This window comes from Scatophagus argus, chromosome 7, assembly GCF_020382885.2.
Source record: "Scatophagus argus isolate fScaArg1 chromosome 7, fScaArg1.pri, whole genome shotgun sequence".
In the NCBI taxonomy this organism is placed as follows: domain Eukaryota; kingdom Metazoa; phylum Chordata; class Actinopteri; family Scatophagidae; genus Scatophagus; species Scatophagus argus.
The window spans coordinates 3,575,825-3,697,720 of NC_058499.1; the positions used below are offsets into that span (position 1 = coordinate 3,575,825).

At 41.1% G+C, this 121,896-nt stretch overlaps 8 protein-coding genes and 1 long non-coding RNA gene across 16 annotated transcripts in view; 6 read left to right on the forward strand and 3 right to left on the reverse strand.

Moving 5' to 3' along the window:
• Positions 1-8,667, forward strand: part of LOC124062593 (copine-8-like) — a 57,746-nt gene extending 49,079 nt beyond the window's left edge. Inside the window, exons 19-22 of one of the 2 annotated variants that reach the window (XM_046395492.1) lie at positions 552-609; positions 1,307-1,380; positions 2,068-2,265; positions 7,490-8,667. In XM_046395492.1, the coding sequence (XP_046251448.1) occupies positions 552-609; positions 1,307-1,380; positions 2,068-2,265; positions 7,490-7,513 (354 nt within the window). In that variant the 3' untranslated portion in view covers positions 7,514-8,667. Of the gene's footprint in view, positions 1-551; positions 610-1,306; positions 1,381-2,067; positions 2,266-2,731; positions 3,409-7,489 lie in introns of those variants that run through there. The other variant, XM_046395491.1, reaches the window with a different exon arrangement.
• Positions 8,668-15,591: 6,924 nt separating this feature from the next.
• Positions 15,592-20,452, forward strand: cpa4 (carboxypeptidase A4). The gene is made up of 11 exons (XM_046395496.1): positions 15,592-15,996; positions 16,742-16,823; positions 16,928-17,062; positions 17,162-17,260; positions 17,458-17,559; positions 17,644-17,745; positions 18,037-18,147; positions 18,432-18,522; positions 18,663-18,862; positions 19,590-19,674; positions 20,174-20,452. The coding sequence occupies exons 1-11, from the start codon at positions 15,833-15,835 to the stop codon at positions 20,359-20,361; spliced, it is 1,359 nt and encodes a 452-aa protein (XP_046251452.1). The 5' UTR covers positions 15,592-15,832; the 3' UTR covers positions 20,362-20,452.
• LOC124062599 lies at positions 18,728-20,683 on the reverse strand. Its single transcript, XR_006843953.1, has 3 exons — positions 20,447-20,683; positions 20,095-20,319; positions 18,728-18,859 (listed from the first exon to the last, which is right to left on the reverse strand). It is a non-coding gene; the product is annotated as an uncharacterized LOC124062599 (long non-coding RNA).
• Positions 20,684-21,234: 551 nt separating this feature from the next.
• On the forward strand, positions 21,235-34,259 carry smc1b (structural maintenance of chromosomes 1B). The gene is made up of 25 exons (XM_046395498.1): positions 21,235-21,414; positions 21,829-22,017; positions 22,444-22,556; positions 22,835-23,038; positions 23,574-23,812; positions 24,102-24,360; positions 24,517-24,657; positions 24,903-24,985; positions 25,178-25,385; positions 26,020-26,205; positions 26,312-26,503; positions 27,240-27,416; positions 27,663-27,803; positions 27,959-28,075; positions 28,271-28,377; positions 28,952-29,093; positions 29,350-29,495; positions 29,943-30,096; positions 30,813-30,911; positions 30,998-31,154; positions 31,372-31,526; positions 31,692-31,843; positions 32,583-32,652; positions 33,363-33,473; positions 33,566-34,259. Exons 1-25 carry the CDS (start codon positions 21,306-21,308, stop codon positions 33,674-33,676), a joined length of 3,762 nt encoding a protein of 1,253 aa, XP_046251454.1. The 5' UTR covers positions 21,235-21,305; the 3' UTR covers positions 33,677-34,259.
• Positions 34,260-34,371: 112 nt separating this feature from the next.
• On the forward strand, positions 34,372-60,201 carry borcs5 (BLOC-1 related complex subunit 5). 2 transcript variants are annotated; one of them, XR_006843952.1, is made up of 5 exons: positions 34,372-34,989; positions 35,558-35,701; positions 36,425-36,582; positions 36,932-37,236; positions 60,115-60,201. XR_006843952.1 is itself a non-coding variant. In XM_046395497.1 (4 exons), the coding sequence occupies exons 1-4, from the start codon at positions 34,932-34,934 to the stop codon at positions 37,163-37,165; spliced, it is 594 nt and encodes a 197-aa protein (XP_046251453.1). In that variant the 5' UTR covers positions 34,372-34,931; the 3' UTR covers positions 37,166-38,319. The 2 variants fall into 2 exon arrangements, 1 of the variants encoding a protein (XP_046251453.1); XM_046395497.1 differs by lacking the exon at positions 60,115-60,201 and having other exon boundaries at positions 36,932-38,319.
• On the forward strand, positions 37,196-86,635 carry LOC124062595 (alpha-1,3-mannosyl-glycoprotein 4-beta-N-acetylglucosaminyltransferase C-like). 2 transcript variants are annotated; one of them, XM_046395494.1, is made up of 5 exons: positions 37,196-37,236; positions 60,115-60,200; positions 84,588-84,730; positions 84,830-84,977; positions 85,091-86,635. In XM_046395494.1, exons 3-5 carry the CDS (start codon positions 84,611-84,613, stop codon positions 86,257-86,259), a joined length of 1,437 nt encoding a protein of 478 aa, XP_046251450.1. In that variant the 5' UTR covers positions 37,196-37,236; positions 60,115-60,200; positions 84,588-84,610; the 3' UTR covers positions 86,260-86,635. The 2 variants fall into 2 exon arrangements, with proteins under 2 accessions (XP_046251450.1, XP_046251449.1); XM_046395493.1 differs by lacking the exon at positions 37,196-37,236 and adding an exon at positions 55,927-56,084.
• A 2,968-nt stretch (positions 86,636-89,603) lies between these two features.
• On the forward strand, positions 89,604-98,125 carry rnf141 (ring finger protein 141). Its single transcript, XM_046395212.1, has 6 exons — positions 89,604-89,701; positions 91,458-91,655; positions 92,434-92,542; positions 93,805-93,986; positions 94,820-94,927; positions 95,053-98,125. The coding sequence occupies exons 2-6, from the start codon at positions 91,519-91,521 to the stop codon at positions 95,201-95,203; spliced, it is 687 nt and encodes a 228-aa protein (XP_046251168.1). The 5' UTR covers positions 89,604-89,701; positions 91,458-91,518; the 3' UTR covers positions 95,204-98,125.
• A 1,246-nt stretch (positions 98,126-99,371) lies between these two features.
• ampd3b (adenosine monophosphate deaminase 3b) lies at positions 99,372-116,016 on the reverse strand. 5 transcript variants are annotated; one of them, XM_046395207.1, is made up of 17 exons: positions 115,861-116,016; positions 115,338-115,376; positions 112,331-112,394; positions 108,289-108,511; positions 107,955-108,132; positions 107,244-107,409; positions 106,139-106,358; positions 105,897-106,026; positions 105,160-105,354; positions 104,610-104,741; positions 103,645-103,808; positions 103,174-103,300; positions 102,838-103,001; positions 102,074-102,194; positions 101,655-101,828; positions 101,105-101,215; positions 99,372-100,423 (listed from the first exon to the last, which is right to left on the reverse strand). In XM_046395207.1, the coding sequence occupies exons 3-17, from the start codon at positions 112,386-112,388 to the stop codon at positions 100,247-100,249; spliced, it is 2,340 nt and encodes a 779-aa protein (XP_046251163.1). In that variant the 5' UTR covers positions 112,389-112,394; positions 115,338-115,376; positions 115,861-116,016; the 3' UTR covers positions 99,372-100,246. The 5 variants fall into 5 exon arrangements, with proteins under 5 accessions (XP_046251163.1, XP_046251161.1, XP_046251164.1 ...); XM_046395205.1 differs by having other exon boundaries at positions 115,338-115,401; XM_046395208.1 differs by lacking the exon at positions 115,338-115,376.
• A 1,564-nt stretch (positions 116,017-117,580) lies between these two features.
• Positions 117,581-121,545, reverse strand: admb (adrenomedullin b). The gene is made up of 5 exons (XM_046395213.1): positions 121,133-121,545; positions 120,641-120,756; positions 119,989-120,123; positions 119,341-119,582; positions 117,581-118,985 (listed from the first exon to the last, which is right to left on the reverse strand). The coding sequence occupies exons 2-5, from the start codon at positions 120,742-120,744 to the stop codon at positions 118,918-118,920; spliced, it is 549 nt and encodes a 182-aa protein (XP_046251169.1). The 5' UTR covers positions 120,745-120,756; positions 121,133-121,545; the 3' UTR covers positions 117,581-118,917.
• Positions 121,546-121,896: the final 351 nt, after the last annotated feature.

Here is a 121,896-nt window from a genome sequence, read left to right on the forward strand (position 1 = left end):
GAAGTTAGATTTGAGAGTAATTATTTACTAACCCGTGGAGGATCCATGCCCTCATATCGCAAGCAATTTGGTCGTCCCCCTAATAACCACAGGAAGTTATGAAACCCTGAAAAACCTTCATTCATCATTCATCACTCTAACTGTACTTCGCTGTCCCACTCGGGTAAGATTTAATAAACAATATTGCGATGCAGGGCAGCAGATCAGGGACATGTAAATGGACTCATTTTTAAGCTGTCAAGCTTTCGGAGATTTAGACAAAGTTGTAGATGCGTGAAATTAGAAAAACTCTGGAAGCGGCCAAAAGAGAGGCTTTATGAAACCGGCAGCAGAGGGCAGATGGGATTGGATGAAGCCCGTCTGTCTCAACAATGGCATTAAGATTTGCTATTGAGCTTCCATTCTATGGACTGTTAGCTTACAGTTAGTAATTCGCGGGGGTATTTCGGTGACAGCCTGTGGCGTTTAAGATAGCAAAATGGTGAATAGAACGAGCGTTGCTTCTTCCCCGCCTTTGATGTGTCTGTTTTGTCTCCCTCCACCCTTTACAGGCCGCCTCTCTGCCCATGTCAATTATAATAGTTGGGGTTGGACCAGCCGAGTTCGACGGTAAGCAGGGTGAAGACCACGTGTGTGCGTGTGTGTGTGTGTGTGCATCTTTTTATTTGCATGCAGTAATCCTTCGCCTTCATTCTTCTTCCTATCTCGCCTCCCGCATGGTTCAGCTCTTCCTCGTGCTTCGTCCCTCCCCCTCCTCCTTCGCTGAATCTGAGGTTAAGTGGATGTGAAAATTCTCAATTGTCAGACCAGAGGTGGTTCCTTTTTTTTTTTCAACGGACGACGGCCACAATCCTCACCTCTCGCCCGTGTTGTCATGTTTACAGTCGAGCAGAACAGTCCTCACTCACGATGAGCAATTAGCCCGCAAAGTCCACAGGGTTCAGCGGTTTTCACGCTTATGGAGTCGGTGTGCAGGGTTGCATGATGTCCCCGTGGTGCACATCGTTGGCTACGCTCACACATACTACAGCATGCCCCCCCACCACACACACACACACACACACACACACACGTGCGCAGTTGTGTGCAACTTCCAGGCTGATGGCTTCACGCTCAGTAACGCAAATTCTGTGTACTCATGCGGCGTTTGGCATTCCCAGCAATCCGAGGAAATGTAACCCATTGGCACGCTAATGGCTTCAGCAGATCAAAACACACAACCTGCGTGCCGTGTCTGCTCGGCGTAGCTTTGACATGCCGGCTGCAGCCTCCTGACGGGGCATGACTGATGTGTTCCCCTCCTCAGAAATGATCGAGTTGGACGGGGACGAGGAGAGGATCTCATCCCAAGGACGATACGCCGAGAGGGACATCGTTCAGGTACGGACATGGCTGACTGGCTGCCAGACTGTTCGCTCAGCAGAATGTCCAGAGAAATGTGGGATTTATGATTAATGGGAAAAGGTCACGGCGCTTGACCCTCTGCTGTGCTCTTGTTCTCAGTCTGCCATTTTTCTGTCTCACTCCTCTCAGCTGTGTTCACCTCCTCCTCTGTGTCCTTTTCATTGTCTGCTTCTCTTTCGCTTTCTCTTACCTGATATTTTAACAAACATCTCCTCTCACTTTCTTTCTCCTTCCCTCCTTGTTTTCTCTCATCTCATCTATTCTCCTTTCCTTACCTTATCCCTTGACTCCTTTCCACTCCACTCCTCTCTTTATTTCCTCCCCTCCTGTTTCCTTGTTTTCTCTCCTGTCCTTTTTTCTGCTTGCTTCATCTTCTTTCTTCTTTTTGTGTACTCTCCTATGTTATACTTTTATCCTTTCCTCTTTCATCCCTTGCTTCCTCTCCTTGTTTTACCCTCCTGTCCTCTTCCCATTTCCTCTCCTGTCCTTGTTTCTTTCCTTTCATCTCCATTTCCTCTCTTGTTTCCTATCTTGTCATTTCTTTTCTCTCCCATTTCCTCTGTTCTAATTGTTTTCTCTCTCTTTTTCTTCCATCTCCTTTCCTCTCCTTACTTCCTTTTCACTGGTTCTCTTGTTTCCTCTCCTCTCCTCTCTTCTCCACAGTTCGTTCCTTTCAGAGACTACATCGACCGGCGGGGAAACCACATCCTCAGCATGGCTCGCCTGGCCAAGGAGGTGCTCGCCGAAATCCCAGACCAGTTCCTGTCCTACATGAGGACCCGTGGCATCAAACCAGGCCCCTTGCCACCTCCTTACACCCCGTGTCCACCGCCAGCCATCCACCCCCTCCTCACCAGACGGGTAAGCCGAATCTAAAGGCCGAGGCCTGGCTCCGCCGCCGGCCAGCCGACTCTACTGGTCTCTGCTCTCCTCTCTCTGCTTCTTCTTCTTCCTACTCTCCACTGGAAGCTTCAGAGCAGTCGCGAAACTCGCCTGCTCTCTCATGTCGCACTTTCGAGAACGTTTGGCCGCGGGCGTGATGCAGGTAACCCCAGGTGGGATGCTTCCGCTTTTAAGAAGAAGGAACTTCTCCCTCGGGGGACTTTTGTTGTGGTGGGGGTCCGAGGTCGCCCACATGCACCGGCAAGAGCGCACAGGACAGAAACTGATCACTTGCAGCTCTCGGACTGAAAGGGTCCAAACTGGGGAGGCCCCTTTTTCAAAACACTGTTCATTTCCACTTCCTCTGTCTTTCACAAAATCATGTTTCTCAATATATCAGTGTTTACAAAATTGAGGACTACAGTGGAGTTTTCTGATTTTTCAGGAGGAAATTTATACCGATCAATGTGAAAACCTTTCAGATTTCCTATTTTTCGGCTGCACAAACTGGAGGTTGTGACTTTGTACAAAAACATTCAGGCCCTGGCGTCACATTCTTCATTATGGAGTGTGTTTTTGTTTTGGTTTTTAAAACATAAATAAATAAATAAATGGAGCATGTGCTAGTTTAAAAGAAGCATGCACTGTTGTCTTGCACTCAGGGCTTTGTCCCTCCCACACAAACCCCCCCACCACCGCCTCGCCGCCGCTACCACCACTGCCATGTTCCATTAAGAGCAAACCCATCACCTCCCTGAAACCTTCCCACGCTCCTCTACCTTCTGCTCCGTCCACCTGCCTTGACTCGAAAGGAAGCTGTGCTCCCTGCGAGTCTGGTCAAATGCAGCAGGGACTTGAACCAGCCTTACTCTTTTGTCAGAAAATGTTCACAGGCGCCGTGTCCACCGTGGCTTCTGGAAATGTGGATCTTCAAGCCCAGAAGTCAAAAACACACATCTCACTACCGAACCTGACTGTGTGTTACATTTCTTTATTTTCATGGAATAACATTCAGAAGCGTTGTTCTGTTTTGTCTCTCTACCTCTCACTTTGTTCAGTATTGCCAAAAAAAAAACAAAAAGTTGTTTAAAAAACAGCGTGTTGGCGTGTCAGTGAAGTCTGTAGAGTTCACAGTTTTACCTTTCTCAATAAGTATTCATCAAACCTTAGCCAAACTGTAGGTTGAGAATTATAGCACTCTGATAGCTATCAGATCAGGTGACTCACACCTTTGTGTTAGCAACACGCTATGAAAGCAGTTACCCAACAGACCAAAATGCAGCTGCCACGTATGGATCCATCAGTGATGATCAGTGAGGTTCATAAGCGTGTAGCTAATCATGAGGAATTAAAGGAACAGTCAGACAAAAAGATGTCTGTATCAAACACTCACTTCCTAAAGGCTTGAAAGGTGGCTCTGAGCGCTCTGTAGTGCTGCTCTCACCTGAGATTCACAACAGTCCGATTCCAGTTCTCCCTGTTTCCACATTGGATCGGCAGTTCAAACGGCAGCTTCAGAATGGAAGAACAACTGAGCCCGTCAGGCTAGAATTTAAAACGGGATGTAATTTTACTGTGGCAACACAAAGACAGAAAGACTGAAAAGTGATCTAATTTGCATCAAACACGCGTGAGACTGTTGTAAATCAACTTTCAGCAGATTCCTTTGATGAATGTTTGACAAAAGGCTCTGAAAACCTTTCCTCAGTCAGCCTGTGAGATCCCACGAGAAGTCACAAAATTAATTTTAAATTTGAATTGATTGGGTTCTTTCACCTGAGAGGTTTCTGTATTTTGCTTTGTTTTGTTTAGCAACATTTGAGTCAAATTGTGATGAGAGAAGTTTGATTTCGTTTGTTATCTTGCCAGCACTGTCAGTCAAATCTGATTTAACTGCAGTTTTTGAGTGTAAAATTGAATGATACAGTGAAAACAAAATGGAAATGCAGTCTGATTGTGGGGTTATAGCAACCCAGTTTCATGGCTTGGCCGATCCAAGCACTATTTCCACCAAAATATGGCTACATACAGCCTCTGTTTGTTGTTAGCGCGATTAGCTGCTAATCTGTAGTCCAAACATTTCAAATATCTGTTTTTTTCTTCTCTTGGAATACTATTGTAGCTGTTGTGAATCAAAAGGGAAAGCTACAGACGTGCCAGAGCCTCTAGGTGGTGAGTACTTTAATATTCGCTGCGTAGTTTTTTGAAGTTTATTCCTTTAAAAATGGGGAATTGCTCAAACCCTGAACAGGTGATTGCACTGTCACTTTTTCGGGGCCAAGTTTCGGGGTGAAACTCAAATGCAACCCTGCTGCTTTGCCCAGTAATGTGTAGAGGAAAACCTTACAGTGTGACTAAAGCACAAACTCAGAAAGGCCACAGCCACCGTATCCAGAGGCCCCTTTTAACTCATGTAAACGTGTGAAGAACTGCGTTTCTGCGTTTTACTTTCTGTCTGTGTAGAAGCTGTAGATCCTATCAGTACTTTTTAGGGCCCTATTCAGTCAAGGAATCCACACAAGAGAAGGTTTACAACATTTTTCTAAGCTTACTCATCAGAATCATCACATACTTCTTGGCTGATGAACGTCTACTTATAAACTGCTTGTAAAACATTTTCTTAGATATTTATACACTGTACAAAATTTTGCCTTTTTTGTGTATCAGTCAATTAACTGTATGTTTCATGCTGCTTCTTTACTGTTGATAAAAGTATTACATTTTATACCAAGGCCTGTAATCATATTTAAATCATGACTAACAGGCCTTATTCATGTTTATACATAAGTTATTCATATTTAAATCATGAACGACAGGCCTGTATTTTTTTATAAGCGAATGGTTACATAAAAATGTGTATTTCATGTGTGCAAGATGTTTAGAAGTAGACCTGCCGATCACATACTCTCCGTAGCAGTTTCCTGCCAAATTGGACACATTGTGAAGTGTAGCGTCTCATTGTTGGCTGAGACTCGTTCGAACAAAGCTGGTTATTCAGTTTGACTGAATAGGGTCCCTCGGCGTGGGGACAGGCGGTCTGGTTGATTTTGTACTCTTCTGTATCGTTGTTTCATCGCTGAGACCCCGTACGACGGCGGGGATGTCAAATTGCACAATGTAGCACTGGTCTCACGTCTGGCATTGCACTGGAACAGTACCGGGCTGGACCAGATCAGACCCGATCAGGCAGTAACCGTTTTTAATATGTATATGTATGTATATTGTGTATATACTGTATGTATGTTTTCTGGAGAGCTGACTTGCAGCGAACCGCCGGGACTGTGTGACACAAGGCAGGGCCTTTCATTTATTTATCACGACACGATGTCAACTTCATCTCACACCCACACTCTCATATAAACTGTATATCCAGTACATGTATTTGTATATGAAGCATGCATGACACTTACATAACAAGGCGTGAGTGAACGTGAAGGGTTTCTTGCTTGTTTTCTCAGAGAAAGAGTGGTTTCAGACTTGATATTTATCTGGTTTTCAGCGCCTTAAAAGCCGTTTTTCTGTCCACATATTTCAACGTTAGGCAGATTTTTTTGGCACCAAGTGCAGTGTTTCATGAGGAAGTAGTGGAAATACTCAAAAATTTCCATCTGAAAATGTTTAGAGATCATTTATAAATCTGACTCCCAGACGTTTGGAACAGTATCCACCAAAAACCTGGACATCTGGATCAGTATCCACCAAAAACACTCATAGGGCAGACGACCTGTGAGTCACCACTGAAACAGACTGGACCACTAAAAGCTAAACCTCGACCCTCTTAGTTGATGTTGGTACGACTGTCAAACGTGAGGTGCTGAGAGTGCGTTCACTGCTGCACCTGCATACTGCTAAGCTTTGCAGCTTGGTTAGGTTGAAGCACAAAAACCGCATTGTTAGCTTAGGGAAAACTCGATAAGCTGAATAAAAGTTCGTGTAAAGAGCAATTGTTGCAGGCACCGGAAACACGTGTGTAGAATCAATCACATCTCTTGCATGCTAATCTGTTAGGGTTAGCGTGTTTCTGGGCCTGGAGCGCGATAACAGCTCCAGCTGTCTATAGCAGATATCATTACATACAGTTAATTGATCACGCTAACGTTAGTTGTCTTAAGCTGCCTTAAAAAGACAGTTTCTGGCTCACCATTTAAAGTTTCCAGCTGGCTTCTTCTCAAACAGAAATCTTCTTGTGCCCAGATCTTAAAACAAAATTACTAATTGTATGGTTTTGCTCTCAGCCAGTAATCACAACCATTAACTTGAAGTGATGGTTGTGTGTCAAGTTGGCAGCTTGGGGTGCCAAGATATCAAATGAAGTACTCTATCAGTACCAGTATAGCTTTGAGGGTACCGTTACCAGTTCAGTTGTCACTTTTTTTTTTGCAAATATCATTCTTACTAGAGCCAGCAGCGCGTTGCTTCAACATGTGCAGAAATCCAAAGCGTGATGCCCCTCATTGCGACTGATAAGCGATGATTGGACAATCTGCTTGTTAGGGGGAGCAGTTTACCAAACGATACATCATAAAAGCTAATTCACACAACTGCATGGCCACAGTGTTGTTCTGTGACGCACAGTTTAGATGTGACAGCATGTAGTAGATCCCTTCTTTGGCATGCGTGGCTTTGCCCTCGGGAAGACGAAGCGAACGCGGTTTTGCATGGTTAACATACGGACGTGTTCGTCACGTGCGGCTGCAACGTGTGAAATCCCTGCTCCTCTGAGGCTGCGTCGGTGTAGGAGTGACAATCAAAAGCATTTATTGTGTAGGAGACTACAGACAAGCCTGCGCTGCTGGTGGACACACAAGCTTTAATGAAGTCGGCTTACACCTCTCTGCCTCCGCCGCTCATAGCTGCATCCATGTCACTTTGCCAAGGCGTTACCATGTCAGCATGCCAGGCCACATGAACGCCCACGTAATCTTCACACATACAACATGAGAGTTGTTTACTGTACCTTATGATATTAACAAAGTGGTTCAGTTGAATGCTCGTGATGAATATCCTGTTTTAGTTCGATGTTTTCTATAGCATGCATTAAGTTTGCATGTGTGATTTTTTTTTTTAAATAGTGTTTCAGACTACGTTTTTGCCTTAAAAATCTCACTGATCAATCTTGGAATTGTGCAATGCCTTCAGATGTTTCTTTCTGAAGACCGATTCTTGTTCTCGGGTTCGTTTTTTCTTCTCTTCTTTTCATCAGACTCACCTCAGCTTTGTTCTCTGAGAGGTTCAAGTGATGTGCACGAGAGGGAGAATGACCCGAATGGAGAATAACTGGGCCGTCTCGCCCTCTCCAAATGGAAAGGGTCATTCGGTTGTTCAGCCTCGAACAGCCATGTGTAAAGTTTCTACAGATCTGAATTTCATCATCAACTGAAACAAATTCATCTTCTCCGAAATGTTTTAATTTAACTATTATTTTTCATCAGCCCTCATTTTGGATCTCATAACAGTGACCCATGGCTTCTGCATGATGCTCGTGATTACACTATTAGACCAATGAAAAATGATTTGTCCATTAATACATGATATTTACCTAAAATCGGTTTGTATGATTAGTGATATTGTAAGATAGCACAGGTTTTACTGTTCTAATAGGAAACATGGAAGACACTAAAGGCTGATTTAAAATGACTATTTCTGTAAGAATTGAAGTCTTTAAATAAATATTCATGTCAAACGTTTTGTTGTTGTTGTTGTTGTTGTTGTCTGGCTGCTCAGGATGGCGCTGCACTATAAAAATAAATCTATTTTGGGCCCACACGACCAATAAGGACACGAGGCCTTCAACATGCTCATCTGTTGGGGAGCTATCGTAAAACACAAAGACGTTTTTCCTCGGTGCTGATGGGCACCCGTCCCGATCGATGATGCCAATGAGATCTGCTCAGACGGAGCCAGTGCGCTGGAATAGACGTACTTCACACCATTACACCTTTCAAGTGTGGATCTCAAGAACTAAAACGTTAAAGTGGGCTGACAGGCTGTTCTATCGCAAAGACTCCTTCAAATGTGGCTGATAAAAGCAGCTATTTGATGAGGAAGCGAGTGCGTCTTTTGCAGCCTCTGTATTTTAAAATCTGTAGCGCCAGTCAAAAAGGATGGAACTATTTGTTACTCACCATCAGTTAAAGCCACTGAAAGACCAAAATAGACAATGTGTTAATTTGTCTCTAAATACCTCCTTATTTCACTGTCTGTGGCACTCAGGTCCAAGCTGTAATATCGTCTGGTGGTGCGTTCAGGTGATCTTTGTCACCTTGTACAGTTGAGAAATGTCACCTGACCATCATCAGTCATTCATATTGAAAACGTAACGATTTGGACTGATGATAAAGCCACTCCAGGACTTGAATACCAGACGCCAGCTACAAACCGCTTGTTTGTCCATGTTAGCAGTCCGGATGTGATAGCCGACAAATCACGTGGCTTTTTGCTCCCAGCGGGGTTCTTACCTGGAGCCTGTGCGAGCCAACTTTATTGACAAAAGCTAAAGTCGAAGTCTTTCTCACTGAAATATGAACTTTTTAGGACAGGAACTAACACAGCTGAAGGCTGATATTCAGTCGAGCAAAAGTTTTCGGTTTGCTCTCAATGCGATGGTGATTTGTTTCGTGTGGTAAAGCCTGTTTACTGCAGTAACTCGCAGTAACTCGCAGTAACTCGCAGTAACTCGCAGTAACAGCTCTCAGGTCTGTTGATGAACACGTCTTCACAAACTGTGTGCTGAATTGCAGTTCTTTATATTTTCGTTCATCTCAGTCTCAGCTCAGTAGTGCGCTTCACTATCCTGTGCATTTAGGCTGCTTTAAAACATTCGGCCATGCAAATAACTCTGCTAGGTGAAACGTTATTTAATTATCTTAGTTAAACAGGCTTTGGTTTTAGTTGTTTCTTGACTCTTGGTGAAAAGTTGGTGAAAAGTGTTTCAGGAACTAATAAAAACGGGCCTATATTTAGACTCCCACAGATTGTGTGGTTTATCCATGGGGTTTTGAAGGGGGTTTGGATTTATGAAGTTTTCACCTGCAAACAGCACTCAGGTGCTGTTAGAAGTGCAGTCATGTGCTGCACTGAGACGTTTCCCACTCGCACTGAGCCATCGTGAGTTTACGGTCGAAGGATTCCTCAAAGCCCTTTTACTTTTTACATTATATGACACTGACATTCTCCCTAAGATCACATTTTATGGAAGCTCTTCTTCATTATTTAGCATCTTGTGGAGCTTCAAGGGAGTCAGAAAATAAGCAAGTACATGGCTTTTGTGGAACAGAAATAAAAGAACATCGTGGCGCCATCTGCTTCATGGTGAAGCGGATCAGACCTTCGAATTTATAATCAGTTTAAGTTAAGATTTTATTTATTTCTTGGTGCGCTTATCTGACCTCCCAATTAGAGCTGCGATAGAGGCGATGGTCAGTGTGTGTGTGTGTGTGTGAGTGTGTGTGAGTGTAGTAGCATCCTGTTTATAAATGCACAGTCCAGTGTTTCTGTACTGGATTTGAGGCATTTCTGCTTTATTATGTGGCACAGATGTTAATCGCTTTCAGAATAGCAACAAAACAATCGGCTGATGTTGCTGGGAAGTGATCTGACACGCTCACAACGTGGGCTGCTTTGTAGCGAGTGACAGTGTGCTAATTACAGCCAGACTTTTCTCTCTTCCTCGTTCCAGTCCTGTCCAAGATTTTAATGAGCACTCACTGCGATCTGCTCTGCATGTTTATATGCATATGACTTTTAACTTCGTCTTGTGTTATTATGTTATTATGCTCGCCTCCCACTTGAATCTATATTCAGAAACTTTAATTGGCACACACACACACACACACACACACACACACACACACACACACACACACGGGAGGTTAATGTTATATCACAAAATCAGTACCAGAGAAGACGCTGCAGACAGTGGACGTCTGCTCGTAGGGAGGCTGAAGTTTCGTGTGCTGTGACTTTGTCTGCAGAGCACCTTTCTTAAAAATGATTTTACATTAACGACATGAAAGGCCATCTCACCACAAATGAAGACAACCTGCCACATCGGGTCGAGCTAAACAAACTGATGATCCAGTCGGTACAAACTGGCACGTGTGAAGTCTTTGAAGGCTTGTAGGGACTCAGGAGTCGGACACTCAGGCATCAGGCCTTTTATGTGATTATGATTTCTAAAACATATTGGCAGCCAGTACAATGAAGCCAAAACTAGGTGATGTGTGAAAATTTTTTTTCCAACACTCTAATCTGGCTTCTGACTTTTGTACATCAGGTAACAAGGCAGCACAGTAATTGAAGCATGAGGGTGCAAAATCACATCATTCTCCCCCCCGTGGTGCCAGTTTTTTAAATTTTTGTTTGTTTGTTTGTTATAAAACACGTGGTAACATCTGCCAGAGTTAGCCACTTATTCTTTTTATTTTCATCTGTAGTCCCTGGCCAAGATGATAAAATGGCTTCCTAAAACACATGAAAGCAAGAAGACAACAAAACAGGACGTGCAGTTTGAAGACTGGACGGCCTGAAGCATTTCTTCACTCAGACATTTTGAACAAGGAAAGCAGGTGTGTCCCAGGTAGCTTAGGGCCAGAAAACTGAAGTTCAGCCATCGTTAATTGTCGTCTACACGTTTTGTTTTTCTTTGTCTGTTTTGAACTTTTCTGAGCTGATTTGACAGTTTTTAAAGTTTCCTGCGGAGCGAAATGTAAGTTTGAAAGCTCTTCCTAAAACAGATCGATTAATTCTTTCCACACAGCTTCATCAGACCCCTTCATCTCATCTGACACACAAAAAATTGTACTTTTCTTTAATACACACCTCTTAGGTGGAATCGTGTCGAGGCGTTTCTCACTACAGGGACCACCTGCATTGAGTACAGACATTGTAAAGCAATAAAGCGGACTTGAACGAGCTCAGCGTGAATCCGATATCACTTGAACCGAGCCGCCTGAGTCTCCGGTTTTATTTCCCTCGCTCCCCCTTTATAAGCTCATCAGCTACGAGATGCTGGAATTGGTGGTGATGAGCAATGGAATAAGGAACAGCGCGTAAAATTTTGATGACGTGTGCCTCGAAAAGCCCGCAGCCAGCGCACAAACATACAACCAACCCTGGAGAAGGCAGCATCTGTCCGTTCGACTCAGAAAGTACAGGGTCTGAAACATCCTGGCAAGTACGAGGCCCAGTCTTAGGCTGAATATGAAACATCTCTGCTGCTATTCTTAGACATGAACGGGGTGCTGCTGCTAAATATAACCAGATAGTTTTGTGCCTGGCTTTCTATTTTTACACGAGCTGAGGCCTTCCTGTGCTGCTGTGGTCTTTTCTTAGACTGTTATGTAATAAATAAATCTTAAGGCATGAAGCAGTAATGCAGTCAGACCCAGAATGAAGTCTCCTCCATCATCCAATCAAGGCTGAGAAATGTGCGCTCTGATGAAAAGAATGAGAGGCAGATTTAAGAGGTTTGGATGCAGGGTGTGTTGTAGGTTTTTCCGTGAAGCACCGTGCCGGTTTGTGCAAAAACAGGACTAATGTGTGCAGGAATCTAGACAGAGTTAAACAGCCCAAAGGACAGTTTGTCAGCTCGCTGTTAGCTCGGATGGTTGACGGGGAGGTGAAGGTAACGAGTCAGTCTTCGGGGAGATATGTCATCCTGAGTATGCAGAAGTAGCAACATTAAAGAGGAAAAAAAACCCAGCTTTTCAGCATTGAAATTGAAAGTGCCTTGGGACACTAAACGCTCACTGCTCGTTCTCGTATAGTGAGAAACAAGCCAGCAGAGCCTCTCTGCATCTGTGATGTCGCACAGATGTACGGCTCCATCAAGACTCAACCGGCAACAACGGAGAATGGAAATGTGACAGCACCACGGAGGATTTTCTAGAGACGTGGCTCCGTTTCAGAGCTTATATAATCTTTACACAGATCAGCGTAAACGCCTGGATGCACATTTTTAACAAAGTCAATGTGAATGGGAAATACTGTCAACAAAGCCGCATGAGCCACGGGATTTTTTATTTTTATCTGACACATTGGGCAGAGGTTTGTGAAACCTGAGCTGGCTTTTTAAGCACTTAAAATCACTAGTGGATTTCTGCATGGGCCTCAAGCTCCAGTTTAAAGTTTCTAAATTTCTTAGATATACTATGTAGACAAAAGTATGTGAATCATTATGCCAACACCTTAATGACGTCTCATTGTGAACACACACTGTGAAGGCTTTCCACAACATGTTGGAGTGTTTCTGTGGGAATTTGTGCCCATTCATGCAGTAGAGCATTTGTGAGGTCACACACTGATGTTGGACCAAAAGGCCTGGCTCACAGTCTCCATTCCAGTTCATCCCAAAGGTGTTGGATGGGGTTGAGGTCAGGACTCTGTGTGGGCCAGTCAAGTTCTTCTATCAAATGACTATTTGCAAAGTGAGAGGGACGTCAGTATTGCCAAATGAACTGAAAATCAAGATGTAAAGTTTCGCTTCCAAACTTCTTTTAGCATCTTTTAGGTTCTCTTAGGCCAAGATTTGAGTCTCCAGACTGCAGCAGACAAGCTCAGATGCTAATTCTACCTAATTGCCTGAAGTAGGAACTAAAGACACAGGTGTTTGTCTCAGGAGCTGGTGGACCAAAACAGAACTAAATCAAAAGTGAATGTTGGACAGTCCTTACACCACTGGGGTGCTCATGTTGCTCTGCCTCTGCTAGACAATTTGGTGAGCCAATGACATGTCCAACTAAATTATCTGTAGCTGTGCTGAGTGGGTGGGCTTAAATCGGACTAACTAGAAGTTACTAATTTAGGCCTTAAATGATTCAGGTTGATCAGAAGTTGCTATGCTTATCATTTATTGAAAACTATTTGTACAACAGGCTTGGATTGGATCTTCAGTTCTTGTTCTTGAACAACTTTTTACAGAATAAGTAAATAAATAAACTTCAGTCAGCTACAGAATGAGGATTTGCCTTCATCACTGATGTGCATACTGGCTTATTTCACATGCAAAAAGTATGTTATCTGTACCAGATGCAACCCTAATAGAAACTCTCACACTCTCGCGCTCTCGTGTGTCCTGAATATAATGTCGTTGGGTCAGCGTTGCTGTCTGTTGATAATTGTAAAAATATCCGGATACATTTGTAGCTTAGTGTGTCAACCCCACACAATCAAAGAGCTTCTTTCTGTCCTCAGCCAACATGCAGTCCTCACTAGGCACAGCATTTGTGGGATAAACAGACCAGAAAGTTCAGCCTGATGTCGCGACACATTTTAAATCAGCGCTCTGACTTTTTCACCAACAGAGAAGCTGTCATTTTCTTGCTCTCACCTTGCTCTCATTATGTCTTGTTCACACCTGCTGTTGAGAGTCTTTCTCTTGCAGACAAAGCAGGATGAGGGAAAAGCTCATACACCTTAAAGTACAGTCAGGTTGCAGCTCTGCTGACAGGCTCACATCCAACTGCATAACCAAATCGTAGGAAAGATTTTTCCACAGACGGCCGACTTTTCCAGGCCTCAGTCGTCTGACCTCCAGACTGGACAGAACGAGTGTGAGACGTCCTCAGGTGACCAACACAACCCACCACGCGCACCCGGACATAAAACATCAACGTCATCTTTACACTCTCGTCCTGATGGAAAATACAGACGGTACAGATCAAAAAGACTGATAGTGTTGTGGCAAATTCCACGTTATGCCTAAACATGTGTGGCATGTGCAGGATGAGACGAACAAGTCAGCAAATAAATGATTAATGGTCAATTTACTGGTGGGCCTCTGAAATATTGAGAGAGAGCTCAGCCATGAAATGCAATGTAAATGGATCTATTTATAGTGTAGCAGAGGAAGTCACGCGGAACAAGCTAGTCGGGGTGCCTTGTTCATATAGCTTTTAGAGGCAAATGACAGGGGAGAAGCACACGCACGCACACACATAATTGCATGTAAAGCCACTTTTCATTGACATTAAACTTTCAGACATACGCACAGCAAGAATAGCAATAAATAATTTCCACATTGAGAAATGATGGAAATCCCCAGCTCAAGTCCCTCGTCCTCTGTAGCCCCCCGTGCCCATTAACCACCACCACCACCACCACCACCACCCCATCCCTCCCACTGTGTCTCATGGGATTGTTTGGCAGGGTGTTTGGAAGGGAAGTGACACATTAAAACCCCCTTTTTATTAATTCTGAGAGGAGGGAGGGTCCGGCAGGGTGTCACAGCAGCTGGTGGGAGCAGTGAGGCTTTGTGATGTGCATTCTGATATCAAGCAGGACGAATAACTTCACATAAAACCCCAAATCCTCTGCCAACAGTAACCGGGGGAAGACCGAGCTGGTTGTCTGCAACCATTATTGCAAATGGTTAGTAAATACTGCAAATTGCTCTTTTTCTTTGTTTGATTAACAGTCAAAAACAGTCACATTTACGAGGCTGGTACCAACAAAATAGTTGTGGATCAATGTTATGGCGATCAACTAAGTGATTAACAGATCAGTTTTGTATGTCGCTCCGTCATTGGTTCCAGCGTTATAATCACACTGATTAAAAAACCTCACTGGCTGATCACTAATTAAATATTCAGGGTAATTCCAGCCTGCTTTATCGGATGTCACTCACTGTAGCCATAAAAACTGTTACTGTATGGCTCCCTGATGCAGAAGTGTTGGGCTCCACTGCCATCTAGTGCATACTGAGTTGAGGTGCATGAGTTTGTGCGTCTTTTAGGATGATTTACTGCATACACGTTTGTTTTTTGGGATATACACATACAATTTTTTTTTGTCTTTCTTTTCTTCATCTTCTTCTTCTTCATCTTCTACTTTAACTTTTACAAAAACCTCCTGAATCTCACTGGAAACACTAAGTCCAGCACATCTGGTGGGTGAGTGCGGTCGTGTCTTGTCCATATCCTCATCATGTCAAAACAGTAACACGGCCTTTCCTAAATTGTTGCCGCAGAGTTGAAGGAACACAATGGCTCATTAAGTATCATTACATGTTGTAATTAAGATTAATTAAACCACCCATTGAATCAGATTTGCACTTACAAATCTTGTTACATTCATTTATTCTTGTGTTGCTGTCTCGAATTGTCTGTCTGTGTTGGCTATTTATAAACATAAAAGTTATTAATTAGTTAACTACTGCACAGCCAGTTTTCTGCCAAAGTTCACACATAAGACAGACAGACTACACCAGTTTCATCCAGTTTGATGGTCCTTTGCACTCGTTTATTCTGTCTCTTTTTAAATCTGCTTTTTTTTGTTCTTTTAACAGATCCTAAATCCATCGGCTGCTCTGCAGAAATGAAGCCAAAACGCTTCTGTCACCTTCAGCAGCCCTGCCAAAAAATGTACCGATTGCATGAAAACAGGTTAGGGGTTCACTAAGGTTGCGGGGGAAATGAAACGGGGGAAAATACTGCAATCTGCACCTGCAGAGTTCTGAGCAGATAAAATAAATCCTAATCAGCATGTTCGTGACTCAAAATAACAGGACAGCAGCGTGGTAATCAGTCGAGTGAGATAAGCCTCCTGTATGGGAGCAGCCCACCTGGCCCCCGATGATAGTGCAGGACTACAAAAACTGATGCCAGACACACTTTTCGCACCCAAGTGGTCCAGACACACAGACGAGATGAGAGGCCTCTGGCTGCTGCTGGCGCTTGTGGCTGCGGCCAAAGCCGAGAAGGTTTTCACTGGGTGAGTTAACGTGTGCACGGGACAAAAAGACACGTTCACTGTGGCTTTATTCGTGTTGATATTCCTGGCGTAGCCTTCGGTGTGACTAATTCAGCACGGTGCTTTTACTGGTGTGACAAGCGACACCGCAAACAGCACTCCGCCAGTCCGAAAACAGAGAAATAAACCAAAACTTGTGCTGGTTGACTTTGGGTGTAAACTTTGCAGCTCTGTAGAAACTGAATGAGAAAGTGTGTGATGGTGTTAACGGTAAAACAGAAGTTTGTTGGTGGAATTATAAAGTTAATTCTCTCACCGAATAATCAGCTATTATACCAGGATACACAAAAAATTTAAAGCAAGCACTTTCAGAGTTCACTGACTCACTTCAGTCTCGTTGAGAAAAAGGATTTAAATGGACAAAAAAAGGACATAAATCAAAGGATTTAGAGACTAACATTACATCCCTCCTATTCCGCATGCTAAATAACAAGCTGAAGAAGTACATTGGTGTTCAATGAGCCGGACACAGCGAGGCCTCATCTTTAGAGAAAGATTAAATCATAATTCCACTCGTATTTCAGAGAGTGATGTGACCGTCACTGGTCTCCTCTGTACGATTTATTGTTTGTCATATTGGTAAGCAGCAAATTAAAATCTTCCTCTGCTGCTGCCGACCTCATTGTACTGCAGATTGTCATGACTAAAAGAGCAATTAAAAACATAAAATGTTAATAAAAATGTTCAAGAGATGAATTTCTTCCAGAGATCAGGTCATCAGGGTCAACGCACAGTCTGAGGAACAGATCCAACTCCTGCAGACTCTGGAGACTCAACAGGACTGGGAGGTGCACATGTGCACACACACACACACACACACACAATACAGCACCTTCAAGTGTTTGTGTTTTCCAGTCTAATCTGTGATTTCTCGCTGTCGACCTGATCCCAGCTCGACTTCTGGCTCCATCCGGTCTCCACTGAGCTCCCGGTCGACATCCGAGTTCCCCGCTTCAGTTTGGGCTTCATGACGGAGTTCCTCCGTGTCCACAGCATCCCCCACTCTGTCCTGATCAACAACCTGCAGGCATGTAATCCTCCAGTCCATGGTGGTCACACTGGGTTTTAATTAGATTTTGAAAATGAAACGATGGTGAATTTCAATTCTCTTGCATGTCACATTCAGGAGCTCCTCGATGAGGAGAAAGCCGAGATGGAGGTGAACCAGAGGAAGGAGCGCGGCACCAAGAGCTTCAACTTTGGAGCCTATCATCCACTGGAGTCTGTAGGCTAATAACAACAAACATATAAATAACTTGTGACCCCTTCTGCACTGCTGTTTTTCCTCCTGTGTTTTTTTATTGGTGGGATTGTTGTCAGATCATCTAATCTAATGTCAGTAAGGATCTTTCCACACCTGAAGTGTTTCTCTTTAGCCTCACACGTGTCTGAGTTGTAACACTTGGCTTGTCTCCCTTGCAGATCTACAGCTGGATGGACACTCTGGTGGCTGAGCACCCTAACCTGATCACCAAGCAGGAAATTGGGAAATCGTATGAGAACAGGCCCATGTATGTTCTTAAGGTAGGATAAAACCTTTTGTCTACAGTGTTATGTCATCACACTTATAACCTTTCCAGCTTCTCATTCCGTCGACTTTGTGTTCAGTTCAGCACAGGAGGATACAACCGCCCTGCGATCTGGATCGACACAGGTATCCACTCCAGAGAATGGGTGTCCCAGGCTACTGGAGTGTGGACAGCCAACAAGGTAATCTGACTGATTGAACTGAAGTGTGTTAGACCTCCACCTGATAACAGGATGCATATGAAAGTCTGAGTCTGATAAATATTGTCTGATGTGAGGATTTCCTGTTCTGCTTTGTGTCTTTTTTCTTTGTAAATGGAGTATCTAACCCTGCAGACATCACATATCTTGGGTTATATCTTGGGTCTGGGTTGAAAACTGAAACTGACACACGTAGTAAATGTGATAGATTGCTTCCTTTTTTTGAGGAGCCAAATAATTTCTACAGAACGACTGTCTTGTGTTCTTGCTCAGATTGCCACTGACTATGGTACCGATGCCTCCCTGACCTCCCTGCTGAACACCATGGACATTTACATGCTGATCCTGGCCAACCCTGACGGCTATGTCTACACCCACACCAATGTATGTCACTCTTCACTGGAAACCTTTGCTTTTAGTTCCTGTTTTACCTCGTCGATGTTGTTTCCATGTTGTAAGGTTGATATTTAAGAGGCAAAGAGGAGCCTTGGCAAATTGTTGCTGAAGACCAGACATCTGAACCATATTTTCTTTTGTCTCGAGGGACTGTCTGGAAGGTCTCCCTCTACACAACATCCACGTGCAGTGCATATCCCTAAAAACAAGTGAAAATGCCCACATTTGCAGTCATTTTACCGGGTTGACTGTGTTAACTGTGTCATGCACAGGACCGTATGTGGCGCAAGACTCGCTCCCATAACCCAGGATCTGCGTGCCGTGGAGTCGATCCCAACAGGAACTGGGACGCAGGCTTCGGTGGTCAGTACAGACAAAGACAGTAAACGCTTCCCATGAGCTCTGTTTTTGTTGTTTATTTAGCAGTTTTGTTTTGTTTTTTTTGGAGTGACGTGAAGGGTCAGTTTTACACAATCTGCTTTCATTTTCTTTTCTCCCTCCAGGCCCCGGGGCCAGTAAATACCCCTGCTCTGATGCCTTCCACGGCCCCTCGCCTCACTCTGAGATTGAGGTGAAGAACGTGGTGAATCTGATCAGGAGCCATGGCAATTTCAAGTCCTTCATCTCCGTCCACGCCTACTCCCAGCTGCTCATGTACCCTTATGGCTACTCCTGTGGCAAGGTGCCCGATCAGCCTGAACTGGTAAGAAAGAAGAGAAGAAGTGTGGAAGTTGTGAGAAGGCTCGTGGTAAATTAAATCTGACACCTTCTTCCACTATCTCATGAAACTGTGGCTGCAAAGTACGTCTCAGGCAGGCGAGTCAAATCGGAGAGGCAGATAAATTTTCTTTCTATATAGTGTGTCTGTATTTTCAGGGAGACGAGGGATTCGGCTGTTCTAACCTGATCTGAATTGCCTCCTTCAATAACTTTAATGACTAAAAGGAAAAAAAAAAAGAAGCAATACCCTGTCTTTGGACCGCAGACTACTTCACCAGCCTTAGCTGGGCAACACGGGAATATAGTTTCTTACCTAATTAAAGTTTTATAGTTTCAAATTGGAATAAGGAGGATTGACGAATCAATTAAAAACTCACTACTACATGTCACAAATGGACTCCTCAAACTCAGCCAGTGATCCTCTTTTTTTTCTTTTTTTGCAATAATGCTTTAAGTTTATGAACTGAAAAACTGGACCTTAGGTGCTCATATCTAACAAAGCACTCTGGGATGAATTTGTGGTTTTAGGCCATAGAAATGAACCTGGCTGATACGTAAACTCTGCTAGAAGACGTGTATAAAGTTGCTGTATTATTCACCACTCCCCTTCATATTTTTCCCCCTGTAGCCTTTTTGTTCTGCCCCATTGTTATCTGTTCACCATACCTAATGACAACTCTGTGTCCTGTTTTTGTTGTTGTTCCCTAAAGGACTCTGTTGGTAGAGCAGCAGTGCAGAAACTCACTTCCCTGTATGGTACCAGATACAAGGTTGGAAGCATCTGCAACATCATCTGTGAGTTTTCCCTTCCCACAAATTCAAATTCACCTCAAAGTTGCAAACATGACCAGCTGCTGAAATTTGTGTGTTGTGTGACATACAAAGACTCAGAAGGAAAGTTTGTAAATGTAGTAGGCACAGTATATGATTAAATTGCATTTCCCTTAAAATACAATTGAGGTTAGCACTACACTTATAGCTAAAATTACAGATAATAGCTACTAATATTGATACATCACACAATATTGGCTTATTATTGTTGACATATTGGTATCTGCATATACAGTGAAAAAAGATATTACATACAGTAGGATTCCAGTATATATCTTTGACAAATTTATAGAATTATTAGGGAAAATGTTTCTCTGTTTATTTAAAACATTGAATACCAGTTGATCTATTGTTATTGGATTTTTAAAACTCAGATTTTGTTACCAGCATCACTTAGTAGAGCTGCTGCTGACAATATTGGGGCTGTTGCTGTCACGTCCTCCCCACTTCCTCTTCCCCTCAGATCAAGCCAGTGGCGGCAGCATTGACTGGGCTTACGACCTGGGCATCAAATACTCCTACGCCTTCGAGCTGAGGGACACTGGTCGCTATGGTTTCATCCTGCCCTCCAATCAGATCATCCCCACCGCCTCCGAGACGTGGCTGGCTCTGAAACACATCATGGAATACGTCCGCGACCATCCTTATTGATGATGGTCAGCTCGCAGAATAACTTTTTCATGAGTGTATGCTGATGACACTTGACTTCTGTACTGATCAATAAAGTAAAGAATACCTTGTTTGTCTGTGTTTCAGCACTCATTTTTGTCTTTCTGTGTTTTACACATAAGGTTGACCTCTGGACTTAAGGGTTGGGCAGAGAAGTTGGGCGGTCATACATGACTTGTAGTTGTTTTTTTGTTTTGTTTTTTAATTTTTCATCTAAAAGGACAAAATTCTCTAGCCATTTAAATATTCCATGGAAAAATTCAATTCAATTCAGCTTTATTTACAAAGCACTTTAAAAACAACAGTGCTGTACACATGTTTAGAAATAAAAACAAATTAAAAGGCAATAAGGGATATAAGAAGATAAAATCAATAAAAACAATAAAACAATAAGAAACCATAGAAAACAAAAAAGCCAACATCTCACAGAGTTAAAAGCCAAAGAGAAGAAATGCGTTTTAAGAGAGGATTTAAAAACTGGAAGTGAGTCTGCCTGCCTAATCTTCAAAGGCAGCTCAAAAATTGAGAGACATTTAATTTCAGTTATTACATCAGTACTGTTACTTGCTCAGACTTTTGGTTCAAGAAAGTGCTAAACTCTTTTTTGACCTAATCTTAAAACAAACCTCGACCTGTACTTCATATTCTACATTTACATTAGGGAACTGACTTTATAGGCTTAGATATCAACATTTCTGTAGATTTATATTTAAAAATGTCTGCAATTAGTTACAGAAGTCCAAACCGCAGTTTGTTAAATATTCAGGAATATGATTTGAAGCTGCAATTAGGAATTACAATTATGTAGACAACATTTTAGACAAAAGCTGAAAAGGGTGTAAACCTCTGAACGCTTCCATTTTCCCGCCTCTCAATTTCCTGTCTTCTTTGGTCACGTAGCAACTTTAACCGCAAGTCAGATTAAAATGGGATATCTGAGACAAATTGACATTGAAAACTTCAAGTCCTGGAAAGGGAAACAAGTTATCGGTCCGTTCATGCGATTCAATTGTATAATTGGTACAAATGGCTCTGGTAAGTTAACTGAACTTTTACAGTCAACAGTTCAAGCTCTTAAGTTAACGGTACCTCTGGTTGTCAGTGCTACTAGCTTAACATCAACTACTTTAAGCTAGCTAGCTTTCTCTTTGCTAGCTAGCTTAGTATTCCTCTTTGCTATTTCGATACATTTTTCATCTTTCTTTATAAAAAGCTGAACTGTAGATCACAGAGTATAATGTTGGAATTAATTAAGACTATAAACCATCAATCATTCTTTCTTGTATATATATAATATCTCAGGTGACGGGTTAACACTTAATGTGACAATGCTAGCGGTTATATTTAGATTGGCTTAATGTTAGCTGACTCAAGGCAACGCCTAAAACCCATTAATTAATTAAGAGGTAATCAGAAATATGCTGAGGATGTTAAGTTTCATCACACCAGGCAAGTCCAATGTAATGGACGCCTTGAGTTTTGTCCTGGGGGAGCGGGCTGCCTCTCTACGGGTCAAGCACCTCAGGGACCTGATATATGGCGCCCACATCGGTCAGCCGGTGTCCGACACAGCCCGCGTCACCATGCGGTATTGCGACGACGAGGACCAAGAGACCGTCTTCTGCCGGAGCATCTTAGGTCAGTTTAATGAGATTCCGAGTCGGTATTAATTATAGCTTTACGTTCAAGCTTGTTTCAAATGAGGGTAGGCGAAAATAAATAAAGTTGTCGGAAAAACCCCCTGTGTACCCTGTTTCCAGTAGCGTTAGGCCATCCATGTGTTTGTTATGGCCCTGGCTGATTCCTAACCTCAATCATAGCAATACAGTCATAAGAATTAAATAACATCGCTGATGCTGGCTTGTAGTGTGTTTGTAATAGTCAATTTAAAAAAAAAATTAAAAAACGTGATGTTTTTGTGTTCATTAAGACTTTTGCCAGCCTTGGGACACCTTTTCCCAAGTGAAAACAAGGACAGGAATTTTATTCTTAAAATTTTGAGATATCAGCTGCTGTCATAACTACTACCATTCATTGTTTTTTTTTTGTTTTTGTTTTTTTTAGGTGACTCTTCTGATTATTGCATCAATGGTAGATGTGTCACTCAGGCGAAATACACAGAGGAGCTGCAGAAGATTGGCATTGTGACCAAAGCTCGAAACTGTCTGGTGTTCCAGGTAACACTCAAAACAGTCTGTCTATGCTGGACGTTGGAGATAGGTGTCTGATACTATGATCAGAGGTATATATACCCATGTTTTTATGCTGTGGAGAACGGAGGTCGACCAATAGCAGGAAAAAGCTGCACATTCTTTTAATAGTTTATCTGTAACAGGGATATGTAGGTAGTTACTATAAAATTGTCCTGCAGTGATGAGCACTGATGAGTTATTACAGTGGCTCAAAGTAATAATATCTTACAGACAAGTCTGTTACTCTTTGCGCTGCACACCAGGGGGCAGTGGAGTCCATAGCTTTGAAGGACCCAAAGGAGAGGACCAAGATGTTTGAGTTCATCAGTCAGTCCAGAGAGTATGCTGCAGACTATGACAGGAAGAAAGAGGCCCTGCTAAGGGCCAAAGAGGACACACAGTTTAACTTCAACAAGAAGAAATCTGCTATTGCTGAGAGGAAACAGATGTCCCAGGAAAAAATTGAGGTAATTTCACACAAAAATAGGAATGTTGTCCTTCTCTCTACCCACCTACAGTTCAGCCCAGTCCCCCAAGTCACAGCACAGTTCCTGTTACTCAACCTGCACCTACCTTCATAATATCCACAGACAAAGGAAGCATCTGGATGGGAATCGAAGTCTTTAACTTTCTTTTTGAAAACATAAAAATAACAACAACAAAAAAAAGTTAGCCACAAAAATCTAAACTTTTCATGGAATTACCTCTTTTCGCTTTTGATTTATGTTACATGCTGGCTGTCTGTTTTGTTACATTATGAGGAGTAAAAACCTGGCTGTCATAAACAGAGGTAAGAGCAGGTAACCTGTGGGGTTAACAGCACACTTTTGGACAACCGTTCTCATTCTCAAGTCATTGACAGTGTTGGATTTGCTTGCTTCATGTAGGTAGTGAGAGATCAGCACAATTAAGTTTTGTATCAACTGAACTGTAGTGGCCGTGATTTTTCTTAAATTTTCTTTTGCGTCGGATTACTGTTCCTCTCACCTTCCACTTTTCCAGGCCCAGAGGTACCAAGCACTGGTAGATGACCTTCACCAAAACACCCTGAAGCTGAGCCTGGCTGAGCTCTACCATAATGAGAGCAGCATCAGCGCCCTCAGCGACACACTGAGGGAGAAGCAGCAGACTGCAGCTGCTAAGAACGATCAACTGGTAAATGGAGAGCAGATGGTCAAAACTTGCAAGAAGGAACATGGACGCCTTAACAGAGAGCAGCTGCTTATAGAGAAGGAAATCCGGTGTGTGGATGTCTGTGTGTGTTTAGTTTCTAGGGGCAGTTTTAGTGCAATGTGGAACAGTAGATTTGCTTTACTTTGCTTTTCATCTTTGGGATTAAACATCATGATTTCAAAACTGTAAATATAAGAACGATCATACAAGTATGAACCAGTATATCAGAAAAATACAATAAATTATGGCTAATGGTGCAGGTCTCATGGAACTGACATATAATATAACTACATAGATTGTCTTGACCTGCAAGTTGGCCGTTAACTAGAATTAACCTCCTCTCACTCTTTCACTCAGTGCCCAGGAGCAGATCTACTCCCAGTGTCGATCTCAGTACATCAAAGGCAAGGTAAACACCTCCCATCACAAGAAGAAGGCTGAGGAGGTCCGTGATGCCCTGAGGAAAAGTCAGAAGTTGATGGCTATTAAAGAACAGGAGCTGGCAGAGGGACAGCAGGAGGTCACTGAGCTAAAGACAACCTGGAGTAACTATGAGAAACAGGCACAGGAAATGGGAGCCTCCCGGGGGAGAGACATCGAACTGGATGAGGATCAGGTGAGTGTATGTCAAACAATGCCACTTCCTTTTTCTGTCAAAGTCAGTGTTCATCCTAAATTTGGTTGCCTAACTGCTGATACGTATTAATCATGAGTGATAACAAAGAGAGATTATTGCAACCTCTATGTGTTTTTGCATGTTTTTTTGCTGCAGGTAGTGCGATACAAAGAGCTGAAGAAGCTGGCTCACAAGCAGGGGGCCATCCTCAGCCAGCAGGCAGAGAAAATGCACTGGGAGGTGAGAGCGGACTACGAGAAGATTGCTTTTGACCATCGCAGAAGAAAGGAAGTGGAGGTACTGTCAGCGACACATGACTGAATTTGTGATTGATGTGTCCTTAATCTTAACTCTAACCTGCCGTAAGTGATTTCTTGGTTGGCAGGAGAAATAAGTTGTGGACACAACACGGACATATCATCACCTTTTAACCCTCCTGTTATGTAATTGACCCGTAACATAACAGGAGGGTTAAGTTGATAATGCAAACCTGTTCCAGAGCAACATTAGCATTCAGTTGGAGTCAGGTATCTCTGTTGTAGGCCTCCATCAGGAACAACCAGACTCAGCTGGAGGATTTGACAAGCAGGGCAGAGAAGCTAGAGGAGTACACCAAGAACTGCAAGTATGTCATGTGCACATTGTATTCCACATGGCTGTACAATGTGATGCCAGCCAGAAGAAAACTTCTGTTCCTGAGTGTCAGGGAGGTGTTGAATGATCCATGGTTATTTAGTAGTGACAAATTATATACTTCAGAAATCGGATGTAAAATGACAGAAGAAAACTGAGCATATACTGTTACTGTATGTTTCAGCTCAGCCCTTGAAGAGTACCGTCAGCGGGAGGAGTGTCTCAGTGTGGAGCTGGAGCAGGGCCGTCAGCGCAGTGAAGAGGTGAACCGGGAGCTGGGCCAGGTGCTGGAGGAGCTGGGGAATGCCCGTCTGGACACCCAGGAGAGCAAACGGCAGCTGAAGCGCAAAGAACTGCTAGAGAAGCTCCACAGACTCTACCCTGAAACTGTGGTAAAGTGACAGACAGGCATAATGAGAAGAGATAACTGAAAGATGGCTGTAGGCATGAAACATCTAGCAGAGCTATGATAACTCTCTACTATAAGCACTTATGAAAGGTAAACTCGAGGCTCAGCAACCAGAAAACACTAACAATGTGTGTTTGTTTGTCTGTATATAAATGATTAGACATTGATTAGACGTTTAAGTTATTGGCTGGACGTTCCTGCTCCTAGCAGCAGGATCAGAACCCTGGAGAGCACCACTGTGTTCAGTCCTGAGAGTAACATCATTCTCATGCTAAATTTAGATTCCTGGAAGGTGATAATAAATCCCCTCATATAAGCCCTACAAATCAAAAGATATCTTTCTCCAGCATCAAGCATCAGTTAAATACATTGCAGCTATCAGCCATTTGACTGCATGGTCATTTCTAATTTACAAATCTATTACTTCTTAAACTTCCTTGTCTGTGTTAATATACATATTGAGACTTATTTCTTGTGCTGCTCATAATGTTTGGGTGTATAATATGTTAATTTAAGGTGAGAACATGTGAACCATATAAATGTCATTAATCCATCCACCAGCTTTTCACTTCTGCAAGAATTTTTCTTATTTTTTTTTCATTCATTTTCTTTCCCAGTATGGTCGTCTGTCTGACCTGTGCAGTCCCATCCATCAGAAGTACCAGCTGGCAGTCACCAAGGTGTTCGGCCGCTACATTAAAGCCATTGTGGTGGCCTCGGAGAAGGTGGCCCGTGACTGTATCCGTTTCATCAAGGAGGAGCGAGCTGAGCCTGAGACCTTTCTTCCCATTGACTACTTGGATGTGCGTTGTAACTAATGGAAGCCATGACTTTTTTTGATGTTAAAAATGCAAAATAGAAAAGAAGGTGGCATTGTTTCAATAATAAACATCACTGCTATGTGCCCAGGTGAGTCCTCTGAATGAGCGACTGAGGGAGGTGCCCGGTGCCAAGATGGTTGTCGATGTTGTTCAGGTTAACAGTGCCAAAGATGCCACCCACCTCAGGAAAGTGGTGCAGTTTGTCTGTGGCAATGCCTTAGTGTGTGAAACCATCAAAGAAGCAAGGAGTGTGGCCTTTGACCGGCAGGAACGTAATAAGGTAAACGTGGCCCTCGGCCCAGCTGCTGGAGTCTGGATCAACTAATTCTATCAAAGCACAAGACACTGCTTTGGTTCACTCACACCATGTTGCAGTTAAGTGTCATCTTACACGGCCTGTTCCATTTTTTTTACGTTGACAATAAGTTGAATTACAAATTGAAATATTAATATGACTCACTTAAAATTATTCCCACTTAAGGATCCAAGCATGAAGGTGACTTGTACATCAGTAATTTAAGATGCTCAAAGACCTGTATGCTCTCCAGGCTCCATAGCTCCAACCACATTATCTAACACAGTCAGCAGAGCTAACTGCAGTCATTACTGGTCCTAAGCATGCTACAATGAAGCTATGAAATGCTTATCCATAGTAAATTAAATGCAACAAAATAAAATATTATTTACTATTAACTATTTTTTATATATTAACTATTTTGCTGTCCCTATATCAACTACATTGTCAAATTACAAGGAGTAGGCTTTGTTGAGAGAGGTCACCTAGAGCTACCTGAAATGTTTTCTAATTTAAAGTAAAATTCTGTCCTTCACCGACTGAAATCAGTTTGCATTGTTTTGGGTAAATCCATAGTGTAAGTAACAATGTACAGTGTTACCTAAAAGAGGCCACACTAACAGTCTTGCTGGCCCATCTAATGCTACCAGACTCCTGAACTGGCTGGTTGACTGTCATCCTTCACTGTCAGCAGACATGTCATCAGATGTGTTTTCTGCAGACAGTATCTCTGGACGGGACGCTATTTGCAAAGTCCGGTGTAATCTCTGGAGGTTCCAGTGACCTGCGGACCAAAGCCCGTTGCTGGGACGAGAAGGCCATGATGCGACTGAAGGAACGCAAGGCCCATCTGACAGCAGAGCTGCGCGTGAGTCAACACACAAAATGTCAAATATGTTGGAAAACAATACAACATGAACATGAAGCCTTGACCAAAGGAAGGAATTTTAAGTCTTCATTTCTTTTGAGGAATTTCCTGCATTATATATGCTTTTACTTTTTACATCATGTCTTGTTATATACATACTGTATATTTATTCCTGAATAACTTTGTTAAGGGTCGCACAAATGGGATGAAATTACAATTGAAGACTGAAACGTTTATTTGTCATTTCACTTTGAACTCTCTGTTTTTGTCCTGTGACAGGACTTAATGAGGCTCAAACGGAAAGAGTCAGACCTGAAACAGATCGTTGCTCAGGCTGAGGGGGCAAGGATCCGCCTCAAGTACTCCAAAGCTGAGCTGGAAAACTTTCGGAAGAAAAGCATCCTTAAATGCCAAGCGGTAGGGCCACAGAACTTTGACTGTAATATGATAACTTTGTTCTGTGACGCTATTATTCGGATTCTAAAGCATATGGACTTACAGAGATATTTTGTGCCATGTCATAAATGAATTAACAGTTCACAGTCTCACGGTATTTAACTCTGTCTTGTCAGGATATTTCTCGTATGCAGAGTGAGTTGGCAAACCTGGACTCTGAGATCCAGATGCAACAGGTGAGTGTGGAGACAAAGGATGCAGAGATGAGGAACATCAGAGGACAGATTGACCAGGTACTGCCATGTCTGCACACTGGCTTATATATATTTTCACTTTTTATTTTCACTGTTTCAGTTATTTGACTGAGTTGAAGTAAATAAAATCTGACTCGTGAATCACTACATGTACATGGGTTTACAGTTACAGGGCCTGAGACCTTCGGTGGGTGGTTACATTATCTTAACAGTTTAAATGTGCTGTGTATTTAGATGGAGGACTTGGTGTTTTCTGACTTCTGTGCTGAAATCGGTGTGGACAGCATCAGGGAGTATGAGCAGGAGCATCTGAAGCAGCAGGCAGAGCTTGACAAGAAGCGGTAAGACAGTCACACCAGTTTCTTCTTGGCTGAGGATGAGTTATTTTGTGCGCTAAACTTAACCAGCCAAATCTGTGATGAAAACATTAAAAACTCAAACTTAAATGATTAGTCATCTTTGACAACCAAGAAAAACATGAGAAATTATTTTAAATGACACTGTTTTACAGTAAACAATGCAATCTCAGTATGCCTCTAATCACCAAATATTCCTAAAGTAAAAGGTTCACTATTTTTTTATTTGTCCATCTGAGAATTTCCAGTAAGGATGCCTAATGAGATCCTTTTTTCTTCTTTTATTTATCTTTTTAGTTATTCACTTTCTTTAAGAATCATTGTTGCTATAATCAGTGTCTTAGAATTCATTTATACTTTTGGCCATGATGTAATTGTTCCATTTTAACAAAGTTAAGCGAATACTTCTCCTGCTTATATTCACTTGTATCGTCCGTTTACATAACTTCAGGTTCGAAATTCTCGAGAGTCGTGTGTAATTGTACGATTTTTGTTTGCGCTACTATCACGGTTTGTTCACATGTTAACCTAAACGCCTTGATATGTCCGTTCCTTTCAGGCTGGAGTTTGAGAGTCACTGTGCTCAGTTGAATGCACGGCTGGAGTACGAACAAAACCAACTGGAGCAGCAGAAGAAGAAGCTCCACAAAATGGAGGAAACTATCGAGAAGGAAGAAAGAATCGTGGCTGAGAAGAGGAAGGTAATCAACTGAGGCATTTGTTCAGTGTCAACTTTGGTAATATAATGTGGGTATAACGTATCCAGAGTGACAGGTTTAGATGCTAACAAACACAGAAAATGTTTATTACTTGTTTAACCTCGGAGTATTGATTTCTTCCATATGAGATTAAAGAATAAGCTTACCTGGACACACTGTGGCTGATGCCAAATGAAACCTTTGAACTATCGTGGCTCTTTTTTTTCCTTTTTGGCCTGATGTTTCCACTTCCTGTCAGGATGAAGAGATGCTACTGGCGGCGGTGGAGGAGGGTCAGAACAAACTGCTGGAGCTGAAGAATCAACTGCTCTCTAAGAAGAGCCAGGTGGCCGCTGCCAAAGCTGAGATGGACCAGAAAACCAAGAGCGTCCAAGAGATCAACAGGTAACACCATCACTATGACTGTTACTGTGCTGTTTCGCTGTTACTGCCCGCACTGCTACTAGCTGGTGCTGCTGTTACAGAGGGCTTCGCCTGTACAAACTGCTAGGCAAAGTTGCCTCCAATAGCCTGTCATTTGTTGTCTGTGTTTTAAACATACACTCAGTGTCTAAATATGAATAAAAAGGTCACACCACACATATTATGACTGCTAACTTGATTGGCGGGCCTCTTAACACACTATATTAAAAAAAAACTAAGGTATTAATACTTTCTGATTCATGGTTGTTTTCATATGTAGTATTTGTGAGATAAGTTGTTAAACAGGACTGTTGTCAGTTGTGATCTGTTGTGACATTTTGAGGACCTTGAAGTCAGAATTAAAAACAGTATTTTTTTTTTAAGACTGTCTAACAATAAAATCCACTTTTTTCTCTCTTCTTCTCACAGAGAGTTGGTGAAGCTTCAGCGGGAGGTGATGAGTGCAGAGACGGCCTTGGAGCAAAAACGCTTGGCCAGACACAACTTGCTGCTGGCCTGCAAGATCCAGAGTCTGCCCATCACTCTGCTGTCAGGGAGCCTGAATGAAATCAGCGAAGTCCAGGTGGGGCATAAAGAAGTACAGATTTCTCTTTTGACAGTTGACTGTTCTTTGTCTCTTCTGAGTAACCATTTCAACATCATCCTTATATGAGCTCAGATGATCACATTTTAAAAGAATAAAGTAATAAAAGAAGTTCCTCATATTAGAACAGTGAAGACTGAGAGCCCCTGCTGAATTTTGAGAAACCAAAGAAATGAAATGACTTGAAGCACTTTTGATGATTGATTCTTCTGGTGTGTGCAGCTGGACACAGAAACTGACGCACTTCAGCCACCACAGACATGATGACGATGTGACACCAGACTCTGAACTATTTACTGTTATAAATAAAATCGTTGTAATGAAAGATTATTGATTTTGGTCAAAGGCAGTCTTGTATCATGATGTTGTTAGATTTAGTAAGATGTTCAAAAATCACGTTCAAAACTTAATATCAGCCAACAAATCTGTAAATGAATTTTTAAAGACACTTATGCTTTTCTACCTTATACTGTATAATTTTTTGAATATGTGGAATTTTTTTGGCAATTGAGTTGCCATTTCAGCACCAGCCTAATATGAGCTCAATTTATCACATTTTAAAAGAAGAAAGCAATAAAAGGAGCTGTAAAGCTTCACATTAGAGTAATGAAGACTGAGAACCCCTGCTGAATTACTAAAGTAGTGAAAATGACTTGAAGCACTTTTGATGACTGATTCTTCTTGTGTGTGTGCAGCTGGACACAGAATCTGAAAGTACTTATGCCACCATGGACATCTACGAGAGAGAGGCACAGTTCATCGTAGACTACTCTAGCCTGGAGGCAGAACTCGGGGTGAGAAACAAAGCCTCATTTTTGCCCTAATTTACTCTTAGGGTTGTTTATTATATTTATATTCATGTTCATTTGCATGACTACAGAGTCTGCAAGCAGAAGAGGAGGCAGTGGCCTACTTGGAAAGGCTGAAGGAGTCACTATCCTCCATAGAGGAGGTGCTGCATCGCACTGCAGCCCCCAACCTGAAAGCTCTGGAGAAGATGAGGGAAGTTAAGGACAAGTTACAGGGAGTGACAGAAGGTATTTTGTTGTTCAAATTTTCCATTTCAAACTGAAACTCTTGATGGATGGACTAGATCTGCTGTAATTTCTGCATAAATTTAAAATTACATTCATTCTCTGTCATTAATAAATGTTTAAGAGTCTTTGTTCTTCAGCTTTTTATTCCCACGTGGGATTTCTACATGCACTAACTAAAATATGTGAACTGCTGATTCAACTTTGTTTGCTTCGTTAGCATTTGATGTCAGCACCAGGGCAGCCAGGAAATGCAGTCAGGAGTTTGAACAAGTCAAGTCCCAGCGCTTCCATCTCTTCAGCCAGTGCTTTGAACATGTGTGTGTTGTAATCGATCAGATCTATAAAAGAATGTGCAGGAACAACAGCGCCCAGGTGAAGCTACAGAGCCTCGACCACAGAAACACACTCACATGATTTATTATTTTAATGTGTTTATCTGCACTGAGTTTTTCCTCCCTCATGGTTTTAAAAGACAAGATGTCTTAAATGACAAGAGCCAGTAAATGAAACTAAAATTGACTGCTGTATGTGCCTCAGGCCATCCTGAGTGCAGAGAATCCAGATGAGCCGTACCTCGGCGGCATCAACTACCACTGCGTGGCTCCGGGGAAACGTTTCATGTCCATGGACAATCTGTCAGGTGGAGAAAAGGCCATCGCTGCCCTGGCTCTGCTGTTTGCCATCCACAGGTAACACTGAGCTCGCTGTGAAACACTGAAACAGATGACATTACATCATTTTATAATAAGTTGGATTATAACAGTTGAGGTTACCAACATTAAGATCAATGAATCAGTCAGAGTAAGAAAAATAGCACGAAATGAATATCGCACCAGATAATGAGCAAAATAAATCTAATAATGTATCTTTGAGGACACATTTAATTGCTACCATCTTATTTCCCAAAATCATGTAATGAAATCAGTGCTTGTAAACATTAATATAGTGGGACAGATGGCTAATTACCCCCCACACACACACACGCACGCATGCACACACACAGCTATAAAATCAAAACTCAAAGTTAATAAAGAATCTGCAGTTAAACCATAGCTGTTGACACCACGAAGCTAGTTTTTTTTCTACAGAGGAACAACAGTTTAACTTGTAACAATCTTGAGTTTTTAAACTGATGAATGGACTGATAAACAGAGTCTTGGATCCACTTGTCTATAACATCATCAATTTTAAGATTAATCAGATTAAATACAAGGGATGAGCGGATGTCAATTTGTTGGCGGTCGATTGTAACGTCAACTGTACATTTTGCATTTTGTAAAAAGTGAGCTAAGGTTCCTTTACACAAACCTGACAGCAGGTCACACGTTGGCTTTAATGGCTGTGACAGCTGACCCTCACTCCTGTTGAATCCTGCTCACTGTGTCTGTGCTGTTTGACAAAGTTGTGTGTCTGGGTCATTTCTCTCAGCTTCTGCCCTGCTCCCTTCTTCATTTTGGACGAGGTGGACGCAGCTCTGGACAACTCTAACATTGGCAAGGCAAGACTTCAGCTGCATTAAGGGTTTAAAAGTTAGATCTACACAAGTACTGAATCAGTGAATTTTAATTTGTCAGTCAGATGCCTCTTTTGCTCGACTTGCTTGGGAATGTTCCTTTTTGGTTTTCTGTTCAGCCTTTCTTTGTCTCCTTGTGATAAACAGCATCTGTTTGATATCCTTCAGTGCTGCTGTGTTTGTGTCGTGCTGAAGATGATAACCGCAGTAGCTTCAGGCAATGTTGCCATGATGATCAGCTAATAATCCCACCTTTTTTGGGGTACTATGTACAGTGGAAAACAAAGGTAGCTGGTACCCAAATTTGGAAATGATTTGATTTCATGCACTCCAATATGAGGTTTTTCTGCTTTGTCTCTTTTATATCATTAGAAACTGAATAGGTTTGGGTTTTGGACTATTGGTTGTGTAAAATGGGACATTACCTGAAGCATCAGGGAAAGTGATGCTGTTTTAGACATTTTGTGGACATTTCATACCCTAAAATCAATTGTATTAACTGATTAATCAGTTAATACAAAAATGAACAGATAACAGATTGATGTATCCTAAGAATAACTGTTTTATTGCAGCCCTAATCTCTCATAATCAGTTCTTTTCAAAACAATTAGATTTACCTGTGCATTATTATCCGATTTAATTTTTATGGCTTGTATTCGTGCATACCTTTGTGTGGATGTTTTGTTTGTCTCCAGGTGACCAGTTACATCCGAGAAGAGTCCAGGGAAAACATACAGATCATCGTCATCTCACTGAAGGAGGAGTTTTTCTCAAAGTCTGACGCTTTGCTGGGAGTTTACTCAGATGTAATGAACTTTTATATCGTGTTGCAAGTCGTAGAAGACGTCTTTATTTCTGTCGTGACAAAGCAGTCACTATGGTGTTTTCCTCTTTACAGTTTGATGAAGGCATGTTCAGCCGCATTCTGACCCTGGACCTGCGACCGTACCCTCTGGTTGAAGAAAACAATGAGAAACAGGGGCACAAGGAGAAGATGGGACTTGTGTAGCCTGGACTCACCTGCAACATGCCTCTTCAGGTGTGACTGTAGGATTTTTGTTTGCGTGAGTGTTTCTCTCTGTTCTGATCTTTTGACCAGGTGTACATCCAAAGTACTTGCCTTAACGAAATTATGGTTTCTGTGTTCCATTTTAGGCTCCTTTACTGTTTTTTTTTTTATTACGAAAAAAGTGTGTGTTGGGGTGGCGGTTATTGGATGTGGTTTCTCGTCCTCAGGTATTTAGCATTTGACTGGATTAGTGAAGCAGTTCAGCGTTCTGTGTTCTGTGTTCATATCTACTTGTATGTAAAAATTCTTTCAAATTTGGTCAATAATAAGACCCACAAAGAAGTTCTGAAATAGAGCAGTGCTCCTCCTGACGTGGTTAGATCACAGTTACAGTCGTGTTAAAAAGAATACTGTTCAGGTGGTTCTTGTTAATTCTCTGGAAGCTTCCATATTATTCACAGGTGATGAATCTTTGTATGTTACTAACTTGTTTTTATTTGTTACTTTTCAGTGTGATTTGTGTTCTGCAATTCTGTACTGTTCTCTACTTGAATTCTTTCCATTAAATCTACAGATTTCTGGAGATCTGTTGGCTACACGGGCACAATTACACTAAAAATGTATCCCTTTGAGGCCACGTTTCCCACATCATTAATCCGTTTCATAGTTTGAGTGTCCTCATTTTTAGTGCAAGTACTGTTAATAACTAGTTTATTAAACTAATTTAGTTTTTACAACAGCAGGATAAACAGAAGTGGAGGTCTTCTGATCTCGCCTCTTGCTTATGTTAGACCGCACTATCAGTAGGGGGCGGTAACGAGCTGACGGAATACTGGTGGGAACAACCCCGTGATCAGTATTTACGGAAGTGTCGCGATGAGGTGTAGTGACAGTACTGAGTCATTTCTGTAGTATCTAATGTTGATATTAGAATAGACCAACTAACAAATTACGTGCGTTATCACGTTTCTGTCGAGATAGCAGTCGAGGCTTAGTTTGAAACGACCGTCTGGTAGCCTGTTAGCTCGTAAACAAACAGGAACGTCTGATACTTGGCTAATTCGGTTAGCTTTTACTCGGCTAAATTTGCAGAACTAACAAGGTCGGTGCTAATTTTTGTTTCCCTTCGCGTGGACATGCTTGTGTGGTTGTCAGTTTGGATGTCTGTGGACGGTTTACCCGTTAACGTTATATAAAGTCTTATGGGACCGTTGACAAAAGCTGAGTGCTAGCTAGCTAACGAAACGTTGGCACCATGGGAGCCGAGCAGAGCGGAGATGCGGAGCACAAACACTCCGACTACAGTTCATCGGGTGAGTGTTAGTGCCTGCTGTGGTGATTTTCTAATTTTGTTGTTTTGTATTTCTTCATAGTAGTAACCCAAAATAACGTTAGCATTTATGTTACAGCAGGTATCCTCTTCATAGGCGTCATTCACCTCAAGCAACTGTAGCAACACCTTAATGCAAAGCTACCATCCCGTTCATGTCCTGCACTTAAACACTACACCGTCTATCAGCAGCAACATTCAGTAAAATTCATAGAATACTGATAACCCATTTTGTTAGTTGAGCATGCTTTCATATGAAATATCTAATGTAGCTCTTGCATACATCCATCAAAAAAAGCATAGTCTATTAATGTGCAATGTTTCTCTCTGAGATGGAAGCGTTGAACCATACTTCCTAAAATAACCAATGAAAATTCTTAAGATTTTTACAGAAGTACAGTAGTTGTGTATTTAGAAGGCACAGATGGATTTAGTCTAAAATATTGGCTCAAAGCAATGTTTCAGATGTTTAGAAAAGTGTTTTAGCAGAGGTCTCCCATCACTTGATTCAAGCTCTTTATTGTTTTTGACTGAATTTTTGTCGTTGCCAGTGGTGCCGTCTCCAGCAAAGCAGAAGGCAAAGATGGATGATATTGTGGTCGTGGCCCAGGGGACTCAGTCAATGCGAAATATCCACAATGACCCGGATGTCATAAAACTGCAAGAAATACCCACATTTCAGCCACTGTTGAAAGGTAACTCTCAAGTCTCCCAGCTGCTGATATGGATCTTGATTGCATCTTTAAGAGATATTTCATAAAGACCAACAGTTGCACCTACATGAATGGGTAGGTGCAAGTATGTGTATTTGTAAGGAATAAGACCACAAATTTGGGGCACCATTTCAGTTGCACCTACATGAATGTGTATTTGTAAAGAATAAGACCACAAATTGGGGCACCATTTCAGTCTTATGCAGAGCATGCACATATCTAAGAATAACCTCTACTAGTGTTAGATTAAGATATGGAAAACTGGAAACAGAAGCCAGAGAAAATATATTCACACTGTACTGAATGATCTCTGTAGTGCTGACATCAGACAAAGATGTTTTTGAGGTTGACATGTTGCTTTGTTAAATGAGATTTATTAGGAGCAATCAGTAGAGTGAACAGATCTGACTTCTCTCAGTTTAGCTTAAAGGAAGATACTGTGTGTTTCACCTATTTACAGCCAATCCCCAGCAGTCTATTTTCAAGTTCTGTGCAATGAAGCTAATATTGCTGCAACCCATTAGCACTGTGTTAGAAAGTGGATAATGAGCCAAGTTCCTGTGTAGGCACACTCCTGAAATAGCAGAAGCGGTAGATCTGTCAGGTCCCGTACAAAGCTAATTACAATAATTACCAAGTTCTGCACTGTTGTCAAGTGTTACTCTGTTCCGACATGTCCATGGAAGTCATTTGTGCTCTCCACAGGAGTGCTGAGTGGTCAGACATCACCCAGCAGTGTGTGTCTGGAAAGGCTGGATGCTGCCCAGGTTCTGCAGCTCTGCATCCGATACCAGGACCACCTACACCAGTGTGCTGAGGCTGTGGCCTTCGACCAGAACGCCCTCGTCAAGAGGATCAAAGAGGTAAGAATTAACTACTAGTAATGATTCGTATATCGACAGAGAATCAGTTTACGTGGCAATTTGCCAAACTGACAAATGTGCAAGACTTCAGACTCTTAAGTTATGACGACCTCATTTTTATTACATAAAAATCTTTTTAATGTTTTTGCTTATTTCATAAAGCCCTTGAAAAATGCCCAAACTATTGTGTGTACTGTACATTTTGTATTTTTTCCCCAGTTTATAATGATATTCATTTTTAGTGTTGAAGCAGAATTTTATAAGTCTTCTAAGCTATTTTCCTCTAGTTTACTTCGAGATGATTGAAAGTGTCATCAAAACTCTCTCTAACTCGCCTGTTTCCTTCTAGATGGACTTGTCAGTGGAAACCTTGTTCAGCATAATGCAGGAGCGCCAGAAGCGCTATGCCAAGTATGCTGAGCAGATCCAGAAAGTCAACGAGATGTCCATGATCCTGAGACGCATCCAGATGGGCATCGACCAGACGGTGCCGCTGATGGAGCGTCTCAACAACATGCTGCCCGAGAGCGAGCGCCTGGAGCCCTTCAGTATGAGGCCTGATGGGGATTCTGCCACCAAGTAGCCTCCTTAAAGCCCACACAGCTGCTTCTTACCCAAGTGTCCATCCAGTCCTCTGTCCACGAGGAAGTGCAGGTCTGTCCAGCTGTAGGGATATCAAGTCTTTACATGGGTCTTAATCCGGTTAAGTTTTTGTTTTCATAGCAGAAGTAGAACTGAGGTATAAACGTATGAGACTGCTCTGGTCAGGTCTTCAGGTCACAATCAGTTCTTGTTATTATTTTTACTAAATGCAGCAAGTTTCATGCAGCGTTGTTCTTACTTATCTCATCTACTGAGCACACACACACTCATACCTGAGTTTAATCACAACTTTGTGTCTCTGCCCACTGAGCAGCTCTACATGAGCAATCACCAGCTTAATAAGTGCTGTGATCAAATGCACCCCAGCTGCAGAGAGCCTAGGGGTTATTACTTCTACCCTCTCTGCAGGGAGACTCAAATGACTGTGAGCGACACAAAAGTATCTCAATATTCTGCAGCCCTGAAGGTTTGCGCATGCTTCCTGAAATATCAGAGCTCATCAAGAACTGGCAGTGGATTGATTTTGGATCTTGCACTCAATATTGCAAATATTTGTTGCCTGTGATTATGATATTCATCTCGCTCCCGCGCCATATGCCTCGCTCACTGTTTGGAGCTTCCTTCCACGAACTGTCTGTATGCAGATCGACAGATTTTAATTCTCTGAACAGTGTCGTCGTCCCATTTTGGGATATTATGATGAAGAGATTCGTGGAGAGGACCAAGATGGATATTTGACTTTGGATTACACAAGCCACGTGCAAGTACTGTACGTTGAAATTAAATGAAATTTGTCTTCGTGGACAGAAGATGATTTCAATACTCTCAGAAACTTGCGGACTTCAGTTTTGTGATGATAGAACTTTAATTTATTTTGATATATTTGCTGTAGCAGTTCTGTCAAGCCTGTTTGCATGCAAATGAGCGAAGAAAGCGAAACAGAGGACTGAGCCGAGACCCCGGTGCTCATTGGCTCAGAAGATGGTTGCAGAGGTGGACAGGAAACATTCTAACAAGTTGTCCTTTTTCAGATCACTGAGCTGCAGCTTTATGTTGTCTGATATCCGATTGTCACGTGAACCAAAGACTCGCAAGTCCTCAGAGCTGTTGAATAAAAGAGTGTCACCTCTGAAAGACTTGATCTTATCTTGTTTCTCTTTAAGAAAACTGATCAATTTAGCTTCACTTTTAACGTGTGTTTTCCGCTTTAAGTTTAAAGGACCAGTTCACCTAAATAAGAAAGGAACCTCTCTGCTCTGGAAGTATCTATCTGTGCAGATAGTTTTTGTTTTGCCTGTCCAGGTCTCAACAAACTTGAATTTTCTGATCCACAAAACACCATGTTAGCAATTTTAATGTAAACTATTCATAATAGAAAAGTAACCAGGACATACTTTAGTTTTTTAATTTGGGCCAACACAAACATCTTTACTACCTAATCATTGGTCAGTTGTGGCATTAAACAAAATAATATTAACTTTTAAAGAGAGTAAAATGGTTATCATTCCACAGCATTTCTCAATGGCCTTGTATAATTTCTCTAGGTGGCGCCAGAGTTAACACAGTCTGAGGCTTCTTGACACACACATTTTAAGGTTAAAAATAGTGCTGTTTCGGAGGGTATGTGAGAACTGCTGTCCTGAAGGGCCCTTGGGCAGCATTGCTGTCAAGAATTGAACCTTAAAATACAATATAAAACAGTCTTCAGTCGCCTAACAGGCCAATCTGTTTTAATTTCTGTTACTTCAACTAGAGCTTCAGGAAGCCTCGTCTCAATCTGAGAATGTGATTTTATTTACGCTGGCCATAAAGAGCAACTGACAGCTGTTTTAATAGTTGATTAGTTGTTTCAGCTGCTTTAATGCAAAATTGCCAAGTATTTGTTGCTTCCACCTTCTTCTTAAATTATGAGAATTTGCTGCTTGTCTTTGTTATATATGATTATAACTGAAATGTGTTTCAATTTTGGACCGTTGGCCTGACAAACCAACATCTTGGTGTTCAGCACTTTTCTATTTTGTTAGGCCAGTACTCCAACATCCTCAGGCTAAATGGTTTGTTAATGCTTTTACAGACTGAGTTTTACTGAGAATTCCCTCCTCCTGCTTCTGTTAATTATGATGCCACAACAGCCTGGAGGCTCGGTGTATCGCCTGAACAAAACATGTACCAAACTCGGAGACCAAATCAGAATTAGGCATTAAAGTGTTTTGCCTTGCTAATATAGAGTGGCTCCTCTCTGGGCTGAGTGCTGTTTTTTCCCCATGAGTCTGTGCAGTCTGATTAGAATGGTGTACTTTGTTGAATTTTTCATTGGTTCTATCTATCTATCTATCTATCTGTCTGTCTGTCTATCTGTCTATTCATAAACACACCAAACTCAGTTACACCTACAAAAGGACTGTCCTCCTGCTGGCTTGCTTTGAGGCACATAATTAGCAGGGTTTGTTGACATAAGGGACACAAGGCAGAGACAAGTTTACTCTTGAATTTAAAGCAGAAGTGCTTTGATATATTATGGCCTTTCATGTGTAAATTAAAATGGGTGAAAAATGTCTTAAATGGCCTTGGGGCTGTTGTTTGAACATTGGAAGAGAAATGGAAATTGTCATTGCATTCTGTGGCGAGCAGGTGTAAAAGTTCCTGTGAGTCTTTGTAATGAAGAATAGCTCAGAAACGCTTAGAGCGGGATATCAATGCTGTGAGATGGTACAATACGATCTGCCACCAGGAAATTCATTCTCTGAAATGAAAGAGAAATCCAATTTCCCATGTATACTTCTCATTTGAATATAAATCAAAAGCTGGTTTGCTCCCTTTTTCCTTCTTGTTTTGCCCACTCAGTATTGGAAACATGAAAGTGCGTCCTGGCTTCCTTATCCCTGTCATCTTTAGAGTGAAACTCAAACCAGCACTGGTTGTTTTGGCCGTGATAAGAGTGGAATTTAGAGTTTCCAGACAACACGTCACTGAAATGTGAAAAACATTTTGTATAGTTATGTTTCACTTTTATAATTCAGATGATAAATATTACTTTTCAGTCTGTCTGTGTGAAAAGAAAATATCACTCATAGTGTGAATTTCAAGTCGCTTGGATTTGTGACAGAAAATCAGCAGTTATTTTTATAATCAATGAATCATTAGTTATTCTTTGGGCAAAATGCCAGATATTCTCCATTTCCAGTTGCTCATTTGTTAATTTTAAATATTTTATTGGCATCACATCTCTGACTTGAAAACAAAGCAAACAAGCAATCAATTGAAACGCATGGTTTCCCTGAATAAAATCATGTGTTTCACAGGGTTTCAGGATTGTTGGAAGCGTTTGGGATAATGCAAGTACACAACAAAATAGACAGCAAAGCTATAGACACATCACAAAAGCAGAAAGCAGCAAACTCAGATGTCAATGTCGTATACCTTAAGCCTAATTTTTCCCAAATCTTTCTCACCATTGCTGTACATCCACATCCCTTTCTCCTCTGAGCTTGTTAAAACCATTTGGCCCAGGACTGTTGCACCAATGAGAAGCTTGAGGAAAGGCGAGAGGCGTCCCTTAGATGATTGCCTGTATCGACTGTATTGACTTTCATCCTGTAAAATTACCCAGCACTGCTTTTTTATTTGACACTCAGTCACCCTCAGTGATAGATGCCCGGTGGAGCCTCCCTCTTGAGCCCCGGCCAAACATTATCCCTCTCACTGAGGGCATGAATTCTACCTCACACCAGATCTATCAGGGGATGTCTAATAAAGCACTTTGTTGCTTCATTGCACAGTGGTGGTCTCAAGGACACGGAGCGGCTACAGCGGACCAGGAGTGACGTGTCCTTCCAAAGAAATGTCACAGCTGTAGACTTCAGGAGGGCAACAGTCTATCAACTGTCTGCCCGTTAGAACATCTGAAATGAATAAATTCAGTCAGATGCTCTTTGGCCTCTTCATCCCATGTATAGTTTAAAGAGAAATATTCAGTCCAGTTCTTGCTTCAGTTCTTCACTTCAACACCTTGGCTGCTGGGTGATGAAAATGTCCCTTATTATTTAGTTTGGTTTTTTAAATTTACACTTGTGCAAAGAAATAGTATGTTCTTTATAATCTCTTACAGGGCCATTTGAAGAGTGAACAATTTTTAAAGCAAACCTTTAAACCTCTGCTTATCAGACAGAATAGCTTTAGAACCTCTCTCTCTCACACACACACCTTTCTGACAACAGATTCGGGGAGTTGTGTCTGACCATTTCTGTAACTTTCAGAAAGCAGCAATCCGACATTTCCACCCACGTCTCGCCTTGATTTGTCAACTGTGTGGAGGTGAGAGAGGAGCAAAGACTTGAATTTCTGTCTAGCCATCTTTATTGACTCTTGACGCAAGGATTTCTTCCATTAACAATGTGAACAACAGAGTTCAATGTCATGAATACCTGCAGGGAAATATGTGCCATTATCCCCATTTTTAAACAGTGTCTTGTTCCCAGCTGTCGATACCATCTTTTCTCTCCACCTTTGAGTGTGACTGTTCAATCAGGCATGAACACTTTTGATTGCTTGGATAGCACATCATATGAACCACTTCGTTTCTAGTCAGTGACCAGCTATCAAATGCTCCAAACACTTTTCTTCTTTTTGAAAAGAAGTATGCACTTTGATACCTAATAGACATGACCATAGATACATGACACAACTTATAATTGCTTATGAGTCACTGAGCCTTTCAAGGATGCCCCTTTCATATCCAGTCGTGATACTGTCACCTGTCAGCAGTCAATCTGTTTACCTGTGGAATGTCCCACACAGGTGTTTTCCTTCTGCTGCTTCCTCAATCTTTTGTTGCCCCTGTCCCAATCTTTTTGAAACATGTTAATGACGTCTGTGTCAGACATTTGTTGTTCCAAGTTGATATTTTCACCTTTGACTTCTGCTCCGGTGTTCCCACTCAGAAGATTATTTGATCATTTGTCAAATGAAGACTGTGAGATGGTGTTGAAAGCTTAGAAAACTTGTCAGGGGACCTTTGAACTAAAATTCTTTGTACTCTAAGAACTGCAAAACACCAAGTTACACTTAAGGTATACAGTACACGGATATAAATACTGGTACATCTAATCTTTGAGTAAACTTTTCAGCATTTGCGTGTCACCTTTCAGAGTGACATATTTAGCTACCAGTCAGGTGTCCAGGTAACAACAGGCATGATTAAGTCGCTTTGCCATCGTGGATTTGGGCAGAAACTGTGGGCAGCAGAAAACATTTAAAGCAATAGATGTCATTACAATGAAACTTTTTGTCCAGAATATTTTTGTAGAAATGTTGAAATAATGACATCAACACTTAAATTAAACAGAAACTACAAAAGCATGTTTACACCTGAAACAAAAGTAAGTTGGGTTCACATACTTTCAAAAGTATTGAATTTTGTGCTTTACATACTAGCATTTTTCCTAGTTAGAAGCCTAAATGTTCAGCTTTTAATTAAAGACATTAAATCTCCCTGTACCACTGCAGTATGTCTGGTTGAGTTTTAGAAACTATGATTTATGTGCCCTTGAGTATGGCACTTAGCCCCCAACTGCTGCAGCAAAGCGGCCAGCAGCACGTAATGATTGTCAGTGTGGGTATTGGCAAATGAATAATGTGTAGCACATCCTCCCCCACAGTTAACTTCCCAGTCAGTGGTGTAAATAAGAACATGTTCTGGATCAATAAAGGTTTAACAACAGTAATAAAAAGAAGAAATAAACAGGATAAGGGAATTTTACACCGGAGGTAACACTGAAATTGTTGTAGGACTCGGTTTTGATTAAACATGCTGAGAGACTCAGATGGTGATTCGCTGCCAACGGGGCTGTTGCCATGAAGTCTGAGTGACAGCATCATGTCTCATATGAAACAGCCTGTAGCCAAACAAACAGCAGCTCGTTATGGCATCGGTGTGGATGGCCTACCCTGAACGGAAGAGGGGTGACATTGGCTCATAATGTGGGTGGAGGGGAGGGGGCAGCGTGGTGCCATAAATTGCTTAATGTTTCTTCACGTCTCAGCAGCCACAATGTCAACTCAAAGGTGTGTGAACTCTGGATGCAATGGCTTTTGAGTGTATGAGCTACGCTGGGTCAGGCACCGTCCACTTTTAAACTAATGAGCATACTAGTTTAAGGAATTCGGTACCCAACGGTACCTTTTTCAGTATCTTCTGTGTAATAACAACATCAAGAATCACCACCATTGATGAAAACCATCAGAGCAGCTGGAGAAACTGTTTTTGTTCTGCCCCGTCTGGATAATTGGACAGAAAAGAAGAAGCTGATCTATTATCAGTAAATTATTGGACTAAATAAGAAAATATTAATAACAAACAGTAGAGGGCAACACTATGCCACAACAGCATGTAGACTTATCCAAAGAAGAAGAAACAACGGCGGTGAATTTTAGAGGCAGCATGTTTGCATGCAGATGCAAGTGCAGGAGCTGATGTGTAGACGTCCACGGATTGGGCAAAACTTTTGTGCCTGTCTCAGGGAATTATGAATTTATTTCATGAAAGTACAGAAAGGAGGAGAGACTGGAGGGAAATGGCAGAACTGGAGTTCCTTGTGAGTTCGAGACCAGTTAGCAGTTGAGCCGAACACAAACACACAAAGTCAGAACATAAGTTTCCAGCTTGTCTCTGTAATCCTACACTGACTGTTTGCACTGAATAAACTCCAGGTGGTGCGGTTTGTTGGAATAATGCGAAATGGAAATTTGATTTGCTTTCATTCTGAACAAACCTTAAAATTGTTCATTACTTATTGAGTAAAACTCAATAATGAGGTAGAATACAGAGTGGGACAAGAAATAATGAATGTTACCAACAGGGAAGATGGTGCACACTTTCCAACATTCACTAGTTCCTACTTTCACTCTTTCCACATACCTGGCCAGTCACTGCGTAAAGCGGACATGATTGTTGGATTGAACGTTTAGTGAAATTCATTCAAGTCCTTTCAGCTCCACTGTTGGAAAGGTGGTTTTCAGACAAGCACTTAGTTGAAGCCACATTGTGGTCTTTACACTATGAAAATGTGGTTTAAAAGACACAGCATTTGGCTGTGTGTGCTGAAAGGTTTCCTCCGAACAGACCATGTTTTTCATCCATAATTCATAGAAGAGTCGAGGAAACCCGGAGAGACAGAAGCCACGTCCATCACTGCTCTGTTATGTGAGCGAGTCAGACAAGCCGCTGGGAGTTCGGCTTTCTCTCAGCTTACTGCTGCTTATTGTGGGACTTTTTCATTCAGGTCCCCAAGCTCTGATGTTTTGCTTTTCTGACGTGATATCCGTTGCTTCCAAAATGTGGCCTTTTGTTTTCAGCTTGTTTTTTTCCTCGTACTTTTCGTCTTGGATTGGATGCTGCACATGTGGACAGTATACATAAAATATTCATCATGATCGTCAGTGCTATACACAACCAGAAAACCCAATTATCCTTTAGTGAATAAAACAGAAAGATACCGATACTGGTTATTAGTGATCATGGCGAGCGAATCATGTTGCTGAAGTTGTATGGATTGCTATCATGTGTTTGTTATGGTTTTAGGCAGAAATAACACAGTAGGCCTAAGTGTTTTATGATGCAATGTTTGTAGTACAGCAGTGATGCATTACAAACAATGGCATTAGACACCCGCTGTTCATTATGGCTTCATTTAAAAGGGAACACATGTATTGCTTCATATCTAACAATAACAAGTAGGATGAATTCATTATTTGCTGTTATTCATATGCAAATGGATTTATGCTCTACAGCGATGCCCTCCTCTTCAGTCTCCACTGTGCTTGGTGCTCCTGCATTGTGTGTGTGTGTGTGCTTGAGTATAAAAAAACAACCCATCATCACATCCTATATCAATTATGTTGAGTGGTCTCTTCACATTGATTACCAGATAAGAGGCTGAGCCACATGCTTTGTTCCAGGAAAACAGTGTGGGCAGACGGGTTGGTTTATGTTGGTGAAAAGACTCTGGAGGACCCTGAAGGTTTGATCAGAGCAGAACTTGGTGAACGTGTTGGGCCTGAAGTGAAATGTCCTGTGTGTGTTTGGCTGTTTTCTAAATGTGGACAAACCAACAGTGAACTTATCTTATCACAGAGTATAATGTGTGCATCCGGCCTGTTATGACTCATTCCTCTGTGACATGGAGCTCCATTGTTGTCCAGAATGGACTAAAAACTTGCTGCTGGCAATACCCTTCAGAGCCACACACGTTTATCAGTAAATACAGTCTCTACTCCTGTTTGAGTAACATTTGCAGTAAAGTGCAGTGTGTGATTTGACTTTGTAGAGAAGTTCATTGTAAGACAAGTTCATTGTCTGTAGTATGTTGGAGCTATTTTCTTGCTAAAAAATTGTTAGGTTTTTTCCTACTATTTTTTTCTATTTAAAAATGTTTTCCCAATATATATTTCTGATGGATTCATTCTAAATCTACTTGGATCTACGTGCAACATTACGTCAACCCAGTCAGGGTTTCTGGAAACAAAATCACATCTCAGAAAATGGTGGGCAGTATTAGAGGTCAGAAGTATGTGATTTGTGGCGCAAAAGCTAAAACACAAAGCTACAGATGGAACATAAAACGCATAAAAGCAAATCAGGATGTGGCAGTAGGACATGTTGCGCTTAAATTCATCAGCAGCCAGATTGAGTTTGTCTTTTATCTTTTCACTTTATGAGGAAAGCCTCAAATAAATGAGTCACTCGACGAGGAGACAGCCGGCATTATGGTTAGAAAACATGATATTTTTCTATTTGTTTAAGGTTATTACACTGGAGTCAAGTATGACTGGAGTGTCAGATGCTGGAAGAGCACCAAGCTTGATGCTCCACAAGCATTGTGAACTATCTTTAAAGCTACAATGCAGCTTTGCCTGCTATTCATGTATTGTTCCTCGTCAGGCTCAGAGACTGCAGCGGCCTTTTGGTGTTTAAATCACACTGCTAGGAATTCACACAGTCAGACTGAGGCTAAAAATGGTGCAGGTTGCATATGATGTTAGAGATTGTTAAATTTAGACGCAGGTTTGGTGTGTTAGAGGTGAGATATACAACATTCACTGTTACTAGATGCCTCGCTGGAACACCAGCACCCCAAAGCAAAATAAAATGTCTTTATCCACGCCCAGGAAGCATCCTAATCAGCTGTCCAAAACGCCTCAACTGGCTCCTTTCAGCACGAAGGAGAAGAGGCTCCGGATGTCTGAGCTCCTCACTGCATCTCTAAGGCTGAGCCCGGCCTCCCTTCAGAGGAAGCTCATTTCGGCCCCTTGTGTTCGTGACCTCACTCAGTAGAATCAAAAAACCAAAGCGAAAGCAGCATGTGAACGCACACACACACTGCTCATGAAACTCAGCTCAAACTGTAAAACTAAGCAGTGCTGATCAATTATTGACTCAAGATTTCATTTCCTGCCTCAAATGTTCGCAGAAATATATTTTAAAGCTCTTCTGTCTGCCTGAGCCCACGGAGACGTTCTCATATTGCCTGACATCCAAAACCTAAGGGCATTCAATGAACATGATATAAATCTGATAAATAGCTTGATAGATTAGTTAAATAGTTAATCCATAATAAAAAATTTGCAGAATATTGATGTTGACTGACTTATCAGCATTAAAACCAATAAATCTGTCTCCCTGCTGTGTATCAAGTTTAACCTGAGGTTCCTACCTGAAGGTTTCGACACTTTGCTTGACCCTTGCTATTAACATCTATTAAAGATGTTTTGAATTCCTCACTGAATAATTAATCTCATTTCAGAAAATCTGACCCTGAGATTCGGGCCGGTCCTCCACGTCTCGCCCACGCCACAGCCTTTCATCCCCTTCCAGCATAAGTTCACTGAATATTTAGTCACACTGGCAGTTCTTGTAACCTTTCAAATGATCAGTTATGAAATATTCAGACCTCCGTCTCTGTGGGGACGGAGCGGCAACGCAGCAGGAGCTTTGACGGCTGATTGGGCGACAGAGTTTCCCTTCAGCTCGCTGCAGCTCTGCATTTACCTTTTACACTGACAAGGCTGACATTAATAGATACCCTTCACGCCTTTCAAGCATGCAATTATAGTGCAGGCAGGTAGAAAGTACAGCAATTAGCAGTTTAGAGGGGGGAGCGTTGTAACAGAGTGAACTGTTATCCATTACCTGTAATAAAAGTAACATGCACACAGTTGGGAGCTTGAAATTACAGGGCTCTATCTGACCTTTTAATCAGAAAGTCATTCATGAGGTTTGGATATCAGTTTGTGCTTTTCTGATATTTATATCTCTGAAGAAATAAAATCCATACAGCGGCTCAGAACTGCTGTTAAGACAACAAATGTAGCGTTAGCGATCTATAATTCAGCATACAAACAGCAGTTTAATGGGGCACGTTTTGAGAAAAGCATTTATAAATTCAAAGCAAGTTCTTTGAAATGTTTTTAACCCACTTCAGCCCCTGAAGCAGAACTTCAGTATCAATACACAGAAATTTTTATCAGCCTTGAAACTGGTTTAGATCAGATCAGATCATACAATGCTGAGTGAAAAAAGTCAAGTTTGAAATAATCAAAGTGTAAACCAATAGTTCCAAAACTTTCGCTTTGTGGCTATTCAGAAGTACTGCCACAGTTTCTACAATTTATGTCTGCCATCAGCCTAAGAGTGATGTTTTGAATTGTGAAAACTATCCATTAATTCACAGTGCAGCAAACGCATGAAATTTAAATATGTTTTTTGTTGTCTTTAATATCCTCTCAAACCCTCCGACTTATCTTGTGACTCGTGTAAACGAAGCCACCAGCCAGTCGATACCTTCTGAACTTTCTGAGTCACAGAAGCTGCATGCAAAGATTCTAGCATTTTCAGTTCATCCTTAGAAACAAGACAATCTTGAGACAGCTAAATGTCTTCTTTTCCTCCTCATCCACATCATATGTTTATATACCAGAATTACTCTTTAAGTCCGGACTCTCTTGAAGTTCCTCATTTGCTCTTATGCTGTTTGTCTGGTGTTTTGAGAGAAATACAGGAGCCTTTGGTCACATTTTTAACCTCTTTTGTCTCAGGGGAAAACAGTTTTTAGTTTTGCTTTTGTTCTCTTTCACGGTGTTTGCTAGTTTATCAAATCGATTTTGTGCATGGATAATAAATTAGTCGCAGTGACGTTAGAAGACGGTAGGATGTCCTGACTTGTCGCACTTGTTTACACACAGTAAGTTTCATCTGGCTCAGGTCATGTTAAACCCTTCACAGCAACGTGGTAAAGGATCCGTGTGTGCCTCAGATGTGCCCCAGTTGTCAAGTCTAAGGAGCAGGGTTGTGTAATTTGCTTTGACATATTTGCTCTTGCGCTCTCATTACGCCATCACGTTTGTTTGTCATGGCTGTAGTGTCTTGTATGCTCATGCAGGTTGGGCAGACTTGTAGCACGTTGAAGATGTCGTGACTTCTACATAAATGAGCAGGTTGCATTCAGACACGAGACTGACGTGCTTCGTTTGCCATCAGATGAACAGAAGGGGGTGAATATCTGGTGTGGTTTTGATACTGATGTTGCTCATGTACAACGACCTCCTAAAATTTGTTTGTACTTTGTGTTTCACAGACTTCCTACGCTGTTTGTGGGTTGCTTTTGTTGTACCAGTAGTCGAGAGCTTTGGCTGTTAGCTGACGTTGGAAAGAGGAAGCAAGCAGTGAGGTTGCCAGCATTTTGAATGACATCTCTGTGTGTTTTAGATGCCAAAGCACCTCTTGGATCCAAAAAGTAACTCATTCATATTCTCGTTCATTCATTTATCCGCTCACTCATTCCTGCGAGCTTGTCTGGAGGGAGAATGGTTGGGATATCTGCTGTGCCATTGTCCACACACATCATCCATCAGGATGATTCACTTGTCTTCCTCTTCCTCCTCCTCATCTGCAGCACTGCTGAACTGTGTCGGCTGCTCCACCTCCATGACACCATGTCCTTGTTTACTTTTTGTGCCAGTCTTTCAGACTACACCCTGTTTTACATTCTTAGCATGAAATATTTAATCTCATTATCTTCTATTCAGAGGCAGCCGTTTGATGATTGCTCATACTTCCCCCGAGTGACATAATCCATCATAGCTGTGTCAGCTTTGTCGTGTTTTTTTTTTTTTTTGTTTGTTTACTTCTTTGTTGATGAGCGTTTTCATAATCAGCACCACATTTTGTTCCCTTTCAATCACCTGTCACCCATATGAAGAATCAGCAGACTCCATCAGGAAGTAAGTTATTCTCGCAGGCCCAAGCCAGCTGTGCCTACATGTACCAGAATGCATTGCAAGCTGCTGCGTGTTAATCAAAGTTACACAGCATTGCCAAGCAAGTGGTTTCCTGCATTTCAATCAGGTCTTTTTCAGACTTAGCTTTGTTGTTACCTTCAGGGCATATCTACCATGTAAATTTACATACAGCTGCAACACATCCATCCTCAAGCTACAGCCTTTTTTGGTAAAACACGTAACGCAAAGTCAACCGTCTGATTCATGACACGGTCAGATTGTATGAGTAGAGGAAGATTTTGGTGTTGGTTCTTGCAGCCAACAAAACAGAAACTGGTGGGCTCAGTCCCCACTGGCCATATCCTCTTTCATGCCTCCAGTAAAACGGTGCATACGGTAAAATGCATCCTTGATCATATCATCCTCATTCATATTTTGGCATATTTTGATGGTTGGGAACGTAGCTAGTTTACCAGCAAAGAGAAGAAGTTTTGTCATGTATCGTGGCCACTCTGAGGCCCAGAGTCGAAATCAAAAGGGAAACATCCCGTAACATCGCCGATGTTGGAAGAGCAACACATTTTGCTGCAGGAGAACTCGGCTTTCTCGGTCAATATGACACACACTGAGGAATTTATAGCTTTAATTGACCTCATTTACCACCAACACTGATTTGACATCCATGAGAAAACGTGACAAATTTTTCATTTAGAAACTCACTTGTCACATCCTTTGTTTTATTTAAGCTGTCTTTGTTAGCTGCAGCATTGGTGAAAAATGTCTAAATATGACTAATAAAATGCAGTACATTGTGAATCAGTTTGGGGTGATGATAATCCAGACGCAGTGAATCACGAATGTAAATGTATTTTAACGGCCCGATGTCCCTGCAGCTGCCTCTCCAGACAGATCTCTGTGTGTTTCAGGGCCTCGGTCTGAATTCTAATTCTTCACCCAAAAATCAAACCAAACATCCTACACAAAAGCGCCAACTCTACTGTCACAACGATAAATAATCGAGACAGATGAATAATTACGGCAAGGGGAATCAATTCCAATTCAAAGTTTTCTGACAAGCGAATGGATGGAGTTCGAGTTCGACCGCGGTGGTGATGTAAACTGCTGCCGGCCGCCGGAGATGAAGGAAAGTTCTCAACGCTGCCTCTATGATCCACTACATTCCCTCTGTGATTGGAAATCTGATGATGTATGGAGGAGATGAGGGAAAGTATTGACTTTTTTACCTCGCACAATCATCACTCTCGTTGCATACCTCAAGGTCCCGCATTAATCATTCATTGCATCAGGAATTAATGCTATTTTCAGAGGTGGAAGACGTACTCAGATCCTTCACTTAACAAAAACCAGACTTTAAAAATGCTCCAGTAAGTCCTGCATTAAAAGTACATCAGTATTTTGCACTAGATGTACTTGAAGTATTATATTACATAATATAAAATACAGGTGTAAGTACTCATCTGCAAAAAATAACCTATGTAACTGATTAATTCATTTATGTTACATTAGTAGATGTTAACACTGATGCAACAATGTGTAAGCAAATTAACAGCTGAACAGTCAAGGCCAAGTTAGTTTTAGTTTTAGGTTAGTTAGTTTTTCGAGCCCCCTCTGGAGATGAATCTGAGGGATGGAGGGATGATTACTGCGGTCGAACTGAAGAAAAATGTTCTGCTGTATGAAACTAAATTAATTTTTTTTTAGACTGTTCTCTACTTTCTGCTTTTTTATGAAGTGTTTTTAAAGTGCTTTAAAATGAAGCCACATTTCCCTTCGGTGGAGATACATGTGAACTCATCGTAAACTTGACAAAGAGCCTCGCCCAGACACACAGTTTTACGCTTTATTTCTTTAAGAGTGTGTTGTGTTTGACATGCGTCACTGAAAAGTAACTTGTAACTCCAGCTGTCAGATAAATGTTGTGAAGTAAAAAGTATAAAGTCGCATGAAATAGAAATTCCAGTGTAAAGTATAAGTACTTCAGAATTATACTTCAGCACAGTACATGTTCAGACTGGGAACAAACTGCTGTGGAAGCTCTTGGATCAGACAAAAACTTTACAAACAGATCAGAGTTTTTGTCGCTTGCGTGTTGCAGCCGTTACTCATTCTCTATGTGCGAGGCTTGCCGTGCACCAAGTTGTCATAGTTATAACTTTGTTTGGCAGCAAAATATGATAAGATCTTCTCTTTAATGCGTTCCAGATGGAGGAAATAGTAATTTGCATCCGTTATCAGTGAGACAAGATGAGGCTGAGGCTTGAGAAAATTCAATCTCTTTCTCTCTCCCCTCGCCCTCCTCCCTCCATTCCTGCATTTGTGATGATCCAAAGTGTCATCTGTCAACCTCTCACATGCTCTCAGAGGAACTTGGACTTTTAAAACAGTTAATTAAGACTTGTTCTGACACGTTCAGTGTTGATTTCTCAGACAGGAAATCCATATTCATATTTCAGAGAGAAGAAGGTCATGCTGTGCAACGCCAAGAGAGTAGTCACCCGTAGATGTCTTTGAGCAGGACTTTGCATCGCCTCATCAATTTTTAATTGATTTATTCATCTATTCATGAGTTAGCTTAGCTTGTCTCCAGAGCACACATGAATATCTAGAGTACACACCAGGCCCCTGATGTGTAATTGTATTCGCTAGTTGTATTAATAGTCAGATGGCTGTCACTCATCATCATGGCTGCTAATGGTTCCAGGTTGTTTTCTGCCCAGAGAAGCTGACAAAGAACTTTTGCCCTTAATGAAGTCACTCCCAAGAGAAGACTGTTGAAATTAGAATTAACAGCTAAGTTCCCAAGACAAAATACAGCAAATAATTGTCTTTAGCAGGTGTGTGGTGAATATTGAGGCATTGATGGGTCTGCTGGGCACTGAAGCCTGTTTTCTGTTTGAGTGGACTGAACATTGACAGTTGCTTTAGGCTCCTGATATAATCACCATGTTGACACTCACAGTGATGTTGATACCAAGCAGCACTGCCTAAATAACAGTTATTATTATTATTATTTGTTCCCTAAAGGAACACTTCACCCAAAAATGAAAATTCATAGTCTTTATCAACTCGCCGCAATGCCGATGGAAGGTCGGGTGAAGTTTGTATGGAGCTTTGCAACAAAACAGCATTGTAGCATTTTCCAAACAACTGAAGCAGCTGGAGACTTGACTTGTTTTAAAATGAACACAAACAAGTGAAAACAAACATGAAACGGCTCCCCACAGCTCGTCTAGTGTAATCCAAGTCACCAGAATCTCTGAGATCCCAAACTGATTTGAAATTATTTATTGACTTTTTAAAACTGAAATCTTCATTGCAGACTCTATGTTCACCTTGTGTTATCAGTTACTGTCATAACCACAGATTATGTGAGTACAGGCGTAGCTCTCTGTAGAACAACATCAGCTCTCTCTGTTGTGTGAGAGCTTCAGGGTAGCAAGTAAAAACGGAGGTATGCAGAAACTGCATGTCCTCGTTGACCTTGTTTAGTTTTCCTCATTGGTGTGTAGAAGCTCATGCATTCACCTCAGACAGGGTGAACGCTAACACTTTTAGCTTACCGGCTGCAGTGCAGATTTCATCTTGAAAATGGGTGTAAATAAGTTCTTTTCAAATCAGTTTGGGATTTTCATTTTTGGTTGAACTGCATCTTGTACATGTTGCATTGCAAAGGTAACCGATTTTGTCATTGAATTTTTCTTTAATTTTGAGGAGAACACATATTAGTCATCATTTCCATAAATGTGCCATTGTGGGCAAGGTGTTATGAAACCAGTGTAAAAATATAATCAGACCACACTGTTAACAAACTGACAATATTGAAACTAGGTTACTAATTTTAAGTTATGGAACTTTAAGATTTTTATTTCACTTCAAAAACATATCATTCTAACATAGGACTATGACTGTTTCTATAACAAGGTCATATTTTTAAAACCCAATAAAATCGCTCTGGTGCCATCAGTTGAAGGGTTCTGACTAATGTCAGTTGTGTTAAAAGGCCATTAAAAGGTGTTGCACATTTCAGCCCATTAACTACAAATTGCATTCACTCTACATAATCAGTAACTTTTTCATACCTTTGTTCACTGGTTTTCATCACTGCCATTTCAACTCATTTCACAAACATATGAAAATCAACTAGCAGTGAACTAAATGTGCTTTAGACACATAATCCATTTCAGTGAGTGCTTATCAGCTTTATTTTTAGTCAGAGCACCACCTGCAGGGTCTTTGTGCGGTGGCTGCAAGACGGCAGCATCTACACCTTCGTGTGACTTATCATCCGGGTTTGATTTTCTGGAAGCCCGTGAATGCAATGGGTTTCTGCAGGTGACTCAAATATTAAGATGCTAGCGTGTCCTTGAATGAATCACAATTTTCAAGTGGGTCAGAGCTACAAGAAAATATTGTACTAAAGTTGACTGATTGTTTTTGATTGTCATTGAACAATCAAGCTAATTGTAAGAGTCTGCAGGTAATTTTTCTGAGTGCTGGAAATTAATAGAAACAAGTGGCTGCTTAGAAGGTAGGAAATAAATCTGAGAACACAAGGTATTCTTTGAGAAAGCACTGTGAGTGCATGCATGCAGGTAATAAATGTACAGCACCACCAGCACTATCTTTCCCCCAGACATCATTCATCTCTGGAGCTGACTGTGCTTTTAGGAGGATGAAAAAAATATTAATCACCAAAATCACACACATCAAGTGCTAGAAGTCACAAATGATTTTACAATAATGTTTCATTACGACATCTACAAACATTTGTTAGAGCACCAGCTTCCCGACAGTTAGTTTTATATCTGATTTATCACTTTTATTTTCAGACAAAAAATAGAAAGTTGGTAAAATCCTGCCCACCGTCCATGAAGTTCTGCATGTTGAACCTTCCCATCGGTGCATTAATGGATCTTAGGATGGACAGAGAGTCATGTAAAACCCACAAATAGAAACTAACCAGAAGGACAATAAGACGATTACGAGGGACGCTGGGGTACCCAATAAGAGCAGGGCAGCCGTTCCAGGATTCCTCTTCAGTTTCCTCTTCATGTGAAAGCTGCTGTACTTGAATTAGGCTGATGCTTTCTGGAGTATTGCAAGTATTGTGATCTGAATGATTTAGGACGCTTACATCTTAAAACAGCTGCAGCGCATTTTCAGATACATAAACACAAACAACACCGAGAGCACTTCACGCCCTCAACACGAGCACATCTGCCGTTCTGCCGTTAATCTGTTTCTCATGCCGAATTAGGACGAATATCACACGAGGACACGGCAGCGTGGAGAATATATGTAATCTACATTTTAAGGGGCTTGAGGGCTAATTATAATTGCAAATTGGCAACTTGACTCCTGGCCCTCTTTCGCAGACCCAGTTTGAACTGATCATTAAAGGCTGAAAACCCGCCGTCCTCAGATCCTCTCAGTGAGGGCAGTTCAAGCTTATATTTATCATTTAGATTTCTGCTTTTATACACATGAGTGTGAGTGTAAAACATTACAAAATAACCTCAAGGTCATCTCACAAACCAATCGTCAGAATAAATGTGCTGTATGTTGAAACTTTATGTTTTCATTTTCAGTTTTATGTTGTGAGAATGGTGTGCTTAAGGTCTTTTCGGGTTAAGGTTAAAAAAAAACACTTGGTTGGGGGAAGAAAAGCATCAGGTTTGCCTTAAAATGGCTGGAAACTCTCCCGTGTCCTTGTCCACAGTTGGCAAGTCAACATCTAAATATTTCGTCGCACCTTGAAAGTCAGTTTAACATGTCAAAGACCATCGCCATGTTCAAAGAATTCAACATCAAGAGACATTTTTCAACCAAGCTCACTAACAAGAAAAGCCCTGAAACTGTCTTCCAGCTTAATTTCCAGGCAGAATAATTTTACAACCCAGTCGACCTTCCATCACCATTCGCCATTGAACGTCAGCTACATGCTGTCCTATGAGCTCGTCAAACAGAGCAAGCCTTTCTCTGGTGATTCATTTTTGTAAAAGTGTATGGTAGAGGTGGCTGGCATACTGTGCCCCGACAACAAAGGTCAGGTTGAAAATGCTGTGGTCCTTTGCCTACTTTATCTAAATCAGTATGGACCCTTGGTGAAGAAAAAAATAATGGACGTGAAAACCCTGTTTACAACAGATAAACAGGATTTTAAATTCAGCTGGCCGAGTGTGGATGTGCTCTCAGTCGTGCAGCTGTGGTGTGATGTTTTGCCTCTTTAAGGCACACAATCCAGACCGGGGGGGGTGGTGGGGAGGGTGGTGGAGGCAGAGAGAGGAAGAGAGGGAAGTGAGAGCCAATAAGAGGCAGTGGGTGCAGACACACTTCGTTTGTGACACCTTGTGGTGGAGAGTGAGGGGGTGGCAGAGATGGAGAGAGAGCGGGCCACCACTGGATAGAGAGGGAGAGAGAGAGAGGGAGAGAGAGGGAGAGAGAGAGAGGGAGCGAGGGATCAAAGCAGAGGAAGAGACGGAGGATGAGAGACAGCAGCGCTGCAGCGAGAGCGAGCGCCCTGCCTGCCTTTGCAACGAGTGTTTACTCCACTTTCCCTGAGAGCCGGTTATCTTCCCTCTGCGTGAGTCATGGAAGTGATTTAGGTGAGTGGAGCGGGAAGACGCAGACCTGTTTGTGTGTCTGCGCTGTGGGCAGGTAAGCTCTCTCTGGCTGTAATTTTCACCTCTCTCTCCTTTTAGCCACTTCTTCTTTTCTGTCTTCTGTGAGGATGAGCAAACAACTTTTGCAGAGTTTGGGTCTCTGCTCTTTCCCCAGCACACCCCTCTTAATAGACTTTAAATTTGTCCTCTCAGTGGAGGGATAGTTTGTGCTCATGCAGGCTGTACAGTGGGACCGTGTAAAGTATGTTTGTCTCTGACAGTCTGAGCAGCCTTTAGTGTCTCTGTATTGACAGGCAGCCTCAGTGGGACTCAGGGTTGGAAGAGGATGAGAGGGGGATGAGTCAAATCTCTGCTTGAGGGACCAGGAGGGGAACAGCATCAGCGATGATCATCCTGATCTATTAGGTAGCAGAGAAAGAAATAAGATAATCCTCTACAGATAAGCCCTGGCTGCTTGTCAGATTTTACACTTCTTCCTTTTTCCATTATTTGATATAAAAGTATATGCATGTGGATCCTGTTCGTGATGGAAAAACCACCTTGGCACAAGAGCCGGATCTTTCCGCAGGCATCCCGTCACCACGTCCACGCTGACTGAAGCGTGCGCTCCCTGCGTTTCGTGGGTGTAGAAGGCAGGTGATCAGAGATTTGTGGCTCAGCCCTCCTGAATGACAGCTGAGCTCTATCACAGCTTTCATCATGACTCAAACTGGTAAACTGCAGCTCAGCTTGTGACACAAATCCTCGTCCCCTCAGCGATGTGGGAATAACCTGCCTTCATCTCGTGCTTGGATTAGAGTGATTTGCTGTTGCTCTCAGTCAGCCTGGTTGTGTTTGCGTGGGGTTTGACCTATAATGGTGCCTAATGGCATCATATGTTATTTCCAAGAGGACGCTGTCAAATGGGAAGGCTGTCGCCAGCCACATCTAGTTGTAATGTGGCAGTTGTTATTAATGTTAGCTCTCCTCCTGACCCCCATCAAAACTACTACCGGCAGAGGTGCTGGACAAGAATTAATGGACCTGTTAAAACTAGAAATTACATTTATTGCGGTCTGAATTTACCGTCAGCGAGGATGTCCATCACTCCCTTTCCATAAAGGACAACTGTAGAGGATATTTCTGTCTTTGTTAGCTGGCCCACAGAACAGTCCTCAACACAGGCTTTGATTGAATATACAGAACATTAGGGTCATCTGCCTCATGTCAGCTCCTTTCCCCACACCTCTGTTATCCTGTGGCCTAAACATCCTTTTCATTGATTTGTCGGCTTGTCTTTACCTGCATCATCTGGGGTGTGATTGGTACAGATTTCAAATGAGGAATCAATGGAGGAACATGGCTTCACCTGGACTGACCTCATTCGTGCGCGTTGTGAAAAGAGATGCCCCTGACTTGTTTTTACATTCAGTTAACGGATGTTTTCTTGTTCTGTGTGAGCTACCTTGGACTTTTCAAAAACCTGAACCCCCTTTCTTCAGGTTCAAGACATCATATTAAAGTTTCAGTAAGGCAGTCGGGTGAAATAGCTCGCACACACGGATCAATAAACAGGCAGGAACAATGCGAGGGCGAAACAGTGCAGCTTGTAAACAACTTGTGCTGAGGCAGATAGGCTTACAAATCAGAGTCATTTTGTTTATGTGAAAACTTTAGAGTGAGTATAAAACTGGAGAAAAACAGATTTCACAGCATGTAGGCATAGTTGTTGTTGTTGTTTTTTTAAGGGCAAAGCAGATTTTGAGCTCAGGGGCTTGGTTTCCTGTGGACTCATCCAAAAATCTGCTCTCACACTCTGAGTAAAAACCATTTCACTCATTCACTCGTGCTCAGACCTCACGTTCTCTCCGGTCTTGTTTTGTGCTTCTGGGTGTCTCCATGTGTTTTCAGATCTGAGCTTTCAGATCTCAGCTTTCTTGCACCTGTAACCACACCCAGCAGTGATGTCACGGTGTACTGAACACACCCAGGAGTACACGTCTACCTCACTGCAGCAAGGCGAGAAAGCAAACCGCTGGAGGTCAGCAAAAACAACATCTTCAGTGGATGGTGATTTCTTTAAATATTAAAAGTGTCAAACCTGACCTGAAGCACGAGACCTTTTTACTTTTACAGTATTTCAACACGAGCACAATAATTTCCAAGGCTAATCTTAAACACAGAGTTCTTGTTGCCTAAAGTCTGGACTTTGGCGTTTGATCTCCTGCATTTTGCACACCTATCTTATCGTATCTACCTACCTTGTCTATCAGAGTCAACGAAGATATATTTTTTATTTAAGAGTATAGGATTGTGCACTGAATGCTGATCAGCTGTTTTCTTAATAAATGTCCAGACATCATTATTCAGGTCTGAGTCCTTTCATATCAGGAAATTTTCCCTCCAGCTGGCAAAACCATTAGGGACCTCCTGGTTAAGGCAGCTGAGAAGATAAATATGAGCCAACAATCAGATGTATACTTTGATTTAAAAAAAATAGTGAAGAAGCTCTTAAGAGAAAAAAAAAACGTACACATTGGAAAAATGCAGTGTGTGTTTTCTTATTTTCTTGGCCTTCGACAGTCTGTCCCCTTTTCAGCTTTCCCTTCGTCAAAATAAAGTGTGAAAAATGTGGATAGTGGGTGGACTGCCTACTTTTAAACAAGCAAGCAAAGTCCACGCGGCCATCTGCTCGCACCGCAATCCTGCTTTTAATCAAGGCTGCAGCCTCGCAAGAAACACACTCTCCCTCTCACTGCTGCAATTTAGCATCTTGTTCTAAGAGCGAACTGAACACACAGCACAACATCTTAGGTGCATCAAATCCAAGATGGAATCCAAGCAGGGCTTTGGTACCACAAACCGATGCTGCATTTGGCACGCGGGTCTGAAATTTTCCACAGATCGCTTTGTGTGTCTAATCTGGCAACAAGAAAGAGAATCACACACAAAGGAAATAATAATAATAATAATAATTACAGTAGCAAGTACAGTAGTCATACATGTATGTAAATGTACACAGATTACGGTAAAACAACCCTATTTGTATTTTTAGGGTCTCTTTGTGAAAGAAAGTGAAAGTGAAAGTGACATATTTCGTCATTGGAGGGAACTCACTCCAATGAAATTCGTGCTCTGCATTTAACCCACCCAAGTGACGTGCACACACACAGCAAACCCGGGGCAGTGGGCGACCGCGTGCAGCGCCCGGGGAGCAGTGGGGGTTAGGTACCTTGCTCAAGGGTACCTCAGCCATGGACACCGGGACGGGGAATCGAACCAGCGATCCACCAGTTACGGGTCCGACACCCTAACCGCTGATCCACGACTGCTGTGCAGCTGTTATGCTGTTCAATAAAGGAGACGTTTCTAAATTAAAATCTTCAGAGTCTGACTGGATATTTTATAGGAGAAATTAAGGAATAAAAAAATTGCGGCATCAGTGGTTTGTTTGGTCTGTTTGTTAGGTGGGTGGTGTGTGTCAGGGAACTTCCTCATGATTGCCAGGACCCAAGGTTTTCCCTGCAGAGCATTGCATCATAATTCACCTGTCAGTGGTCTTAATGTTGAGTAATTTCTAAAGCATCTTTTTCTATCTTACAGTTTTCTTCTCAGCATGTCAGACAGCACGTATGCCTGATATACTGATACTGTAAGTCTGTGATAAGCCAAATGCAGCCAAGCCAAATCAGCCAACTGATTTATTGGTCAGACTCTAATAATCGCACTGTATTAACAAAAGATTTTTGTTTTGCCTTTGAATGACAGAGAATAGACGGCACTGTTACAGCGAGGGTCGATAATGAGCCTGTTTTCTCCTTTCTGAAACACAGATGTAGTGTTTTGGAAGAGAGCTCTTTCATTGGAAGACGCTCTGTTTGTGAGTGTCTGATGCTCAAGTCTGACTGAACACGCAGCCTACTGTGTCAAATGGCCAGACAGTTCATTAGAGGGTGTGTGGGTGAAAATGCATTACAGTCCTTTGAGTTAGAAAACAAAATGCGTCGCCTTATATTGTGTTTTTCTTTTTCAGGCTGTCTCATTTTGTGATTGAGGATCCATGCGGGTCCACAGAACCTTCCCACCAACAACACACAGTCTGACCACATCAGCAGGGAGGTAAGAGCTGAAGACAACGACTGCAATTTGTTTTTCGGGACTATTTTAAACATGCTTTTTGTTCGGATTGTGATGAATGTTCTCACATGGTTGTCAAATTAGCTGTGATGGCACATTTTAACTGTTGCCACACACGTGACTCTTGTCACCAGCAGCGCTGCTTATCAGTCCATGTCATCATTTCATGTAAATGCAACAGTTTGCAGCTTTAATTGTGCGCAAAAAATCTATAAACAGCCTTTGTGTTGAAATGGTGATTTATGCATCAGAAGAACTGTGAAGGAAGAGCAAAGCATCTCAGAGTTTCTTGGAAATTTAGAGAAATCCCTAATGTTAAGTTCAGGACATTAAAGGTGGGGTAAGTTATGTGTTTTTGGCTATAGTGTAGTCAGTGAACGCTGGAGAAAGTGCCGCTGAAGCTAACAGGCTATCGTGGCAGCTGTTAGTGCTAACAACAGCCGTTACCTGTACGTGAAGACGACGACCACAACCGCAATAAAGTCATTTTTGGGTTGGATATTCGACAGAGATTCGCTTCAGAGTGAATGTCGGTCGAACACCAAACCTAAAAGTAACTTAAGTGTGGTGCTTCAGCAGCTCTGGGCTGAAGAGTTACTGCAGCTGCAGCAGCAGACTCATTCAACAGCTAACCCAGTTAGCACAAAGCTCACACCCACAGCAGTGAACAGCAGCCGTGAGCAGCCTTTTCATATCGAGGTGCATTCGTGACAGCTATTGTGTTTCTAAGGCTGCGGCAGTTCACAGAGTTGTTTCTGTATTTAGTAGGCTTAGAGAGCTCGCTGAACGTGGTGAACTCGCTGCTTCAATGTGAACGTGGCTGTGAGCGTAGTCAGACATGTTCATGTCTTTCACGTGCTTTGGAGGAAGGCCTGAAGGAAGGAGGCGGGACTTTTTCAAAATCTAACTTTACCAGCCCCATCTTGAATTTTTCCGAAGAACTTGCTTTTTCTATGTGACAGCAACTTTATTAATTTAATGAAATTGAAAAGTTTCCCGTGGTTTGGTACACTGATCTGCTGTGCAGGGACCCAAACACGTGTGCACATTAAAGATTCATCCAAACAGCTGCTCCTGGCTCAGGACAGCATGTGTTCGTGTTCCAAACTGTGTTCCTGAGCAGGAAAAATCACAGGCTTTTTTTAACTGCAGAAAACATCAGGAAAGTTTTAACGTCACTAAATGTGAATTGATCCCAAGAGTGGAAAATATGGTTTGGCTGCTGACATTTGTGCATTCTGGCCTCTTAATCCAAAACCAAACTCTGACTTACTGGTTGATCTTTATTTTAGAGACACTGCATGAAGGTGGGCTACATCTTCTGAACTGGTCTTAAAAAAATGTTGGAAAATAGTGAAATTTGCCATCGCAGCTTCCCACAGTCAAGCAATGTCTTTAAATAACAGTAATGGTACAAAACTGAGGAAGGAAAGAAAGGAGGAAACGTTAGAGAAGCCGCAGTTCAACTTTTTGCTGGATAAATGACTTCCACCATTCAACACTTAACACGCAAAATTAATTATCTGTGACTGAGAACTAGAGCTAATCATTTCAGCACTCTTTCTTCACGTACTTCAGTATCAAACTCTAATGAGTCTCCCTGTCAGCGGTAAATTTGTTTAGAAGGCCATGAATTCAAACTCTGCCCAGAGTTTGAGTGAACTTTGATCTTGAAGTACAAACGAGAGTCAAAGGAGAGCAGCGCATCATACATCATACAGCAATGCGCCTGTTGTCTCTGCTAGATTAGCTTTTTAATTTCTCTTGTGTTTCAAAGGCGTTTGATCTGCCTCCCTCTAACTTTTTGACAACTTAGAAGAGGAAAGCCTACAGCAGTCCCACAAGGCTTAATTATCCCTCAGACTGATAACAACCTGGTAAGAAGGGAGGCCTAGAAGAGAACAGGAACTAAGAGGAGATAGAGATGGTAGGATTAATGTAGATTGGCTGATATTACCTGGCCCCTGATCAAAAGACAGTGTTGGCAGGCGGAGCACATAATCCTCTCCGTTTCTCTCGTCGATGCCAAAAAACTGCTGGTGATGTGTAGCTCAATGGGCCGAGCAAGACATCACCGACCGGCCCGTTCCCAATGGGAGCTCGTACTACTGTAAACACCTGAAGGCGTGACGCTTTCATCAGATAGCACAGGCCACCGTACAACCTCACAGTTCTTAGGCACGGCGCATTTTTGCAGCAGTGCTACGTTTATATTTTCACATTGTGCTCAGCTTTAGTCAAATTCTCTGTGCTCAGTTGGCAGAGACAGCCGTTTTGGTCAAATTTTCTTGTTTCATCATAGTTATTTTCTCTTCTGAAGTACTGTTCACAGGTCTCTGAATTGCTGCTAGGATATTAACCAAAGGACATTTTAGAGAGAAGATGAGATGAAGCCTTCAAACACAAAACTTAGCGAATTTAGATAATTATTATGTGCAGATAATGTTGTCATAGTTGATTAAATTTCAAAATTATTATATCTAAGTTGTTCATTTAAAAAAAACAAAAAAAAAAAAAACAAAAGAAGACGAGGCTTCTTTTGAAGACAAAATGAATTTGGATTTGGATTTTGATATCTTAATGAGACCAGGCAGGATGAATAAAAAGGTGATAAATTATTGACTGTGTTTGAACCTGCAAAGAGCTGGTGTGTATGAGAGGAGCAGACACATGGTCAGTGCTGGACACCTAAGCCTTAAATTAAATTAAATTGACAAAAATCACTCTGAGGCAACTTCACACAACACAATCTATTCACACTGTTATGTCTCATTGAGTGTTTTTTTCTGACGTAGACGTGGCCAAGGACTTTCCAGTCAATAAAGCCTGTTTGAAAATGCGGTCTGCAGCCCACTTTTTATAGCTGACTTTATTTTTTTTTGTAAGGCTTAAACGACACATTTGACTATTTTAGGAGCTACAGCAGAGGAGTTTAAACTCTCTGTGATGTTGTTTTCTGCAGAATTATAAACCAGGGGAAACATCACGTCTACCAGGTCTGGCTTGAAAAACAGCGACTTTATCCTTTAACAGAGATGTCGTAATGCTAAGCTGCTTAACAGGCAGGAAAAATACAGCAGCTACTTGGGTTTGCGCTTGACGGCACCAATCTTTGTAGTATTATCACATAATAATAATTTTCAGTTATTATCTTATCATAGTTGGTATTTCTGGAGTTTGGATAAGAAGTAAGAGTCCATGCTGTTATCCACCTCCACACTGAAGGTTAACTTTTGCACACGATATCAAGTGATGATATATCGCAAGAACAGGTGAACCGAGTGTCTAATGAGTCAAATATCCACTTTCACCTCTGTTGGCAAAAGTAATTATGACAAAGTCATGTGCGGCTGGAAGAGGACGAGCAGACGAGCACCGACGTCACAGAAAACACATCACCCGTCTGACTGAAGGGGGGATGATCAGATGTTCCACAGCTCCTCTGACTAATTTATGAAAACCAGTGATGTTGCACGTCAGAATGAACTGACTGATGAAAGCTGAAATACGTATATCACAGTGTAAATGTAAAACCTTATAAAGGCAGGACCGTCCTCATGTTAGTGTTATATTATAGTATTACATTATTATTAATGTTGTGCATCTGTGTTAGCAGCATCTTAATGTTGCTAATTTAACTATTTAATGTACTATTTATGCAATTTCATTAACAATAGTTTGTATTTTAGAAGATGATCACTTGTTTTGTATGTCATATACAAACCTGTAATATGATTCTTGAAATTATATTATTATATACAATATTTTCCTCTGAAAGGCAGTGAAGATTAGCAGAAAATGGAAATACTGAAGTAACATACAAGTACATGAAAATTCTACTTAAGCACTTTACTTGAGCAAAGTACCTGTATCGCACCACTGCTGCTGTTACTAATATTAACATTAATACTACAATACTACAACTACCACTAATGATACCCGTGATTATCATCACTTAGCTATCATTCTAATCAATTTTAAGGAGACCTGAGTAGCTGCCAGAAAAGAATTCCCACAAAACCTCATACTTGTAGGAAAATAATAAGCAGTAATATTATGGTACATCTGGAGCAGTAAGTAAACCAGCTGCCTCAGTTCGCTAATCACTAAGCATGTCATCAGTTTGGAGCCAGAGGGACAATAAGATGGGAGCTTATCAATCCTCCATTTATATCAGCAACCTGGTGAGGCATGAAGAGCAAATTCCCAACACATGCTCTGTGCTGCTCCTGCGGTGGTGACTCAGATCATGGATTATTTCACTAATTAGCAGGGATATGCTACTCTTCTTTGACACAAACCGAAGCCCGCCAGTGATTGGATCAGATAAGCATTTGACATTCAGAGCTCGCTTTTACCTTGTTTTGCAAATCCCAGAGAGGATTTCATCACAGACTCCCGGCCTGCCTGCGAATGAGGACCTCAAATTCAATTTTTTGTCTTTTTCTATATCTGCCCACTGGTTGTACTGTGCTGGGGCAGTTTTGGTCCTACTGTGGTTATGGTGCAGTGTCATGACGCTTTTGTTTCCCGTGGGAATACTGAACATGAGAGTGATTTCCATGTCGCTCTTTGTTAGTGTTGTAGTGCAGTGATGCCTGGCAGGGGAGGGATTTGTTTCTAGCGGAAAGCTAACTGCTAACAATGGCTCCTTTACACATGATTTTGTTCGATAAAAAGTAGTCGTAGAGGAAAACTCTTTGAGCTAACAAGCTTGCTAACAGTAAGTAAGTTAGCACACTCACACGTTAGCTTAGGTCAGTCACCTTCTGCCGACTGATGTGGAAATGTTCGACTTTACTTTGAGTAATGCCCGAATGCTTCTTTCAGACTTGTTTTCTCTGAAGCCATTTCATTCAGCTTTCAAGGGCCACGTCCTTCAGCGGATTAGTCTCTGAATTAGTTCACAGCTATAAATTCATACATTTTTGCCCTCTACAATTGCACTGTGGTGATGAAATTGCTCTCATTCCATAACTAAACCCAACAAGATTGCACAAAGAAAGGTGAAAACCTAAAAGCAGTCAGTATGGTACAGTTTTGAATAGGCACATTACAGTAGCAAACAGCTTTCATCTGTCAGCTTTTACATAATACAAAATGGATAATACTCAAATTGACAAGGGCTGTAGTACTTTTCACTGTGACTTTTTTGTAAGATGATGCTTAGTATGAGCCGCTGCTATGTTTAAAATGTCCCAGCAGGCGGCTACTTAGTACAACTACAAGTCTGTGACGGCGGCAGGCTTGCCAGGCGTCCCCACCTTTAGAGGACCCAGTTTCAGAGGTTCCCGATGGAACCTTTTGATCATTGTGGAAGGCGGCAACATGTGATAAAAAGCGTCTGAGTGTTAGTTTCCACCAGCACAGGCACCAAACAAAACGTGAAAATGTAATTCAACCTGACATCATGTTGTGATGTGATGCCACATTACACTTTGACTGGTATTTCTTTATTTATTAATACTGTCTTGTAATAGTAGCTTATTGGAATAGAAACATGCATGAGTCACTCCAATAGTAGAAATACTTTTGTTGCATCACTGGAAACTGTCATCTCTAACAGCATGATTTGATTTATTGCTTTAGTATAATTTCTTCTTTCTTACCCATTTTAACCCATTTAGAGTATCAGTTATTTTATTATCTTTGCTTGTAGTATTAGTAGCTACGTGCATATTACTTATTAGGATTTTCTACTGTTGGCTTATAGTAATAATAAAGTCAAAGAAATCACGAGATCAGCAGCTTTGTTCAGTAAGCTACGGCTTGCGTTGACCCGTGCTAATTGTTTTGATGTATTCGTTATTGGAAGGTTAAAGCCTCCTCATCAACGGATCTGAGAGATCACAGATGGGCAAAGTTTTTTCTGCTCACTGAACCTTTAAAGCTCGTGATTTGTTCATTAAATCTGGTGCACTTTGTCGCATTTTCTTTTACTGATAGACATTTCGACATCAAGCAAATTTGACAACTTTTGAACATTTTGCTTTTTCTTTGAATTTTCGCTAACTTCCACTCAGGTTTTTTTATATACATGTATGGGTTTACAGGGATTTGTGAATCATCCTTGAGTACATCGACAGTGCTTTTGAACCAGAGGGGCGTCAGCTCTAATCCCACGGTGAGAGTGAAAAACTGTTTTTAACAAAACGACATAGATCATACATTAAGACCTCAGTCGGAAAATTCGATTTGATTTAACCTTCTGCATGTACGCAAAGGTTCGATAAATACGGTAGCCGAGGAAAAAGAGGGATACGAGACGCGTATTGACTTAAAGAACAAAATTAGAATTGATCCGGCGAGCTGAGGGAAGATTGTTTACACAAAATGCAGTGAATTGTTATGCTGGTACTCAGAGTAAACCTCTGGCAGAGTCAGCCTCTCATTACTCTTCCAGACAGACATGCAGTCCTCAGGTTGGGAATGAAAGTGACTTCGGATGGCGTGAAAATGTTAATTGATGAAGTTTGGGTTGATGTGGAGGTACTTCTCCTCATCAAAGCAGCCACTGCTGCTGCTCCTCTCAGCCAAGAGAGGACGTCAACAAACAAAATGAAAAATGTTTTCTCCCAGCACACCCGTATCTCAACTTTAAAGGCTGAAAGATAAACCGTGAGACTGACACGCTATCCTCGGCTGATCCTCTTAAAAACACACAAACAAAATCCCATCCGGAAAAATGCAGTTTTATTGTAGATGAAATTGTTTAATGGTATAATTTAAGTTTATGTTTTTGGAGCGGAGCAGCTGACTGACTTACAGACTTACAGATAATATGTGGACACCACCTCAGTGCCAATAGGTTACAAATCTTATAATGATGTTTTATTTTATCCAGCTATTCATTTAAAAGATAGGATTTGGCCAGTGCCTTGTATTGTCATGATTTTATTATTATTATGTTTTATTGTGCTGTAGCCTGCCAAGTTATTTTTGTCTTTGAAGATCAACGTGGAAATAATAGAAGTTTTTATCCTCTTAGATAAAATCTGATTTTTTTGTCTTTAGGTCAAATTTGTCCTCTTTTTTTTTTTTGAAACCAATTTAATCTAATTTAGTCAAGCCCAATCCAATCCAGTCCAATCCAATCCACTCCAATCTATCTGATGTATTATAGTCCAATCTAATTCTGTTCAGTGAGTTTCTATCAGATCAAAAGATTTTGTGGCATTTTCACATGTCAAGGCTCATTTTCTCACATTTTAAGTTATGAGATTATATAATTTGATATAATTTAATATGGCTTCTCAAAGCCATTTTAGTTAGTAGAATTTATAGTATAAAGTGTTCATTTGAAAGTTCATTCTTCACTTTATCCACCTACTTTTTTCAACTGACAGCTGAGCAAGTGAAACTCCAGACAAGATTTTCTGGTCAATAGTGAACTTTCATTTTGAATTTAAAATTTCTTGTTATGAAACCGTTTTCTTTTTTTCTTTGTTAAACTAAAAAAATGTTTGTATGGTGCATCAATAATGGTTGAAGTGCACTGAAAAAAAACCACCAAAACTTCTGAAACCATTTAAAAAGTGGCTAAAATGGGTGTTTAATATGCATACCAAGTGTCATGGCAGCCCACCCAACAGGAAAAATGTTAGCCTCATGGTGAGGTGAAAAGTCAGGACTCAGTCCATATCACAGCTGTGTAGATACTTCAGTCTGGACCAAAGTGGTGGGCCAGCTGATTGACTGACAGTGTAGTATGACTAAAATTTGAATGAAACTACATTAAAGTTGTTAAAGATGTAGGAGAACAGCACTGAAAGTACAAAGCTAAACCTCTTGGACACAACAGGACACATCGGGAGGGACGGGACAAAACGGGACAGCGTGATCAGACAGTGACGAGTTGTTGTGCCGAGATGTGCTGCTAGTTTGAGACACAGCGAAGCAGTAAAAGATTGTAGCGTTAGTCATCAAATGGCGGTTATTTACATCAAACTGAGATATTAGAGAAACACGCGTGTGGGTTGTATACTAGACGAAGCGAAGCTGTGCTGAAACAGGATGCTTTCCAAGAGCGAGTCAGCCTCTCGCTTGTCTGATTGATGAGTATTCTGGGAAACATAATTTTGAACTCCCCGTGATCTCCAGAGGATTTATTAGCATCCTATTATGTGTATCTTATAGTAGCAGCTTCTCTGGTAGCACTCTTGGCAGGCACCTGAGTAATGATGGTTTTGTTGCTCTGCACTCTCAGGCTACATCCACAACATGGGTTTTCCGGCTCGGTTCCAAACTTCTACTCCTATTTATTTGTTTATTTATTTATTTTAAATCACTGTTCACGTCTCTGCTTGGATGGAATAAAATACCCTCACATCAATATGAGCTGACAGCAATCTCAGGAAGCGCAGCTCAGAGAGGAAGACAGGCCTCCACGCTTTCACTTCCTGCCAAATTTACACCCAAGTTGGTGATTTCCAAAATGATGACCGTATGTCAAGTGAAAGATGGATGAGTAACACAGTGAAGCAAACACGAACTCTGAAGCACAGACAGCATGTTGTGGGTAAATTATACGTAAACTGTGTTCTACCCCGAGAGGTTGTGTGGTGAATCAGACAGCGCTGTTTAAAATGCAAGAGGCTGCACTGGTTTGGGCGTATTTCTACAAACATCTCAAATCATTTTATTTGCCAACTTTGGTAAAGTAAGCTGCAGCCTACACTTAACAACATTCAGTTTACAAAGTTATCTTCCAGGAAAAAGCACTTGCACTTATTTGGCTGGATGCAGTGTCACTGTGGCAAAACATGAGTCAGGTCCAGCTTTTTTTGCTGGAGCCTTCCGCGATGATATTAAGGCACTGCTGTTAATATCATCCCACTTAACATCATGATGAAGTGGTTTACACAATCCAGCTGAACTGTTGACTTGTTTACAGCCTCTGTGGCCATCCGACTGCTGGTGTTTCTTGCCTCGTCTGACCTCTTGTAACAGTACCTGAGGTTGAAAAGCATGCGGGGTTAACACTACAGTCACTCTCCACTGGTTTGTTTTAATCATCACCACGATGCTTCTCCACCCTTAACCAGGTACTTTTTGTGCTTTAACCTCAGTGCCATATTATGAAATTTGGGCCGTGTGCACACATGCGGTCGCAGTGGGCGACCTCGCTTGTCTCATCTATATGTCACATGTAGATGACATGCTGCTTTCTGAATGTCTTCATGCAGCTCACATGCTGTCTCAAATGATCACACTCTCCGTCACTTTTTCAGGGAGAGAAAATCCTGTAGCGTGAGTCTCTTCTTTCCTTAATTATCATATCTCTGAATCATCATCTCGTGAAAAGGATTGTGAAAATTTGAAGGGGATGATTGAGCTTCAGAGCAGAGCGTTGTGTGCTCTGACACCTCTTCCTCCTCCTCCTCCTCCTCCTCCTCCTTTTGCTCTCTGTAGAGCTGAGCTGTGGGATGATTTTACAGCAAGCGGCATCGTTTCAGACTCACAAAGATTCTGGGCGTCTCAATGCCACTCTGCCACTGAGCTCGCACTGATGTTTCCATTACACTCGTCGCCATGGTGACCAACATCTTCTCCCCCATTTTCCATTGCATCTCTACAGTAAATCCCTCTGTTTCCCATGTATGTGCATCCCAAACTAGTGGCAATGAGGCTGCGCCCTTTTTTACTGCTGTCTGCATCGACACGGATTTCCCCTGTTCCTGCAGAGCTGAGAGGAAGTGATGGGCTTTGAGAATACTTAATGACTTCTGTATTTCCCTCTCAGGCAGTTTCATTTCAGATGTGAGATCTTAGTTCCCCTCCCTGCAGGTGGATAGCACGTATTTTGCCTTTATGCAGCTCGCAATGTCATGCGTCCAGAGTGACAAATAGCACGTGTCTCACCTTGGGGCGTTGTTGACTTCTCACCAGAGGGCTGTTTGTTATTGAAAATGTGGTTCAGACTAGCCTGACACTTCCCACGTCCCCCTGGTGCTTTCTTGCTGATAGAATTTTATTATTGGCAAGTCCTGGGTGATATCACATCCCTTCGTCCTATTGCCTCACAGCAAGTGAAATGCAATATCAGGAGAATTGATTATATGTGGACCACAGAGCAGCACTCAGAAAATGTGTTTACTGTAGTCTCCCTCTCGTCTAAATGCCAAGAATCAGCTCTCGGCAGACGCTCCTCTGCCCGATGAATGATTAATGAGTCAGAGTGCCTCCATAACTGGCCTCACAAACAAATTTCAACGCAGGTAGATCAGCAGCGTGTAGCAATAAAAAAAAGGGCAATGCAGGAACCAGCCATGCACTGGGCTCTGCACTGGTCTCATTCAGATTCACAAAGAGATGCAGACAGAAAGTAAGCCAAAATACTTCAGGTGTGAGGCTTTTCATTCACTGTCCATCATACATAAAGTTGCTCTTTGCACTCATCTGTAACACCCTCACGTGTTCATGTCTCTATTCTTCTCCACTCCTAGCAAGAGTGAAGACTTCTGCAGCCGTGGAGATGAACCCAAACTGAGCCGGTCCCTGAACGCAGCACAAAGAGCCAACACCTACCCAGCCGAATGGGTCAGGCTCCAATAGTAACAATCTGTTAAGCAGCACGATTAGATTTCAGTGCCTTGAGACTGAAAACTTTTTACTCAAATACTGTTCTTTTGCAGTTTAAAGGACTGGTGAGCATTTAGGGAGACTTTTTACTTTGACTCACTACTGATTTGACATGAGATAAGCAAAACATCTCTGATATTTATTATTTTTAATTGGTTTTCTTCAGGTCTTCACTCTCTTCTCTCCTCGCCTTGTTTTTTTTTCCCTCTTGTGATTTTTTCAGCTTTCCTGAAACAATTAAAAACAGAATCGTAGATAAAATATTTTCCTCCCGTCAGGTCTTCAGTAGCTGAGATTTTATTTTCATTTCATTTCATATTTTCTCTCCAGTTTGGGGTATTTTCAGTATTTCACTACACTCTGCACATGTTTACTTGGCAATACTTTCACATTCCGGCAAGATGCTTCACTGTCAGTACTTTCTTTTATTTATTTATTTATTTATTTTTACGATTTACCACAACAGATAGAGGACTTCTTCCTTTTAAGTAAGGGATTGAAGTGCTTCTTCCACTGCTGGCTCACACTCATTTGCAGTGTTTCTCGGACATATAAACGACGTTTTACTGTCTGTCTGTCAGAGCACGCCAAGTAAAACCAGTAAAACTTAATGGAGCTGAAACATTTGCATGAAACAGCAGAGAGAGAGAAACACCTTTTTTTTCTCTGTCTTTGAAATGTGTGAAGGTTTGCAAGACACCTGACTGTAGTTACCAGCCATTTTGAGCTCCCAGAAAATGTCTAAAACTGAGTGTTGGCGCATGCCAGCCAACTTTCACTGCATAAATCAACACAAGCCAGAAGTGTTATCAAAGTTATCTCGGGCTATCAAGGCTTTCAAGGTGTTTCTCAAAATGTGCCTCTCACCGAGACAACACCACCCCACCTCGTGTCCTCCACTTCTCACCCAAATCGCTCAGTTTCCACTATTCAGATCCGCGTTGTCGTCGCACCGCGAGACGAGAAAAAGAGGCTGACTGGGTTAGTCATCGTGGCCCACCGCTGATCCTGAACACCACATCGTAATCAGACAGGCCGTTTGAATCCTGCCTCGTGTGGATGGAGTGACACAAAAAGTCAAATACTGTGAGAGCTGAGCCATTTCCCGCATTCTTCAAAGAAGAACACGTATGCCTTTGACATAATAACAGAAGCTTTTCTGAATCACGTCTCATGCTGTAATTGACGTATTTCTGCTCCAACTTTAAAGCAGCACAGATTTGCTTTCTCCTGCTGCTCACCTAAAAGCCCTCACTGAGTCGCTCACATTTAAAACATCGTAAGCTGACCTGTAAACTCCACCTGTATGTCTCTGTTTTGCTCCAAGTTTAGAAGCAGATGTTTGAATGTTGTTGCAGTTTGTTAGCTGTGAATAAAACAAATCAAAGTTGCTGCAGATGATTACATAATTATTTAAAAATCATGTTCATCAGTGTGAAATGTGTCTTAGCCCGTGGCAGTACTAACAGACGCTGACAGCCTCTGCCTCCAGGAACTCCACATTACTGGCGTAAACTCCTTCCAGATGAGCTATGAATATTTCATCTTAATAATGATTTGATGAATGCTGTTGAGCATGTATCAGATTTCTGACAAGAGGTTGAAATCAGATCAACTAAAGCGCTATGTTGGAGTTTGTGCAGACTGGATGTTTTGCTTCTTAAGACTTTTATGCTATGTAAAAACCCCAAACCTGCTCTGGTGGTCTGCATTGTCTGTCTCTGTTGATGAGGTTTCAGTTTCTGTACGGTGGTGCTTCGCTGTGTCATCTCAGGTGGCTCTTTTGCTTCAGGTGGGGTGCCCACTTCTGTTTATTCCTCTGCACTCTTCTCCCAGAGAAACAAGATATTTTGGTGCTTAGAACAGCAAAATGAAAAGTTTCATGAGCTGCAGTTGTCAATCAATGCTGAGTTATATAAATCACTGATGGGATCTCCAAACTAAGCAGGAAAATGTTGCACATTATTACAGTAGGAGCTCATAAATCTGTAACCAAATAAACAAGCAGTGGGTGCATTTTGCTGTCCTTCACAGTAATAATGACATCCAACTGGTTCGCCCTTTTGAAGCCTCTTCACTGTTATGGAGGAGAAACTCAGCAGCACCAGACATTTGTTATGGATTGTAGTTGCAATTTAAAAATAAAATCCATAGGTACTGAGGGTACCTTAGGTATTTTTCAACCTGGACCCTATTTTCCCATGTTTTTGTGTCTAAGTGGATAATGGGGACAACCAGTTTTTGAATTTGGTCCAGTGAGTGACAGCTGCAGCAGCAAAACGAGCTGCAGTGTAATTCCTGCAGGTAATTGTGTGCTGTCAAGGTACATCCACTCAAAGTGCTTGTTTTTGAGACCGACAGGCTCAGATTGTTATTCTGTCTGTCTGATGACATTACGGAAGGGATCCATTCAGGGATAGACCTTTTCGTTAAAGAATAAAATTTAGTTTAACCAGAAAAGCCTCTCACCAAAACTACCAGACTCTATTTGCAAAAAGATTGATTTTACTGGGTAAAACACCTTGAATTCATTGTGTTAGATGTCCGTCTCCCTCTTGCCCCCAATAATTGACATCTAATGTAAGGTGAATTAAGGATTTATGTTGACTAAACCAGAGCTGATGATTGTTGGAGCGGTGAAAAGATGAATGGTTGATTGGTTTTGGTGTTTTCTTTATTTTGTTTTTGTGTTGTTTGGGTGAAGTGTGTTTTCAGATGATAAAACTACTGTTTCAGCAAATGGAGTCTGGTGGCTTTGGTGAGTGCAATAGTGGCTGTTTCTGGTTAACTAAAAAGAAACTACTCACATCAGTGGTTGGTTCACATTGTTGTATTTTAGTTCTGGCCCACCCTAAACCCTTGGACAGTTTTGATGATTGTGATCCCCACATCATCAGGACCCACATGGTCCCCCCATTTGATCCTTGGATCAAACTCTGGTGACTGACAGAAGTTTATGCAGCACTTTGATTCTTCTGATGTAAACATTTATGTACAGATCAATTATAAGATCACTTCCTGAACTGATTTTAAGATCAGCAGATGGATTTATTAGTAGTAGTCTGGACGGTTTCAGCAACTGTTGTCCCCATTAGTCACTTAGACACAAAAACATGGGAAAATGTGATGCAGGTTTAAAAAACGCTGAAGTTACCCTTTAAGAATCTGCAGCAATGGCCTACCAATATGATGTCATTTTCCACTTACTTATACAAGTCAGACCCGTACAGTTGAAGTGTTGTGTCATGTGGGTTGTCAAGTCTTGTTTTGATCACTGTTTTTTCACCGATATCAAACGTCAGAACTGAAACTTGCATCACTGCCTCCCTGCTGTGACTCCTTGTCTCCCCCTCCGGGCTGCAAAAGACATCACTGCTGTCACTGAAAAGACGCATGGCTTCAATTAACTGTTCTATTCCATCTCTTTGCTGGTTTCTTCTGATATCAACAGACGGTATATTAATGATTATGTGTAATCGCTACAAAGATCAGGTGTGCGTTTGTTTTTTGTCTGTGTTACGTTACTGTTTATTACTGTTGATTTTCTTATCGCACGGATATTGATCAAAGACCAATTGATGTCTGAAACGGATTTTTATTTAAATTGAAGTCCTGGTTTTCTGCTGGTTGTCCTTTTTAATCCACAGTCTGGTTTCTTTCCAGCGTGATGATCACACTCGAGCGGTTTGACTCAGTCTGTCTGTTGGTCGATGAGTCGGTCCACCATTTGGTCCAAGCAGAAATATCGACAGCTGCTGGATGACATTTTGTGCAGATATTTATGTTCTCTATAGCGGATGACTCCTACGGACTGTTCATTTTGTTTACGTGTTGTTTTTACTTGTTCAGTACATGTTGGTGTTATGACCAAATCCTTTCAAATCGAAGAGCTTTCCCATCAGCCTCAGCTGTACTTTGTGCTATTTAGCAGATGTTAGTATGCTAACCTCCCAAACTAAGATGGTGAACATAGTAAATATTATACCTGTTAAGCACCATTCATTCATTGCACTTGTACTTAATTTGTAGTGAATTGGCTAAAACACAGCAGCTGGTCCCTTTTTGAGGAAAAAAAATTAAAGTTTATGTGAGAACCTTTGCATCAAAGACGAAATGCAGCCTCGCCTTCAGTGCCCTCTCTGCAGACAGTGTTGCATCACCTCTGCATTCTGACAAACATGCAGCACGGGTGCATGAATGTTTTGCAGGGCCTGTTCCCATTCATTATTAATCGGGTCTGCCCCTCTTGTCCAACAGCAGGAAGACGGTAACTGCTGGAGCCCGGAGTCTGAGGAACTAGCCGGCCCCCCTCCACCTTGATGAATAAGTAAACACATCGAACCAGGCAGCAATGCAGTTGGTAAAAATCCCAGCTGAAAGCAAAAAGATTTGCTTTCTTCTGGAAAAAATGCTGTTTACTCGCTGATGATTCCACAGCTCGCTCCCTCTGAACTCTATTAACATTTTTCTCTGAGTCTGGATCCATACATCAACTTTAATTTTTGCCAGGAGATTGCATTTCAGCACCTCAATCAAACTTGCAGCAACGCTTATCAAAGTGCCTCAGCCTTGATGTCTGGCTGGTAACATTGTGGTTTTTGGTGTCTTCTTCCCTTTTATGTGTGATTATTTCTGTTTAAAAACCCTGAAACCCTGTTGTCTTATTCAACAGAGTAGCACAGCAAAGGCCAAAGCTAGAACAATTTAGAAACTGATTCGTTTTTAATTATGGATGCTTTCTTCCAGTTTTCACGTTGATTTTTGCTTAGTCAGAATTAATGAAATATTTTTATGTTAACCGTGCATCCGATGACTGTGTGATGTGAAAGAAGTCATTCGTCGTAACAAACCCTCAGAGAATCCTCAACTCCGCCGCCTCCCTCAGCTCTGCAGGGCCTCATAGCACCTTTCATCTCATTGCTTAGGGTTTATGGTGTGAAATGAGTGCAACCTGACCATCAGATAGCTGGTGAACATAGTGAAGTATTTAACAAGTAAGAAGAAAATCTGATTGTTTCCAATAGTTGGCAGGGCGAGCTGGATTCTAGACCGTTGCATCTGGAAGTCAACTTTGACGGCAACTTGTGCAACTGTGTTCATATCATCCACGCTTGTTCCCGTTTTCATGGTTGTTCCGATTTTTGTCTTGGTATCATTTTTTGGCTCTGGCAGTTAAAGGTGAAGGTCCTGTTCTGATTGCAGCCTAAAAAATGTTTGGAAAATGATCTGATTGGCTCTGTGGTTTTTCAAACCGGGAAAACAGCCATCAGTGAGCACCGGAGGTTCAGATCAAACTAGTTTTTGAGTTAACTCTGTAACATTGTATTCTAAACACACAGACAGCTTTGCAGCTCGAACAGCTTCCACTCTTCTGTGAAGGCTTTCCACAACATGTTGGAGTGTTTCTGTGGGAATTTGTGCCCATTCATGCAGTAGAGCATTTGTGAGGTCACACACTGATGTTGGACCAAAAGGCCTGGCTCACAATCTCCGTTCCAGTTCATCCCAAAGGTGTTGGATGGGGTTGAGGTCAGGGCTCTGTGTGGGCCAGGCAAGTTCTTCCACACCAAACTCATCCAACCATGTCTTTATGGAGCTTTGCTTTGTGCACTGGGGCACAGTCATGCTGGAATAGAAAAGGGCCTTCAACAAACTGTTGCCACAAAGTTGGAAGCATAGCATTGTCCAAAATGTCTTGGTATGCTGAAGCATTAAGATTTCCCTTCACTGGAGGTCAGGAGCCGAGCCCACCCCTGGAAAAAGCCCCATAAAGAGGTGTGTCTGGATACTTTTGTCTGTATAGTGTACTGCTAAACTGTTCCACACTGAAACAAAAGTTAGTGCAATGTTCTCATCGGTAGCTTTCTCACTGCTGTTTTCCTGCCACACCCACACACTGTGACACACAAACACAAAGAGACTGGGCTCTTCAGGGTCCACATGGGTTTGTACACAGCCTGGATGTCAACAGGCAAATGAACAATAGTGTTTACCAAATGGCTTTGTTGTCCAACACGCAGGCTTATTAAAATGCCATCTCATTAGAGGGCCTGAGTAGCCATTTCATAAGAGATTAATTGCATTTTCTCTTCGTTATTATTCTGTGTTGCATATGGATTTGCTGTGACTGCAACATCCCTACATATTCATATTACAGGAAGCTTAGAAACGGGTGGGAAATGAGCCAAAGGCGGAGCTGTGTTGGTGAGCAGACTGTCGCTGAATGTCAAACACAAGCTTTTCTGCTCTGGATGTAAAAACAGGCTCATTGTGTTCCTTGCTAAATTAACGAAAAGTCCAACAGTTTATCTTCCACCGTCCTTTTGCGCTGATGGCCTGATGTCCCTCTTCTCTCTTCGTACAGTCAGACTCTGAGTATGCGTGAGGTTCGCTGTTCTTGTTGACCTTGCAGCAGTTGAGAAAGCTCCTCATCATTTCACATTAACTTCATATGAATATTTAATGTACAACAAGGGTCACACCTAAACCAGTTTGTTCTTGAGATGATGATGCTTTTTGAGATTTTCAAAGTTCCTGAGCTTCCTAAGTTGTGGTTGTCAGTTCAGAACTAATTAAACTAAAGAACGACTGAACAGCATTGATGTACCAAAGTCGACATCTTTAAATTATTCAGTGTATAAAAATTCTGCTTATGAACTCTGTCCCTGAACTAAACAGACTCAGATACAAGCCGTCTACATAACAGAACATTTCATTCAAAAAAATCTAAGTGCAAAGTTCAAGTCAGCTGAGCTCTGATGTTCGTTTGCCGCCGTGTCACATGTCAGCCCGGAGCAGAAGCAGCCTTTGGTTTCACCCGCTTTGCCCGAAGGCGCCTCCCTCGCAGTTGCTGCGTTTGCAGCGTTTCTTCTCTGCTGTCACTTTTCGCTGTTTCCCAGCTGTTGTGCCAGAAGGCTCATCCTGTAGGTAATGTTTATCTGCTGCCTGTGGCTTCACCTCAGTTTCACAGCAGAGAAGCACCAGAGACAGCGTCGTCATCATCCTTTAAGTTTTTATGTTTCATTTTGTTGTAACTTTTTTTTAAAAAAATGTTGGGACAAGATGGAAAAAAAAAAAGCCCAATGAAGAACAGCGATTACGCTCATGTTATCATATTAAGATATCTTGAAATGACAGAAGCCATTAATCCAGCAGTGGTATTATTATCCTAATCTTACAGTGATATTTCACATTTTTGAGCAGATACACATTTCAAATGATTTGAAGTGACAACCTGCTGATAAAAGTGAGATAAAGTCTCACTGTTTCACTGTGGTAAAATACACAAAAGTTAAAAACATATCAGGAATAAAACCGCATGACGGCACACAAGTAAAACATTCAAAATGACATTAAAGCTTTGATCAAGCAGAATAATGAACAAATGCAACTTTTCTGTGAAAACCTCAGTGACATATTTGGTCTTATCGTAATCCCATTAAGATAAAATCATCATGCGGTTGCACATCAGTGTTACATGCAGAAGAAAAACGTTGTAGCTTGAGGCTACGTTAGCTGCTCAGGTTGGATTGTGGGTAATGGAGGCATCAGATGTTCACCAGAAAGAACAGTTTGTGGAATATAAAAGAGAAAATATCTCTGGCTCTGATGCGTGGATTTAGAGCTGTCACTATTAGTCAATTAGTCAGTCAAACGGTTAATAATTTAAATAATTTCATCAATAAATTGTCTCATTTTAGCAAAACAACAAACAACAACAAACCCAAAACATTTTCTGCTTCCAGCTTCTTCTGCTGTGAAGGTTTCCTGCTTTTCTCTGTCATTTATGGTAGGAAATCAAGAGTCTTTGGGATCTGGACTGTTGGTTGGACAAAAGAAGCAATTTGAAGACTGTCCTCCGTGAATGAAGAAAAATTTCGAGCCTCCAAAAACTCACATTCAAAACAGTCACGATACACTCCTGCTGCATTAGCCCCATAAAACTTTCGGATCATTTAAAATAATCAGATCTCTGTTATTGGTGCTCACGGTTGCCTGCAAAGTGCTGCTGCACATTATGGATGATTAAAGGAGACTCTGGCCGTAAGCAGACGTAATTCCCTGCTTCTGAAGTGTGGCACTTTGTGTGCAGCAGGTCTGCGGTACATGTAAATTGCATCTGGAGTGTATTTACCTTTCAGGTCAGAGACGAACATGAAAGGCTTTTGCAGTCCCAGTGGTTGCGACTGTAATGAGGATGGGCTCTCCTCAGCAGTCAGTGCTTTGACCCACATTAGCTCTCTGCCCGAGGCCCACTGAGACAGGATGGAGATAGAGAATAATAGCTGGATATAGTGTCTAAGACATGCATTGTATATTAAATTATATTCACAGAGTTCCACAAGACTGTGTGAAGTTCATAAACTAGAGGGGATTTTAAAAAAAATTCCTTTAAAAGCCTTTGGCACAGTTTCCTGAGCACATCTTATGACTCTAAAACTGAACTGAAAGGTTCGTACTGCAGAGGCATTATCATTATTTTTGTACAAGTTGCAGTGGGCTTTGAACTTTTAATGAATGTCTGCAAATTTCTGCAACCTTCAGTTACCCATAACACCTTTCTCTGAGTGGTTTCCCAGAAATGTTTACGTGTTTCTTTTGAGAAGCATAATTCCTGTAGGTTATGGTGGTTATTTCTTACACTATGAAAACACAAGATCAGAGGAAACTATAGAGACACAATGGAGAAAGAGACTTCAGTATCAAGAGAGAAGGTGGTAATTTGGGTCAGGCCTCCATTTGGAAGGTTTTTCAGACAAAAGTATCCAGACACACCTCTTTATGAGGCTTTTTCCAGGGGTTGGGTTCATCCCTGACTTCCAGTGAAGGGAAATCTTAATGCTTCAGCATACCAAGACATTTTGGACAATGCTATGCTTCCAACTTTGTGGCAACAGTTTGTTGAAGGCCCTTTTCTATTCCAGCATGACTGTGCCCCAGTGCACAAAGCAAAGCTCCATAAAGACATGGTTGGATGAGTTTGGTGTGGAAGAACTTGGCCCACACAGAGCCCTGACCTCAACCCCATCCAACACCTTTGGGATGAACTGGAACGGAGATTGTGAGCCAGGCCTTTTGGTCCAACATCAGTGTGTGACCTCACAAATGCTCTACTGCATGAATGGGCACAAATTCCCACAGAAACACTCCAACATGTTGTGGAAAGCCTTCACAGAAGAGTGGAAACTGTTAGAGCTGCAAAGCTGTCTGTGTGTTTAGAATGCAATGTCGTTAAAGTCCCTATTGGTGTGATGGTAAGATGTCCCAATACTTTTTTCCTTATAGTGTATCTTCATACTACAGAAATGAGTTGTGTTGGCAAAAACCTTTTACTGTGGTTTGATGCTTCCCCTGCTGTACTTGTGTGTAAAGCCTTCATATTGTGCTCAGATTACCTAACATGTCCTCTTTTTTTACAGAACAAAAACGAGTCTAATGTAATTATATCAAAAACTTCAGATCATCTGAATCAATGACGTTAGCCGGCTGTCACAGAGACACATCACCCTGGAGTCTCGTGTCTCTTTGTCTCTGCAGCAACAAGGATCCCATCCGTCTTGCTTATTTCTTAATCTCTTCAGGGAAAGTTTTTGCTGAGAGAGCAGACCATGTTTCAACATTTCACACAGTTGTGCACATTCCCAGTTGCGAACCTCCCAGTTCAGCCGCCACAGTCTCCATACTGGTAGAGAATTTGCTGCTGCCACTGACACAAATGGGGATTAAGCGCCTTGCTGAAGGGCACCTTGATGGAAGTAGTTGAATTTTAAGCATTTGTTCATTCATTTTACCACAATCAGCCTTTCGCAGTCGATCTGGTTATTGACTCTGAAACCCTGCAGCCGCGAGCTTGTCTCCTCTACTTTCAAGCAGGCTGAAGGGTGTCAATTTCCCAAATTACCACTTTACCACGCAGACTTTTTTTGGCTGTTAGTCTTCATTTCCGGATCTTTTCAAAGTGTGTGGAGGGGGTTGTCAAAGAAAACCCACAAATGTGGAGAATCACTCAAGACATTTTCTAACACTTGTGATGATGTTTCTGGCTTTGTTGCAGCTTCTTCATGATGTGAGGTTTATATCTTAATGGGCTGAGAGCAGTTCTCTGCCTCTGAGGGAGCCTTCTAAAGTCCTCCTAAATATCCCTGATGGTGCTGTCAAGGTTATCTTAGCTTGGGTGTGGGCACTACAAATCACTGCTGTGAAACAGGCTGTGCGTTTGTGTGGCAGAGACGAAGGGAAGGTTCAAGCATATTTTGGACTACTATGCTTTTGAAATGGATTGTAGTATAAACAATACAGCCGTGCTAACCTGTCTGGGCGAGAGGTATTCATCTACTTGCAGCTCCAGCAGAACATGATTGCAGCTAAACTGTCTTTAACCTGTCACAAGCGTGAAACTCACCAGCATATTTCTGCTGAGCACGTAATTCACACAGTCAGCTCTGACTGGGCAGTTGGTGTCTCGTGTTGCAGAATGCTGGCTCATGACGTAGTTCATTTCCCAGCTGATGTGTCCAGCTGCGCGTTGCGTCACAGAGTACAGGGAGACCGTCGATAGCAGCGAGCAGTTTGGTTTTATGCTCCCTCTGTTTTGGGACAAGTATGACTGGCTGTCAGGTTGTGAGTTTCATCCGTCAGAGGACATTTGCATGCAGCTGAATTTTAACAGAGTGGCTCACGGGATGTCAGAGTCGCTCACTTGGTATTGGCTACAAACTTGGTACACTTTTCATCTGATGCCATCATCAGGCCAACATTTTAAGGTGTCCAACACTTTGGTTTATGCCCAAATACCTGCAAGCACCAACTGCCTCAGCTGGAATTTGTTTCTTGTTTGTTTTATTTGTGGTTCAGTTCACAGTGAATCCTGTTGCATCTCCACTGTTTGCAAGTGTTTGCATCAGTTTTGACCGTTATTGTCTTTAATCTGCTTCTCACAGTTCCCTCACTCACTCACAAATTTTGGATGACATCTACAACACAGCTGAAGTTAGGCAAAGCTCGGGATTCACAAAAAACGTGTTTATGGGAAATAAACCTGTGGCTGAGGTATGGTTAGGACTGAGTAAAGGTTGTTCTACAGACCAGATCAGAAAAAAATCAGAACAAATTCACATGGGAAGAGAAAAGAGTCAGCGTGAACAGAGTGTGTGTAAGTGTGTGTAGAGTTGTAGCCCTTCATTTAATTAATTATTTGCTGTGGTGCAGAAATGTTTTATAAGCTGTTGTTGTTGAAGCTGTTTAGATGTACATCCAGGAAATATTAATGGATTTCAGAAATTACTTCTCTGATTCATCCAATTCAGCCTCATTTTTACTAACTTTAGTTGTCCTCCAGAAGACGTACCTGTAATCCACGAGAGCTGGGCTTGTACTGATATTATGCGCTGTTGTAATTCCCCTTTTCTGTCGAGTTTACATTCATAAAACAAAAGATTAGTGAAAAGGACAAATCTCCTCTCATTTTCTGTGCTGGAGAGACTGTTGTTAATGTGCACCAGTAGAGATAAACCCTCCAATGGGACACATAACATTTTTTAATGCTGAAACTCATTGGTATTCCCCTCTACCTGTTATTATTTTACTGGCTCTAATCTAAAATGACTTCAGTCGTGGAAATGAGCTCACTGGGCACAAACACGCTGATAATTTGCTGAGTTAAAAAAAAGAAAAAGGAAAAAAACAACTTGGCAGAGAAACATTGTAAACAAAAGCAAATAGGCCCAACAAATGGTGCTTATTTATTCATAGACGTGCCTTCATTTCCATATAAATATACGTGACCTATGGGAGGCTTGTTTGTTGCTTAGATTCACTCAGAGAAAGCAAACAAAAATCTAATTTCTTAGTAGTGTTTTCTCTCCCGGAGAAAGCGTGTGGCCATTATTTTTGCTTTGTTAGCCATTCTTTCATCACCTCAACATCTGATTTTGCAGACGGCTATCTCAAATAATGTGTTTGTGGAGGTGCTGTTTCTGAGGACTTCATAATATTGACTCACAGCTGTCATTGTGTGTCCACTTAGTCTTACCGCTGCATCTCTCAGGTGCTTTTTCTGTGACAGAAGCACAAAATGGTTCGCTTCTCTGGCAGATGGTAGATAATTACTCCCCCCCCCCAAAAAAATGGAACTCGAGCAATGAAAAACAAAACGAATAATAAGTTGTTTATTGAGTTATTGGGCCCAGCGGCAGACAGGCTGATGCCAGAATTGTCCCAGTCACCGGGGAGCTCACGACTTCTCACATTGTGGGCTGCGTTTTTGTGTTACACAACATCAGAATTAGGGAAGGCGTCATGGGATCTGTGCTTTTTTAGATGAGGTGCCAAATAGAACGGATACTGAGCAGGATAGCTCTTTTTACTTTAAAGACTGTCGTCCCTACATGTCAATACCGCACCGAACGAGCCTGGAAGCATTTGTTTTCCATCATGAGGTGGTGTTTACCGAGTTTTGAAACATCGTCTGGCTCGTGTGACGGCTGCACACAAGCTGAACAGATGACTGACGTTCCCTCTTGTGAGCGGTTAGATTAACGACCAGAATGATCCGTTATTGGATCCATTTTGCTTAATCCAATGAAAAAACCTTGAAATCAGCCTTCTGTATCTCCGTGTCAGTGCCGTAGGCCACATCTGTCACGCTGGGTACTTTATCATAACCCAATTAAAGATGAATATCCATCCAGCTTTGTCATGATACTTCAGGGCTGCAGCTCATGATTCTTTTCATTAAAGCTGCACTAATCAATGTTTTTCTATTAACAATGGATCAAGTGAGTGTGTAATGTGAAAGGAATGACTCATCAGGGACTCTCAGCTCTGTTAAACTTCTTGGCATCTTTTACCTCATTGTTTTGGTTTCACAGTCCAGAACTTTATTGTTTTGGTTTGCTGTCTCTGCTCACATTAACCCTGTTTTCAACACAAAAGAGTGCTGGCAGCTGAAAAGTTCCCTCATCAGTTGGTGAACTTGATACTCGACCGTCCATCACACGGCCAGAAGCACGAATGCTTATGTATTTATGCATAAATAACCAGTTGGTACTTAAAACATCAGTCACAACAATTTTATAAGGTCATGTTTTCAGTCGGTTCCACTAGAAAATCCTTATGTATATATATATAAATATATATATATATATATATAAATAAATATATATATATATATATATATATATATATATATATATATATTGGTTAATCAATTAACCATTTAGCCTTTAGATGTCAGAAAATAGCAGAAGTTTTCCAGAGGCCAAATGAGATTTGGGGGTTAAGGCTTATGCTGTCCTCAGTTCAGATCCAGCTGGGGACCTGTGTTGCATGTCATAGCCTTTTTTAAAAAAAGGGAAAAAAGCCTTTCTTTAAAAGAGAAAAGCTGCAAATTCTCACATTTGAGAGGCTGAGTCCAGTAATTTATCATTGTTTTAGGTGTTAAATGACATATCTAATTAGTATATTGTTCAGTTGTTGTGCATTTGCTTTCTATTAGTTGACTAATTGCTTCATCAGATACTTATTTCAGTACTGTGACACTTTCTTTCGTTGCACATTTCAGTTTCAATAGTGAGTCAATCCTGATTCACGACTTTTGATTAAAGCAGGTGATGAGCTCTTTATTATTCCATTCACAGAAACCTTCGCTTAATCCTTAATATCGATGCCTAACCCAAAGGTCCACAAGGATTAAATTGAAAATATGTAGCCAGCCATGTGTACACACTCTCATAATTCTTTATTCACTTGTGATGACCCAACTTCTGTTTAATCTTTGGCTTTCCGCAGTGAGAGGCGTGATCTTGAGGCTAATGTGGAAGTCAGTGGACAAGATGAGGTGTTTCAGGAAACGATCCATGTTCCCCTTCCTCGGATTCCTCATCACCTTTCTGCTGTTTTTCAACCTTTACATGGACGACGGATTTGTGCTGGTAAGATTTCTCACCTTTGAAAGCTGGTTGATAGCCTGGTCACATTGTGATGCTCCAGTCCAGTCACTACTCACTGTGCTCTTGCATTTGTAATTGTAGGAGGCTGAGAAAAGACAGCTAGGAGAGACACTAATGCATCCCGCAAACTCTGAAAGATACGTCCACACATTCAGAGATCTGTCCAATTTCTCTGGGACTATTAATGTGACGTATCGCTACCTCGCAGGAATTCCTTTGCCACGTAAAAGTACGTATTTTTACCAAGCTGATACTGCTTTGGCGTGAGTCAGGGCTGAATGTATTTAATCACAAAATATTTCAATTTCGTAATAAGGTGACAAAAGTGATTTCTGTTCGCAGAGTATCTTACCATTGGTTTGTCATCTGTCAAGAGGAAAAAGGGGAATTACCTTCTGGAGACGATCAAATCCATCTTTGATCAGTCCAGTTACGAGGAACTCAAAGAGATTGTGGTTGTGGTCCACCTGGCGGACTTTGACCTGGTCTGGTGTGAAAATCTGGTGCAGGAAATCAGCAGGAAGTTTGCTCACCACATCATAGCCGGACGCCTCCTGGTGATCCACACCCCAGAAGAGTACTATCCATCCTTGGAGGGCTTGAAAAGGAACTATAACGACCCAGAGGACCGGGTCCGTTTCCGCTCCAAGCAGAACGTGGACTACGCTTTCCTCCTCAACTTCTGCACAAATCTCTCTCACTTCTACATGATGCTAGAGGACGATGTGCGCTGCTCCAGAAACTTCCTGACGGCGCTGAAGAAGGTGATCACCTCCAGGGAAGGTTCCTACTGGGTGATGCTGGAGTTCTCCAAGCTGGGCTACATCGGGAAGCTGTACCACTCCAAAGACCTCCCACGTCTGGCTCATTTCCTCCTCATGTTCTACCAGGAGATGCCCTGCGACTGGCTCCTCATCCACTTCAGGGGTCTGCTGGCACAGAAGGACGTGATCCGCTTCAAGCCCTCGCTGTTCCAGCACATGGGCTACTACTCTTCTTACAAAGGAGCAGAGAATAAGCTGAAGGACGACGACTTCGAGGAGGACTCCATAGACATCCCTGACAACCCTCCAGCCAGCCTTTACACAAACATCAACGTCTTTGAAAACTATGACGCCACCAAGGCTTACAGCAGCATCGTTGATGAGTATTTCTGGGGAAAGCCTCCTTCCACCGGCGATTTCTTTGTCATAATCTTTAATAGACCAACTAAAATCAGCAGAATTAAAATTGTGACGGGCACAGAGGACAGACAAAACGACATTCTTCACCACGGAGCTCTGGAGGTAGGACAGAAGTCCGTGGAAACGAAACAGGGAAGGCAGTGCTCATCATACATCACGCTGGGAGAGTTTAAAGGCGGAAGCATTGAGGTGACCAATGTGGACCACAAGATCGGCTTTGACATCGAGTGCGTACGAATAGTCGTCACTGCCAGTCAGAAAGAGTGGCTCATTATAAGAACTGTCAGTTTATGGACCACACAACCTGTAAGTCAGTTTAAAAAGTAACACAATAAGTTTTTAAATGATCGTCCTTGTGTACAGTAATAATTCGGATGCAGTTTCTATCAGTTCATTTCGGACTACTGGGGAAACGTGTTTCTGGGATTCAGAGCAATCCATATTTTCTTGGGTTGTTCAGGGATCTGCTTTATGTTTTCAATGTGATGTAATAAAATGACCAAGCTGTACAGTAATGATCCTTTTTACTTATCTTCATTTTCCTAAAGTAAAAAATCTGTATGTAAAATTGTAAAATACTTGACTGCTGTCTTCTTCTCTTTTTTCATTCCACTTCAAGCTTCAAAATGTTGAACATTTAAATGTGCTTTTTTCTCAGCTTAGACAGGCATTTTTACAGCGGTCACAGATGTCTTGAATGACACTATATTCTGTAAAATACAGTAAAATGAAACGCAGGTAATTCAGTCTAATCAACAGGCTGACGTTTTTAGGAAGTCATGCACCCAGACTGAATCAGACGATGGCAGCCTTTTCATACAGTCTGGAAATGAATGAGGGCGGATTCAATGCAGCACCGAGGAGCCGTTTCCCACATCTAAAATGAACGCAATCTTTAAAAAAAAAAAAAAAAATGTGCAAAGAAAAGCGAGCAGGACAAGTTTTAATGTCTCATTGGAACACTTTGATGTGATATTCTGCAGGGACTCATGAGTGGCTGAGGTTCAGCTATCAGAACAGACCCAGTAATGATATTAAAGTAGTAAAGGCATCACCCATCTGAAAGTGTGAAATTATGAAAAAAAAAAAGTAAATCATTTAATGTCCTTTTAATATAACCAGTAAAAAAAAAAAAAAAATAGTTAGGTGAATAGTGAGGTGACTTCCTGTTTTTCAATCAGCTGCTAACGTCTGGCCAATCACTTCTTGATTCTCTAAAGTAGTGGTGTACAAAGTGGGGTTTGGGGATCCCCAGGGGTCCTTCATTGGGTTCAGAATTTGTGACTATTTTGGCATCTAAAAGCAAAAATGTGGAACACCGAGACAAACTCTTATCAAATGGGGGTCTGGGGTCTTATTTGTGTCACTTTGGGAGCCACTGCCTCATAACGAGTGGAAGTAATTTAACCAGTAGTAGAAAAAGCTTCCCTAAAATTGTTATTTCTTTAAGGGATTCTGGAGTTTGCAGTTTGGCACAACAGCTTCATTTTCATTTTATTCGTCAGGTCACATCTGCTGAGTTGCGTTAGTGTGGAGTCTGAGCACGGATGTGTTTCAACAACTTTGCTCTCACTTCATCCATGGCTCCGACCTCAGCTTCAGTTTGTGTGGTGTCCTTTGCTGCCACCTGCTGGTGTATTGAAAACACAACACAAAGAGACACTAATTTAAAAGTAATAAAATGTTACAATACCTGCTAATATTCACTTTATAAGGGTTGTAAAGTACATGTGGTTGACTGCCAGGTCACTGGGAATATAAACTGAATATTATAACTCTATTATAACACTGTAACTCAGTGTCAGAACATCAGTTAAAGTATTTGACGGCCCTTAAAAAGTAACGCTTTGCAGTTAATGTAATAATATGATTTTGCCAGTTAAAATATTACAACATATTACAGCCTTTATACTTTTTACGAAAGGCTTTCTATTTAATTTTCATAGAATAAAAGGTGTGTTTTAACATTTTATTGCAACAAATTAAAGCTCAATGTGACCAAAGTTAAATTAACTTGAATTGAATCAAGCTATTTAAATAAATACACAGTTAAAGATTCACCCAGCATGCAGCATAACACTGACACATCAGGGTTAACTTTTAAAACCACTGACCAGTAACCAGTTAGATAATAACAGCAATATTGTAATAACCCATCAATAATTTTTGTGTGTGTGTCTATTTTTTAGACTTAAATAAATTTATTATTACAATTATTGTCAGCAGTTACATGCTCGTTAACTTAATTCATTACAGTGAAATCTTACATAATTGTTTATACAGTTGCATCAAAGGGTTTTACAGTCTGTGCCTCATACAACAGATGTGCATGCAGAGTAATAACAGTAGCACAAACACACTGTGGAAAAATAGAATTTCAATATTACGTAACTGAGCGCTCTGCAGGCCTTTGGATTATGAAGAAGACGAATCAGGGATGACCGTGTGCCTCTTCTCAGGTGTTATTTGTGCTGCAGCCTCGGCCCTGCATGAGTCCCCTTCAAGTGCTGCCAGTGGAAAACAGATGGCCCGGCTGCAGACAGAGCCAAGCCCAAAATGAAAAACATTTTCAGTTTCCACCAAAGAGCTAAGTTGACTCATCTTCTCTGATTCTGTTACTGTGACATTTTCATTGGGATGCATCAGAAGCTAGTCTGTTTTTTACTATCATATCAGCATCCCGTGCCTTATTTTCACCGGCCGTCATCTTGGAATTTCGCTCACATTTCAGTCCTCGCACATTTCTGACTTTCTTCTTGTACTCTCTGTTGTCTTCCTCCTGAATCTTCTATTACCCCCCTTTTATGTGTCCACAGGTGGCCTGTTCTGCTCTCTGGTCCAATCCAATTTCCCTCATCCTATTTCTCTACTCATTACACTCTCTACCTCCTCTTGCTTTTTTTTCCTACCACCTGCTGCCTCCTCAATCTCCTGCAGCCATATGTAATCTGAATCACTCTCCCATCATATTGCCCCTGCAGTTTAAAAAATGATGTGATCCATGTGCTCTCCAGTTGGAGAGTAAAGCAGGAACAACAATAAACATAAAAAAAACATTATTTTATTGTGTGGGTCTGTTCGATACGACTTAGCATGAAGCAACAGGCAATAAACAGTCAGTGATCTCATCAGTAAAGAAATGCTAAAAATAATCTTCCTGTGTCTTTGTTCTTTTCATCTGTAGGTGAATCATACATTAGATGGTTGTGTGATTGGTTAACAGTGCAACAAATTGAACTTGAAAAATGTTTGGTTTAATGTATAGATGAAATTTTGTATAATGTGGCAAATTTATTATATAAAAATATAATGATTAAGGTGGCTATAGAGGTCATATCCAAACTATTATGTCTTAACTGTAAACAAATCTATTTCTACAATCCAGTTTCACAAAGTTCAGCTGGCAATCTGGAAAATATTTGTAAATTGGTTGGAGCACGTGTGAATCTGTTTACAAAATGAATGAAGCTCATAAAAATCAGACACCATCTTGACCTTTCAAACAGGATAATTCGAACAAAATTAGTGTAAAATTCACTTTTGTACAAAAAAAAGAACCTAGAGATTATAATGAAAGGAATCCCGTCTCTTTCAGCGGGTGCTGTACATTGCGACCAAAACTGTGCTAAATATTTAATTGAAGTAAATTGCGCATTTCGCCTCCATAAGCGGTAAAGCGACATCTGAGGGTACCGCGTGACGTCATCAGTCGGCGACGGTGTTGTGTTCTCCGAAGCTGAAGTTTGGACGCCAACAACTTGAGTGTCCGGTAAGAGAAAACCTTTTATTTCTCTCATATCAGATTAGAGGATCGTATTCATCTTTCTTACCTTTTGGGGGCGTTTGGGGTTTTCATCCATGGCTTGTTCAATGCTCAGTTCGTTAGCAAAGTGAACAAGTGTTCATTAATACGCCGTTGCTACGATTAGCAAGTCGTGTTCAAAGTGAGCTTCTTTTCTGGGTTATTTCTAAATGATGGTGTTTAAAACGAGCCGTCGAAGTGTTTTCAAAACAGGACTGTTGCTGCCATTTATGACAGTGACGGGTAAAGTATTTAACGTCCTCACCGTTAGCTTCTGATCAGTTGGGCGTTATTACATAATGCTAATGTGGCTAATTCAGTTGAGAAACAGTTTCTGTGTGTACGTGAGGCTTTTATCGACGTTTAAATTCTATATCACGGTTGCGTTTTGTTTTGTTTGTTTGTTCTTTATTTTTAAACTGAGATTTGATACTTCGCTGGTACGTTGTGAAGGCTCAACTGTCAGGGGCCACAGGAAGTCACGTGATCACTGTGGTTACCGTCAGCTGATGTGACAGGATGTCCTCTCACTTCTGAATTCAGTGTGGTTGAAGAAGCTTCTCAGATGCAAAGAAACAACAAGTGCATTTGTATGTGCACAAAGTTCTGTGTAGCTTGAGGCTCGTTTTCAAGGCTTTGGTTAGACCCCTTAATACCAACTGGAAATCTTAACGCTCCACGATGGTACGTTAGGCAATAGTGTGGCCATTTATCCGTGGCCCATGCACAAAGCCACATCTATAAAGAAATAATTCTCCTAGTTTGATGTGGAAGAACTAGACAGGCCTGCACCAGGAACTGATCTCAGCTCCTGAGATGAACTTGAGCCCTGAGTGTGAGTCAGACCGGCTCACCCAACGTCAGCGCTGGACCTCACGAATGACGTTTCGGCTGAGCCTGGCTGCAAATCCCTGCAGCCAGGCTCCAAAATCTCAAAGTGAAAACCCCCCTCGGAGGGTGCAGGCTGTCGCAGAGTGGGATTAATACCTGAGGTTTTACTTTAAATTCTGCAGTCACATGCGAGTGTCCTCATACCGACAGTCATGTCGTGTATTATAGAGTTACTACTCAGTGTAATTCATCTGTGTAATGTGTACTCAGTTTAGTTTATTATTTTTCCATCAAAAATGGTGAAGTGAATAATTGGTTTTGGTTTATCAAATGTGTTTTTCAGTTTCAAATTCTAATTGAACTCAGCAGATCTATTAATATTATGTGCACATTTTTCACAAACAAATCACCAGTAAATACTGATACTTCATGTATTTGTCTTACAGTACTGTTATTCACGCCTGCTGCTCATTAGTCTCTCCTCATTTTTTTAACAAGCATCTGTCAATGCTTTAAAAGTACATTTAAACAAATCTGATTCAAATGAAGATTTAATTAAACAATTAATTGTTTTTTACTCATTTTTAAGAAAAATGCCTGGATTTCAGCTTCTCAGATGTTAATATTTCCACTATGACAGGAACTGAATATGATCAGGCTGTGGAAAAGAGTGCTCAGCATTCCTCACCATTTTATGGACCAAACGATAGCGATGAATCTATTAAGCGAGGAAAACAACTGACAGTGTTATGACAGTGAAAGTAATCATGAGTTGCAGCTCCACTTTTTAGTGATTCAAAGACAATCGTGAACAAGTGGAGGCCAGACTCTCCCACAAGAGAAATCACATGGAGACAAAAAACCTGACTTTTCACTCTTAATTTCCCACCAGGCTCTGCACAACTGAATGAGCCTTCTGCCAGTGCTGCTTTGTAAGCTTTGCTGCTGCGGGGATGGGCCAGCAGCTCTCAGGTCAGGCGGTGATGAACCATCTGCCTGAGAAGCTGGTGAAACACGTTGGGCTTGTACGTGACAGCGGCTACCTTACGTACGAGGAGTTTCTGGCCAGAGTGGCTGAACTGAACGATGTGTAAGTCGGTCTGGTCCTGACACACACTGTAGCTGTTTTCGATCAAACAAATCGCTGTCCGTCAGGAATAACAGATGTTCAGTTGTGCAAACATACAGATGTTTTCTACTTGAGTGTGGGGACAGTGGAATGAACAGGTTTGCTTTGGAACAGAACAGTTTTGAGCAAAATTACTGTGAGGAATGTTGACTTGAGCTTCCTCACAGAGAATGCATGATTTTCTGTTTAGCGTCTGGGTTTTGATCCACAGCTAACCTCCGCACAGCTAACTCCAGTGCTGTTCCAACATTTGCAGTTTGGCCGATCGTTCTCCCCGTGGCATAAGGCCCTGCTGCTGCCAATTTAATTTTAGTTTACTTGCTCTCAGAGATCTCAGTGATTGAGAGGCAGGATAACATGGTTAAAGTATTCTCAGTTGTGACCAGAGAAAGTCAGTTTTATTGCATGAAATTAGTTTTTATTTCATGACGATGTCATAAAGCCTGTTTTACAGCAGAGGATTCTGATTGAATGAACAGCACCTTAACTGCAGAGAGCATACAGTAAACGACATATACTTTTGCCATCACTCAACATGTACACTAATACATTTTAAATTAGGAAAATCACGCAGCTATATTTTTCAGAAATTGGACGTCACATTGTGGGAGCTTTCATGTGTAGCTCATAGAGTTCATATGAGCATTTACTTCCGTAGCAAACGGCATTGAAAACGATGCAGAATGCTTTATTGAGTTGAACGTGCTCTCCTCCCCCTCCTCTTCTGGATCTGTTTCAGTACGGCCAAACTAGCTGCTGGACAGCAGAAGCACCTGCTGTTTGAGGTGCAGCCAGGATCCGATGCCACGGCCTTGTGGAAGGTTGCTGTCAGGGTCCTGTGTACCAAGGTGAGACCAAAGAGCCTTCTGCACTCACTTCACATGCCAGGAAGGGCCTTCATCTGCTGTTCATCCTGTGTTATGGAGTAAGAGAGGGGGACAGTAGATGTGAGTCAGGATTGCAGCTGAAGAACATACTCAAATAATGTGAACTCGTTTAGATGACCTACAGTAACGCTGTCAGCTCCCTCCCCATCAGGACACCTACTGCAGTTCATCAACTGTCTCCGTCTCTAAATTACAAATTGGAGTTTTAATTGTTTCATCGTTTGCCATTTGTTTGCCGCTCTTCTTCTTGTGTTTCTCCTCTTTGGTTTGTTCACTCGCTCCTCCAACAGCAGCATCATCGTTAACAGGGACCAAACTTTAATCAGCCATGAGAGTCAGACTCTGACTGAAAAAAATCATGACATGATGTTTTATTTGTTTTGAGCTTGGATGTTGCGCTTATTAATTTCGCGGTGACAGCATTTATTTATTTATTTATTCTTTTAAATGGCATCTCTCTTGTCTGTTGTTTGTAATCTCAGAGATTGTAGCTCATTTTCAAAACTCATTTTGAACAAGAAATCCATGAAATCAGTACTTGTTCATACAGCAATAAACATATTAAGATTTTGCCTGTAAAACATGTGAGTGCACATGTCTGCTTTAAGGTATTGCATCAAAGGGTAAGCAGCTCTCTCTAATTCTTTGTCTCTGTACATGGGATCTTTCATCATGGAGGAAAAAGGGTGTGTGTGTGTGTGTGTGTGTGTGTGTGTGTGTGTGAGAAGTTATTGCAGGCAGAAATATTGCATATTGTTCCCTCAGGATTCCATCGGTTCTCTGTTGTGGTTAAGTAATTTTGGAATTTAATTTTAAACAAAACACACTATTGAGTTTGTGCAGCACTTGTGGGATAATTTAATTGGCAGCTATAATTAAACCTAAACTGTAACAAACAAAACCAAAACTTGGGAGATGAACTGGCCCATGATTTTTATCCCACTCCTAATTAAAACTACACCGACTGTGAAAAGACCTCAGCTGTGTTTTAGTGTTCCAGGATGATCAAATGCAATTTCAGATGCTTTCGTCAACGGTGCTCTCAAGAGGAAAAAAAAGCCACCAAATTTAAATAAATAAATTGTATTGACTGCCAAAAGCCTGCATTGTTTTAGCCCAACTATTTTAGAGCAGTGTGTGCTTATGACTGCATGCGCACATGTGTACAGGGTGCTGTTACCAGCGTGTCACAGGAGTCATGTGACTGCCTTTGCCTCCTCTAGATCAACAAGGAGAATGGCATGATGGAGGCATCCCGCATCATGAACCTGTACCAGTTCATCCAGCTGTACCGTGACATCACCAGCCAAGCTGCTGAGGTGCTGACAGCAGAGGGGGCCTCCAGGGGCCCGTCTGCCCAGCTGCCCTCCACCGACTCCTGCCAGGCCAGCATGTGGATGGGCAGGTAGGTTCACGTCATGTCAGAAAGCCCACGACTGATACGGTGCTCACCTCGATGTGTCTTTTTTTTCCCACATTAAGGAATGGCTTCATTACCGCACTACATTAAATTTAAAATCTCGTCTCGTTAAAGGCAAAAACCGTAAAAATGTCATGACCGGCCATGACATGGTGATTTGACTTAGAGCTGGACTGGACTGAGCTTAGCAAGGTGATCGGTTTGGGCTTCAGAGTCTTTAACGAGGACTCTTCGGCATGTGGACAGGAGGAGCTGGGGTTTGAATCACAAACCATTTGAATATTAGCTGCCACATTTCCAGATTGCTAAAAGGAAGCTGAGTATTTGACTTACATTCATCAGGTGGCCAGAAACACAACTACAAATAAATAATAATGTGGCTTGTGCAGGATTTGTAACACGGAAACACATTTGACTCAACAACTTTAGATGTGCTTTATATGTCAGTGTTCTGTTTTCAGCTTCCATCCTCAAGGGGCCAAAAAAATCAGTTAATTCAGGCTCAGGTTTTTTAGCCAACTCACCACCTGCTTCAGGAGTGTAAAAGGAGTTCTTAAATGGTCCTACAGGCTGCTTAAATTACAGATTTTACAACTTGTTTTGCAGTGGAGTGAATTCACATCCACAGAAAAGCATTTTAATGTTTTCATGCATTTTCATTACTTGAGGATGTTTTTCTCAGGTTAATCCTGTGATAGCAGGCCTTAAAGATTCATCCCACATCAGGAATTTCATGACAAAATAAGATTTTTGGAAAAGCGTTTGTCCTTGGGGAATGATCAAAGCCTTATCTGTTTTCTGTTTGTGTGGCCGTGCAGGGTGAAGCAGCTGACTGATGAGGAGGAGTGCTGCATCTGCATGGACGGAAAGGCCGACCTCATTCTCCCCTGCGCACACAGCTTTTGTCAGAAGTGCATCGACAAATGGTAAGGCGGTGGACCGAGCTGGGAATCGTTTCTCTGATTCTTCCTGTCACAGAAACGTTTTGTCCACCTACGATATGAACAAACACTCACACTGCTTGTTGCAAAACTCCCTTCTGTTTGCGCAGGAGCGGGCAGAGCCGAAACTGTCCGATATGTCGCCTGCAGGTGACTGCTGCCAATGAATCGTGGGTCATGTCTGACTTCCCCACCGAGGACGACATAGCTGGCTACATCCTCAACTTGGCTGACGATGCAGGCCACCCTCACAGGCCTTAACATGCAGCACAGAGAGCCAGTTAGCCGACAAGGGAAATCGACCTGTACCAAGTAGACTTCACACGTTGAAACACAAAATGCCACTTTCACTAATGAAGAGTTTGTTTTTTTTTTCTTCCTTAAAAAGCTAACAATGCAGAAGAAATGAGCAGGGGTTCCTCAAAGCTGGTGTTAATGAAGTTGGAGAAATAAGCGTTGAGAGTTGAGCTGTTAGACTCTGAAGTTATCCAACCGAAAATAAATCCCTCGCAATTCAAAGCAGCTCCTCTGAAACACATTGACGCGCACTACCTGACTACACTGACTGGATATAAATTAACAGCTCTGTTAAATACCACAATCATACAAGATGTCATGCAAGATGTCGGTCACATGCGCTGCTCACTCTGGTTGCCCGACCCGGCAGTTGCTGCTTTGAGCGACTGGGTCTGTTGTTGAATGAGTCTGTTGTTGCAGCTGCAGAGACACTCGTTCTTCAGCTCAGGGCTGTGTGAGGACCACAGTGAGGTTTGTTTGAGGTTGGACGTTCGCAGTATCCAACCTGTGAAAGTGCAGCACGTCGTAGTCACTGCTAACCGTATGCAACTACCTCATATCTCATTCACGTGTCAGAAAACAACCAACGACATCAAAATGAACGTAAACGACGCGCACGGCTGTTGTTAGCACTCGCAGCTGTCAACATAACAAATTAGGAAGTTTTTTGCTGCACTTTCTGCCATTCCTGTGCGACAAGCTCGCCAATAAGCTCCAGCAACAAATTCGCCCTGTGGAAAACTCCAACGTGATGAAGGCACAGACAGTGTACGCGCAGGTAGACAGGTGTGTAGGTAGACAGGTAGGGAGGCTCGTTACGGGATTGTAACTGTAACAAACACTGGATTTTTTTTCTTTATTTTTGTCAGCATGTGATTTTTTGATTGCTGTCAGGATGTTAAGAGAAATTCTGTAAACATAAAATAAAATGACTCTAAAACACATGACCAACCCTAACTTTAAGTTCTTAGTTGACAGGATTGGAAAATGATGCGTCTTAAAAAAAAAAATTCTAGAGGTGGTCCTTAATGGGAGCTTTGTGTGTGCTAATACCTGCATTATATGAAATATGTAATGATAAATGTAAAATAATATTTTAATTTACACAGAGAATAACCAAAAGTGCGCGCATGTTGAGGTTCATTTAGTCAACAGGGGACAAGAGGATCCAAGCTGAAGTTGCCTTTCATGTTATGAAACTTCATTGAACTGCTTGACAGTTTTTGAAATAATGCTTATTCAGAGTTAAATGCGAAGGTCAGTATCACCATTACCTCTGCATGTGTGAATTACTGTGAACTAAGGCTATGACCACCAGCCTGTTAGCGTAGCTTAGCACAAAGACTGATGTGGGGGGAGGGGATAGTGGCCAGCCTGGCACGCTATGCATTTGTTTGTACGGTTTGTTCTCGTACAATCAAACAGATAAAATGTTTAAATAAGTGAGCTTTAGAGGTGCTGAAAGTATGATTTGTTACATCTGGACAGATTCAGGCGTCATTTTCCTGCTTTTCGGCATAAGCGTATGGAACTTCTGCTTTAAGTGCAAATCCAAGACACCCCGAGTTTCTGGTTAAACTCTTAAACCAGATTTATTCTCCACCTGCGATGCTGTAAACGGAGTCTGTGCAATGTAACCCTGCATGTTTATTTCCCACATGACATGCCTTACGAGCTGTGTTACGTTAATCTGTTGTAGAGTGATGTTCAGAGTCTGAATATAGACTTAGTGGCTTACCGTCTTTTCAGTGTAAATAGTTTTGTAGGATTTCAGTGACATGGCTTGCTGTGGTGTCTTCTTCACTGTTGGGAATAACCACTATTTGTCATATATGCTCTTCTCATCTTTTTTTTACTTTAAATACATATAATATATACTTATTATATAATATATATATATATATATGTATATATATATATATGTATTTTTTTTAATTTACCATCACTTTATTAGGTTTATTTTAATCTGACTGCTGTAGAAGTACTGTAGTTTACGCTCTCAAAACGACCTGTCTTGTCTTTGCTTTGCTCAGTTTTTTATGCCTGTGATTAAAGATTACTAAATAATAGAGACGGCCAACAAATTATTTCTCATAGATTTAAAATAGAATTTAAAACCACAGTAGAGTTTTACTTTTAGCGAGTATTTCAGGGTTTGTTTCCAGACCACGTGAATCGCAGGTAGCACTTTCAGTTAAAGAGGAGGTGCTTGACTGCATCCATGCTGAAGTGTGCTGAAAATGTCAGAAAACTGAGCTTCGTTTTCATTGGAGGGAAAAAGTTTCTGTTCTGCTGAAATCTAATCATAACTGAAAGTTGTAATAATATTTGAATTTAGCATTTTGTTTTGTTCCATTTAGCAAGTTAATAAGTTTTGCTTTTGATCACGTTTAGATAATTTAATGTTTTTCTAAATGTGAGACAGTAATTCCACTATTATTAAAGATGTGATGGAAGGCTTTTCATTTAGCAGAATAGTCTTCTGTTGAATTGATATTTGATTTATTAAACCACAAACATATGAACTTAAATTTGACCAAAAGTAATTTTTGGTTGTTGATGCTGACCGAACGCACTTTAAAAACTCCACTGTAGCATCCTTTTTGATTGTGCATAAAACGACAAATGATTTTATGGTGGAAAATATTATCTGCTCCTGGTCCAGTCATAATTTATAAAACACAGTAGTAATATTATATTGTTATTTGTGTATACTTCAATTTGTTCAATTTGGTTCCAGTACTACTTTTTATGATCAATTACTATAAAACATCCAATGCTACATATTCATACTGTATGTAAAATTACTGACTGGAAAGAGGTGTATTAAAAATGAATCTCACTGTATTATCCTTAATAAAGAGACACTCGTGTTTTTGCACTTTATGACTTTGTGTTATGTTGGAGTGGAAGAGAGTTGAAATCCCTCTACAATGTCTTTTTTTTCTCAGGGATGTAATTAAAACAAGTTGTATTATTAGTCATTAAGAAAAAAATATCCATCTCATTTTCAAGAAAATATTAAGCGATGCACACTTAAATGCTTTCATTAATCAGTCATGTAGCATTAAGGCTAAACGCTAAATCTTTATATCTTAATGTCACTTGAGCCCTGTACTGTGTAATTGCACTCTTCTCTGCACTGCTTCTCCCAGCTGTTGGAGGGCGGTTTGGGGAAACATCAATAAATTATTGATCAAATGACTCAAATGACTCAATACTGATGTTGTTTTATACCTTCATGATGATCATGTGATAAACACGATTAAACAATTACACTAAATGTGTCACATTTAGCACACTTAGTTTGATTACTAGCGAGTCATTAGTTTACAGTATTTGACTTTTGACTCAGGGACTTTGTAATCGGTTCCACAATTTTTTTACTGTGCTGGATAAATGGGGAATACCTCTTCATACTGAAATTCCTTTTCTAATTTATAGAAATACCTTTTCAATGTTATTTGTTCTAAAATAGATGAAGTGAAACTGAATTGCAGCAGTTGCAGTTACAGGCTGCGGCCACTAGTGGCAGCTCTGAGCACCTCTGCTGCTGAAATTAACGTGCGTCAGTGGAACCGTTGCTCATCCTGATGCGCGCCTTTCTGTGGTGAGTTGAAAATTAATTATCTTTCAGTTCTTAATTCATGGATCGTTGAATTAATTCATCGTTGATCGTTAAATACGTTTCGAGAGCCATCTTCCAGAAGTTGTCATGCTAATTAATGTTGGCTCAAAATCCTAAATAAACCTTAATTTACAGGCAGCAAACGTCTGTCAGTGCAAGCTAGCTTACCGTTATGGAGAAATTTTAAATGTGTTTAAGTCTTTAAGAGCACCAAGGTTTTTTGTTTGTTTGTTTTTTAGTTTTTCCTGAGATTTTCCCCTCCATGTGTAGCATCAGCATCATCGGTGAAATTTAGTTGTGAAGACGTGGGAAACAAGTGCTCAATTGAAAGCTCACGTTTAAAGGGGAAATTGATCCAAGCAGATAATTGCTGACATTCCGCTAGGTGTGTTATTACACCTTAGTAAACCTTTTTGAGTTTTAAGAAGTTCTGCTCACTTTCAGACGACTGTGTAAAGTTATTAGAAATGTAATCTCATGGACACACACACAAAAAAGGCTGTGTGAAAACACTGACTGCTCTCCAGCCTTTATTTACATATGAAAAACTATGAAAAATGACAAACATAAAAAAGAGGGTTTTGACATCGCAAAGCTCTCACTAGTTCCAATGCTCAGTCATACTTTAACTTGAATTTTTGCCTCACATTTCGTTTCACTTAGTTTCCAAAATCATGCAGTTGAATGAATTCAGTGTTAAAAGTTAAATATATTCGTAGCTTGAAATTATTTTTTTCTGCACTTAAAAAAAAGTGATAAATCAAAAAAGTGAAAATCATTTTATGTTCATCTTTTAAATGTGTCCATCCTTGGCCACAAAAAAATGGAAAAGGACTTTTCTAACACTGAAAATGATGATTAATTAAGCAACTGATCAATCTGCAAATTATTAATTGACTAATTGTTGCAGCTCTTTTCCTCTCCAGAGCCGGTGCTTGGTTTGTCCGTCAGTGCAACATGGCGGAGGAGGACGATAAAAGGCTCATTGTAAGGCAACGAAAACACAACATTTCCAAGTTTCAGGTAACTATAAATTATGAAAACCAACTATAAATTTTGTTTTCCATTTTTTTACCCCTAAATACACCTAAATCTTGCACATTGAACTTGCCAAAGAAAATAAACCTCTGTGCTAATAAAATGAGGCACACAGTGATTGTTCGTAGATACATACTTGAATACAGTCTAAAAATCCAATTTTTCATCATGTTACAAGAAGTAGGCCAAGATCAACATAAAATAGTAATAATACATCTTTTTTAAAAAATCTGGGCCACAAAATTTTGTATTGGTGGAGTAAAAAAATGGACGTGCCGTCTAACCTATGCCCCTTCATCCCTGAGCACATATTCAGGTGCAATTTGTGCTGCCGTAGTCAGTCACTCAGGTGGGCATGTGGTAACATCTGCCTTCACTGCGTCCACAAGAAAACTGAGCTCATTGCACAGTGTCTCATGGCGGTAGGACATGCGAATTTGTGCCACGTTTGTCCGCTGAATGTCGTTGCCGTCTGGTCCATCTTCTAGGTAGTTGGAACCAATGAAGTGTTTCTTCTCCTGTCGATGAAAAGGGGAAAAAAGAGGATGTAGAGGAGGTAGTGATTCAGTGACCTCAACATGGGACATGGTTGATGGTATCAGTTCTGTGGTTGGAGTGTTGACCTTTCTCTTTGTGGACAAGTTGTCCACCTACGTGGTCAGCTTTCATAGCATGACTCAGTATTTTTAAATAATGAGGACAGAGTAGAAATATGAGCTCTGACACAAGGTTTTATTTTTGGACCCTTCAATAAACTGTAAAATTTGTTTTTGCGATGTAGCAGTGTGAAGCTCTCAACAGCAACAAGACTGAGATTGTACAGAAGTACTTCTCATTATAAGGCAGGTGTGACCAATATGATGCACTCAGTGTAATTTTAAAGTAATTTGCACATTAAAGGAAAGGTATACCCTGTAAAGGTGTTTTTTGCACTGACATGTAAAAAAAGTAATCATCAGCTGATACAGTTTTTCTAAATTCTCAAATATCTGTTGGTATTAGCATTACCAACTCAGTCACTGAGGCACATACAGTATAGTTCACAAGACAAGACGGAATGTCAGCTGACTGTATTGGAAGTAAGATGAAGACAAATATGTAAGGAGTCTTAAAGCACACACTCTCTTCTCCCTTTTCAGTTTCTCCAGCCCTAAAACCCACTTATGTAACTCAGTGAGCAAAAAAAGGCTGGACATTACCTGATGTGAGAGTCCGCTCTGCAACACACTGTTTCTGGCTATCTCACACAAATCACAGGTGCTCAGCTTCCACAGCTGGGCTGCAATGGCGTACTCCTCCATCAAGGCCTCCTGAAAGGTTTCAGAGGAATGCTTGGTTACTAAGAACATTTTAGGGATAATGTGCATTTCAGGATTAGTGGCGTGACAGAAAAATATTCTTTAACTATTTATTAGTTATTTATCCAGCAATAATAGTGAAATATATGTTATAATTTGTCAGGCTCCAACTGCTCAGCGGGAGGATTTTTTTTTGCTTCTCTTTGTCATATATCACAGTAAACTGAATATCTTTGGGTCTTGGACTTTTGGCAGTAGCAAAGAAGACATTTATTGATTTGGATATTTTGTAGACCAAAAATGATTGATTGAATTGATCATTTTTTATGCACAATATTATCCCAACTGAATGCTTGATTAGTTGGTGTCACAAAGACAAACTGTTATTTTCATTGTATATTCTGATGGTGAGGAACATGAACTGATCCATTCTCTCTCCTGTGGTTCTGACCTTGGTGTAGTGGAACTGCATGGGGTCGTCGGTGGACAGCGACACACACAAGCCTTTCTGCAGAAACTCTCGTAAAGGGTTCTTGGAGTACTCCAGGAACAGGCTGTTGTTGCTCAGTGGAGACATGGCAATCGGGACCTGGGCCAGGTAGTACAGGTACTGCAACACTGGACTCTGGGGAGGAGGAGGAGGAGGAGGAAGTGTAGACACCAACGTAATTTGTGTCATGCTATGAATCGGTTTCAGGGAGAAAATTCACTACCTGAAGTTAAAGAAAAGAAAAGAGTGCCACCTACAGAAATGCAGCGTTACTTGTAGTACTTTACCACCTGGTATCTTTGTTTTCACCAGTATAAACAATAGATGGTCATAACTACCGACCTTAAATATCAAACTCTAATATGAATTCAGGACTGCACCTTCTTCAGGTTGAGTCCATGGGAGATGTTGTCAGCCGTGAGGAAGGCAGAAACCAGGTGGGTGATGGAGCCGGCCTCACCACAGTGTGGACGAAACTGAAAAGTGTTCAGTCCTCGCTCCCTATGGAGGGACAAATAATGAGACGTGAGAAATAATGAGTGTTATATCAGTAGTAACACATGTAGCATTTCACCGCATTTCATTTCTTTTAAAGCGCTCAAGTTTTAAAGTTGTTTACAAACTTCAGAAAAAGAAATGACCTCCACCGTATAACATAAATTGTTGAAATATTGTCAGTCATGTACATGTTGGCTTTGTGGTGGAGCCGGCAGGCAGTAATAACTCGAGGCTGTGTCCATGCAGCTGGAACAGTAACATAGGCAGTAACATAAGTAGGTATTTATTTCCATCTACTTTGATTGCTTCATCTGTTATCGACACGCCATTTTTCTTTGACTTTAGCCCAAAACTTTCAACATATCAGTTTTTTAAACTTCTGGTGTTTACATTAAGGCTTTATTAGAGACGCAGATCAAGCTGGAAACTATGAATTTTCCTCAAATCATCAGTGTGAATGTGTTCGTCAGGACTGTGATTGACTTTCAAGCTGTCCGGGTCACCCCACCACCCCCAAAAGCATGTACATTACCAGGATGACTTCCTTGTACCTGGCAAGTAACATGACTCTGGGTATTAACTGCATTGGCATTCAGTTTCATTAAACAAGTCTGTGCTGTTACATGCACTATAGTGCGGGACTTACTTGCGCAGGTTGTTCAGCACCATGATGTTGGCATACATGTAGAACAAGTAGTAGGTGTAAGGAGGATTATCATCTGTGATCCACGCCTCAGGTTTTGGACTTTTGTAGGAAAACATGTGGTCGCTGTGTTTTGACTCATCATCCACGCTGTCAAATCCTGTTACCTACAGGACAGCAAAGATGATGCAGCAGCCAGATATTACACAACCATTCGTGTTTCCTCATCTGTGCAAAAAAGTTGTTGTCCAACTTTGTCTTTTACTCGATTGATATGCCTGCTATTTCGCCTTAAAAGTTTCCTGCCACAAATTCCTTCATTCACAAAAAAGTACTTACATATTTCAAGAATACATGTGTTGCCTTGTGCTTTTGTGGATTGACTGTTGCCTCAAAGAGGGGGAGGAAAACGTTTTCCAGCATTTTGGCATAGTGTGGTATTAATTTCTTTGACCTGAAGATGTCACTGCAAGACAAAAGGATTAAAATCAGCTCATCCACCCATACAAAAACACAAACACTGGCTTTTGAGAACAGCCTGTTGAGTAATGTAATTCCTGACTTGATGGTGAGCTGGGAGTTCACGAGTTTAGAGACAATTAGAATTTATCTGCTCAGGATTTCTTAGACTATAACACCAAAAAAGCTAAATTTGGCAGAGATGTGATGGCTCTAATTCAAAAGCATGAATCCAGAATTAACTACATGAATTTCATCACTCATTATATAAAAAAGGAAGCAGTATAGAGAGTAAAAGGTTTGGGTAGTAGGTAGTGCAATAGTTTCACCCTGCTTTCACTGAGGACTTACTAGATCCTGGGAATTTGGATCATCCATCTCAGGTTGGTTGAGTGGACCTTATGCTGGATGAACCAGGTTGCTAAATTCTCCCACTCGCTGGCAGAGCGGCCGTAAATGGACAGACGGGGCTCAGCATGCTGGTACTTACTCTCCTCCAGCTCTTTGGCCACTTCCTGAAACAGATGCCAACCCACAGGAAGTTTGTGATGTTTACTGAAAAAGCAGAAGTAATCATTGTTGACTGCTCAAAGGACAGATAACAAATAATTGTGTCACATCTGTACCTCTTTCTAAATACCAGCAAAACAAGTCTACTTTATGCTCCAAAGGCACATTACAGACTTAGAAAACACTAGCCTTTCATTAGCCACATCCAGTGATGCGTCTATAACCTATTCCAACAAATCGATTAATCGAATAATCTTTGCAATTTTCAAAGTTTCAACTATCAACTGTTAATTTTTTTATATATATCTTTATGAATTTGGGAATTTTATATTCTTATTCCTAAATTTTCAAGTCTGCTGTATTTTTTTTTCTTTTGTACTCAACAGTCCTGATTCCAAAAAGGTGATGGTGTGTGAAATAATGTGCAAACAAACTGCTTTACAAAGCGTTCCTGACCCTGTTTGGTAATATTGTTTATGCAGTCAAGGCCTTCACAAAGTTGTGAGCCTCATCACATCCTTGCTACTGAATGACTGAGCCTTTTGAGGATGCCCCTTTCATTCAGATTAAGCATATATTTACAAACATTACCAAATTCAATGAGGTTGCTACTGTGACTGGTCAGTATGTCTTCACTGAAAAAAAAAAACGTTTATCAGACTGAAGACTTCATTGATCTTCATTGGCCCTTATTGTCATATTGCTGTTGGTTCATGGCGTTTATTGAATTCAAATTCAAAATGAGCCTGATTCTAATTAGGCAGGGTGAATGGAAACGCTGATGTGTGATGTTGCTCGTACTACACCTTGACGAGACGTGCAAAGTATTCTCCTTTGATGTAGTTGTCTGTTTTCAAGTAAATCTCTCGCAGTTCGCTGGCTCCCACAGGGTTGTATTTGGAGTTGAACTTGTCAAATCGATGAAATGTTTGTCTTCCCTAAGAGAACAAATCGTGAGACGGAGTGAATCATACGTACTGATGAGCACAGTCTCATTCCAACAAAGTGACTGTGTTAATTGTTTTCAGATTACACATTAAGATGGCCTTTACATGGAACATGATTAGAAAATGATTGCACAATGATTGCACCACATGAAATATATGAACAATGATAATTATGTTCTAATGTCAACGAGAACAGGTTAGTCAAGTGAGCTGCAGCTATTTGAAAATAACAAATTAATTCTTGGCAGTCAGTTATTATGTGATTAGGTGATTTATTTGCCTTCAGGACATTGTCTTTTTAGATAAACTGTTCAAGATAAGCCTGATGAAAGCCTCGACAGTCTGGCAGAAATGTTGCTGCAATTGTTTCAGTTTTTAAGAACTTTGACAGTGATGAATTTGTTCTTACAGCGTGTACGTCCAACGAGTCCACGGTGAGGTCGTAGGGGTCCATGTTAAGGTTGTTGAAGACTTCCTTGAGTGTGATCTTCTGGCCGTCTTTCTCCAGCACCACACGATCTGCCTCTGTCTGGTATGTGGTCTTTATAAATTTCAGCAAATGCTTCTGGTTCATGCAAGCAGCAGCGTGAATATGAGTGTCCACCTTTGGTTGACATAAGACAAAAGTGACAATGGGCATGACTTTGCTAGACAAGTTAGTGTAGCCATAAATTTGAGTTTATTTAGGGCACTAAATTAAGAAATAACTTACTACTACTATACTATATTCTGACAGCCCTTCAATCCAGTATCTCGAGCTGTAGATCTGGATGCTGTGGGATTTAATGAGCCAGCCAGCAGGGGGCGAGCTAGATGTTTTGGCTTCACTTTTAAAATTTAAACACTCACTAAATAAGTTGAGACAATGCTGCTTAAGACTTTAGCCACCAGATAAATCTCTCTGTAATTCGCAGTATCATATTTTAATCTGGAGCCTGTAGAGCACAGGGATGTGTTTCACATCAGCCAGCCAAATTTGGTTTGGCAACAGTAGACGATAGCAAGTAGCAGTATAGTGGAGCCTATATCACGTTGACAGTGTTCGTGTAATTACTGTCACTGCCAGAAGGGGGAGGCAGAAGTTCCAGACTGCCGGTTTGAAGTTATCAATTGCATACTTAACCAAAGGACATAGCACCCACCAACCTTTCTGACGTTGTAGAAATCTCGATGTGGAACACTTTTAAGTTCTTTAAGCTCTGCCATTTCATTCAGCATTTCATGAAGGTAGAATTTAGAGGCCAGGAAGTTCAGCCGTCTGTGACAGTAGGTTTTCCTGTAAGGCAGCGCAAGATACAGATCAACACAACTGTCTTGGGAAATATTAATTAGAAACTGTGTAAAATGTCTATTGATCCTAACAATATTCAAAACATTTGTGTACTCACGTTGGGCCATCAGCTATCATTGCAAGGACGTGGCTTAGGTCTATGGCAAAGGTCTCAATGTCGGGGTAAGGGAGGCTGTGAGGCTTCTGCTGTTTGAGGTCCTCGGCATTGTGGTAAACATGAACTATACCATCTTTCATCTGCAGCTCATAATTCAGGTCCTCAGGAATACCCTCCATGGAGTATGGGTCCTCTCCTTCATGTATGTATGGCCAGATGTCTGCATACGTTTAAATAAACAAAAAGGCAAATGAAAAATAATCACATTAATCATTTAAGCTATAGAAAGTTACATGCAGGTGTGACTGACAGCAGGGTGAGGGGAGATTGTCCACTAGTTAACTGATCGATGGCGTTCTCTCAGTCTGTGGGAAAACACATGATGTGTTTGAGGAAGTGAAAGAGAGAGCCAGAGAAGGACACACAGTTTCAAAAATGGAAAAATAAAATATGGTGAGATAGTGGCTGTTCGCCACAAGAGTTTCTGTGTTCATCTGGTCGTTGAAGTAGCTACCTTGTTGTTACTCTAACTCTCAAGTCCAACATACTACACTGACTTGCGGAGTCAGTTTTTACATGTCACGGTTACAGCTGTGGAATAAAGTAGCTCCTCTTTATTCTCTGTTCAAAATGGCGTCACAGAGTGTTGTTACCTGTTGGCTAAAAACATATTCTTTGTAAACTATTTTTTCTAACCCAGTGAGCTTATAAGCATACTTTAGTTGGTTCCTACATCATAAAACAATTCTTACCCGAATCCAACCAAAATTTTATTCATTTCCCTGTTCTGTTCAAATTTTAGCAGTTCAAACACTTGATGGACAGATGACATATTGGTCATGTCTATATGTTTCATCAGTATCACACTTTCTCTCTCTACCTCCTGTTTGCTGGATTGCATTACACTGAAGCTTCTGGAAGTTTGTCCTTATCTGTAGTTAGGGATAGTTTCACTGATACACACACAAAGAGATCTTAAAAATAGGTGTACAGTCTCTGTAACTCTATGGAGCGTACAAGAGTGAAGACTAGACAAAAATTGCAGTATTAACCCATACAGTTTTTTTTCCAATGAGAAAAAGAAGAGGTTCTGTAAATGCCCTACCTGGCCGGACCTCATCCTCTTCCCTCCATTTCTCATTTTCGGCGTTGCGAAGGAACCGGGCAGTGGTCCTGGGAAAGTGGTGGTAGGCCAACCTGGAGTATTTCTCTCTGATGAACAGCGCCCCAAGGAGACTTTTGGCTGCCTGCTCGTAATCTTCAACTGTGATCTGGAACGGTCATGGAACAGTTTTACTTTTCAGTTATGTATTTTCCTTCATGAGAAAGTCTGTCCTTAAATGCCCTTTTAGAATTATAATAATTAACCGTGGTACACAACAAAATGCCTGCTCTTTCTGGTGTCAGTTTAAAGACAACACCTGGAAGCCATATTGGAGGTCGCAGGTCTTGAACAAAACTGGCTCTTAACAGCAGATTACATTTCAATAAACACGCAATTGGCAGTTTCCGCAGTTTTGAATTGACTTTCCAATCCTTTTTAAACGTGAAATATGCCATTTTACTCACTTCGCAGTTTTAACAGTTTTGTTTTTACCAGTGTACAGAAAACAACCATTTAAATTTGGGTAAAAACATGGACTTTCCTCTTACACCCCTAGGCCAAACTTTTTTGGCTCCAGTATAGGAATGAATGTAAAAATACCCCGTCCTTTCTGAGGTGAAATCACCATTACGCCTCTGTCATTTTTGAAGTTTTTTTGATGTGTGAAGCTGTTGTTGTGTTCACATTATGTGTAATAACAAGCAGGTTTACCCCTGCGCAGTAGTCTCCACTGATGGTTACTCTCTGGAAGTCTGGAAAGCACTGTGGGAGGCTAGGTTCAGGTGTGCTCGGGGAGAACACTGAGGTCCCCATAGACTGATTCCAGTCCACACTGACGGGTATCTGCAAAGACACCGACTGTGAACGCTTCAGCATGAAACTCTTCTTCCTAGCGAGACAACAGAGAAGACAAAGATTACCCTCCTCACATCTGCCTTAGTCCACTGCAGAAACTTACAACAGTTTTCTTTGATTTGGACGGGGAGTTAAGATGCATATGTTTTACAGAAAGACATATTTTATCAAACATATTTCCAGTTCCTACTTCTTAGCACACTCTTGGGACTGCTGCTCAGCCAGCTCCTTCTGCAGTGCCCGCTCCCTGTCCTCATGCAGACCGATGGGACAGTCCTCCTGCACGGTGAACAGCGCCATAGCGTCCTTGGTGTCTTCCTCTTTCAGGGCGGAGGCGTACACCTTTTCTGCTAGCAGGCGTACCTTCTCATCCACCTCACTCATGGACATTTTTGGGAAAAGCCGTGGCATTTCTGAGAAAGATTTGAGGTTTGGTGAATCCTATTTGTCTTGTCAAGAAAAGTTAGCTTTAAAAGGGTTTCTCAGAAGAAAGTATTTATTCATAATTTGCGATGATAAAGACTGGCTCTGGGCAGAGAGCTTCATTTGATGTGGGCCTCCACAAATGCTTTTTCAGTACCACTTAATAGTATTCATGGAATTATTTATTCACGGCGATCATTGGCAGTAGTTACTGAAGCATGTTGTGGTTTCGAAACTTCGGGTTACAGATTGGATGTAGTAACATGCCACTGCAATCTGAAACTTGCAAACATATTTCATCCCATAAATGTGGTAGCTGAAGAAATAACATTATTGGTGGCAGTAAATACAAATATCAGATCGTAGGCAGTGGTGGGATCAGGGGATGAACTTGGCACGTTTTGCAGTGCCTCATCTTAACTCACACAGGTAAACATGTCTTGAGTGGCTGACTTGTGTTTCACTGCTGGCTACATGTTCTGCCAACGTGTCAGGAAAGCTACAGTAAACACAGTTAATCACTGTCACGGGTGTCCGGGACTGGTAGGGTGACCTCTCGGCCCCTGGGGGACTACACAGCACTAAGATCAGTACGCAACACAGAAAACAGAAAACATTTTGCCTCGCCACACAGTGCAACCACTTTTCGGTCAATCTAATTGCTATGAATCCAATAGCGTGACAGCATCATACAGGTTCTATATAAAGTATGAGTTTGTAATTTTTCTGCATCAGCGACTGCTGTGTTGGGAGGCATCATATTTAGAAACTTGGTTGAGAGTTGATTTTCCGTTGATGCTTTTCATTGTTAGTGCATTTTTCCATTCTTTGAGTTGGTCAAAATATTTTTTCTGTCTATGAGTTAGTGTTTTTGCAGAAACTCCAAACCAGATCAACTTGAGAACACTAAACTAAGTAAACCTTCCCAAGGAATCAAACAACACACATGATTCTGACGTTTCTGGCTTTTGCTGTAAGTGGAAAAAGAATGTCTGACCCTTTTCCTTTTGTGGTAACTGCAGTTAGGAGCATACCGTCATTTTGGTTCCCTGGACCTTTTGGTAGGAAAAGAGGGGTTGTTTATTTGTATTGAGCCGATTCTCTCGTGTGGCATCAACTCGGATCCTGTTTTTAAACTTGGGAGTCTGTGATTTTATTTTGTGATCAGACTAGATGATGGACAGCAGAGTTGTTTTTCAAATAGCTTCGCCTGCTTGTTTTGCTGTTGAAAATTATTGTTGCTGTCCAACATCCCATCAGCAGTGAAGATGTTGGGCTATTCTCATCACCGTGTCATCACAGTTACTAATAATATTAATGCTGCAGGCAGTGTTGGTCACTCGGCCAGTTCCAGCATCTGTCCCCATGGAGGTATTTGAAACAACAAGCACAAAACAACATGTGCAGTACCAGGGTGTCGAGTAGCAAACTTCTTTGCTGCAGACTCAACATCCTAAATGGTTTAGGTGCAACTCTATCCGTCTTAAAACTTTGAGATGACAGATGACACTGTTAACATTTGCTCTCACATTGTCCCAGTTTTCTGGCTGGCACGTTTCTGAAGCAGTCATTCCTGACAGCCTCCCTGCATGTACACACTCTGCCTACTGGAACAGCTGAGAAGCCTCTCGAATGACCTTGACCCACATCCCCCATTATAGAAACCTGAGCTACAGAAAACAGGGTGGAAATATCCAGAGGGTCTTTTAACATATGTAATAAAATTTCAATTAACGTGCGGATTTGTTTTATTGTACAAAATAGACGCATATATCACAGAACAACTTATTTCAGCAAAATGGTCCAACTGCACACAATACTCAGCTTTAGAAGTATGTTTGCCCCATTTGTTTCAGCTGTCACGTTTGGATAAAATCTTAAAATCGTTTTTTTAAATTGACCATCAAATCTCAGTGCCTCAGACCACAGGCATGTTTAATAATCTCTCAGTTACTTGATTACTGTCATCACATTGCATCTCAGTGTCACTACACAGCTCCATAACGAGAAGAGGAAGCTCTATCTGTCTCTTACCTTCTGCTGCGATTTTGGCCATGTTTGACTCTCTCAGTCTCTGCCTGTGGAGTCAAGTGTTTCAGCTTTCATGTGTCTGCTTCTGTCTCTTCTAGACTCCCTAGCACTCAGCTTATGGCTCCACTATTTTCATATATCTGCCTCTTGTTGTCCTGTCTCAGAGACCACTTTAAAGTGTTGCTGAAGCCTCTTGACACTGTCAGGGCCGTCCTCACGTCTGATGTGTGTGTCTTTGTGTCTTCAGGGTTTTCACTCTGACTGCCTCAGTCAGGCTTTGCTCTGCTGCTTCTGTGGTCTGGTGTCTGTATGTATAATGCAGCTGCTAGTTGTTGCTGTCTTGAGTGTGCCTCTCTATCTCTATTTTAGGGTTCTGAGAGCATCATAGCAACAGGGACAGCTAATCCAAGCTGGTATGTCACAACTGTCTGCTTACATGTGAGAGCCTATCTGTGAGATAGGGCAATGAGGAAGAAATTGAATACTCTATTTCTAAAGTAATATTAAAGCCCTGGGAAAGTATATTTGAAAAACTTTTTTGGCTTTGGCCACTGGCCATGTAGTTAAAGGCAGGCCATTCAGAGAACGTAAACAGTTATTTTAAGTACCCGTTATTTATCAAAAGCAATCTTTCCCAACAGTTCATATTGCTCAAGATAACATCTAAATGTTTATACAGCTACAGTTAGTGGATTTCCTGCAGATAATTGATAATAACTTGCATTACCAATTTCTAATTACTAACTGAATTTTTAATTTTGAAAAACTTAATTTTCTTAATCCACTAAGAGATCATGAGCAAGATAGTTAATATCATATACAGTCAATGCTTAAATGTGTTTTTTATGAGGCTACTTAATGCATGCAGTGAGCATGACAGAAACTCTGGATATGATCAGTATCACTCTGACTGCATTGGAGAAGTGAACGATCAACACTGATAACTATGTATTCCAAAATAACTCAGTCTAAAGTCGGATTGAGGGAAAGCAAAACATGTTTGAATATGTTATGTTCTGTTGAAAAAGGGTATTTCTTTGTAAAATGGATGCTCCCTTCTTGCCTGTATTGCCTATTGCCTGTCTTCTCACTGAGAAAATAAAATGAAAAACCATGTCAGGAGAAAACTAGTTGAACCTGTATGTGTGGTGGCCCAAAGTCTTCTGTTTGCAAAGGCTTTTGTCACGCTTTCTGCTTTTAAGCATACTGAGGATTAGTGGGCGAAATTTCCACCTTAGTTTACTGTTTTATTCTCCCCAGGTCTGCAATGTTTATTTTTATTATCTTTTGTCCGACCAGCAGTCCAAAACCCAGACTCTTCTTTTGTTATCTTAACTGACAAGGAAAAGCAGCAAATCTTTACATGTTAGAGGCTCCGACCTGCAAATGTTTTTGCTTGAAAAATGACCGAAATGATTTATTCATTTTTAAAATAGTTGGTGATAAACTAATTGTCGCAGCTCTCTCCTGCAAGGCAGGTGTCAGACTACAGTACATATAACTCATAGTCACTGTAGCTCTTTATAACATGTTGCCAAGTAGTGGCACTCGCATAGTTTCCTACTCAGCATTTAGTACTATAATAAGATAGTGGAACAAGAACGTTGAGTTGGGTTGCCCAGTTAAGTCCTTGTCCTGTACCAGTGATAGCGCTGGATTTGTTCATTTAAGTGAGAGTTGTGCCGCTTGCATTACTTTAATAAGTCAATTGTGTATTGTATGAATGTGAATGTGTCTGAGTATGCTGTGCTCATACATGCAGGTGAGTATTTACTCACCTTTCCCAAAGCAGGGCGTAGACTGCTGCTTGCAGAGCGGCGTGTCCCTTCTCCTCATTTTGATCTGTATTGACCAAAGAGGGACAAAGTTCATTTTAACAGTGGAATAATCTGCAGTTCATTGCTGAAGTAGTGGATCGAGTTTCAAGTCCCAATTTCCCCAGGGATCAGTAAAGTATTTCTCATTCTGAAGTTAAATAATTTGCCCCAAAGTGGTACAGTATGTTGACTCTGACATTTTGTACAGAGAGCCAAAATCCTGAACCACTTCCAGGTTCCAGTGAATCTCTATTTCACAAGCTTTTGTTTTTCCATATATTTTGCAATTGAAGGTTTCTTTTATCTTTTTTTTCTGAAAGCCTAAAACTGAAAAATCAAGAACCTCATAGTTATAACCAAGACCATCACACAGGATAAGACACAACACAAGTCAAAAATAGCAGCAGAATTACATGCATAAGTTACTCACACATTCAGAGTAAGAAGTGTACATTTGTTCCTATATTCAGGCTGAAATTTTTGATTCATTTGAAACTTTGAGAATGATTAATTAACACTGAGAAAAGTCCAGTTTTTTTATGGAAAAATATTTTAGCTAAGGAATTTTTATAGCTTCTGACATTATGAAAACTGACAGACTGAGAACATTAAATGTTATTTCTTTTGTATCCCCTCCAAATGTTTTTGTTTGGTTTTTGCACTTAATAGAAAATATCTTAGTATTGGCCAGATCCTTTCACATTAAAAGAGTAAGATTTTAAGTCTCAAAATGGATTTTATTTTGAAACAGGATTGGGCACATCGGTCAGTGTAGTCAGTTCACTTGTTCTCCAATTGACAAAATGTCAGTTTAGTCTTCTGTACTGTGAAGGTAATTTAGAACCGATGGCTCTTAGATAGTTTTTTCTCGTTGTGTGACCTAAGAGACTAATTTGGACTTTTCAGAAATTTGATTGTTTGACCCATGCACCTTCCCGATCATACTTGGGGTTCAGAGAATTACCCACAATTCTCTCCGCTGTGATCAGGAAAAATCTGACATTGTTTAAGCGCATTAAGGAGCTGGTTTGGACAGAAGAGGTTTGCAGATAACATAGCAGGAAGCACCTTTTCTGTGTTCGTTTGTTAGGCTGTTCTATAAAAAATGAACAACAAAACAACAAAAACATTTTTGTGAGTGGCGAGAGTAAAAGTGTTGAGAAAAGAGAAACATGGGCTGGCAGTTGGTTGAGAAAGTTTCACATTAGATGCTGGGTTTTGGAATTTCCTGTTTTTTTGTGTCAGAAGAATGTACACACAGACAAACTTGCGTGTCTGAGGCAGTATCAGTGTACAAACAACATCAAAGCGAACAGCCTTGTGTGTATTTAGGTATTCATATTTTCTTAAAATGTACACAGTGGCAGCTGAGGTAGTTTGAGGGTTAAGAAGGTTTACTAATGTGCTGTAGTCTGTGCTTTAAGATTTAGTGGAGATCTGCTTGTCTCAGCCTTGAAATGAGTAATTTCTGATTGTAGGATGTCACAGATGTAAGATAAAAGAACATAAAGATAACTGAAGAGACAAGGCAAGTAAAGTCTTGATGCTGCATTTCTCTGACGACAGCAACAGCCAATCTAATGAATAATTGTAGAAGACCATACAAACAGTCTCAGGCTACTCTGTTCGTGTATACAAATGAAATTCTCTTTGAAAGGCATGTTTAGACTTGTTGTGTTTGTGTGGAAATACCTTCACAGCTTGTTCTGGACTACGAAATAATAATAACATATGACAAATGACCAAAGATTAATATGGCAACCAACGTTACAGCCCTGTGAACTGTATCATAATCTGAACTGTGCTGTTCAACTGACTGTATGGCTGTTTACTGTCAGTATTTTTACTGGCATAAGTGACACAGCTGTTACAAGATGCTTCCTTGTTTTTTTATTGTGTGGTCACCAAGATAAGAGAAGATACTATACTTCCCTTTGAGCGACATTTTTGGTTTGTAACCGTTTCATACATTTACTTTTGTCCTCTGTTGCAGTCATAGTGTATTTAGTTTCATTTGAATTAGTCAGTTACTGTCCATTGATCCACATCAACACATTTTTAAGCATGCTGTGAATGGCACTGTTTTTCAGTGGGCAGGTCTGTACAGACCACAATATCTGAACAACTATTAGATGGGTTGCCTTGAAATTTTGTACAGATATCTTTGGTGCCCAGAGGATGAATCCTATTGACTGCCTTTGCCATGAGGATCGCATTTGTGGTTTTGAGTGGAATGTCTGTGACTATAACTAATATTTGTGTGTATAACTTTTGGATTGTCTGTTGATTACCATGACATTTAGTACACACATTCATGCCACATTCAGGATGGATTAGGTTTCCTCTTGCACCACCATAAGGTTATTTTTTAAAATTTGTTCAACACTTTCAGAATTCATGAGATTCTCTATCATTCTCGCTTGTGTTTTTAGTACTAATAAATCAAAATGCTAAGCCAAGATGGTGAACATGTTAAACATAAGTCTAGTTAGTCCCGCCCAGCTCTGGTTTAAGCACCACCCACTTCCAATTTAAACCTCACCTATTGAAAGTACAACTATGGAGAAATTATTTGACTGAACAGATTCATGTTGTACTCGCTCATATCCAGTGTTAGCATGCTAAGCTTAGCATGAGGCTCAAAACACCACTTACTGCCACTATGTTGCAGTGAACAGTATAATAATAAAAAATAACTGACTGTACATGTCCAGGTGGTTCTCACTCTTGTACGGATTCAGCATGCTTGTATATTCTTTTACTCTAAAGAAACAGAGGTGCTCTGCCTTTCTTTGTAATTCTTTTAGAATACAAATCTATAAATGTATAATATATAATATACACAAATATTTTTCTCCCAACAAAAGGCAATTACAAGCAGCCATAAGTAGAAACTATATTCTGATAGTAGAAAGTGTAGTGGAATATTCAAGTGTGTCATCAAAGAAATAGATGCCTCCATTTGTACCTGTGGGAGGGTCTGCAGTGGTCTGGCTTGTCTTTGGGACTGTGTGGACACAAGAAGAATACACCTGCACAAACATGAGTAGAATATAACATAACAACTCCACAGAAGTAGGGCTGTGGCTGAGAAATAAAAACTCAGTATCTTCTTGATGTGACTCAGCAGTGTTAAACACAGTGCAACTTTACCGCTTCATTTTTCTGTCTCCGACATGAAATAACTACAAAATATTCAAGTCCTGCTATCATAATACATCTAGAGGCTTTCCAAGATGGAAAAAAATAATAAAGCACTGAAAATGATCTGTTTGTCAGAAATTTGAGTCTTTAGAATATTTGATGTGTATTTACCTCCAAAACAAATACAGCTATGGCATTTCAGTTAACAGATAATGCCACACAAAGTAGGGCATGAGCCAGGAAGAATGCAAGAGCAGTGATGAAAATGATAAGATATGACAAGAAATCGAAGGGATACAGAAGCGCGAAGCGTACATAACTCGTTGTTGAGAAGGCGGTGTACTTACTGTTTGCAGAGCTGTGCACAATGTTGACACCTCTTGGGACTGCAGAGACCCTTATTAGGCGTCAGCAGACAAGACTCAGAGCAGCAGCTTCCAGCATGCGGAGACACAGTTGGTTTCCTCTCTCACTGCCAGTCTGAACAAGTGTAACGGGTGTACAGTGTAAAGTGAAAAGTTCACTGCACTCAAAATAGGTTTGAGGAAGTGATTTGCTTCACTGTCGCTCATTGTGGTAGAGGACATGCTGGAGGAAGCTGGTATACATACCGCTCACTTTTTCAATAGCATGCAAACTATGCATAGGCCACAGTCCACTTGGTTTGTTTACGATGTATGTGCAGTTCATTGTGCTGGCAAAAAAGAGACCATTATTACTTTCCTTAAATTTGTTTTATCAACATTACTGTCAATGCAGTGAACGCTAATAAACATAAATGGTGCGCATTTGTCAGCTATCTACAGTATTCTGCCCATGCTGGGGCTTAGGTGGTTGCAGAGTGGTGGAGTAAGGCTTACAGCACCACCATCTGGACAGTAAAGGAAAATCTTCTATCCATCTCGTGACCTCTGGATGGCTGGATCAGGGTATTCATTCTGTGTAGTTGTGCCTTAACATGTCCATTGTTAGAATCTTTCTTAAAAATGAATAATTAATATTAGGGTACGGTACTTTATATGATGTTTCAATAAGACATTGCTACAGTTAAATTATACTGAGGCCAACCTGTACATATTTATTAGCCACCATACAACTTCAGGTAATCATGTAGCTAAGCATTGCTAGATCATTTTTCGTGTGAATAGGCTACATCTATTAATGTAATGAACACAGTTTCTAAAATACCTCAAACCTAGTTTGACATTTCATGTTACTGATGTATGTATGTTACGAAATGTACACTGATACAGATGTATTTGCAATAAGCTCATATCAGCTGATGTAGTCCATTTATCAGTCCATGTCTGATTATGAGTGGGAGATGTCAGGAATTTCTGAGGTCTCCAGTATGTCCCACTTGGCAGAAAGAACTAAGTGTTGAATGATGTTGAAATGTTACTGCATTAAATGGTACCTTGTAGATTTCTGTTTAAGCTAAACCGTTGATCCAAAAAGTGCAGGACATGACATTACAAAAAGTGACACTGCAGTTGTGTTTTATGGATGGACTTTAAAATGACTCTTTATTTTGATTTCCTTTGCAAACAAACATTTACATAGTCAAACCATTGATTTTATATAATAATCTATCAATTCCAATGGGAGAGGTTTTAATGTTTCAGTGAAAATCACCAGATTTATGTTGAAATTGTTTGTAATTTCAGGACAGTGTGACCACTCTGCATCCTATCAGTGGAGGTCAAATTCCACAGTGATTAATATCTCTATTTAGTCCTCGTTTGAGTGTTCCTGGTTTGAAGAGGAGCACACTGCTTCTCTCTGTACATTCATCAAAACTTGGATTGTCTTGCCAAAAGATAATTCATTTTGTTAAAATGCTGTGGTTACCCAATTTTAGGAACATGTTGACCCAAGACCAATTTAATTTCCGTACATGTGTTTCTTTGAGAGAGTGCAGCTGATAAACCATGTATTATTTTTAGAATGGAATGCACACCAGTGGTTCATGTATTCTGGACTTAATAAGACTCACACATACCATCACAAAACAGACGAGGAACATATACTGTGTTTTCTGTGAGCCTCATAAACTAGTACACGCATGCACAAGCAGAATATTTGACGTTAGGTACATTAGGTCACTGAATAATGTCAAACTCGCTTCAAGTTGATGCATTCATTCATTTATTTCAAAAACAAAGCCACAGCCAGCTGAAAGCTATTACAGTTTCTGCCATGTTCACCACAACGAGACACAAATCATGTTATATAATACTGTGTCAAGTAATTTCAGCTGAATTATGAGTACATTTGGATTTATTACATTCAAATAATGAAGCAGATAAATTTCAAACTAAGGCTTTAAAGATGAAACATTTGGCATAACCACGGTACGTGCTTTGTTGAAGCTGCATGGATTTTGAAACAGTTTGGCCTCTGTTTGTTACATGTTGCCTACTGTAAAGCTAGATGGCAGCACAGCACTTTTATTAGCCATCATAGCAAGGCTCTTCATCACTTTCTCAAGAGTGGCCAAAAAATGGGTCTACTTTGCAATTGCTTTTAAGTTGCCATGTTTGACTTTCACCATCCAAATATATTGTTATGAAAGATCTAAAACATTTCTGCTGTGACTAATTTCCATTAAGGTGTAATCACCACAATCATGTCTTGAGCCTTGGTTTAAAACACAGCTGTTTAGGTGTGGGAAATATGATGACTTCACGGTGAAGGTGATATTTAAAGTTTGCTTACTTCTGTTTGCAAACTTCACATAATCTCATTGACTAGCAGATCTACGCTACACAAACATATCAATAAAGTGATATAGATGGCTATGTTGTTTAGAAGAATTACTTTACGTGGATCTTCCTTGAATGACGTATTGTAAATAATGCAACATAATTTATAGCAAGTGCCGAAAAAGAACAATCTTTAATGCATTCTCCGGTTTTAATGTTGAAGATTGAGAAATTCATAGGTTATTTCAAGTCTAAATTATCTACAGGGCATTTCAAATTTGTGGGGGAAAAAAAGATCACAATTGCCATGAATCGTGAATGCGATTAAATAGATATTATTACTTTTTGGTCAAATCGCCCCACTTAATTCACATGAAGAATACAGGACAAGATAACTATTTACACAGTTAAGATGCATACTTCATTGAAGTTAAAATCCAAAAAAGAGATGTTTAATATGTATTTTGGCTGTATAAAAAATATAGCTGTATTATATGCTTAAATATAAAGTAGCTTTATATATCCTATATACTGTACAAGCTGATAGTAACATGTTTGCAATGAGTACATATTGTATAAATTGCACTTCACAAGCAGTTCAATACATTCAGTTCACTTGTGAAAGGGTCCTGCTTGTTGCAGTTGGGGGTCCAGTAATGTCAGTTTCTTGACCGTCGTGGCCTTGGTTCCTCATCAAGTTCATGGGCATGTCAGAGAAGTTTGCCAGGGATTATCTTCTGTCTCAGCTGCCAAGCTCACTTTGAAAGCTGAAGAAGAGACAGACATTCTTGTGAAGTCGCGCAGGTCTGACTTGAATTCATCCACAAATCACACACTTGTTTGGACACACTGAAACCTTCACCTAAGCATGTACCAACAGTATCTGTTATTGGAATCTCGCCTTCATCCAGAGTGACCTGAGCAAATCTTCCTCTGAAGGACTGTACAGATGTGGCGGCCGTTCTTTCTGCATATCTAGTTGTAAATCTCTGGAATAAAACCTCTGAGGGGACTTATCTTCATCTGCTGTGAGCAGATAACCCCAATAAGGATTCTCCTTTGCCTTTCCATTCCTGTCTTAGGCGACTGTGCGTGTGCTTTTGTGTCTGCAGAGTCTCTGACCAGCTTCAGGGCTCCCGCTTTGTCTTCCTGTCTGGAGGGCAAGCTGAGTGACATCCTGGAGTGAGCGACGACGGCGTCCGTAGCCATTGGAACCGATCTTTGTCTCAGGGGCATTGGACTGTTTTTGCCTGTTGTTAATCTGATGCAGTCGGTAGAGCAGGTCATGGTACGCACATGTGACTAGGACGCAGCCGGATGATTTGGATGATGCTGACCTCCTGGGTCTGATATTTAGCCCAAAGCTGGGAAAGGAAAAGAAATATTTATGCTCTATTTTCAGGCTTTCCATGGTTGTTAAATCTGACCTGGCAGTAGATTTTGATGTGTTTGAAAGCCAAATTGTCATCAAGATTTATGTGAATTCATGTAAGCTTTTCTATGGGATATCCAGTCTCAGTATCCACTCTCATATCTATCCTTTATCTGACATTTCATTTAGAATTCATATGGAATGTAAGAATCTGTAATATCAGAGAGCATCTGCAGATCCTCCAATCATTTAAAAGATGCAGTTCTTTGGTTGTCTCCTGGTAGTTTTGAGACATACTGTTGAACCGAGCTGGTTCCATCTTTTATTGCGTTTCGTACTCTTTTCTCTCTATGTATGTCATAAATGCCCTCAAAATGCAGTTTTTCATTCATTGTTACCTTGATGGAGGTGAGACAGTTATTGTATGCCCGTGCTGCTGTGATCCAACATGGGTGTCAGAGTAGCAGTCATTGACTGTCAATAAGCTGCTTTGCAGGTCCCTCTTCGTACGGCTCTGCAGCCATACTCTGAACCTGTGACAGGAAACAGAAGAGGTTGTGACAGTAGAAGCTGACACTGATTAAGAGACTTTATGATCAGTATCAGTGTATGACACAGCCTCACACATCCAAAATATGACAACCTTTGGTGCCAGTGCAACTTAAGGTGTAAAGAATTTTATTAGATGAATTAGCAAAGTCATGATGCTTTACTTTTAGATTCCAAAACAGTCAGTGCCAATACTGATATATCAGTCTAATGAGGAACAAGAAATTGCAGCACAGAGAGATATCTTTAGGTAGTTACACATGTTTTTAACTTTTAAGTATCTTTTAAGTATCAGTCGATCCTCAGAAAAACTGAAATTTTCTGACTTTACTGGAATATTTTCTTCATTTGTTTTTATTTACTGACAGACATAACTTCATATAAATATCTTGTGGTGTTGAGAGCAAGCACCAGCTTTGAGTGCTCAAGGACAAAAGAATGAGGCTTTTTCTTGAGAATGAACACAATGTTCTCACAGTGCTTGTAGATCAGGCAGCTCACCTTTTTTTCAGACTGGTGTTGAGCTCTCCTGTGGCACCTTTTACCAGTGGCAGGACACTGGTGAAAACACAGCAGCAGATGACAGTGTGCAGGGCTAATCTCATTTTGGCTGGGAGCTGTCAAAAGATAACGAAATAACATTCAGGAGGTTAGCTCTGCACTGCTGCCACAACTGGTGATTGATTACTTAAAGACGGCATTTAATAGCCTTTGTAGCTGCACAACAGGGTGGTGAAGAATCACAGTCTGTTGGTTTGTTAGTTACAGCATTAATTGATGTTTAAGGCAGGTTAATGTTGAAACATCCAGTCATCAGTACACCCTAAATCACTGAATAAAAACTCAAATCTATACTCAAGCCCTAGTCCTCCAAGCTTCTATATCACATCTGACAAGGCATCAATTTACATTCTTAAATACCTCAGGAATCGTTCAGCAATCTTTTAAACATAGTCCAAAACATAAATTAAAATTGTGGAAAAAGTGACTTACCTCAGGGTATGTCTATCAAGTGATGAAGAGAATTTATGATGCACATCCAAGTGTGTTGTGTACTGCTGAGCAGAGTTAGGTGTTGCTTCTAAGGCTACAAAGAATTTACCATGAGTTGAAGTCTGAAGTTTACACTGCTAACATGAGAGGCTTTATAGAGGGAGGGAGGGAGCTGTACCTGAATGCCAGACCCAGTGGGAGGGACTGTGGGACAGTTTATGTCAACCCCGTCCACCCCACATGTAGACAGTAAAACCAGAAACATGCAGATCAAGATTATAATCGAGTCAGCAATCCCAAAAATGGTGTGACCAATGCTTATTTGTGCAAATTTTAATTCTGATTTAGTACCAAAGTGCTGAAAGAGTTGGTTTTGTGCATTTAATGGTTTTGTAAATTGCCCTAAAAGAATTTTTTCCCCTCTCTCAAAAGTTTATTTTTTGGCTGTACAAATGGGATACTTATGCACACCAAGTCCATTTACATGTTTTTTGTCTTTTCTCTTCATATTTGTGTCGATACTGTTTGTTATTGGACGTTATAATGGTGCATTCATTGGCCATGCGTGCTTTAAGGCAGTTCAGTTGGATGTAAATGTTGTTGATAGCTTCATTAATTCTAAAGGACAGGCGTTTATGAATGGCTCTGATTCAGTCTGAGTTAGCCATCTGTGATTTTAAATGGCTACAAAAGGCTAACTATATTTAAATTGGGACTGTGTTGTTACGGCAACTGCATGCACTGTGAAAATTGGAGGAAGGAGC

What these genes read in the sequence shown, in the direction of transcription:
- cpa4 (XM_046395496.1), top strand. Translation starts at nt 15,833, where the DNA reads ATGGGAGCAGCCCACCTGGCCCCCGATGATAGTGCAGGACTACAAAAA. An exon ending in GGCCCATGTATGTTCTTAAG is followed by an intron (nt 17,560 to 17,643) that starts GTAGGATAAAAC and finishes CTTTGTGTTCAG; the next exon opens with TTCAGCACAGGAGGATACAA. An exon ending in GAGTGTGGACAGCCAACAAG is followed by an intron (nt 17,746 to 18,036) that starts GTAATCTGACTG and finishes GTTCTTGCTCAG; the next exon opens with ATTGCCACTGACTATGGTAC.
- smc1b (XM_046395498.1), top strand. Translation starts at nt 21,306, where the DNA reads ATGGGATATCTGAGACAAATTGACATTGAAAACTTCAAGTCCTGGAAA. An exon ending in GCATCCTTAAATGCCAAGCG is followed by an intron (nt 27,804 to 27,958) that starts GTAGGGCCACAG and finishes CTGTCTTGTCAG; the next exon opens with GATATTTCTCGTATGCAGAG. An exon ending in AGCGTCCAAGAGATCAACAG is followed by an intron (nt 29,496 to 29,942) that starts GTAACACCATCA and finishes TTCTTCTCACAG; the next exon opens with AGAGTTGGTGAAGCTTCAGC.
- borcs5 (XM_046395497.1), top strand. Translation starts at nt 34,932, where the DNA reads ATGGGAGCCGAGCAGAGCGGAGATGCGGAGCACAAACACTCCGACTAC. An exon ending in CTCCGACTACAGTTCATCGG is followed by an intron (nt 34,990 to 35,557) that starts GTGAGTGTTAGT and finishes TGTCGTTGCCAG; the next exon opens with TGGTGCCGTCTCCAGCAAAG. An exon ending in ATTTCAGCCACTGTTGAAAG is followed by an intron (nt 35,702 to 36,424) that starts GTAACTCTCAAG and finishes TGCTCTCCACAG; the next exon opens with GAGTGCTGAGTGGTCAGACA.
- LOC124062595 (XM_046395494.1), top strand. Translation starts at nt 84,611, where the DNA reads ATGTGGAAGTCAGTGGACAAGATGAGGTGTTTCAGGAAACGATCCATG. An exon ending in TGGACGACGGATTTGTGCTG is followed by an intron (nt 84,731 to 84,829) that starts GTAAGATTTCTC and finishes TTGTAATTGTAG; the next exon opens with GAGGCTGAGAAAAGACAGCT. An exon ending in AATTCCTTTGCCACGTAAAA is followed by an intron (nt 84,978 to 85,090) that starts GTACGTATTTTT and finishes TTCTGTTCGCAG; the next exon opens with AGTATCTTACCATTGGTTTG.
- rnf141 (XM_046395212.1), top strand. Translation starts at nt 91,519, where the DNA reads ATGGGCCAGCAGCTCTCAGGTCAGGCGGTGATGAACCATCTGCCTGAG. An exon ending in GCCAGCATGTGGATGGGCAG is followed by an intron (nt 93,987 to 94,819) that starts GTAGGTTCACGT and finishes GTGGCCGTGCAG; the next exon opens with GGTGAAGCAGCTGACTGATG. An exon ending in CAGAAGTGCATCGACAAATG is followed by an intron (nt 94,928 to 95,052) that starts GTAAGGCGGTGG and finishes CTGTTTGCGCAG; the next exon opens with GAGCGGGCAGAGCCGAAACT.
- ampd3b (XM_046395208.1), bottom strand. Translation starts at nt 112,388, where the DNA reads ATGAGGAGAAGGGACACGCCGCTCTGCAAGCAGCAGTCTACGCCCTGC. An exon ending in TACGCCCTGCTTTGGGAAAG is followed by an intron (nt 108,512 to 112,330) that starts GTGAGTAAATAC and finishes AATCTTTCTCAG; the next exon opens with AAATGCCACGGCTTTTCCCA. An exon ending in ATTTCTACAACGTCAGAAAG is followed by an intron (nt 105,355 to 105,896) that starts GTTGGTGGGTGC and finishes TGTCAACCAAAG; the next exon opens with GTGGACACTCATATTCACGC.
- admb (XM_046395213.1), bottom strand. Translation starts at nt 120,744, where the DNA reads ATGAGATTAGCCCTGCACACTGTCATCTGCTGCTGTGTTTTCACCAGT. An exon ending in ACTGTCTCACCTCCATCAAG is followed by an intron (nt 119,583 to 119,988) that starts GTAACAATGAAT and finishes TTCCTTTCCCAG; the next exon opens with CTTTGGGCTAAATATCAGAC. An exon ending in AAGCGGGAGCCCTGAAGCTG is followed by an intron (nt 118,986 to 119,340) that starts GTCAGAGACTCT and finishes TCTCTTCTTCAG; the next exon opens with CTTTCAAAGTGAGCTTGGCA.